This window comes from Mastigoproctus giganteus, chromosome 1, assembly GCF_048544385.1.
Source record: "Mastigoproctus giganteus isolate SK-2022 chromosome 1, ASM4854438v1, whole genome shotgun sequence".
NCBI classification, from domain to species: Eukaryota; Metazoa; Arthropoda; class Arachnida; order Uropygi; family Thelyphonidae; genus Mastigoproctus; species Mastigoproctus giganteus.
The window spans coordinates 59103105-59235354 of record NC_143575.1 but is presented as its reverse complement, the minus strand read 5'-3'; the positions used below and the strand labels follow the sequence as shown (position 1 = coordinate 59235354).

The 132250-nt window shown below is 38.1% G+C and overlaps 1 long non-coding RNA gene across 2 annotated transcripts; it reads right to left on the bottom strand.

Annotated features, from left to right (window-relative positions):
* Positions 1-40860: 40860 nt before the first annotated feature.
* Positions 40861-94599, bottom strand: LOC150090826 (uncharacterized). Of its 2 annotated transcripts, XR_016547316.1 has the most exons (4): positions 94516-94599; positions 54369-54441; positions 50863-50975; positions 40861-41584 (listed from the first exon to the last, which is right to left on the bottom strand). It is a non-coding gene; the product is annotated as an uncharacterized LOC150090826 (long non-coding RNA). The 2 variants fall into 2 exon arrangements; XR_016547317.1 differs by lacking the exon at positions 54369-54441.
* Between the last annotated feature and the right edge of the window lie 37651 nt (positions 94600-132250).

Genomic DNA, 132250 nt, shown 5'->3' with positions numbered 1-132250 from the left:
GATCCTGTTGCAGTACCACACTGCCATTACTGTCATTAACAGCCCTGCCAACATTTGTATCATATGCAAACGTCGACATTAAGTCTGATATACCATCATCAATATCATTGATAAATATACAAAACCCCAGTGGGCCCAACACCGAATTCTGGGGGACTCCACTAATAACATTAGTCCACGAAGAGCAGCGTCCGTGGATTACCACCCTCTGTCTTCTCCCACTCAACCACCCTTTTATCCATTGTAGCAACTTACCCTTAATGCCATACTGCTCAAATTTGTACAGTAGTCATTCATGCGCAACAGCTTTCCTGAAACCCAAGTATTTGATATCACAATTATTTTTTCCATCCAGTTCCTTTGTAACCACATCATAGTATCCAATGAAATTTGTCAGACAACACTTTCCCTTAACAAACTCATGCTGTGTCTGAAATATAACTGCAGTCTTGTCTAGATAATCCTGCAGTGCTTCTTTAACCGGTGACTCCACTATTTTCCCCGGAACAGAAGTTAAACTAACTGTTATATAATTACTTGTTTCACCCTTAGATCCCCCTTTGTGAATTGGGGATACATTGGCACACCTGCAGTCCGTGGAAACTTACCCTGAGTTCAAGGATGCTCTCATAATTATGAATAAGGGTTTGCTTACTTCCTTTGCTGCCTCCTTTAATAAAACTGAATAGATTCCATCCACCACAGTTGCCTTTTTTATGTTTATCTTCAACAATTTCTCCTCCACTTTACTTTCAGTTATTACAAAATCATTAAGCATCCTGTTACAGTTTGATAAACTTCTGGCATTTTACTCCCTTAATAACCCCTCATGTGTGATGAGGGGTTATTAAGGGAGTTTATTAAGGGGTTATGCAGATTCAAAATACTCATTCAGATTATCAGCTAACTGAGCAGGATCATCAACAGACGAACCATGGATATCAAGTGGACCAATCTGATTCATCCATTTCCTTCTAGAGTTTATATAACTAAAGAAGTCCTTGCTGTTTTTCTTGCTTCCTTTGCCAAAGATTTCTCGTAATCTGCCTAACTTCCTTTGTGACTGGATTAGACTAGCTTATATCTATTATAGGCTTCTGTGCCGCCTGATAATTTATATGCATCCTGTGCATTTTTCTTCTCTGCCATGAATCACACGAGTTCATCTGACATCCATTTAGGCCTAAAACTTGAACAGTATTTCTTAATAGGTATGAAAAGCCTAGTAGCTTTCACGATTACTCCCACGACAGGTCACCTTTACAGAAGCAAAAACCCTTCCCTTTACCCCTGATGGTAGTTACATCTTTAAGTAAATCGCACATCAGTACACTGTGATCACTGCCACCTAGTGGTTCCGTTATATGCAAATTCTTAATGTACGAATAATCACTACTAATAAGCGCCGACCGGGCTAGCCGAGTGGGTAAAGTACCTGCCCGGCAACCCAAAGGTCGCGGGTTCGATTCCCGCCTCGGGCTTGGATCAAAGTACTGCAAAAACGTTGGGAGGTGCAATATGGCCACAGAAGCCGATGCGCCAACAACTACCAAATCAAAAAAAAAAAAAAAAAACTACTAATAAGCAGATCAAAAGTATTACTCTCTCTGGTTGCCTCTCTAACGTGTGCTGTAAAAAAAAATCATCCAATAAATCCACAAAAGTCTTGCTAGAGTGTGAGTGACCAAACCACAAGTTCCAATCAATATCTGGGAAGTTAGAATCCCCCATTGTTAGACAATCTGCTTTACTGCCCACTATTTCTCTGTACAGTTGTTCGTTGTACTCATCAGATACATTAGGCCTACTCTCATTTTTACTTTCACAGTTTCATCACACCAAAACTGACTCACCATTGCACTGTCCACCCATATCAACTGGATGCACTTCCTTAGATTTTGTTTCTTAACTAACAGCATAACCTCTCCTCCCTTCCTATACACATTGTACTCCCCAAATTCCAATTCTACACTGCTAACGTCTGTGTGACACCACGTCTCTCATATCCCAACATCTCCCTTTGATGTCTTGACTAGCACTTCAAACTCATCAATACTCCTAGCATTGGTGTACATCCAAGCATACATGCACCTGGTTCTATTCTTAGTTACCCTAACACAGCCCATGTATTTACTTGTTCCACTATGACTCCCAGCAGTCCTGGAAATCCATTACCTTGCTTTCCAGGCTGCTGCTCATTCTAATAGAAGTAGTGCAAGAATCACTTTTGCCTCTGCCTGCGGCCACTGTTAACCTTTTAGTCTGTGTATCCCTCCAAGGTAGTTTTCCGATTCACCCAACACTGCCTCGATAGCATCAGCAAATATTCTTGCACCCTTGCTGTTTAAGTGTACCCAATCCCTGAGTTTATACCTTTTAACAAAACGTTTCATATCGCATTCGAAGCACGGACTGTGAACGTGCGGTTCGAAGGGAATAAGATCTGAATATTGCAGCCCTGACCTTAATCCAACTGAACATCTTTGGGATAAATTGAAACGAAGAATTAGGGCAGGGAGAAGGCAGCCCGCTTCACTAGTGCTTTAAAGCAGTTTATTTAAACCGCTGCTCCATTAAATACTTATCACTAGGGATTCAATTTTGAGGAATAAATTTTTATATAACTTATTTACAAGTATTATTCTGCATAATTATGAGTGAAATCTTATGTTCTGTATCGTTTATGCCAGCGGTTCCCAAACTAGGGTCAGCGGACCTTCGAGGTCCATAGACCAGTTTCAGGGGGGTCCGCGAAACGACTCTCTGGAACCGATCAAATTATTCGTTCTATGTATAGCAAATTGATGATAAATGACGTTATTATTATATATTTGTGTAAAAATAAGAATAAAGTTGAGTTGTTTTAAACACAAAACTTTGAATTTTCTTTTCAGAAAACACAATGTTCATACCTATACAGGGTGTCTCAAAAATATTGGTACAAACGTTTAGGGGAGGTAGGTAACATCTAAAGGAATGTGAATCGCATAGGAACCCATAACCGGAAACGTCGCGGGAAATTAGTAGCAGAGGCACAAGAAGTAGAAATGACACAAGACAGTAATTAGTGGCAAACGTTTATTTGACATAAATATTAACAATGGAGTACGAGATGGATGCATTTCATGATGTTACAACAGATGCTCGAAGGTTCCACCATGAGACATGATGCATGCGTGACACCGACGCAGCATGGATTGGCGTTCCCGGTCGAACATACCTGGAGTTTCTTTGACAGTAGCAGCAGTGCAGACGAGTCTCTCCACGAGATCCATTTCCATCTCCACAGGCGATTCATACACGATAGATCTGAGGGCCCCACAGAAAGAAATCAAGGCTTGATAAATCAGGTGAGCGTGGGGGGCCAGGCAACGGGTCCACCACGGCCAATCCATCGACGCCCAAAACGCCTGTTGAAATGGTCACCAACACACCTTCCATAATGGGCAGGCGCCCCATCATGTTGAAACCAAATGTTGCATCTCACATTTGCTGGAACATCGTCAAGTAACCCTGGTAGAACTTGTTCAAGAAAGATCCGATATTTAGCCGAGTTCATGCGGGATGGTAACAGGAATGGGCCGACTAAGCAGTCACCGACCATACCTGCCCACACATTTATTGCGAAGCGATGTTGTGCCGCATGGGGACGCACACCGTGTGGGTTGTCGTGAGCCCACACATGAGCATTGTGCTGATTGAATAAGCCTTCCCGAGTGAAATAAGCCTCACCCGTTACCAAAACAGGCTGGAAAATTCAAGTCTTGAACACTTTCTTGGAGAAACCACTGCGCAAAAGTCACACGTGCAGGATGATCTTGGGGGAACAGTAACTGAACCCTTTGGAGATGAAAGGGATGTAAGCAATCGTCGTGCCAGATATTCTGTACACTACAACGAGACACTCCTAAGGCAGAGGTAACAGCATGTATGCTGGTAGTAGGATTATTCTGGACGGCATTCAACACACTTTCTTCTATGGTGGGAGTTCGCGTCGAATGTGGTCTGCCCGCACTACTCCTGTTACCTCTAGATGACCCATAATCGCACAAATTTTGATGCACACGCGGAAACAAACGGTGGTCCGGTACATGTCTGTCTGAGAAGCATTCTCCATAAATTCTTTGAGCGGCTCGTCCATTTCCCCCTGCTAATCCATACACTGGGTGCATGTCTGCCAGCTCACAATTCGTATATCGATGCATGCTCTTCGTGTGGCGACTACTGCTTGAATGAGTAAACCAGAAATTTTCCCTTTCGCGAACTGATGAACAACGCATTGTACCGACTTACGGTGACATTTCCGGTTATGGGTTCCTATGCGATTCACATTCCTTTAGATGTTACCTACCTCCCCTAAACGTTTGTACCAATATTTTTGAGACACCCTGTATATACAGGGTGATTCACTACCAGTGCGACAAACTTGCAGATGTAGGGGGCACAAAGACGAATCGGATCACATAGCATTGCAGGGTCCGAAATGCATGTGGTAGAGGACGTTGAACGGGAGGTCGCGTGAACAGCGATCCCGCTGGAAGTCAGCATTTGCGAATCGGTTCCCGAGGCAGCAGGATGGACGAGTATTCAAACGTTGAACTGGCCGACATGCCAGTTCTGCGTTTGTACCAGAAACGTTTCACGCACAGGCGTGCTCCTCATGATACGATTTTCGCACGTGTGCACAGAAGGTTACGTGAGACTGGTTGCTTCACGAGAGGTACCATGAATTGAGAGTGAACGACGAGGACGCCAAACAATGAGGAGAATGTCCTACGTCTTGCAGAAGGCAATCCGAGTACGAGTACTCGAGCGATAGGCCAACGATTGGGTATTTCCCAATGCACTGTATGGAGGATACTGTCAACAAACCAAATGAGTTCATACCATCTGCAACGCGTTCAATCATTGGAGCCTGCGGATTATCCACTCCAGAGGACTTTTGCTACTTGGTTTCTTCAACAGAAACGGTTCGCAAATGCTGACTTCCAGCGGGATTGCTGTTCACGCGACCTCCCGTTCAACGTCATCTAACGAATGACGAAGGCATTTCGGACCCTGCAATGCTGTGTGATTCCGATTCGTCTTTGTGCCCCCTACACCTCCTGCAAGTTTGTCGCACTGGTAGTGAATCACCCTGTATATAGCGGTCAGCGATCTTTTTCTTACTTTTGAAGGGATCCGTAGATCTCAGTAGTTGGGGAACCACTGGTTTATGCTATTGTGATATTATTATTATTAACCATGTGGTGCAAGGAAGCCTGAGGCTTTGCTGCACCAGCCAAAAAAAAAAAAAAAAAAAATTCTCAATTTTGCTGAGAGAAAGAAGGGAACCACCAAGAAATAGAAGAATAATGATATCCAACTCAGGACCCTGGGTGTGCCAAGCCCATACTCACCAGATGTGAGCCCCTGTGATATATACAGTAAAATTTTAAAACTGTATGGGATGTACACACTCAAGCCCAAAAGTTTGGGATCAGAGTGTATATTTTTTGCTAATTAAATATGTAAATGTAAGGTTTAATATAAAAAACGACACACTACAAAGTATTTTAAGATTTTTTTTTATTAGACACTGAAACATTTACAGCAAAATATATTGAAATCAATATACAATATTAACAAATTTTGTATATTGATTTTTCATCAAAATGTGCTCCACAGGTCTTTATCGCTGCTTTACACAGAAGTGTAATTCTGGAGATTAATTTAATAATATATTGAAGTGTAATTCTGGAGATTAATTTAATAATATATTGACTAAGTGTCTAATAATGACTTGAATAACATTATTCCAAGCGATGTGCAAGGTTTCCCATAAATTTTGCGAATACGGGTAAACTTTTGACTTGACAGTAGAGATGATTCCATAAAAGCTCTATATAGTGTGGAAACTCCAGTCAAACGAGGGTGGCCATACCATAATTTGCAATACTCCCTGTTGTTTAGTTGCTAGAAAGTCTCTGCATAGCTTAGAGCTGTGGTTCGGGTCACTCTCTTGTAATTTAAAATTTCTTTCACAAATTACAGAGGATATTTCATTATGTTTCAGATTGTTTTAATAGCTTTCTTTTTTTTTAAATCCCTCCAATTCTGATGTCACCAGTCTAGAAATACAGAAGCAACTCCAGATCATGATGGAATCACCAGTGCTTGACTGTAGCCACTAAACAACGTAGCACCATTATTATTTTTATTATTATTAATAGCCATATGGTGCAAGGAAGCCTGAGGCTTATGCTGCACCAGGAAAAAAAAAAAAAAATTCCTGAGTCACCCTGAGAGAGTGTGTGTGTGTGAGAGAGAGAGAGAGAGAGAGAGAGAGAGAGAGAGAGAGAGAGAGAGAGAGAGAGAGAGAGAGAGAGAGAGAGAGAGAGAGTGTCAAAAGTAGAAGGGAAAGTAGATATCCAGCTCGGGACCCTGGGTGTGCCAAGCCCATACTTTTTTTCAGTTGATCGTCTCACATAAATTCCACGCTTAGATCCAAAAATTCCATATTTGAATTCATCCGTTCACAGTACGTTTTTCCACTCTTCAATTGTCCCATGTTAATAGCTCTTAGCCTAGGCCAGTGGTTTTCAACCTTTTTTTAATAACGGCACCCCCACTCAATTTTCTGCCTGTTTGACCTGATTCTCTCTCTCTGTATATACATATAATATTAAAAAATATATATGCTATTTATTACAATAATTACATTTCATAATACAAATTATATATATATACAGTATATAATTTTATTCTTTATAAAAGTACTAAGACGTTTACTTAGAAGTACTAAGTAAACGTCAATTACAGATCACCACAAAATTAAAAAGGTACTGTACACCATTTCATAATGAAATAAACATATAAATTAAAAAATAATAAGTTTAAGTAACTTAAGCCCAATAAACGTGACACACCTGGAATGTCGTTGCGGCACCCTAGGCCAGTGGTTGAAAACCACTGGCCTAGGACAACCTGTTCTATCGATTTTAATAGGGGTTTCTGGACTGCTACTCGACTAAGAAGTCCTGCTTGTTTGAGGAAGTTTTACACTGGATGTAGACACGGCAGCTTTTGTTCCTATTCGACTCAGCTCAGATTTCAGGTGCAATAAGTCATCGATTGCATTTAGAAACCAGTGTTGTGGTCTTATCTTAACTATTGTGCTTCAGTTGTTATCTTTTTTTTAATGACAGACCACTATCGTCTTGATCGTAGTTTGTCCTTTAAACTGCCAGTCTGTTTGAATTGTCGAACGGTGGTTTGTACTCTTTAAACTTAGTTTTGCCAATACTTCTCATGGAATAAATTTCTTAATGCAGTTATAATAGCACTTATTTTTTCAACACTCAGTTCCTCATTTCTTGCCATGTTTATCACAAAACTGACACCACTCTTTCTGAATGACAGCTGTTCGATTTTATAAGTTACAACTCACTCCTCAATTTATATTATAGCAAAACACTAGAATCATCTCCAATCTTCTATAATATTTAAACAATCCTCCCACTTTCTGGAATCATTTACGTTCTGCCACATTCAGGTGCCTTCTACACATTTCTGGAATATTCTAATTTCTTAAATATTATTTAAGTTTGCTATTATACAGTGGCGGACAAAAAAAAACTGCATTGCTCGTGAATTTTGCAAATACTGTGTAACGTGTTTTGCGCTGCATTGTGTTGCCGAAATTTTCGAAATGCGTTTGTTAGATTGGATATATATCTCTGTGAATGAAATCCAATAAAAAGACTCCACCTGTTATACCTAACTGCCAAAAATATTTTCCCAAAGGGTAAAATGCGTAATTAATGGAAATATGAGAAATCATGCAAATGGCAATCATGACAACCAAACATACATTTTATTGCATTTACGTGTACAAGCTGAAATGAAAAGTTAACGTAATAGTATTGTGTACTGTAAATCAGCAAAATAAGTCCTCAATATTTTGTTGTTCCTTCTCGAGCAGAAATTACAGCCTTGCGACGATCTGGCATAGAGTTAATCAACTTCTGGATATACGGTTGCCCAATTTCGTGGTACTACACCCTTACAATGCTCCCCTGCAGATGAATCTTACTTGTTGGCTTCTTCTGGGCAATTTTAGACATTACGTACCAGCAATTTTCAATACGGTTCAAATCTGCACTGTTGCCGGGCCAGTCCAACACTGTAATGCCAGCATTTCTGAGGTATGACTGCACCTTAAGGGAGAAAAACGAGAAAACGTTTGTGTAAGTATACTTTAAGCCTTGTGAGACAAGAAGACAAACTCGTCATTAAATCTAAATAGCATAAAACTTACCAATTTTGCTGTGTGGCAAGGTGCTGAGTCCTGTTGAAAAATGCAGTTTTAAACGTCTGTGTGGTGATCCCTAATAACGGATTTCAGGTACTCCTCCAAGATAGCAGTGTAGGTTTATGCATTCACCGTTCCGTTAATAAACTTAATTCGCCCCACCCCTTTGCTTGTTATGCATCCCTAGACCATCTGACTGGCGTGGAACTTTACCGTCGATGTTATGCAGTCAGGTTGGTATGCCTCCGATTTTCGTCTTCTAGAAGATATCACTTCCCATCCAAGCCATGCAGGTTGAATGTCGATTCGACAGAAAAGATGACGAATCGAATTGTCCCAATGCTCTTTTGTCCATGAAACATGCGTTTTAGTTCAAGCAAGTCGCTTCTTCCTTATTTGTTGGGTCAACAAAGGCTTCTTCTTGGGCCAATAGGTATGCAGACCACATTTTGAAGGTCGTCTTTGGATAGTTCGCGCACTTGTTTCAACAACAGAGGCCATCTCAAAGTCTACTTTTAGATCAGGAGCACCAGCATGGCGATTACGAAGGCATAGCCGTTTCAAATATCGATCTTGGGAAGGCGTAGTCACTCTTATGGCCTGATCCAGGTCTTCTCTTCACATAGGATACTGTTGACAGCCTATTTTATCAGCAATAGCACGCGTAGAAACCCCTTCCTGGGACAGAGCAACAACTACTTTTTTTCTTGGTGTCAACTGAACATATGGAGCCATGCTTACACCTCCGCAAAACAGGATACTAATGGGAGTGTACACCCTTCCAAAGCCGCATGTATAGAAACTGCTGATGCAACACCTTGACATTACTGTCTTATGCAATATAAGCGTTATCTGACGCTATACTTTTCTTTGCGACAAACAAAATCTTATACGTTTCACTACAAATGCTAAGTGATGCAATTTTTTTGCCCGGCACTGTACATAATAGAAAATATTTTGGTAAACAAGTTGGTTCTATTTTAATAAAAACTTTGAAAATTAAAGCATGATTGCAAACTTTTAGATGGGAGTGTATATATAATTGTTTTTGGTGGATGGCTAAATTAGGGAATACTTTGTGATCCTACGTAGTCTACTAAAGGTTTAGAAACTACTTTAAAGTGGTGCACAATATCACAAGGTTTCTACAAGAAAATTGTAAACAGTCTCAGTACATTGGATTAGCCATCGCAGCCAAAGGTGGATTACTAATTACTTCCCTTTAAATAAATGTTTTTTTTTTTTTTTTTTTTTTTTCCATAACTACAACGTTGTGTGACTTTTGGTAGGCTGGTGTAGGTATACTTGTATTTTAGCTTTTAGAATATTTGACTTGCAAAAGCTTTTTTTTTTTTTTTTTTTTTTTACCATCTTTGCCTTATTGTGTTGCTATATTATAATTTTGTCAGATCTGGTGGCTTTGCATCTATAAATTTGAATTACAGTTAATATAATGCATGATGTAGCAACAAAACCTAAATACGAGATGTTTCTATTCTTTTATCAGCATACTAGTCTGAAAATGCAAAATGTGTGTCGATTGCTATACAGGAACTCCACGACTTACGTAATACTCGACTTGACTTAATTTTTGCCGGCAGGTACAAAATCAAAAATATATGAAAACGTATTTTGCATCTGTAGGGATAAACAGAGATATTGTGAAAATATCGTAATACGAACCCAATAACACACTGTTTTTTTTTTTTTTTTTTTGTAATTCGTTCCAAGTCCTTGGAAGTCGAAAATTTTGCTATATTACGAAGCTTTTTATCTTTCTAAAAGATCATATTTATAATCGAAATTGCACTACACTTTCATCGTTATCATACACTCAGTGATCACTGAATTATGACCACCTACCTAATACTTCGTAGGCCCACCTTTTGCCCTCGTACAACAGCTATCCGACGTGGCATTGATTCAACAAGAAGTCGGAAGCGTTCGGGAGGTATGGCCAACCAAGCTGTGTGTAATGCGATCAGCAATGCAGGTATGATGGAGGTGATTGGTTTATCCAGACGCCTGATATGCCTTTCCATAGTGTCCCACAAGTGCTCTATGGGATTGATATCGTGGGAGTTCGGAGGCCAATCGATATGCTGGAAGTCAGAACTGTGTTCCTTAAACCATTCCTGCACAAGTGCCCGATGGCTCGGCGCATTGTCATCTTGGGAGACACCATCACCATTCGGGAAAAAGTGTAATAGCGAGGTGTACACAGTCAGCAAGCAGTTGACAGCGGAGCCCACTGATACGTTGTTCCACATGCACCTGGGGTCCAAGTTCCTGCCAGTGAAACATGTCCCAAACCATACAACCGCTTCCACCGGCCTGCACTTTTGATACCATGCATGATGGATCAAGAGCATCATGTTGTTGACGCCAAATCTGTACACGACCATCCACGGTGTGGAGTAAATAACGTGACTCATTCGACCAGCACACCTTCTTCAAGTCTTCTAATGTCAAAGTTGCATGCTCTTTGCACCAGGCGAGTCTTTTACGCCGATGAACCTTAGTTAGGAGAGGATGCCGTAGGGGTCGTCTGCTGGTATAGCCCATAAGTGCGACACATGGTCATGCCAGATATTGTTCCGGGTTGGCCCATGTTGCATCGTGTAGTCAACTCTTCAACAGTGCTGCACCTGTTCGCCTATACGAGTCGTCGGACCCAGCGCTCACCTCTAACATCAACCTTTTGCTGACCTTTGCAGTTTTGCAGTCGGGTCGTTGTTTGACCATTTTGATGCCAGTCCTGGTACACTTCAAGTACGGCGGCTCTCGAACACCCCATCAGTTCAGCCGTTTGGGAAATTGAGGCACCAGTTCATCGAGCACCCACAATCTGTCCTTTATCAAAGTCCGAAAAATCCTTCCTTTTACCCATCAAGCTCGGAATTTTACTACCAACTGAACCACTGACACTTTATCTATGCTATGTAGGTCGACTAACTCTGCACTCTTGTACCTCACATGGTCAACGGGTTGCATTGAGTTTTCATAGGATGGTCATAATTAAGTGATCACTCAGTGTATGTTGCTGTTATAAGAATAAATTTTGAACGCGTTTGTGATATTTTTCTAAACGACATTTCTGGAGGTAACGACCAAAACACAATAAAAACAATTTGCACTTTCTGGTTTGTTGGGCTTTTCTGTTAGTGCATGCAATTATAAACGGGTAGCAAACTCGATCTCATTGCATCTGCGATAATCCCAATAACTGGAATTGTTTGGGTTTTTAAGCTTTTATTGTGAAATGTGTTCCCCTTCCCTGAAATTTTGAATCATATGAAAAACAAATTTTCAGAAACTTCTCTTCATTCCTATTGACGTGTTACAATGATGAAGGGAAAGCGACTAACGGAAAGTGCCAGGAAACGAAACAAAATTGATTTAGAAATGAAGATGATTAATTAAGAAGTACCAAGCAAGACAAAGTTTGTCGTCCATTGCACGTAGGGCTCACAATACTGGTCAAACTCTTAATACCGGTATTTCGGTATTTTTAATTTATAAAACCGGGATACCGGTATTCCAAAAAAAAATCATTTTTCGCAATAAATTTTGATGACAATTAGGTGCAATAAAGTAAGAAAAAAACAAGTAATCACTCGAATTCACGTTTTAAACCAAACTTTTATTACAATAATAAATATTCTAGCAAAATTATTAAACATAGTTATTCTAAAAAAAAAAAAAAATAAGCATCCACACTATCTGTCCGAATAAAGTGAGCTCTTAAGAAACTCAATAGTGTTATCGTTTAAACTGCATCTAATTTTGGTACGTATTTAATTAGCAGCAGAAAACGTCCTTTTGGATTCTGTGCTAGTTGGCGTTTTGTACTGTGATAGTAGTAGAGTTGCAGTTTAATCCCACCCACCTTATTCCCCCATCTTCAAAATATTGCCGAACGGGCTAGCCGGGTGGGTAAAGTGCCTGCCTGGCAACCCAAAGGTCGCGGGTTCGAATCCTGCCTCGGGATTGGATCAGAGTAAATGCAAAAACTTTGGGAGGTGCATTATGGCCACAGAAGCGGATACAGTAACAAAAAAAAAAAAAAAAATTCAAAATATCTTACTTCCTTTTTATCAAAAATAAAAAATATTTCCTTTGTGCCATAAAAGGTACTATACGCGTATTAACGAAAGACAGGATCTGACGGTTAAGCTTGGTGAGGAAACCAAATCTAAGTTGGGGGGGTATTATTTATTTCCCTCTACCTTAGTATCACCGTCAGTGGTCATTGTTATGGTTTTCATACAGCAGCTTCCCTCAAGCACTGAGCCCCACAAGCTACCTGATTGTTAAAAAATGAGAATTTCCAGAAGCTGAGGGGTATCCCCCGCCCCACACGAGTACATATATTACATGTGGGCTATCAGTTTCTGAAGAGAAATGATACAAAATAAAAGTCATTTACCATACAAATATACTTACAATACATAACTGGTGTTCATTTACATCTAACTATTCAATTTTCTCATTTAATCTGTTAATACATGCTAACATTTCCATAAAATTTCTCTCAATTAATAATCTCAACTCTCTCTCTACAGCTTCAAACACTGAACTAATTCAATCTTAATCACTTCCTCATATTTCTCTTAATCACCAATATCAATTCTCTTCACAACAGCAATCCATAAGTCACTAACTTAATGCTAACAATTCCAAGTAATCTCTCTTAATTTAGCAATATCAAATTTCTTACAGCTTCAACCAATAAACCACTCAATACTAAACATTTCCTTATTTCTCCAACTTCAACCTTACTCTAAAATAATCTCCCACTTTATCTAAGTACCATTTCCAAAAACAACACAGTTCAGAGGACTTACCTTCTTTTTCTTTCACAGTGGGATTCCTTTGTGTGGGTTCCTTCCACGGAGTGCAATGATGTCACTCTCTCTCTCTTCTTAGTTGAACACTGCATCACTGCTGTATAGCTCTTCCAGTACCATCTTATTTCGAGAACAGTTCTCTGTTAATACTGAAGGAAATTAGGACAGCAGTAGTCTGACTGGCTTGTTATTCAACTTCTGGATTAACTTCTAGTACAGGAACATGCCCGGTGGAACCCTTAACTGCTGGACATGCCCAGAACCGGACCCAAACTGAACCCAGAACTACCACCGGAAGCAGTATAAAGCGTAAAGTGTAAAGTGTGTTTAGGGTCAAGCGGCACCAGGGGTTTCCCCCATCTCCACGTAGTTTACATTGTGGGTGAACCAGTTGACTGGAAAAGCCAGAGATTCAAAAGTGTATGGACTTTGTATATGTGTGATTGCCTTGTACCATTGTTCATCTGGTCATTTAGCCGCCAGACCCCTACTGAGGCCTGACGTTGTCCCACTTTCGCCCCGTGGAGGCAGACCAGGTACTCACTAGTATATAGTGAGTACCTGGTCTGCCTCCACGGGACTGATCCTGGGTATCATACCTGCATAATTTCTCACTTTCTTCGCCAAGTAGATCAAATGGGGGTAGAAAGTTAATTTTGAATCAGTATAAGGTACAAGCCAGAGACTTGAAAGTGTGTGGGCCATGTGTGTGCAGTGTGATATGTCCATTGTTGTCCGGCTTATTGGCCGCCAGGCCCCTAGTGGGCCCCGACGTTGCCCATACCTCGCCACGTGGAGGCCATCCGGGTTTATCCAGCATCACAACAAATTGCTCTTGCAGGTCCTGCCACCTAGTTTCCAGGGATTTCGGTGACTAGAACCTAGGAAAAAAAAAAAAAAATTTACACGTTTGACATTAATGCTTAATGGGATTGCTGTTAGGGGTTGAACGCTAAAGAGATGTGTTAAAGGCCTAATAGGTCGGGCAAAATATTTTGATGTTATTAAATTTAGACATGTGAGGCTATACCCCAGATGAAAGATAATAATGTTAGTTGCCTTAGAGATTTTTTTTTTTTTTTTTTCACTCAACTCATTCATCCTTTTCTCACACACCAGGAGGGGATGCAATGATGTGTAGTGTAAATTTATATACTAATTAACACTAGAGTTAGTGTACTTAACTGTAGCATTTATGGTTTGTGTTCTTTTTCTAACACGCTTACACTTTTATTTTCTTCTAGCTCTCATCTCATTTATTCGACTCTTACTTTCTGCACTGCACTGCACTCTCTGGGCACCTCAACTTACTGTTATTCTTCAGTTGTGGTGCAGGCCTAGCCGCAAGTTTTTTTTTTTTTTGCAGGCCAGGAGAGAATGCAGTGATAGTGTTTATGTGGTTAGTAAATGTTTGTTAGTACAATACAAAGTATATGTAAAGTAATGTAAGTTATTTTTAACTTTGTATTCTTTCGGCCAATTACATTTGCTCTTCCACTCATTCCCATTCACTCTCTCTTTCCCTCATGGTAGGTGACTCTTTCTTTCACCAAAACTGCCATTTATTCCCTTTTACCATAATTCCTAGTTCACTCAGTGCCCAGCCTATTCATTCTATCTTTCATTCTACATTGCATCCCTTTGCTACTAACTTACTGATATTTTTCAGTTAATCTGCTTCCCTGGCTGCCTGTACATCTCCCTCCCCTACATGGTTACTTATTTAGTGTGGGGCCCCAGGTTCCTACACATAGCAGGGTAGTCCTGGGGAGTTTTGTCATGTCAGGTTTCTGCCAGGGTGCAGAATACTGCTATCCTGACAGTTTTTAAGTCATCATCTGGGCATGGTGGGAAACTTCGGCAATTTTAACTATTGATTATTGTTTAATTGCTGGGGGGCTGAATTGCTATTCTTCGGATTGTTCTGCGCATTTCGAATACTTTCTATGTGAAAGATGTAAAAGCTTTATAATTTTCCTCTTCTATGATGAACAGATGTTCTCCCCTGGGAAGGGGGCCAATCTGTGCTATTAGCTTTGTTCTGGGGATGTCATATATTATACATTCTTATAGAATGCATGCCCAGTCTTCACTTTCACCACAGGTGCAGTTTAGTTCATCGATCAGGCCTAAGTAGGTTAGTTTCGCCTTTAGGGAGCCGTGCCCTGTCAATATAAATGTTGTAAAACGTCCAGGGGCATACCACTTAGGTGGTTTTGGGCTAACCATTGACACCCGTGGCAGAAACCGTTTGGTAACCAGACCTCTGGTTTTCTGCTCCCACTTTGTTTGCCATAGCTCATGGAGCTTTGTGGCTATTCTTTTTCTTTCATCGTTGAAGGTGTTGGTTGTATCAAGGGCTATCCCCAGAAATTCTGTGGGTATGCCCTTTTTAAATCTATAATATAAGCCTCATTTGGCTACTTCCAGGTAAAGTGGGAGAGCTCCGTCCAGCAACTGTAGTGCAGGTGTGCTTACTGTGCAACATGCTCTGGTAATAGTGAGTTAATAGTGAGTAGTATTGTCATTTGTATCAATTCTAATTTATTCCTATTTCTTACTATGGCTGAGCGGGTGAATCACGCACTGGCTCCATAGGTGATAACAGTTGGGAACATTGCACGGTATATGACTGCCAGGGTCTTTCTTTTCAGTCCCCAGTCTGCTCGACTGATCCTGGGAATCATACCTGCATAATTTCTCACTTTCTTCGCCAAGTAGATCAAATGGGGGTAGAAAGTTAATTTTGAATCAAAGACCACTCCAAGATATTTTAGTTCTGTTACCATTTTTATAGTGGTTGTGTTAATTTTGATTTGTGGACGTCTTCTTATGTCCAAATTGCCTTTTAGAAGTATTTGGTTTTTTCAGGCAATATTTTGAGCATGTGCGCTTGTGCCCACTCCTGCAGCTGCAAGAGGGCAGCATTTGATCTTTGCTCTACAACCACTCGCATGTTACCTTTTACAAGAAAAATCATATCATCTGCAAAGGCCAGGCTTTCCACGGGGCCCAGAAATTCGTTCAGAACAATGTTCCAGAAGAAAGGGCCAAGGATTGAACCCGACAGGCAGCCTTTATTCACAGAGTGTGTCAATTCCTGGAACCTTGTGCGTACTGAGACACTTCTGTCTGTAAGGTAGCTGTTTATTACCTTATAGAGGTTTTGTGGGGCATTTGCCTGGCGGAGTCTCCTAAGGACACCAGCATGAGTCAAATGCTCCGGCAAAGTCAATGGAGATTGCCAGCATATATTTCTCCTCTGGTTTTTAACTGTTATCAGTAGGTGGTGCATGGCATCCTCCGTAGAATTGCCCTGCTTAAAACCGTACTGATTGTTGGAATGTAAACCTGCTTCTGTGTAATATTGAGCTAATCTGCTATATATATTAGCCTTTCATATATTTTCCCTAGTACAGGGAGTAGGGCTATTGGTCTATATGATTTGGGATCAGTAGGGAGTTTTTCAGGGTTTTTGAGAATTAATCTTCACACTGCTTTTTTCCATATTTTTGGGAATATACCTTCTGTCATACAATTATCATATAGTCCTATTAATTTATCTGGTGCTATTTCTGCTAATTTTTTGATAATCTCAACCTCTAAGAGGTCAAAACCTGGGCATTTATTGTTTTTGGTTTTGTTATGTTGTTATTTGGTTTTTAGGAGCATTAGCAACTAAGGCCATATTGCTCCGGGGATATGCGGTGGTCATTCCCTGACCTTCCCGCATCCTCCGTATTTGGTGGTGACGGGCTCGAACCCCGGTCTAATCAAGAAGCGTGTGCTACGCACTGCTGCTCCTTCCCACCTGGCTACGGAGACGCGTTTTTGGTTTTAGATAGTGACATTTTTAAGTCTTGTATAGTAAACAGAGGTTCAATATTGGCATTGTCATATTCAGTGTTTTCTTTTATAATGTCTAGCTGGGAGGGGGAATGATTTCCAGTTTCAGTCTGAATGATACTGTCTAGGATGTTATTTACAGAATCCACCCAACACACGACTGGGGTTCCACTTGGTTTGACAGTAGTTTCTAAGACAACTCCTCTTGGCAGCTTGTTGGTCACTATTCTGTAGACAACTCCCCAAAGGTTATAGTTTCCAGTAGTTCCCACCAAGCCCTTCCAGCATTCCTTTTTCTTATCTCTTATGAGGACTGTATACTGATTACTGGCTGTATACTGATTCCTCAGAGTTCTATAAGAATCTCTCAGTGCATCCACCTCATTTTGTGGCCAAGATGTTCTGGCTCTTTGAAAATGTCTCCTCGCCTGGTGTACCCTATTTCTGAGTATAGTCAGTTCGGGGCACCACCAAGGAACTGTTTGCTTCCTCGGTTTTTTTCCGTGGGATAGACAGGGTTGCTGTTTTTGTTAAAATGCTTGTCATAGTCAGTGTTTGCTCATCCGGGCTACAGTTGCCTAATCTAGACCACTCATTTTCCTGTTTTTGCAGCTCAGCTGCTGTATGTTGTGCAAAAATCTGCCAGTTTGCGTTAAAAGGTCATACCTTTTGATATCCAACAGGGAGTGTTGGGTTGTTTGTAATTGCCTGTTTAGTTTCAAGGAAATGGCTCTGGGATCTGATGTGGTCCAGGCTGGCTGGACACACCAGTTTGTGGTTTTATAAGCTATTGAATTGGTGGCAAGAGTAACATCAATGATACTCTCCCACATGGTACTGCTAAAAGTTGGGAGGTTATTTGGTTGGTTTAGCACTTGAAAGAGTAAGGTGGCTATAGCATTAGCATTAGTAGAGGCACATGATGCAAGAAAGCAAGCTTGTGCAGCATCAGCCAAAAAAAAAAAAAAAAAAACAAACAAAAAAAAAAACCTTCCACTTGCACTCCTCCATTCGTTCGAAATACCTGTCCAGCTGAGCCTTAAATTTATTTCGGCTATCAATTTCCACAACAAGGGATGGAAGTCCGTTCCACCAACCAACTACCCGCTGGCGAAAGGCAAATTTCCACACATCTATCCTACATCTGTCTTTCCTCAATTTGAATTTATGCCCTCTCAGGTGATTATTCTGAGCAAGAGGAAGAATCCCATCAGCATTGAGCATGCTCAAACCATTCAAGGCTTTATACACCTCTATCAGATCACCTCGCACCGTGCCTAGTCTCCAGACACTGTAATTTGCAAAACTTAAGCCTTTCTTCGTAAGAGCAACCCTTTCGTAAGAGATTCCATTCACCAATCTTGTTGCCATTCTCTGTACTCGTTCCAGCAGCTCTACATCCTTCTTGAAATGAGGCCTCCAGATCTGCATAGAGTACTCAAAGGTATCTGACCACTGCTTTATACACGGGAATAATCACCTCCTTACCTTGCTACAAAAATTCCTGTATATCATTGACAAGACACCATGAGCTACTCTTGCAGCCCACCTGCACTGCTCAGAGAACTTCATATCTGCCTGCACAATTACTCCCAGGTCCTTTTCATTCTCTACCACTGTCAGTGTAGTACCACAGAGTTGATACGTTGCTCTGAGGTTGCTGTTTCCCATATATAGTACTTTAGATTTGTCAATGTTAAACTTCATTTGCCCCCTCTCAGCCCATCTGCTCAACTTTTCCAGATTCTGTTGCAGCAGCAGTGTCAGTAGTGTCCTTAACAACCCTGCCAACCTTTGCATCGTCTGAAAACTTGGACAATAAGTTCGATATACCATCATCAATATTATTTATAAATACAGAAAACAATAATGGACCCAACACTGAACCCTGAGGGACTCCTCTAATAACATTAGTCCACGATGAGCAGTGCCCATTGATTTCCACTCTCTGTCTTTTCCCCCTCAACCACCCCTTTATCCATAGCAGCAATTTGCCTCCAATGCCACACTGCTCCAATTTGTGCAGCAGTCTTCCATGTGCAACAGTATCACAAAGCCTTTCTAAGATCCAAGTATATAATATCAAAGTTATTCCCTGCATCCAGTTCTTTTGTGACTGCATCATAGTATCCAATCAAATTGGTCAGGCAAGACTTCCCCATAACAAAACCGTGCTGTGTCCAAGCTATAACTGAAGTCTTGTCTAGATGATCCTGCAGTGCTTCTTTAATCAGTGCCTCCATTAATTTTCCTGGAACAGAAGTTAAACTCCCAGGTCTATAATTACTTGTGTCAGCCTTTGATCCTCCTTTGTGAATTGGGGTAACATTTGCACATCTCCAGTCTATGGGTACCTCCCCTGAGTCCAAGGAAGCTCTCATAATTATGGCTAAGGGTTTGCTTACTTCCTTTGTTGCCTCCTTTAATATAACTGGATAGATCCCATCCACCCCAGGTGCCTTTCTTGTGTTTATCTTCAACAATTTCTCCTCCACTTTACTCTCAGTTATTACAAGATTATCTAGCTTACTGCCAGAGTTCAATATACCTCTGGCATTTCCCTCGCTGAATAACTCCTCATGTGTGAATATCAATGCAAAATATTCATTTAGTTTGTTAGCTACCCGAGCAGGATCATCAACTGTTGAACCATCCATATCAAGTGGACCAATCTGATTCATCCCCTTCCTTTTATAGTTTACATAAGTAAAGAACTTTTACTGTTTTTCTTTGCATCCCTTGCCAAAGATTTCTCGTAATCTGCCTTCGCCTGCCTAACCTCCTTTGTAACTTGGTTACAGATCAACTTGTATCTATCATAGGCTTCTGTGTCACGTGTTAATTTATATGTATCCCATGCATTTTTCTTCTCTGCCATATGTCTCATTAGTTCATCTGACATCCATTTAGGCCTTAACCCTGAACAATATTTCTTAGTTGGTATGTAAAGCCTAGTAACTTCCAAAATACGTTCTTTGAATGCTTCCCATTTTGAATTTGCTGTTGATAGCATCATCAGTTGGTCCCACTGTATAGAATTTAAATACTGTTTCAGACGATCGTAGACGCCTTTACGAAAGCAATAACCCTTCCCTGTACCCCTGATGGTAGTTACCTCTTTGAGTAAATCCCACTTCAGCACACTGTGATCACTGCCACCTAGTGGTTCATTTATCTGCAGATTCTTAATGCATGAAGAATCACTACTGATAATCAAATCAAGAGTATTACTCCATCTAGTCGCCTCCCAATCATGCTGCTGTAGAAAACAATCATCCAATAAATCCACAAAAGCCTTACTAGTGTGTGAGTGACTAACCCATAAATTCTAGTCAATATCAGGGAAATTAAAATTCCCCATTATAAGACTCTCTGATTTACTGGCCCACTCTATTTCCCTGTACAGTTTCTTATTATACTCAGAGTCATTAGGCTTATAGCACACTCCTACTATCAATTTTGATCTCCCAATGCCTATGTCACACCAAACTGACCCGACACTGCACTGTCCAGCGATGTTGACTGGCTTCACCTCCTTGGATTTTGTGTTTCTTAATTAATAGCATAACCCCTCCTCCCTTCCTATTCTGTCTGTAGATGTTGTACTTCCCAAATTCGAGTTCTGCATTCCTTATATCTGTGTGACACCACGTCTCTGATATCCCAACAATATCTGCCTTTGATGCTTCGAGCAATACCTCAAATTTATTTACCAAACTCCTAGCATTGGTGTACACGCAAGTATACATGCACCTGTTTCTAATCTCAGCTACCCTAACACAACCCATGATGTTGTTGTCGTTGTTGTTTGGTTTTTAGGAGCATTAGCAACTAAGGCCATATTGCTCCAGGATATGCGGTGGTCATTCCTTAACCTTTCCGCATCCTCCGTATTTGGTGGTGACGGGCTCGAACCCCGGTCTAATCAAGAAGCGTGTGCTACGCACTGCTGCTCCTTCCCACCTGGCTACGGAGGCACCAACCCATGATGTTTACTTGTACTGCAATGACTCCCAGCAGTCTCTGAAATATCCTGCATCTTGTTTTTCAGGCTTCTGCTCATTCCAATAGAAGCAGTGCAAGAATCACTTTCACCTCCGCCAGTGGCTACTGTTAATCTATCAGTCATTGTATTCCCCCAAGCTAGCAGTTTTCCGACCCACCTAACACTGCCTCGATAGCATCAGCAAATATTCTTGCACCTTTTCTATTTAAGTGTATCCCATCCCTGTAGAAGCAGTCTCTCCTGTTAACAAGTACAGGCCAGGCTGAAAAAAATTCTACCCCCTTGAGCATTGCACAATCTTTCCAGGGCCGAATTGATCGACAAGGCTCTCATCATATACTCCCTCCTATTGTGTCTAGGCAGAATTGCAGACACTTTCAAATTCAACCCTAATTCATGGCTCTTTTTCAACAGTGAGTGTATATAGTCTGAAAGTATCTGGCCGCTGTGTGTGCCTGCTCTGTCTTCTGTACGGCTATGCCATAAGGCTGACCGGCAGTTGACATCAGCACACACTATGATATTTGCAGTAGGTAGCAAGTTTGCGACTGCTTGTAGGTATTCAATTGTTGGATTTATATCTTCACCTAGTCTGGAATATAGTGAAATAATGTAAAACTGTCCTACAGCACTATTCAATTGTTGGATTTATATCTTCACCTAGTCTGGAATATAGTGAAATAATGTAAAACTGTCCTACAGCACTGGTGATATGGGCACACACTCCCACTGGGGAGCAGAAGTGACCCACCTTTGTGATTATAAGGTCAGTATTTTTAACTACTCTTGCTGTAGAAGGGACACCTGAGGTGTATTCTATTATTTTATAGCCTCTTGGGTATCCCTGAACCCTACCCATATGTGTGTAGGGCTCCTGGAGTACCAAGATATCTATATTATTTTCTTCTAATTTGAGTTTGATCTAATCTACAACAGCTCCTGCTCTTTGAGCATTCAATTGGACGATATTTAGAGCCCTAGTCACATTTATGTTTTCAATCTGGCCCATTGTTGGTCCTAGACTGAATAAGTTTTGCCATTTTTTTTTATAACTGGGGCATGATAACATAGTATCAGGGATGATAACATCCCTGATACTATGTGTATAGTCAGTCAGCCATGCTGCCTTGCAGGTAGCACATTTTGGCTGCTGAGACTTATTTTTGCAATTTTTGTAATCATGGCCAGTTACTGCACAGTGACCATATTTATGGCAGTTAAAGCAACTCTGGATAGGAAAGTGTTCCCTAAATCTATGACTGGTCCACCCAGCCTAGATTCTCTGTTGTCCCTGCAATACCTTCCAAATTTTTGGTGTAATTTCTGCAATTATGTTGAGTTGTCCATTGCTTTTGTTTTTTGTTGCTCTTTTCAGCAGGAATTCAGCAGCAAATTCATCTACAAAGGGTACTAGGAAAGTTTTGCAATACAGCTTTGTTTATTTAATTTTTTCAAAGTAATTTCCTCTACATTCAATACACCTCTCCATCCTCCGAAACCAATCTTTAAACCAGTTCTGCCAAGTTTCACTAGGGAGTAAAGCACACTCGTTGTCCCAAGCCCGTAGAAGGTCCTCATCACTGGAAAACCGCCTCCCTTTTAGCTTCATTTTCACATGCGGGAACAGTGCAAAGTCGCAGGGAGCAAGGTCTGGACTGTAGGGAGGGTTCTCGAGAAGTTTCAGTCCTGTCGTGGTCAAATATTCGGTGCAGGCTTTGGCGCGGTGAGCTGGAGCATTTTCGTGATGGAGGTACCAGGTGTCCATTCTTGACTTTGGCCGCAGGTTCTTCATAGATCCAATGACTTTAGGCAGGCATTGTTCAGTATACCACTTAGCTGTGACCGTCTTCTGCGTGTCCAAAACGACACGTTCCACAATTCCACTCGATTTGAAAAATACAACTATCATTTTCTTCTTTACAGATCGGGATTTTCTGACAATTACGGGTGTGTCGTCATTATCAAAGACCCAAACTTTGTTTTGAGCCTTGGTCGGCAGATCGTAATAGTACAGCCAAGTCTCGTCACCTGTCACGATGTTGTTCACATACCGAGATTGTCCCTTATCAAACTTTTTTAACATCTCCCGGCACCAAGTCACACGTCGTGTCATCTGCTCTTCAGTCAGTTGATGCGGCACCCAGAGAGAACAAAGTTTCTTCACATGCAAATGATCTTGCAGAATCAAATGAATTGCTGGTGCATTTAGGCCCAAAGTATCCTCTATCTGCTGGTAGGTCACTCGCCTGTTTTCGTCAAGCATTTTCCTCACAGCAGTAACGTTTTCCTCCATAACTGACGTTCGTGGCCTTCCCGGCCTCTCAGAATCCTCCAGAGTGAAATTTCCCCTTTGGAATTCTCTATACCACCTGAATATCGTTGTACGATGTGGACAATCATCATCTAGTGCAAGAGTCATTTCTTCTAAGCACTGGTCTATGGTTAAACCACGCACGAAATTATACCGCAAAACTATCCTTATCTCATTTCGTGACCACGATGCCATCGCAAGCACTTTACACTCTCACTACTAATGAATAACTGAGCCCATCGACTTGGCGCGGCGGCTACTATGCACGTATGAACATGTCTCAACATGCAGCAACAAGCAGCTTCCTGTGATTCATTGATGCGTCATATTGCAAAACTTTCCTAGTACCCTTTGTATTGTCATTTCATTGTTAAAGTTTTTGAAGTGGATGTCCATCATGAATTCTTTTTCTATTACTGACACAGGTACATCAAATATTATAATATTAGTGTTTTCCCTTTTGGTTTTTCAGGGAGCAAGCCCAGTTTTTCCACCTCAGGATGGTTTTCTATTTTCCTTAGATCTTTGCTTGCTACCTTGATCAAGACTCCATTATTCCTGATTTTCCGCATGTTGTTTATCTTTATTTCTCTCAGATGAGGCCTCAACTTTGTTACCACTGTGTCCTTAACTGCCTCACTGGTTTTATGAGTAGAGTCACTTTTTGCTTTCAGAATAATGTTGCTTTCCTTGTTTATATTAAGTTGCTTAATAGCTATTTGTTTTGCTTTAGCTATGTCCTGTTGGCCATTAACCTTTGCACATTGGGCATAGGTTAAGGTGTTCATTGTTTTATAGTTGTTTTTCTCCTCAGTTGTAATCTCTAATTTTGATTTTAACACTTGGTTCTCTGTGTTTAATTCAATCAGGTGCTACTCAAGCAGTGACCAACAGTTCACTATCTGAAGCCTAACTGCAGAAGTAATCCTGTTTGTTTGCTTGTGCATATATTCTTATAGATACACTCTGGTTTCCTTTGCCTGTTTGATAGGTTCAGTCAAATTCGTTAGGTAGTCTAGTTTTATTTCTTCTTCTGTCTTTTGTAACATCTCTGGAATTTCTATAGTTTCTTGATTTTTTTCCTTTTCTGCCCTTCTTAATACTGAGGCAGCCAGCTATCCAGTTCATTACCATTATTCTCATTAACAGGGGCTTTCTCCATGAGCACTCTAGCTTCATTTTCAGGAGTCTAAGTCATTGTTCAGAATTTTGTCATTATTTGATTTTTCAGCCATAATTTCTGAATTAAATTCACTTTCGTAGCAACAAATCAATTTCTGACGTTTTTTTAAGTAGTGGTTTGAGCTACTTATTTCCAGTGTAGGCCCACTAGAAGTCAGAAATCGCAATTTTACAGTTTTGGTGGGAAACGCCAGTAGACAAAGAAACTATCTTATAAACTAAGTATAAGTTATTTCTGTCAATAGTATTATATTCAAAATTTTTAGACTTTTGAGATGTACTCAAATCAGTGGCTATGCCAGTGGGCTCGCTACCGCTGATGCTGTAGCGATCGCGTTGAGCAAAAACACTCTCAAAAGAGCAAAAATAGGTAAATACAATCAATTCTTGCCAGAAAAAACTATTCTTGCCAGACTTAATTTACTTACCTCCACCTGTGATACTCTTCAAACCTGAAAAATCCATGTTGTAATACTTGAATAAATCGAAGATCGCGCAATATCGTCGTCCGCCGTTTACATCAAGTGGAGATTTATGCAGATGCGTCCGTACACTGTCGTGGTGATAATTCAGTCATCTGGAAGCAGTACTGTAGCTACCCTTTTTCGGGCCTGGAGGCAAAGAACATGTTCGGGCCCCTACTTAATGAAAATTTCAAAAAAAGGAGACAGCCAAACACGCGGACCCGGAGGCAATTGCCTTTCCTGCCTACATGGTAGCTATGCCGGTGACCAGAGTTCTGCAACCCCTTCAAACAACAACCACAAACCCCTTTTTTTGGTGCGAGCGCCTTATTTATTTCTTTCCCATTTATTTATTTATTTATTGAATTGATTGCAAGTTACAATCGGCCCTTGTAGTACTTTTTTATACGCAAGCTTATGTGCAAACCCCAGAGGGGTTTGCATGTACTTACGTATCTCCCCCTATTTAAGTTAAACCTGACTCATTCACGGTGTTATTGTTATTCTTTAAACTCACCCTTCTTTGGTGGGAAGAACAGAATATTTTCCCCACACAACAAAATGCTTTCATCTTTTACCTCAACATCACCTGTTCACAATACGCTTGAACTGCTCCATACCAACACCCTTTCCCAAAATGCACTAAGTGTGGCATCTTCAAGTAGCGGTGTAAAAAAAAAAAAAAAAAAAAAAAGGTAAACTGCAACCATTATCAACTAACTGCAGAATGGAAGCCTCCTCAACAATTCATGCTGAGGGAAATGGACCATAATCTGCCACGCTGGTCAAGTGCAGGTTGGCAGATCGACCGTATTTAGTAGTCAGGGGCTTGAACTACTCAAAGAGCGTGTGCTACTGTACTCCCCCTCCAGACCACCGGGCTATGGAGGCCGTTTCTAGTAGCGGTGTAATAGAAGGATTAAACTATTCTTCAGAAGCTTTTAATTTTAACCCTTCCACACCTGCCATACCATTGTTCACCATATTCTTTAATTGCACTACCGGGCCTACTGCTACTAATAGAAATATTTCCATAATGATGTTTTCGTTATTCCTTAAGTGCTTTACTTCCACACACACACACACTCTACTTACTAAGAGAAATATATTTGTAAGATTTTATGCCTTACAGTTTCATGATGTTTTCAAGTTTCCATTGCATTTGTACTACATATAACAATCCCTCATTTGCAAATTCAGCAATATTAATGATTTATTGTTGTCGATTTTTTAACCTTTATGTGAATAAATCATGGATAATTATTTTTTAAATTAGTACTGAGAAACTAGTATTTTTGTATCAATACCGGGATTTGAATACCGGAAAAAAATTACCGGGATCCCGGAATCTTGGTAATGGAAGCCCTAATTGCACGGAATTAGGTCTCGCTGATTCAACAGTGAATACTATTTTAAGAGACAGTGCACATATAAAATAACATGCTAAAGGATCAATGCATTTAAGATCAACAGTGATCACAAAACAGTGTTCAGGTCTCTATCGAAGATGGAAAAACTATTATTCAGAAGCAAGTGCCCGAGTCAAATGGCCAATCAAGCAAAAGCAAGAAGTATTTATGACGATATTAAGGATAAGTATAGCGAACCTCAAGCCAAGTTCGTGGCAAGCAATGGTTGGTTTAATAGGTTCAAGCATCGCGCTAGTTTCCACAATGTTAAAGTATGCGGTGAAGTCACCAGTACTGATTCTGCAGCTGCAGAGAAATTTTATGATGTGTTAGAAAAAATTATTGATGAAGGCAGCTGGCTATTCAACGCAGCAAATTTTTAACACTGATGAGACTGCTATGCACTGGAAAAAAAATTCCGGATCGAACATACATTGCCAAAGAGGAAAAGACAATGCCAGGTCTCAAGGTTTCAAAAGAAAGGGCCACACTCTTGCTTGGGGCTAATGCAGCAGGAGATTACAGATTAAAACCACTGCTTGTGTACCATTCTGGAAATCCTCGTGCATTTAAGGGCATCAAAGCCACCCAACCCGTGCATTTCTGACCGAACTAGAGAGCATGGATAACAATATCTCTCTTTGAGGATTGGTTTAAATGCTATGGCCATCCTCTGCATCTAGATGATTTCAATTCGAATGTGAGAGTCATATTAATACCACCAAACACAACTTCACTCATCCAACCTATGGATCAGGGTGTTATTTTTAATTTAAAAGCATACTATTTATGCACATTTGCTCAGGCATTGTCTACAGTAGATGGTGAGAAAAATTTTATATTAAGAGACTTTTGGAAATCTTACAATATTTACGCCATCTTAAATTACTGAAAGTTGTTTAAATGCTGCATGGAAGAAAATATGCCCACGCGTAAAAGGCTTTGAAGCATTTGAAAAAAAATAATCATATGAAGAGGTTACTGATAAGATTGTAAAGGTTGCAGAGCTACCTCAGTTGGAGGTTGATGCCAGACGTGGAGGAGTTAATAGAGGAAGACGAGAAAGAATTATCTAACGAAGAACTTATTGACTTGCAGGCAGTGATAGTGAAAGAAGGAAAAACCAAATGAGGAGCTGAGATGCTTCATCACCAGAGAGATGGCAATGGCATTTTGTGAAATTGCATCAGCAATGGTGAGATTTGAGAAGCTGGATCTGACAGCAAACGATTCTTAAAAGTTAACAGAGGGGTGAATGATATGCTTGCTACAAATAAATCTACAATGAACAGAAAAAGCCACCGTTCAGTCATCCAATGTTCTTTCGTAAGGTTGAGCAGCCAACCCCTTCTAAATCTCCATAGCCCTCAACTTCTGCAGCGGTGTACTTATCAGCTGAGGATGTCAGCAGCGATGATCGAGAGGTAAAATTTACTGACGTTATGCCTGTCTCCTTTTTTTTAAATTTTATAATTTTGAAATTTTTTAAATTGCACACTTTTGTAGTTTTTCCTGCGCATGAGATAAAAAATGGAATAGATACAATAAATAATCTTATTTACATGTTTGTCGAACATTTCTTTTTTGATTCAATCAATTCAGCGAGTGCAGTTGCAAGAGCACAAGCATGGGAGAAATTCTGACTTAAGTAGAGTTCCGCTGAATGCAACACTTAAGTCGGGAGTGGCTCTATTTACTTGATTCAACGGCACAAAGCAATCTTCCAGAAATCAAAGCATGAACTCCACCATAGTAATGTTGTACCCAACATGTTGGATTTTTCCAGTTGGGGTATTGGAAAAATCAGATATTGGATAGGTATTTTGTGAAAATGAGCTTACTCAGTAACAGCATCACTTATATGTACCATGCGATATAAACAGGTGAGCAGATACATTGGGATGCTGTACTTAATTTAGTGCAAAAATGGCAAGATGAAAGAAATTAAATGACTTTGAATGTGGCATCGTAGTGGGCGCAAAACAAAACCGAATGAACTTCAACTCTTGTGGGTTGAAAGTTTCCAAGGTGTTTGTGCTAACTCATTTAACCAAATAACACCCAGCCAACAGCTTGTCGATGCAAGGGGCCAATGGAGGTTGACACAGTCAACTAAATACAACTGTGGTAACCAGAGGATTTCAGAACACAAATGGGCTATTGCAGCCAAGAGGCAAACCAGCTTTCCACTTCTGTCAGTCAAAAACAAGGTGTTTCAAGTGGGCTCAGGTACACCAAAACTAGAGGATTAGAAAACCACCAGATGGCCAGACCAATTCCAGTCCCTGCTGATTGACTAGAATATGGAAAAAACATGTCCATAGACCCACCCTGCTGGTATCAAAAATGCAGGTTGGTGGTGGTAATGTAATGGTATGGAGAGTTTTCATGGTGCACATTGGGCTCCGTCATACTAGCGGAGCAACATTTGGATGCTACAGATTATCTGGAATGTTTCTGACCAGGCACATCCCTTCGTGGCTAGTGTATGCATCTGCAAATGGGTTCTTTAGCAGGTTAATGTATCATGCCACAAGGACAGAACTGGTTCTAAAAACATGATTAAAATTCAGCCTTCTGGCACACTTCTAACACCTATTTGAGGCCATGCCATGACAAATTCAGGCTGTTCTGAATTTTAAAGGAGGATCTACTTGCTATCAAGTAGGTATACATAATAAAAATGGCCATTTAGCATATTTTGACCTTCAAATGTTAGCTAAGAGGATACAGATTTGGTAGTAATATGAAATTGAACAATGCCATGGACACTATGCTGAAGAAAGCATTGCCAAATGAGTAATATAATGTTTAAACAGCATTTATTTTGGTCTGTTAGTGTTTGTTGAGTGTAAAAGAAAGATCAATCACTGACCCTTGAGTGCAGCAACAAAGGAAGTGTAATACCAGTATATGCTTTTTTTTCAGAGTGCAGGAGGAATGAATTCATATGAACTAGTTATGTTGAAACGAGCCTGTATCTTTACAAATTAAATATTTTAAAAGTTCCTTTCCCAATTGAATATGAAAATGTTTTTCCTTTGCTGATCTTCATTCAGAAAAAAACTTCATTTCACCCTTGTTGTAAAGTTGCCTTACATAAAACATTCCAAGAGTGTACACTACCCAGCACTTGGAGTACTAATGTGATGAGGTTGGATTCACCCCATTATATCCTCTTTTAGTGAAAAATGAGTGGGAATCCTCCATGCCACAGCCAATAACATAGTAAACATCATGCTGATAGATTGCTTTAGCCAGAATTACATAGTCTGCTCTTGAATTTATCATTAATGAAATTGAACAAACTTTGCCTTAACGAGTTACCTGGTATTGTACTACTTTGAAACAAATGACATTACCAAAACGTAAATCTTCCAGCTGCAGTACAGGCGCCCCTTGACCTACGTACTTAATCATTTTTTTTCATGTACGTAAATCCGTTCTGTACACGTCCAACTTCGGTCTTGTAGATATAAAATAGACACAGTACAGTACAACGCACTGAGATTATAACCCCCAACAAACTTCATTACGTACAGCATTTTAAGATTTGTAACAGAGTTAAATGAGGCTGAAAAAATATACAATGAATAATAATGTATAGTTCAGTATTTATTCAAAACTAATTTAATCTAAATATGATATGTAATTTAATTTAATCTACAATTAAATCACTTTACGATGGACTCTCCAAAATAAAATACCGAAATAAAATACCCTTCACTATACAATATGTATTAAGAACCGGTCATTGTGATCATGTTTACGAATTGAATTTTAATTGTATTAAACGGCTATTCTAATAAGCGAGAATAGGAAAAATATTATCCACAGGCTATAAAAGTAAAGATACAGAGCACAAATTTACACTTTATTTCTTCCAATTAAGAAAATTAAATGATGCATGAAAATCAGAATACAGGCTGGCCTCGATTAATGCGATTAATTTGTCCCGCGAGCGCATCACGCGAAACGGAAACGCGTTAATCGAATATAATAATCAATAGGAAAAATTATAATTGGTCCATGACTTTCTGGAATGTCCATAAAGAATTTTAAAAATACCTTTTAAATAACTTTTTAACGGTATACAATGTAAAAGATAATGAAAATAATTATGGAATTAAATGTTTATTGCATAAAACAGCAGTTTCCAAACTGTGCGCCGCGGAATATTTTAAATTTTCGAGGAAATCACAGCGATACTCGACATCTGTCAGACACCGCATGAACTACTAGCTCGAGGTAGTTCACAGTTTCAGCATTTCTTATTAAGTTGTTTGGACCTAACTACTAAACGGAACTGTTAGGTATTTCTTTTGGTCTAGGTGTGCCTTAAAAAAATTACTAAGACACTTAAGGGCGCCGTGAACCGAGAAAGTTTGGGAACCTCTGACATAAAATACACAATGAAGAAATGACTGTTGCGGAAATATTTCAACAGTGTTAACTTTCTCTTTTCATCAATCAATTTCCGATAGCCGACAACAATCTTCTCTGGGCCCTGGCGAAATAAATATCGCAGAAAACCTCAAACCTTTTGCTTGAGGTTCTCTGCGATACGAAAGATTTCATCTAATTCTTTTACCATTATCTCCTTTGCGGTAACATTTTCATCTGGCTCATTTAAAAATTTGAATTTTTATGCAAGTGTGCACTGACTTTATTAGCAGGAGACAAACAAGTAACACGCCTTCTTCTGATGGTTGATGACACCAAGGCGGGCAGCAGGCAAACGTTTGTTTATTGACCGTACCACTTAACTGTAAGCTTAACACGTGATCCAAATCTTTTCCAACTATCACATAAAAAAAAAAAAAAAAAAAAAGATCGCGTTAACTGGAAATTTGCATCGTGTAAAGTGGTATAAGTTTTCAAATAGCGTTAACTGAAAATCGCATTAATCGAACTCGCGTTATGCGAGGCCTGGCTGTATTTTCCATGGGTTAGCAAAATAAAAATAAATTTATGCTTACGTACATAGCTTAATTAATAGTGTAACTAATTGATATTTCTGTCCACCGACATTTTTGCAAAATTTTAAGAAATTATGTAATCAATAACAAAGAACACGGAACGCACAAATTGCAACTACCACGATATGCGCAAATGAGATACGGAGTAACAACTTTACGAAGTTCAAAAAATAGGAATGAAGAGAAGATTCTGAAAATTTATTTATGTTTTTTATATGACTGAAGATTTCAGTGAAGGGGAAGCACGTTTCGCCATAATAACGTAAAATTCCACAGAATTCAAGCTATCGGTATCATCGCAAATGCAACAAGATCCAAGTTTACTACCTGTTTATAATTACATTGCACTAACAGAAAAGCCCAATAAACCGGAAACTGCTAATTGTTGTTATTGTTTTATGGTAGTGACCTCCAGAAATCTGCTTTAGAAAAATATCACAAAGATGTTCACAAATTTGATTCTTATAACCAAATATAGCAACAGCTTTGTGCTTTGTACGTATCTGCAAGTTATATGTAAGTCGTTTGTATATAAGTAGAGTGCCTGTACTTTTATTATACCCAAACCTATATAATAACAGATTTGGAAAATATAAATCATTATCATACTTTTATGCTACTGATGTTTGCTCATGCAGATAATGATAAGCAAATGTTGCCACCGATTATTCTGAGATTGTGGTGATGTGATATGCAGAATATTAACCTGAAAAAAAAGTGTCAAGTACATGACTTGCACTTCCCGAGTAACCTTTTCAAGGACATATTTTGAAAGGGGGTTATATACCTGAGACAAATAACTAGATAATTAGTCAATTTTAGGTTCACTGGTTAAACGTAATTTAAAGTCTTAACGTTGACAGCAGAAAAAAGTTTGCCTACCTAATGAGTTGTGCTGGTATTGGACAGTTTCAAATTTTCTCCCCAAATTTGACCCACTAGTAATTTACCTACGTGGATGGGACACCTCTGGTACTACCAGCAGCATGCGAGAAACCAGTATGGATTGTGGGTGGAACCTAACACTTTCAAAGCGGAGTAGCAAAAGCTACATCAGTAACTTTTGTGTATGCAACTGTGATTCACCTTATCTACCATAACAGAAGTTATTCAAAACATGGAAAACTATAGGTGATATTTCAACAAGAAAAAGATGAACATAGCTTTAAACTCAAGACTGAAGTTTAATGGTGCAAGAGGTACTATGTGCCTTATTGTGCCATATTTGATGAATAAAGGGGATATCTGTAAACAGGCATATGAGGTTGGGAAAATTCATGTTGAAAAATTATACTTCACACCAACCAGAAATTGTAAGTTTTACTGCAAACTAAAATACGTGAATTAGATAAAACTGGTAAAAACAGATGTATTTTAAAATGGAAGTTAAAATAATAATAAAATATAATAGTAATAAAAGTGCTAAAAACTGATAAAGGGGATAGTTCAAGCCATTCACATATTGCATGCAGAAACATCTTGGAATAGGTTCAAGAGGCTGAAAAAACATTGTCAGTATGGCATTCCCAATGTTCATTGAATCTAAGAACAGTGGAAGGGTGTCAAGTCTTGACACAAAATATTTTGTTCCAAAAGATGCCGTTGGGTGTGAAGACTGCCCAGATGCACTTCCTGTTCGAGTGTATCATCTTGAATATGAAATGTGATGTAGGCTGTCTGATACGGGGCTGTTTCAGGTAATTTGGACTTAGTCTGTTGGTGGGTAGTGCTTGAACCCACAACTCAATGACTTACTTATCCATTATATAGACTTACTACCTACACTGCAGCAGTATTTCAGAAACACGGTCAATATCAGCGTAATACTAATGTCCAACTTCTGAAGTCTGTCCATTTTTTTGTGGTCAGTGACATTAAAAAGTTGGACTGGCTGACTCAGAGCACAGATCTCAACCTGCAGCCAGCAAAACAAACCATGGGAACACCAGTTTTCTTTGAATCATTAATTGGAGCACTAGCTTCCTTTCAAACTGGCTCTAGAAGTAACTTTGTGGCTGACACTCATTATTATTATTACATTGATCACTATTACAGACTACATATGAAAGATACCAGAAAACAGAACATTTAAAGGAGGCTGTAGGAATACATTTATATAAATCAACAAAGCTATTCAGCAAAATATTCCTCATCATTGTCTCACAAAAATGATGTTTGCCATACTGACCTGGATCCTCAGAGGTTCCAACTGCAACTGGTATGTAATAAGCACTATATATGTCTTGTTCTTTTGTATCTACCTACATTACATTCTTCTATATCCTTTATGAATATGGGAAGATTCAAACTGGAACATATCTAAAAATTTTGTTTAGATATGACAGTCACTAGGTTCCACATTTGTAGGTTTCAAGAAGTGTTAACACGTGAAAGCATTATTAGCAGAAGCTTCATTTCTCTTGAAACCTACTTCCCACCAATCCATATGATCACAGGTCACAGGTGCAGAAATTAAAATGAGAAAATTAAAACTCAGCATGTTTTAAAAATCATCACCTAGAAAATGAGTGCACGTTTTTATATTGATTTGTATCTATATAATATCGGTGTTTAAATACACCATAGATAACTCTTAATAAACTACAAAGTAGTTGTTGTAGGCACCATTTGCTCTTTCTCATATTGTGCTCTGCCTTCACGACGAGTTGCCATGATATTGCACTACTTCGAATAAGTAACTCTTCACTAATAGAGAAGGCTATTGTTACTTATTCTCAGTTGAGTACCACCACCCAGACAGCACTGTTTCACGGCTATTGGCCGATCATCAGTGGGTGGGCAGGTACCCTGGTAATGCAGACATGACGACCCAGTTGTGAAGTTAATCACACAATATGAGAGATGCCAAGAGGTGTAGATGTCAATATTTAAAATAAATAAATGCACAAGGCATAATACTTTAAGACATCTACACCTCTTGGCATCTCTCATATTGTGTGATTAACTTCACAACTGGGTCGTCATGTCTGCATTACCAGGGTACCTGCCCACCCACTGATGATCGGCCAATAGCCGTGAAACAGTGCTGTCTGGGTGGTGGTACTCAACTGAGAATAAGTAACAATAGCCTTCTCTATTAGTGAAGAGTTACTTATTCGAAGTAGTGCAATATCATGGCAACTCGTCGTGAAGGCAGAGCACAATATGAGAAAGAGCAAATGATGCCTACAACAACTACTTTGTAGTTTATTAAGAGTTATCTATGGTGTATTTAAACACCGATATTATATAGATACCAAACTCTTAAAGTATTATGCCTTGTGCATTTATTTATTTTAAATATTGATTTGTATGAACTATGAACTAAAACAATAAGTGAATTAAAATTGAATTAAATGGGAAGGCGCTGGGATCATGGAACAGTATGGACGGTGGATTTTTGGCTGCTGTAGAGGGATAAGTATTTTTTAATTTTTAACGTATTCTTTGTTATTTAACATAGTACATTGTGTTTTACGGAGATATTAAATAGGTTTAGTAGCGTTCATTAGTTTCTTAATTTGAATTAAGAAACTAATGAACTTCCACTTCCACTCCCACCGGGAGTGGAAGTTACCACTCCCGGTGTTGGCGTCAATATTGTTGAACTAGCCGTTATATTGTAGTCGATAAGAAATAGCTTAACGTATATATATCTCGAACTGATAGCGAAGGTATAAAGTAAAACTAGACAGTGTAATATGAAGCACTATATTAGGAATCTGTTAGCTTGTCATAGTATTATCAATTAATCATATTCAATTTCATTGTTAATTAAATTGTATTTAAACGGAAATCATGACCCAGACTAGAGATGCGAGGCAAAGATCATAGACTAGCGAGAGTGCTGTGGCTCAGGGGAGAAACGAAAGGGGCAATTCTCCAACGCATAACAGTCTCAAAAAATGTGCGAAATGTGAAATGTTTGCCGACCTTTCTAAAACAGGACATGTTCTAGCCAAGGAGGATGCCTTTGTGTGTGCTAGGTGTCTGAAGGGTCAAGAAATTAGGCACCAACTCAGCATTCTGATGGACGTCTATGAGAGCTTGGGGTGTAGGGTATTTGCCCTCGAAGAAATTAATATGAGGGGCCCATCAGGCTCTCAGCTGCCCAGCTCAATGACAGAGCTAACTCCTGTGCATCAGGCAACACAGAGGCAACCTCCAAGGCAGAATGAGCTGGTCCCAAAGAACTAGTTATTGTTGGTGACTCTATTATCAGGGAGACAGAGAATATACTATGTAAGAAGGATAGGCTATTTGTTATTGTTTGTTATTTGGTTTTTAGGAGCATTAGCAACTAAGGCCATATTGCTCCGGGAATATGCGGTGGTTATTCCCTGACCTTTCCGTAACCTCCGTATTTGGTGGTGACAGGCTCGAACCCTGGTCTAATCAAGAAGTGTCTGCTATGCACTGCTACTCCTTCCCACCAGGCTACGGAGGCACCCAAGAAGGATACGTGGAACAGGATCAGGGTGTCTGCCAGGGGCAAAAGTTGATGATGTTGTAGAGCAGATATCACCTTTTCAGGGCACAAAAGGTGATATTGTTGTACACGTTGGAACTGATGACATTAAGAGTAAGAGATCTGCAGATTTACTCAACAAGTACAGGTCAAAGTTGAAAAAAAGTCGCGAGTTAGGGTTGAATGTGAGTGTGTCTGCAATTCTGCCCAGACACGATAGGAAGGAGTATATGATGAGAGCCTTGTCAATCAATTTGGCCCTGGAGAGATTGTGCAAGGCTCAAGGGGTAGAATTTTTTTTTTTCAGCCTGGTCTGTGCTTATTGACAGGAGAGACTGCTTCTACAGGGATGGGATACACTTAAACAGAAAGGGTGCAAGAATATTTGCTGATGCTATCGAGGCAGTGTTAGGTGGGGGGGATACTCAGACTACAAGGTTAACAGCGGCCGCAGGCAGAGGCAAGTGATTCTTGCACTGCTTCTATTAGAATGGGCAGCAGACTGGAAAGCAAGGCAATGGATATTTCCAGAATTGCTGGGAGTCATAGTGGAACAAGTAAATATATGGGCTGTGTTAGGGTGGCTAGGAGCAGAAACAGGTGCATGTATACTTGCATGTACACCAATGCACACAGATATAGGCAGTACAAAGTTGGAATTTGGGGAGTACAATGTGTATAGGAAGGGTAGACAGGATAGAAAAGGAAGAGGAGTTATGCTGTTAGTTAAGAAACAAAATCTAAGGAAGTGCATCCAATTAATGCTGGTGGACAATGCAGTGTTGAGTCTGTTTGGTGTGAAATAAGCACTGGGAAAGGAAAAATGAGAGTAGGTGTGTGTTATAGGCCTAATGAATCTGATGAGTATAATGAGCAATTGTGCAGAGAAATAGAGTGGGCCAGTAAATCAGAATGTCTTATAATTGAGATTTTAACTTTCCAGATATTAACTGGAACTTGTGGTTTGGTCACTCACACACTAGCAAGACTTTTGTGGATTTATTGGATGACTGTTTTTTACAGCAACATGGTCGAGAGGCAACCAGAGGGAGTAATACTCTTGATCTGATTATCAGTATAGTGATTCTTCATGCATTAAGAATCTGCAGGTAAAGGAACCACTGGACAACAGTGATCACAATATATTGATGTGGGAATTATTTAAAGATGTAACTACCATGATAGGCTAAAGAGGAGGGTTTTTGCTTTCATAACGGTGACTACACAGGTCTCAGACAGTTTTAAATTCTGTACAGTGGGATCAACTGATGATGTTACCAACAGTAAATTCTAAATGGGAAGCCCTTCAGGGACTTAATTTTGGAGGCTACTAGGCTTTTCATTCCAACTAAGAAATACTGTTCAAGGTTTAGGCCTAAATGGATGTCAGATGAATTAATGAGGCTAGTGGCAGAGAAGAAGAATATATGGGATGCATATAAAGTAGCAGGCGACACAGAATCCTATGGCAGGCAAAGGCAGATTATGAGAAATCTTTGGCAAAGGATGCAAAGAAAAACAGCAATGAGATCTTTACTTATGTAAACTCTAGAAGGAAAGGGATGAATCATATTGGACCACTTAGCATAGATGGATTAACTATTGATGATCCTGCTCAGGTAGCTGATAAACTGAATGAGTATTTTGCATCTACATTAACACATGAGGAGTTATTCAATGAGGGGATTGCCAGAAGTTCAAACACTAACAGGGAGCTAAGTGATTTTGTAATAACTGAGAACTAAGTGGAGGAAAAATTGTTGAAGTTAAACATAAGGTAGGCACTTGGGGTGGACGGGATCTATTCAGTTATATTAAAGGAGGCAGCAAAGGAAGTAAGTAAACCCTTAGCCATAATTATGAGAGCTTCCTTGGACTCAGAGGAGGTCCCCATGGACTGGGGGTGTTGTTGTTGTTATTTGGTTTTTAGGAGCATTAGCAAATAAGGCCATATTGCTCCGGGAATATGCTGTGGTCATTTCCTGAGCTTTCCACATCCTCCGTATCTGGTGGTCACGGGCTCGAACCCCGGTCTAATCAAGAAGCATGTGCTGTGCACTGCTGCTCCTGCCCACCTAGCTACGGAGGCGCCCGACTGGTAGTGTGAAAATGTATTACCAATTCACAAAGGAGGTTCAAAAGGTGACACAAGTAACTATAGACCTCTTAATTTAACTTGTGTTCCGGGGAAATAATGGAATCACTGGTTAAAGAAGCATTGTAGGATCATCTAGACAAAACTGCAGTAATAGTCAAGACACAGCATGGGTTTGTCAAAGGGAGGTCTTGTCTGACCAATTTGATTGGTTACTATGATGTGGTCACAAAGGAACTGAATGCCAAAAATAATTTTGATATCATATACTTGGATTTCAGGAAAGCTTTTGATACTGTTGCACATGGAAAACTGCTGTACAAACTGGAGAGGTATGGCATCAAGGGTAAGCTGCTACAATGGATAAAGGGATTGTTGAGTGGGAGACAACAGAGAGTGGTAATCAATGGACACTGCTCTTCGTGGACAAATGTTATTAGTGGAGTTCCCCACGGTTCGGTGTTGGGCCCATTGTTGTTTTGCATATTTATCAATGATATTGATGAAGGTATATCAGGTTTAATGTCCAAGTTTGCAGATGATACAAAGGTCGGCAGGGTTGTTAACGACAGTAATGAAAGTACGCTACTCCAACTGGATCTAGATAAAAAGTTGGAAAATGGGCTGAGAAGTGGCAACTGGAGTTTAACATTGACAAATGCAAAGTACTGCATATTTGTAGCAATAACTGAAGAGAAACGTACCAACTGGGTGGTACTACACTCAGGGAAGTGGAAAGTGAAAAAGACTTGGTGGTAATTGTGCAGCCAAATATGAAGTTCGCTGAGCAGTGCAGACAGTCTGCCAGGGCAGGTCATGGAGTCTTGCCAGTGATATATAGGAATTTTTCTAGCAGGGACAGGGAGGTGATAATCCTGTTATACAAGGCAACGGTAAGGCCACACCTAGAGTACTGTGTACAGGTCTGGAGGCCTCATTTTAGGAAGGATGTAGAGGTGCTAGAACGAGTACAAAAAAGGGCAACAAGATTAGGGAGGGGAACAAAGGGGGGTGCTCTTACCAAGAAAGGCTTAAGTTCTGCAAATTGTAGTGCCTGGAGGTTAAAAACATGCAAGGTGATCTGATTGATGTGTATAAGGCCTTGAATGGGTTGAGCAAGCTGAATGTTGATGGGATTCTTCGTCTTGCTCAGACTAAGAACCTGAGGGGGCAGAGTCTCAAACTGAGGAAAGATAGTTGTAGAATAGATGTGCAGAAATTTGCCTTTAGCCAGCGGGTAGTTGATTGGTGGAACAGGCTTCCATCTTTTGTTGTGGAAGCTAATAGCCTAAATAAATTTAAGGCTGAGCTGGACAGGCATTTGGAACGAATGGAGGGATGAAATGGGAGGGTTTTTTTTTTTTTGGCTGATGCTGCACAAGCCGGCTTTGTTGCATCGTATGCCTCTACTAATGCTAAGGCTAAAACCTCCACGTTTCATAGCTTATGGTCTTAGTTCATACTTCGACAAACCTGACAAACTAATGTAAAACGTGTTCTTTTTCTAAGTGATACATTTTTAAAACATGCTAAGTTTTAATTTCCCCATATTTTAGTTTCTCCAGTCTTGATTTAACCAAACAGATCGGGAGGTAAGTTTTGAGAGAAATTATGTTTACAATATAGGGGTGTCAATGCATAACAATAGATTATTGCATTTCAATACATGAAAACCACAAGATGTGTAACAGTGCTATAGGTCAGATAACAAAAAGGGCAAGTTAAATATGAGAAATCACTGTCAGTTACTGTTAGATTATATAATTAATGAGCTCTGAAAGTGCTTATAAGAAAGACTACTGAGGGTGTGAGAGAGAAAAGCTCCTAGGATGCATCCAGTTACATTAAAGAGTGCAGCAAAGGAGTGAATTTGCAAAGGCTGTTATTGATATGCTCATTACAGTCTAGGTTGATTCTTTTTTACTGAAAACTTGCAAATGTGTTGCTCATTCACAAGGCAGGGGGACTAAAGTGGAGACGGGTAACTACAAACTGGTGAGTGACTTGTTGTGGACAAAATAACAATTTTGGTCATGGATACAATACAAGAACATCTTGATAAAAATGAAATCGTAAAGGGATCACAGCATGGTTTTGTGGAGGGGATGTCCTGCCTGATAAATGTGGTTAATCACTATGAAATCATAAAATTCTTATATGTAAGGGAAAGGTGGGACCAATGAGGTTTGCACTAGGGCCCTCTAGCTGGCTCTCAATGCCATTGCCCTCAGGGATCAGCGTTGGAACCTTCTTGTTCCTTATCTTCCTCAACAATAACAATTGTAATAAAGGCTGTTAAATTTAATATTTAATAATGTATCAAAATGAAAGTCTAGCTCATTATATATCCAGTGGAAAGATCTCAATACAAATTATTGGTTTTTAATTTACTGAAAAACTCAGGTCACCAAAATACTAATGTCCAATAATGAATAAAAATAAAGTCCAGCTCATTGTAAATTCACTTCACAGATTCTAATATAGATCACTATCTCATTCGCTGTATGATGCTGTAAGTATACAGTGAAGCTGCCAAAGTTTGCTGCTTTACATTTCTAATTTTCAAAATTCAATCTAACACTTACAAATCAATCGCATACATGAAATGTAATGCTTCATTTATTCAGAGAAAACATTTAAATAATTAATAAATAATTCAATTGATTCTTTAATAACACTAATATCACAAATTTCAAACAAATTATTTAGATAAATTTCTCCTTACTTTTGTAATTGTGACATTTATGATGTTCTTGTTTATAACACTAATGATTTAATTAATACTACAATCAACAATGCTACCAGTTAGAAAGAATTGTAGTAACTCACAGAAAAAAAATTAATCCATTTAAAAAAAAGAAACATGTATGCGCAAACCTATGGGGTGCCAACCAAATGCATGCAAGAAAGAAAGCTTATATAACATGAAAAAAAAAAAAAAAAAAATTTCACCTATCTGTACCCTCCAAAAATTTGTCTAGTTCTCCCTTGAATTTATTCAACCCATCCATTTCCACAACAACAGATGGAAGGTGTTCCAACAATCAACCACCCACTGGCTGAGGGCAAACTTTTGCACATCTATCCTGCAACCATCCTTCCTCAACTTGAATTTATGTCCCCTCAAGTCTAAGTTTTTCAAGCTATGGACTGACACTTGCATCACTTCATAATTATAAACTGCCAGCATTAGAACAGTAAATATACACAGAAAATTATTCCAATTTCACTAACACTTAAAGTGACAGTTTGTGTCCCAAAACAGGATTCAATTTCTAGTTCAATCTTTCTGTATATGAAGTCCATTGCAAACAATGCGATTCAAATTACATTCATACAATGCAGTTGATAGGAAACTATTTTTCTTTTTCTTCTTCTTCTTCTTTATCCAGCTGGAGTAAGCAATTAAAGCAGGAAACATGTAGTTAACAGTAGGGAAATTAACAGCATATAATCCACTACCAAATCTTTATTATAATCAATTCTTGCACTGACGATTTGACACACAACTTACTTTTGGTTACTTTTAGCTCACATGTGGCTTTATGTATGAAATTCAATCAGGAGCTTGAGAATGGATGTTCCTTTTCTGCCTTCCAGTTAACCTATCACAGCATACGGTTCCTGACTGTATCTAACTTAGCCAAGAAGAGCTAGGCTGAGTGTATGCTTTTAGAGGGCCTGTAATAAAGGAAAAAAGCTTTTAGTATAAACAGATCATTGAAAGCACTAATTTTTTTTTTTAATGATTACTTCAGTGCAGACAACTAAACTTTCAAGAATTAACTTTAAAGAATCATTAAAGCTTAATATACAAGGGTTGTTTATTAAACTTTAAAGCAAAGCCTACAAAAAGTCCTGTAATTAGGCTTAAGCTGAGCCCTGAAGGTTTAAATATTAACATAGTGCAGCCATTTTTTTTTATACTTCTAATTTTTTTTTTCATTGGTTAACCTATATGGACTCCAAATTTAAAATTATTTTCATACTATTGTTAGTGGTTACTTTATTTACAGAAAACATTTGTAAAATTAAGTGAATGTGTAAGGCATATTTTAAATGGACACTTTTGAAGTACTACAGTATACTGAAGTTCTAGACTTTAGCATACATTTCATTGGTCTCAATCAGCAGGCCTTCCCCTAGATTTCTCTAGACTCAGGAGAAAGAAGTAAGGCAGCTTCCAAAACTTCAGGTTATTAACTGTCTTATCTTCTCCCTCACCCAGATCATTTCATATAACATTTTTAGTTTCTTATTAAATATTCTCCCATGATGATTCTCTATGCAGTCTTACGTTTTCTTTTAAACTAGATCTAAAAGTTATTTAGAGTTCTTGATACTCATTTCCAGGACGAACTGTATGTTGTGTTCCTGCTTATGTTTATGTAATTATAACACACTGTGCTTGCCTTTTTCATGTGCCACACTACGAGGATACCAACCATGAATCAGAGCTGTAACTTGGATTTGTATAGGTAACCTTCTCTCTGTTAGACTGGGGGAAGAGAGATCCATATGTTGTTTTATAATTATATAATATAGGTGTAGATATACCATAGTTTACTCATAAACTTAACTACACACATAGTGTAAAGCATCGTTTAATTTTATCTCATATTGTGGCTACCTTCACAATGAGATACCAGGTATTGTACTACTTCAAATAAATAACACTTCTCTAGTAGAGGCGACTACTGTTATTTATTCTTAGTGGGCACCACCATCTAGATGGCACCATTTAGAAGCTGGTTGGCTTCATCATCGGTGGGCGGGCAGGTACCCTGATAATGCAAACATGCCATCACAGTTGTGAAGTTAATTTCATGATATGAGAGATGCCAAATGGTGAACAGAATGATACAGTATTTAAAGATTAAATGCACAGGGCATAATATGATATGGGTTTGCAACTTGATGGCATGTTTGCATTATCAGGGTACCTGCCTGACCACCGATGATGAAGCCAAACAGCTTCGAAATGGTGCCCACTGAGAATAAATAACAGTAGTCTCCTCTACTAGAGAAGCATTATTTATTTGAAGTAGTGCAATACCTGGTAACTCATTGTGAAGGTAGCCACAATATGAGATAAAATTAAATAATGTTTTTACACTACATATGTAGTTAAATTTATGGGCAAACTATGGTGTATCTACACCGATATTATATAGTTAATTTAAACCCATATATTATGCCCTGTGCATTTAATCTTTAAATAAATGTTTTATAATATGCCTCCTGGTATTTGAAATATGATTTTCCCATGGTATGGTCTATTACTAGCACTTAAAGGCTAAAAAAAAACTCAAGAACCTCATAAGAAGCTTCCCCACCCTCACCATTTATGTGCATCTGTGCACAGTCTAGTATGAGATGTACATAAGCCAGTCCTACTGGAAATTAATTTTGAAACTAGCAGAAAAGCTTGGGGACAGCAGATTAAGCAACACAAATGCACTCATCACAGCATTTCCATCACTAACAGAAAACCTCAGATTTAATATTAGAGCATCTACAATTGTGGCCAGAGAACCACATAAAAAAAAAAAAAAAAAAATCAAGAAAGTTTGGTACCTAACAAACAAAAATAGAGTGTGGGTCTATGTCTCTCTTCGGTGAACTTTTTTTCCTTTCGTGCCCAGAAGAAACTCCACTTCCATCTGCAGGATATAGTATAAACTACGGCCAATACTGTATAAATTTAAATTACTTAATCTAATAAGAACTTACAACCCAGGCAGAGAAGGAGAGGTGCACAGACCCTTAGGACCACAATTCAAAATTACTTGGAACACACCATAAAATAAAATAAAATAACAAACAGCATGTAATTTAAAATGCAAAATATAATTACTTCTAAGTATAATTTTATATATTAATTTTTCAGGCTTTAAATCAATGCATTCCGAAATATCTTTCTGTGGCTAATATTGTAAGATTGCTTAGTCTTTTCTGAAGCACTGTATATCTTCAATTACACTAACTGTAATAGAATCGAAACTGTTTATAACAACCCTTCAGGGGAGTGACAAAAACAGTCATTATATCAAAAGGACATTATAACATTATACTGATAGTTCATAAATATCAGCAAAAAAAAAAAAAAAAAAAAAAAAATTGAACATTTAATGTAATTCAGCATATGTACTAAAGTATTAAACAAGAAAATTAAGACTACACATTTTGCATTGATTGTACAGTGTAGTAAGATTAATATACAAATTATGTATGAACAGTAATTACTTAATTACTATATATATATAGTACCAAATGTAGAATACAGGTAGTTCCCACTTTACGAGTTTTTTTTTTTTTTTTTATCAAGTATCAACAAAATCAAAAATATGAACATTAATTGCAAAAAATGAATGTGAACATTCATAAATATTGCATTTCAAACCTCACATGTAGCTGTACGATACAGTGTACCCCGCTTTACGATATTAATCCATTCCAGAGACCCCATCGTATCGTGAAAATATTGTAATGTGAACCCAATAACACATTGTTTTGTTGTAATTCGTTCACGACCTCAGAAGTTGAAATTTTCACTATATAACTCTCTGAAAGGTTGTTTTTATAGTGTAAATTGTATTAGTTACCAATTCAAATCATTAAAATGCACTACACTTTCATCGTTATCATATGTTCTGTTATAAGAACCAATTTTAAACGGCTCTGTGATATTTTTCTAAAGCACATTTCTGGAGGTCACGACCATAAAACAATAAAAACAATTTCCACTTTCCAGTTTATTGGGCTTTTCTGTTAGTGCAATCAATTATAAACGGGTAGTAAACTCAATGTTATTGCATTTGCAAAAATACCGATAGCTGGAATTGTGTGGTTCTTTACATTATTATGGTGAAATGTGTTTCCCCTTTACTGAAATTTTCAATTGTATGAAAAACAAATAAATTTTCAGAATCTTTTCTTCATTCTCTTTTTTTTTAAGCTACGTAAACTTGTTACTCCACACAAATTGTGTTAGTTGCAATTTATGCATGCTATTGAAATTTATAAAGAAAAGAGAAGATTATCTTGGAAATAAATGCCTCTTTAAACATTTCTGAAGAAGATGACTCCTTGTGCAACAAATCAATGAGTGCTGAGCCAACAATGAGTGATCAATGAGTGTGCATTTAATAGATGATAATGGTGAAGAATGAACATTCTTTAACATTTCTAAGTCATAAATAATTTCTCTATTATAATTTGCTTGATTTTACAGGCTACGTTTTCATTTCTTTGGATAAATCAATCATTGCTTAAACATAAACTAATTAGCTAACTAATTTCATTGTTGTTAACATTATGTCTATGTGAAATAAATTCCCACCTTACAAGCATGTGCTAGGAACGAATTAACTCGTAAAGTCAGGAACTACCTGTATCTATTATATGTGCGCATATACTTATATATATATATACTCAGTGATCACTGAATTTGATCATCCTATCCATAATAGATTATGCAACATATCTCACAGTATAAAAAGCCAAACAGCTTCACATATTAGAGCAATGGTAATCTGCATCTGGTTGTGAAAGTCAAAGTGATACAGTAGCAGTTAAGGGATGTAGTAAACATATCATGGAGTTTTCAAAAAAGGGAATGATTATGGGACTTTCTATCAGTAACGGCACATCTTGTCGGTTGATCACAGCCCACTGTAGTTAAGACGTGCAAAGAATGGTGTCAAATGGGTCAAACCACTATCTGCCAAAAGAACTATAAAGTATTATGCAAAGTGGATGTTTGTGGCAAGTAAAGGGTGCAGTGCATTGTACAAGCTCAAAAACAGATCACTTTATTAGCATTAATAGAAGCATATGATGCAAGAAAGCAAGCTTATGCAGCATCAGCCAGATTAAAAAAAAAAAAAAAAAAACTACGCCCATTTCACCCCTCTGTTCATTGGAAATACCTGTCCAGTGGAGCCTTAAATTTATTTAGGCTATCAACTTTCACAACAAGGGATGGAAGTCTGTTCCACCAATCAACTACCCGCTGGATAAAGGCAAATTTCCGCACATCTATCCTACATTGTCTTTCCTCAATTTGAATTTATGCCCTCTCAGGTGATTATTCTGAGCAAGAGAAAGAATCCCATCGGCATTGAGCATACTCAAACCATTCAAGGCTTTATACACCTCTATCAGATCACCTCGCCAGTGCCTAGTCTCCAGACACTGTAATTTGCAAAACTTGAGCCTTTCTTCGTAAGAGCAACCCATTGTTCCATTCACTAATCCTGTTGCCCTTCTCTGTACTCATTCCACCAGCTCTACATCCTTCTTGAAATGAGGCCTCCAGACCTGTATACAGTATTCAAGGTGTGGCCTGACCATTGCCTTATACAAGGGAATAATCACCCCCTTATCCCTGCTACAAAAATTCCTGTATATTATTGACAAGACACCATGGGTTACTCTTGCAGCCCATCTGCACTGCTCAGAAAACTTTATATCTGCCTGCACAATTACTCCCAGATCATTTTCATTCTCTACCACTGTTAGTGTAGTACCACAGAGTTGATACTTTGCTCTGGGGTTACTGTTTCCCATATGTAGTACTTTAGATTTGTCAATGTTAAACTTCATTTGCCACCTCATAGCGTCATTGACACTAATGACGCTATGCTGCGTCAGTAGTGTCCTTAACAACCCTGCCACCTTTGTATCATCTGCAAACTTGGACATTAAGCTTGATATACCATCATCAATATCATTTATAAATAGAGAAAACAACAATGGACCCAACACTGAACCCTGAGGGACTCCACTAATAACATTAGTCCACGATGAGCAGTGTCCATTGATTACCACTCTCTGTCTTCTCCCCCTCAACCATCCCTTTATCCATAGCAGCAATTTGCCTCCAATGCCACACTGCTCCAATTTGCACAGCAGTCCTCCATGTGCAACAGTATCAAAAGCCTTTCTAAGATCCAAATATATAATATCAAAGTTATTCCCTGCATCCAGTTCTTTTGTGACTGCATCATAGTATCCAATCAAACTGGTCAGACATGTAGATGCAAAATACTTGCTTAGTTTGTTAGCCACCTGAGCAGGATCCTCAACTGTTGAACCATCAATATCCAGTGTACCAATCTGATTCATCCCTTTCCTTCTAGAGTTTACATAGGTAAAGAACTCTTTTCTGTTTTTCTTTACATCCTTTGCCAAGGATTTCTCATAAGCTGCCTTTGCCTGCCTAATCTCCTTTGTGACTTGGTTACAGACCAGCTTATATCTATCATAGGCTTCCATGTCACCCATTAATTTATATGTATCCCATGCATTTTTCTTCTTTGCCATATGTCTCATTAGTTCATCTGACATCCATTTAGGCCTAAACCTTGAATAATATTTCTTAGTTGGTATGTAAAGCCTAGTAGCATTGAAGATAAGTTCTTTGAATGCTTCCCATTTTGAATTTGCTGTTTGACAGTTGACACTGTATGACAGTTGACATTGCAATATGGGAAATGCAAGAACAACATTCCAAATGACAATGTGCCACACACTCAGACGTATAGGGTTCCACAGCAGATGGCTCAAGAGACGTCCTCTCCTCACTGCTTATTATCTTCGACAGTGAATGCTGTGGTGCCAACAACAAGCTGGTTGGACACTGGAGGACTGGAAATGAGTGTGCTGGTTAGATGACTCTAAATACCTGGTGCAACACACCGGAAAATGCCTTCGTGTGTGGCACAAGCAACACGAGTCCATGAACCCATCATGCATGGTGCCCACTATCCAGAGAGGTGGTGGCAACTGCTTAATATGGGGCATGTTTTGCTGGCAAGAACTAGGAACTCTGGTGCATATAGACCAATGTTTCCATGGTGAGATCTACCAGCAGCTCTTAGGAGACCGTGTGCACCCTGTCATGTTGCATTTTTACCGGACAGAAACAGAATCTACCAAGACAATAAAGCACTATGTCATCAGGCTCCTGCACTGTGCATGAGTGGTTTGAGGAGCACAGTGAAGATACACCTGTGGGATATTCTGGAACGGGAAGTGAGGTGTATGGACATGCAACTGTCATCTATTAAAATGCTGTAGAAAGCCTTGCAGGTATGGCTGGAGATCCCTATGAACGTCTTTAGGCATCTAGTGGAGTCAATGCCTAGGTGAACAGCAGCTGTTATCCATGTGAACATTGGCCAAACATGGTATTAGGTAGGCAGTCATAATTCAGTGATCACTGAGTGTATATCAAGGACTAACCATAGACAGGGAATTCATTTCTGACTATAAAATAATCTGTCAAAATGTTCAGTTACAGTGCATATTTTAAGAGAATTATGAAGGAGGAAGATGACGGTTAATTTACTTTCACAGGCTGTGCCTGGAGAGGAAGGGAAAAATGTACAAGTTCTAATCCTTAACAAGTGTCCTTCAACAAAACTTCTTGATCAATCACAGTAGCTCCTCAGCCATATCAGTATAGTCTTCAGAACACACTTCTCTCTAAGTTTAGGCAATGATGCAAATCCTTAAAATCTCTTCACTTTTATTATCAGACTTTTCTTCGTGATTAACAGAAGAAGAAAAAGCTACATTTGCTGCATCATTCAAGAGACAAAGTAGCATGTTTGAAGCAGAGAGAGAGAGAGAGAGAGAGAGAGAACAGTGATTTTACCAAATGTGCTATCCATGAGAACACCTCATCCTGTGCTGTAATACATAAATACATGGTCTACAGCACATTAATTCACATTGTGTTTTATTTTCAAAACAGCATAATTTTGTTTAATTGCGTTTTTCGATATTTTTTTTCAAAGCACCAGATTAGACCTTGATCAAGTGGCTGAAGAACTGATCTATTAAGTGGTAAGTTCTCAACAGTGATTGCACCAGGCCATTCACTTGGCAGTGATGGGTAGTTATCCAGAGACAACAAAATATTTCTATTCTCCACACTCATCTTGCGAGCTAAATCTTAAATTCATTCTTTGTAGACTTTTGATGACATCCAAGCCTTTTGGTCTGATTGATAAATAATCAGTAATGTCTTCAAACCTTTAAAGCATTGGATTTCCGGGCTTATCCAATGATACTACATACTCCTAGTAATTTTATACCTTGCACATAGGGACCCAAAGTTACTAACAGTCCTCAGCATGAAGGTGTGAGTAGAGGATTTGGCTGTATAAGGTTTGACAATTAAATTCAAGAACTGAGTTCTCTGTTGAGTTGTTGAAGATTGTATATCAGTCTTGATTTATGGCACAAAGAGCTAAACATGAAATTTTATTCCAAGTTGGGGAAAAGTGTGACTGATACAGATTGGTAAAGAATGTGCATGGTAATGATGTTTTTTTACAGTGTTCTTGAATTTCTACCTCATTTATATAACAATGTACCATCTTGCTTGCATCTTTCATTAGTCTGCAAGATTTTGGAATGACCATGAGGATTTAGAAGATGACAAGCATGTGGACATCCAGCAACACTTTAAATCCTAGAAATAGTAGTAGTGGCATGTGATGCAAGAAAGCAAGTGTATGAGCTTATGCAGCATCAGCCAAAAAAAAAAAAAAATCACACCATTCCCTCCAAATGTTGAAAAAGTTTGCACACCGATCATATCCAATCACTGAATGACTCATTGAATGATGGAAGAATACCTCCACATTGACAGAAAAATAATTCATGTAATTCTTACAGAACATCTGGACAAATGAAAGATCTGCATTAAGTTAATTTTGCACAGTTTGAGTGACGAACAAAAGAGAGACAAATTAGAAGCATGATTTTAGGAGCCCATTCAAGCTGCTGAAAATAATTCCTTAAGGAGGAATCATCATCAACAACAGTTACAAGTTGTACTCTTTTGAATACAGAAAATATATTCATAATGAAGAAAAGCATAGAATGGCATTATTTGCAAGCAATTTGTCCCATCATATAATACAGTGAATAAGGAGTGCCGTGCAAAGTATTGGAACATTTGGTTAAAAGGATTCACCAAGGACTCAAGTTTTGAGAAAAATGGCCATGGTTCCTGTTGAATGACAAAACTAGGCTGATTCTGCACTAATTATCAAGGAAAATTTTGGAAAAGCAGGGGGGTGGATTGTGGGAGTAAACCATCCCCTTTATTCCACTGATTCATTTTCTTCAGAGACTAACACTTGTTTCCCAAAATCAAATCCAATCTAAAAGGCCATCAATTTTACAAATTAATTAGTAGCATCATTCTAAAAAACGTTTCTTACATACTTCAGATCACCTGTAGAATGATCTGAAGTGCACAGCAGAAGCGAAACCGAAAAATTTGGTTTTCATTTGATGGTTGAAAATATTCACCATCTGATGAAATGGCAACAATTACTGAAATAATGAAAGGTTCTAGAACTCTTATGTAGAAAGGGAGGGGAAGAAAAGTGTTTTGGAAAGTTAGTAGCAAATATATTCAAATTGTTCTTTGTTATTTGGTTTTTAGGAGCATTAGCAACTAAGGCCATATTGCTCTGGGAATATGCGGTGGTCATTCCCTGACCTTTCTGCATCCTCCATATTTGGTGGGCACGGCTCGAACCCCGGTCTAATCAAGAAGCGCGTGCTCCGCAGTGCTGCTCCTGCCCACCTGGCTACAGAGGTGGCAATATTCAAATGGTTTATTGTCCACACAATATATAAAGTTTTGCACTAATTATACACACAGCAGTTACACGAGATGATAGTCTAGCTTAGTATAAGAAAATCAGCCAATGCTAGAATCTGTTCAGTTTTCAAAAAAAAAAAAAAAAAAAAAAAAAAGCTAAGGAATTCTCAGACAGCCAAATTATGACCTATTGACAATGAAACAATTCAAAGTGAAAATAATTTCCCACTAAAAAAAAATAAATAAAAAAAACATTTATTATTACATAAAGCTAAATTGAAGATAATAAAAAGTAATTATCAACATTCTGAAAACTTCCTTTCCTTACTTTTCACTGTGCCCACTCTCAGAGGCTTGTGCTTCAACACTTTCATGCAAGATAAGTCCCCTCTCTGGGTTTAAGTCTGGTAAGAACAGATGCTTTTTAATTTCTTTTTCTCTCTACAGAGAAGAATAAATAAATGCAAAGGCTTAAAAGGGAACATATAACAAATAGAAGAACAAGATATTAAAGGGTTTCAATCAACTGCAGGTTTATTTCCTTTGCATGCACACACAAAAACTGTTTCCAATTAAATATATTTCTTTAGAGCAGTGATTTCCAAACTGGGAATCACTGCTCAGGTTAACAAATTCAGTTATTCAATGTGAAAAAAATTATATCATTACACAATGTCTGGAGACCACTGCTTTAGAAAATAACAGAACACTGTGAGTTAAAAATATCTGATCAAGGCACAATGAGCAAATGTGAGAAAAAGTGGAAGTCACGATTATGAAGGCATGGTGTACACATCTGAAGAGTATGCTGACAGGCAGATAATTTCGAACATTGTGATGGCAATACAAGAGAGGTGATATGGCAGTAGGCACAGTTACCCTAACTTGGATGTAAGTTTCTGGATACCTATTTCTGAAACAGCTGGAAGATGTGTGGTGGTGTTTAATTTTTAATGGATTGCTATTCTCAATACTGATTTTCAGGTTGTAAAACAAACCACAAATTATCTTCTCTCTGCCCCTTCTCCCTATTTTAGCTTGAACATATTTTGCAATGAATCCATATTTTTTCAAGATTGTTGGCTAGTGTGAGAGAGAAACCACCAATCACACTATGCTAACTTATGGCTATCCATACAAAGAAACACAACAATCTAAGAATCAATCAACAGGCATAGTTTGTCGATTGATTTAAAATTAGACAAATAAGGTAAAGTGTTAACCTACTAAGATTTTCTTTTATTATTTCACTGAAAATTTGTTAAGAACATTATAAAAATCTATAGCATGTCAAATTAGACTCAATTGATAATACACTGAGGGAGTGAAGTTTATTTAGTGAGATGATGATGTTACGATCAGCAAGTTCTAAATGGGAAGCATTCAAGGAATTAACCATAGAATCTACTAGGCTTCTCACACCAACTAAGAAATACTGTTAAAGGTTTAGTTCTTTATGGATATCAGATGAACTAATGAGACTCATGGCAGAGAAGAAAAATTCATGGGATGCATAAATTATCAAGCAACACAGAAGTTTATGGTAAACATAAAGCAGTTTGTAATCAAATCACTAAAGAGATTAGGCAAGCGAAGGCAGATTACAAGAAATCGTTGGCAAATGATGCAAAGAAAAACAACAAAAACTTCTTTAATTATATAAATTCTAGATGGAAGGGGATAATTTCGGATTGGTCCACTTGATATTGATGATTGGTCCACTTGATATTGATGGTTCGACTGTTTATGATCCTGCTCAGGCTGCTGACAAATTGAGTATTTGTCATATGACAAATTCTCCTATGACAAATAGGAGAGCATTTCTCCTATGACAAATAGGAGAGCAAAGTGGAGGAGAAATTGTTGAAGTTAAACGTAAAAAAAAAGGCACCTGGGGTGGATGGAATCTATCCAGTTATATTGAAGGAGACAGCAAGGGAAGTTAGCAAACCTTTAGCCATAATTATGGGAGCATCCTTAGATTCAGGGGAGGTTCCCATGGACTGGAGATGTGTAAATGCATCTCCAATTCACAAAAGGGGTTCAAAGAGTGACACAAATAATTATAGACCTGTTAGTTTAAATTCTGTTCGGGAGAAAATAATGGAGTCACTGGTTAAAGAAGTGATGCAGGATCACCTAGACAAGACTGCAGTAATAGTTCAGACACAGCATGGGTTTGTTAAGGGGAAGTCTTGTCTGAAAAATCTGATTGGATACTATGATGTGGTCACAAAGGAACTGGATGCAAAAAATAATTTTGATATCATATACTTGGATTTCAGGAAAGCTTTCAATACTGTTGCGCATGGAAGACTGCTTTACAAATTGTAGCAGTATGGCATTAAAGGCAAGTTACTGCAATGGATAAAGGGATGGTTGAGTGGGAGATGGCAAAGAGCAATAATAAATGGACACTGCTCTATGTGGACTAATGTTATTACTGGAGTCACCCAGGGTTCGGTGCTGGGCCTATTGTTGTTTTGTGTATTTATCAATGATATTGATGAAGGTATATCAGGCACAATATCCAAGTTTTTAGATGATACAAAGGTTGGCATGGTTGTTAATGACAGTATGCTACTGAAACAGGATCTAGAAAAGTTAGGCAGATGGACTGAGAAGTGGCAACTAAAGTTTAACATTGAAAAATGCAAAGTACTGCGTATGAGTAGCAGTAACCCAAGAGAAATGTACCAACTGTGTGGTACTACTCAGGGAGGTGGAGAATGAAAAAGACCTGGCATTAATTGTGCAGTCAGATATGAAGTTATGTCAATGATATATAGGAATTTTGCTAGCAGAGACAAGGAGGTGATTATTCCCATGTGTAAGGCAATGGTCAGGCCACACCTGAAGTACTGTTTACAGGTCTGGAGGCCTCATTATAGGAAGGAAGTAGAGCAGCTGGAACGAATACAGAGAAGGGCAACAAGATTGGTGAGAGGAACAAACGGGTACTCTTACCAAGAGAGGCTTAAGTTCTGTGAGCTGCAGCATCTGGAGATTAGGCACCTGTGAGGTTTGGTTTGGTTTGGTTTGGTTTTGATTTTATTGGCGCATTACCTACTAAGGCTATAATGCGGCAAGACCAGGTCATATATAAAAATTTTTAAACTTTAAGTGACCTAATTAGTTAGGTCGCTATGTCAAAATGTATAACAAATGTATAAAAGAAAAATGTTAATTTTATATACAAGCAAAAATGTTTATTGATTTTAAAAAGCTAAAAACAGCAGACACATTGTCATTGTTGGATAAAATCTGACCGAGTGTACAGGGCTCAGTCAGATGATTAAAAGCGGTAAAACGGATATTACTAAAATCTGGACAATCAATTAAAATGTGTCTCATGGATAAATTTGTGCCACAGGACTCACACATAGGAGGGTCATCAGCCCTCAGCAAACACCTGTGAGGTGATCTGATTGAAGTGTATAAGGCCCTGAATGGTTTGAGCAGGCTCAATACTGATGGGATACTTCCACCTGCTCAGAATAATTGCCTGAGAGGACATAAATTCAAATTGAGGAAAGACAGTTGTAGGATAGATGTGCGGAAGTTTGCCTTTAGCTAGAGTGAGGTTGATTGCTGAAACAAACTTCTATCTGCTGTTGTGGAAGTTGATAGCTTAAATTAGACAATCATTTGGAGTGATTGGATGGGTTAAATGGGAAGTTTTTTTGTTTGATGATGCTATATAAGCTTGCTTTCTTGCATCATATGCCTCAATTAGCATTAATTGAGGCATATGATGCAAGGTTACATCACATTTCCTGCTGCCTAAAATTGAAAAATTACATTACATACAAGTACACAAGGCAAACGTGTTACCTTTTTCAGATTTTCAATCCATAGATCTTGCATATGTGTTCTGAACTTTGCTTCATATTACTTTTTCATTTTACTGAAAGATGTTAATTAGGTTCAGCTACACAAGTATTAAATTATTGCATAACAGAGAACAAACACTACACATTTCTATTTGTCAAAGACTACCACAACACACTCTACAGCCAATTTGTTAATGAAAATAAACAAATTTGCAATTTTTTTAAAAAAAATCTTAAGGTTTTTTTTTGTGGAAAAAAAAAAAAAAAAAAAAGAGAAAGAAACTCCTTGTCACAAACTACATTACATCAGTGACACAGAAGGATCAAACTGAATCAAAAATTTACTCCATTGTACAGTGGTGCTCAAAAAAATTGCATCATCCCATTTTTTAGGTTGTTTGTGAAACTAAACAGGGTTTAGGGCTGAAAGCCTAAGACTATGGGAAATTTACTAGATGAACAAGTTAGCACAAAGCATCATACAAAACTATTAAAAATTTACTTTTATGCCTTATGTTTATATAATGAAATAAGTACTTTTCTCTAAAATAACAACACATTATTTATGGTTCATATAATAACAAAAATTCTGTGAAAGCGGTGATTTTTTTTAATTACTTTGCTCATACTAGGAGGTATGGCAGCTATATAACTGAAAAACACAACAAAATGCACATTAATATTTTGTTAGCCCACCCCTTGCTTTGATGACTGCTGCACATTGCCATGGCATCGACTGTATAAGGTTCTAAATGTATTCTGGGGAAATCTCATGGTCCTAAACACTTATTGATATCTCTTGCAGCTCTCTAAGTATTTTTAGTTTCTTTTGCATTACTGGATTGAGGTCTGGACTGTTCCCTGGCCATGTTATTGTGCAAATTGATTTATCCTTCAATCATTTTTGTACTTGGACAGTAAAGACACAGTGAAATAAATTACATTAATTTAAGCAAGAGTGCAGAGTTTCATAAATTTAAAAAAACTTTTGCTCATTTTATGAAGTAGTACTTACGGTTCTGGCTCTATGACATGGAGCAGAGTCATCCTGAAAAATGCAATTGGCAACATCCCATAACGATATCTAATTGTGGGAAGTAATTTTGTCTCAAGAATGTCCTTGAACACCTCGGCATTCACTACACCCTTCACAAATTCATGACGATCAACTCCTCTATGTGAAACACAGCCTCATATGTTGAGATACAGAAAGTTTCACTGTGGAGACAATACAGCCAGGATAAAATTCTCCTGCTCCTGTTGATCTAACAGTATGCTGGCTGTCCAAATCAAGCCAGTTGAATTTTGATTCATCAGAGAAAATAACACATTTCCACTGATCCTCAGACCAACTGGCATGCTCTGTGCCCACTTTAGATGCCGGACTTTCATTTTTTGCATCAAAAGTGGCTTTCTTCTTGGATGATGTGCTACTAATCCTCAGGAGAAAAGGCATCTACGTACTGTAGCAGTACTTACCTTTAACCCTGTATCCTTCCCCCATATGTTTTGAGATCTGTTGATGAGGATCTTCTGTTTCGGACACACGAATGAACCAGAAATGTGTCCTGCGCTGCAGAAGATATTCATGGCCATCCATTTCATTTCTTTCTGTTTAGACTGCCAGTTTCTGAAAATTTTCAGAATCAGTGGCATAACAAATGTGCCACTGTGCACTAATTATAGTGAATCCTTTTTGGCTATTTCACATGTAAAATGTCCCTCTGAACTCAATGCAGCAGGAACACTTTTCCAACATTGTGTCTTTTGGGTAACTTAGCCATTACAACAACAGAGAATACCAGGCTTTGTGACATATACACTGTATTTATACTGCAACTAGGGCAATGCAGTGATGTATAGCACATGATATCATCTAAGATGAGCTTGCTAGAGATGGATGATGCAATAAGATAATTACAAAACATATATGATATATTGCAAAATTTCACAAATAATGCAATTTTTTTGAGCACCACTGTAAATCTGGACAGTTTGCAACTACGCAGATAGCCAATCCTAATTACTGAAGCACTTCAACCACAGTCTTTGTCATGTATTCAGAAGACTTTCCATATATTAGTAGGACAGAAGTCAAAATTATCTACAAGTATATGGTAGGTTTAAAATGACTAACAGCTGATTACTAAGTTTTTGTTTTAGAAATAGAATGCAGATAGAGTGCTAAGAGTACTGCAGATAAAGTTGCAATGGCTGAAATGATAAATCTATTTTTTATATATATACTTATATTTTTTCATATTTTTTTAACTTTCATAAACTTCAAATTACAATACTCTCTCACCAGTTCAATAAATATTTACATTCCTAATCTAGTTGCTTTTGAAAGATTATGAAACCCAGTATTCTCTCAAGATGCTGCTACTCTACAAGAACACACACACACACACACACACACACACACACACACACACACACACACACACACACACACACACACACACACACACACACACACACACACACAATTTAAAACTGTATGCTGTGAAGCATGCCAAATTCAAAATAAATTTGGAAAAAACTATATATATATTTTAAAGTATTTATATATACAGGAACTCCCCGACTTATGTAAGGGTTACGTAAGTCAGAATTGCCCTCATGCTTGTTTGTTTGTTATTTGGTTTTTAGGCGCATTAGCAACTAAGGCCATATTGCTCCGGGATATGTGGTGGTCATTCCCTGACCTTTCCGCATTTGGTGGTGACGGGCTTGAACCCCGGTCTAATCAAGAAGCGTGCTACGCATTGCTGCACCTTCCCACCTGGCTATGGAGGCGCCTCTCATGCTTGTGCAGCACTCGCAACTGTGCTAGCTGAATTGATTGAATCAAAAAAGAAATGTTCTACAAACATGTAAATAGAATTATTTATTGTATTTATTCAATTTTTTTATCCCATGAGCAGGAAAAATTACAAAAGCATGCAATTTAAAAATAATTCAAAATTATAAAATTACAAAAAAAGAGAGAGGAGACAGGCATAACATCAGTAGGTTTTACCTCTCGAGCATCACTGCCACAATTGAAGTCTTCAGCTAATAAGTACGCCGCTGTGGTGATTTAGAAGGGGACGGCCGCTCAACCTTACAAAAGAACATATTAATGAATGGCTGGACGGTGGCTTTTTTCTTTTCATCGTAGATTTCTTTGTAGCAAGCAAGCATATCATGCACGCCTCTGTTAACTTTTAAAAATCGTTTGCTATCAGGATCCATCTTCACAAATTTCTCCCATTGCCGATGCAATTTCATGAAATGCCATTGCCATCTCTCTGGTGATGAAGCGTCTTGGCTTCTCATTTGGTTCAATCTTGAACTTTGTCAGCATTTTATTCTTTCACTATCGCTGCCTGCAAGTCAGTAATTTCTTTATTAGATAATTTGAGTGAAGTGGGATTTACTTAAAGAGGTAACTATCATCAGGGGTAAAGGGAAGGGTTATTGCTTTCTTAAAGGCGACTACGATGGTCTGAGACAGTATTTAAATTCTATACATTGGGACAAATGATGATGTTACCAACAGCAAATTCAAAATGGGAAGCATTCAAAGAACTTATCTTGGAAGCTACTAGGCTTTACATACCAACTAAGAAATATTGTTCAAGGTTTAGGCCTAAATGGATGTCAGATGAACTAATGAGACATATGACAGAAAAGAAAAATGCTTGGAATACATATAAATTAACACGTGACACAGAAGCCTATGATAGATATAAATTGATCTGTAACCAAGTCACAAAGGAGGTTAGGCAGGCGAAGGCAGATTACAAGAAACCTTTGGCAAAGGATGCAAAGAGTTCTTTTCTTATGTAAACTCTAGAAGGAAGGGGATGAATCAGATTGGTCCACTTGATATCGATGGGTCAACTGTTGATGATCCTGCTTAGGTAGCTAACAAACTAAATGAATATGGCAGTATCTGGCAGTAAGCTAGAGAATCTTGTAATAACTGAGAGTAAAGTGGAGGAGAAATTGTTGAAGATAAACACAAGAAAGGCACCTGAGGTGGATGGGATCTATCCAGTTATATTAAAGAAGGCAGCAAAGGAAGCAAGCAAACCCTTGGCCATAATTATGAGAGCTTCCTTGGACTCAGGGGGGTACCCATAGACTGGAGATGATGTGCAAATGTGATCCCAATTCACAAAGGAGGATCAAAGGCTGATACAAGTAATTATAGACCTGTGAGTTTAACTTCTGTTCCAGGAAAATTAATAGAGGCACTGATTAAAGAAGCACTGCAGGATCAGCTAGACAAGACTTCAGTTATAGCTCGGACACAGCATGGTTTTGTTAAGGGGAAGTCTTGCCTGACGAATTTGAATTGATACTATGATGCAGTCACAAAAGAACTGGATGCAAGGAATAACTTTGATATTATTTACTTGGATCTTAGAAAGGCTTTTGATACTGTTGCACAGGGAAGACTGCTGCACAAATTGGAGCAGTGTGGCATTGGAGGCAAATTGCTGCTATGGATAAAGGGGTGGTTGAGGGGGAGAAGACAGAGAGTGGTAATCAATGGACACTGCTCATCGTGGACTAATGTTATTAGTGGAGTCCCTCAGGGTTCGGTGTTGGGTCCATTATTGTTTTCTGTATTTATAAATAATTCTGATGATGGTATATCAAGCTTAATGTCCAAGTTTGCAGACGATACAAAAGTTGGCAGTGTTGTTAAGGACACTACTGACACTATGTTACTGCAACAGGATCTGAAAAGGTTGAGCAGATGGGCTGAGAGGTGGCAAATGAAGTTTAACATTGACAAATGTAAAGTACTACATATGGGAAACAGCAACCCCAGAGCAACATATCAACTCTGCGGTACTACACTGACAGTGGTAGAGAATGAAAAGGACCTGGGGGTAATTGTGCAGGCAGATACGAAGTTCTCTGAGCAGTGCAGACGGGCTGCAAGAGTAGCTCATGGTGTCTTATCAATGATATACAGGAATTTTTCTAGCAGGGATAAGGAGGTGATTATTCCCTTGTATAAGGCAATGGTCAGGCCACACTTTGAGTACTGTATACAGGTCTGGAGGCCTCATTTCAAGAAGGGTATAGAGCTGCTGGAACGAGTACAGAGAAGGGCAACAAGGTTAGTGAATGGAACAAAGGGTTGCTCTTACGAAGAAAGAGCTTAAGTTTTGCAAATTACAGTGTCTGGAGACTAGGCACTCGCGAGGTGATCTGATAGAGGTGTATAAAGCCTTGAATGGTTTGAGCATGCTCAATGCTGATGGGATTCTGCCTCTTGCTCAGAATAATCACCTGATGGCATAAATTCAAATTGAGGAAAGACAGATGTAGGATAGATGTCCAGAAATTCATCTTTAGCCAGTGGGTAGTTGGTTGGTGGAACAGACTTCCATCCCTTGTTGTGGAAGTTGATAGCCTAAATAAATTTAAGGCTCAGCTGGACAGGTATTTCGAACGAACGGAGGGATGATGTGGAAGTTTTTTTTTTTTTTTTTTTCTGGATGATGCTGCATAAACTTGCTTTCTTGCATCATATGCCTCTACTAATGCTAACTCCTTCTCTGCTTCCTCTATTAACTTCTCCATGTCTTTGGCCTCAACTTCCAACTGAATTAGCTCTGCAACCTTTAGAATCTTATCTGTAATCTCTTCATATGATTTGTCTTTTTCAAATCCTTCAAAATCTTTTACGTGCCATGGGCATATTTTCTTCCATGTGCCATGTAAACAACTTTTAGTAATTTCCACACAGGCCTTATTAATGTTTAAGATGGCGTGGTAAATTTTGGTAAGATTTCCAAGTCTCTTAATGTAAATTTTTTCTCATCGTGTACTGCAGACAATGCCTGATCTAATGTGCATAAATAGCATGCTTTTAAATTTGAAATAATACCCTGATCCATAGGCTGAATGAGTGAAGTCGTGTTTGGCGGTAGCAATAAGACTCACATTTGAATTGAAATCATCTAGATGTGTAGGATGTCCAGGAGCATTATCTAATAGAAGCAAAATCTTGAAAGGAACATCATTGTCTTTACAACATTTTTCAACCTCAGGAATGAAGCAGCATTTAAACCAATCCTCAAAGAGAGATATTGTAATCCATGCTCTATGGTTCGATCGGAAATGAACGAGTAGGATGACTTTATTGATGCCCTTAATTGCACGAGGATTTCCAGAATGGTACACAAGCAGTGATTTTAATCTGTAATCTCCCACTGCATTAGCCCCAAGCAAAAGCATGGTCCTATCTTTTGACGCCTTGAAACCTGGCATTGTAGTTTCCTCTTTGGCAATGTATGTTCGATGCAGCATTTTTTTCCAATACAGAGCAGTCTAGTCAACATTAAAAATTTGCTGTATTGACTATTCAACGCAGCAAATTTTTAACGTTGCCGCCTTCATCAATAATTTTTTCCAACACATTACAAAATTTCTCTGCAGTTGCAGAATCGGCACTGACGACTTCACCACATACTTTAACGTTGTAGAAACCAGCACGATGCTTGAACCTATTAAACCACCTGTTGCTTGCCACAAACTTGGGTTGGGATTCGTCGTACTCATCCTTAATATCTCTATAAATACTTGTTGCTTTTGCTTGAATGGTCATTAGACTCAGGGGCACTCACTTCTGAATCTGATTTTCCATCCATATTATTAACATCTGTTCCATCTTCGATATAGCACCTGAACGCTGTTTTTTGATCACTGTTGATCTTAAGCGCGTTGATCCTTTGACATGTTCTTTTATACGCACGTGCCCATTAAAATAGTATTCACTGTTGAAGCAGAGAGACCTAATTCCCTTACAATAGATGACAAACTTTGTCCTGCATCGTACTTCTTAATCATTTTCATCTTCATTTCTAAATCAATTTTGTTTTGTTTCCTGGCACTACCACCACTTGCACTTTCCGTTGGTCACTTTCCCTTCGTCATTGTAATACGTAAATAGAAATGAAGAGAAGTTTCTGAACATGTGTTTTTTATATGATTGAAGATTTCAGTGAAGGGGAACACATTTCACCATAACAGTGTAAAAACCCACACAATTTCAGTTATTAGTATTATCGCAAATGCAATAAGATTGAGTTTACTACCCGTTTATAATTAGATGGACTAACAGAAAAGCCCAATAAACCAGAAAGTGCAAATATTGTTTTTATTGTTTTTCGGTCACGACCTCCAGAAATGTGCCTTAGAAATATATCACAAAGGCGTTCAAAATTGATTCTTATAATCGGAATCATATGATAACGACGAAAGGGTAATGTAATTTACATTATAAATATGACCTTTTAGAGAGATAAATAGCTTAGTAATATAGTGAAATTTTCAACTTCCCAGGACTTGGAACAAATTACAAAAAAAAAAAAAAAAAAAAAAAAACACCAATGTGTTATTGGGTTCACATTATGATATTTTCACGATACCTCCATTTATTCCTACGAGGTGCAAAATATGTTTTCACGATTTTTTAAGTTTGCTGACCGGCCGACAAAAACTTATGTAAAGTCGAATTTCCGTAAGTCGGGGAGTTCCTGTACAATAATCAGATATATGTGCATTTGCACATTTAAATTTCAAGAGCGTAATATATTTTGAACTGAAAAATGGAAAAGTTTAACAGATTTAAATAGTTTTAATAATTAAATAGATATAAAATAATAAAAAAGTTTTTTAAAAAATTTATTCAAATTTGCTATTTTCAAATAAAAGGTGCAGAAAAAACATCTTTTAAATATTTAATTTTTTTTATTAAAAATATATATACAATAATAACTGTAATATATATATATTTGGTAGTTGTTGGCACATTGGCTTCTGTGGCCATAATGCACCTCCCAAGGTTTTTGCAGTACTCTGATAAAAGCCCAAGGCGGGATTCGAACCCACGACCTTTGGGTTTCCAGGCAGGCACTTTACCAACCCGGCTAGCCCAGTCGGCACTGTAATATATAAGAAAGGATGAAATATTGGTATTGTTGAGGAAAAATAAAAATAATAATAATAAAAAAACCATTTTTCCTAGAAATTTAAAAGAAAATTGGATTACCTTTCAGTTGACCACCTACTTTGTTTGCTAAAACTGGGATGTCACCACTGCAGGGTTAAGGAAAGTTATGAGAAATGAATATGCATTGTCATGCTGATTTTCATTTATTACCATCTCCGAAGCCCTCACATCATACAAGGAAGTCAAGCTTAGATGCCACCACAAAAACTGAGGACATTTCTTACCTGTCCCCCCTGCCTACAATATCCCTAAACAAAGATATCTCATTTGTTACCCTGGAACAAATGTTGAGAAAACAATTTAGAAAGAATGATGATATTGAACAGTATCTTTTCCAAATAGAAGATCAACAATGCAAATTCTACCACATGCTTCTTGACCTAAAGGCAATGGTTGAGAGCCCTCCAATACTTCGCCCTTCTTACATTCATCAGGTTGCTGCAGATCCAGTGCTCAGTCCAGATGCTGAAGAATTTATTCCAGAAAAACAGCAGTGCCATCTATCAAATCTAGTTTTATCTCTAATTCTCTCCGAGGGCAGAATCATGTATCCTCGCAACGTATTGTTGACACAAGCATGCAACTGATACCCACCACAATTAGCAATCAACAGAAACCTGGCAGTACGTACGTGCACTGTCAAAATTATCCATCTGATCCTAATCCTGAAGTGCCTACCCATAATAGCTTGCCTTCAAGCTCCTCAAGTTTCAAGATTCCCTGCAGAAGAAACAAATATAGTAGCATAGGAACAAAAAATATGCAGCCTTGTATTAAAATTAGAAATCGTCCGATGTTTAGAAGTAATAATATTTTTGTTAGCAGACTAGATCCCAATACTACCTCCCAGCAGATGGATCAGCTACTATTGGAGCTGGAAATTCTGGGTAGTGCTTTCAAGATAAAAACCAAACATCCGACTTATGCACCTTCAGAATTGAGCTAAACGATTGTGACCTTCAAAAGTATCTAAATCCTGATATCTGGCTGAATGGTCTACTCGTCATGCATTTTATGGAACTGTTCTAGGTTCTGTCAACAACTCTAGTGAGAAGTTAACGCCTAACTGCCAATCTGTTGAACTGTCTGCATAGCTAGAGAATACCAGTCCAGGTTCGCATCATTGTCCACTTATCCTTCCTCCTAATACTTGCGAACATCCTTCTAATACCTATGTTAATCTTAGCATTTTTCTTCAGAATGTAAGAAGTGTAAAAAATAAACTGTCTACGCTTATAGCACTTTTGGTTGAAGAAACTGATGACATAATTTGTTTAGTTGAAACATGGATGCAGGAACCTCTTCAGGATGTTTTTCTACTGCCGAAAAATCTCAACTACAATCCATACATGACATCTAGAATTAATCGAAGAGGTGGAGGGTCAGCAATTATTTTAAAATCCAACATTATAGTTATTAACACCTACATCTCCTGTTCCTACAACTTTGAAGTAATTTCTCTTCTGATCCAAGTTAAAGATTCACTACTTCAAATATATAATATTTATATTCCGCCTGGACCTACTGATGATATTATTAATGAAGTAATAACCTGGATCACCACTGTTCATAAGTCTCAATCTAACATAATTATAATGGGCGACTTTAATCTCCCCCTGCCCAAATATAATTTACAAATGAAGTTGCTGACCAACTCCTTATTAGTTCTAGGAGCTAAAAATATCAACATCCCTGTTACAAGAGGTAATCAAGCACTTGATCTTGTTTACTCTAATCTTCAACTTCAAGAAAAACGTAGCAGCAACATTACATTTAGATCTGACCACAAAAGTATAGAACTGCAAGCAGCAATTTGCTGTGGGAATCCTCCCCCCCCTCTAGAAATCACTAAAAGAATATAATCAATTAAATTCCTTCAGAAAGAAAAGTTTTTGTAGCTCTTAAAATACTATCCATGGGATTCTCTTAAAAATATACCTATTCAGGACACCATGTTTCTACTAATAAAATGGTTAAATCAATTAAAAACAGAGTCGGCATCCAAACTTGTAAGACTTTCTTTTCAATCCAAACCATGGTTCAAATCTCATCTAAAACCATACTTTAAAAGGAAACAAAAATGCCAAAGACAGTGGAAGAAGTACGGCACTTCATCAACATACATAAAGTATAAAAGGAGCAGAGCATTGTTTCAGCTCAAAAAAATTCAGGCGTACAAAAATTATTTAACGATTATAAAAGAGCACTTTCTTCAAAAACAAGAGCTACCTTGCAGCATGACCAGACTTTGAAATGGATAAAATTCAATATGGAAACATGCAATTTTGACATCTGCACTGAAGATATGCAAAACAGATTTAAAGAATTCAATTCTTATAAACAAACAAATAGCGTGCAACATGAAATGCTTCCTAGTCAAGCCCTGCCAATCAACGAACTTATAAACAAGAATACAGTTCAGAAAATTATTAACTAATTACGAATTGATAGCAGTGACGGCATCCCTAGTTTTATTATTAAAATGTCCAGTGCATTCATCATTGATTCTTTTATATTATTTCCAGGTGCATCTCCAAGCCATTCCTTCCAAGACTACGGAAGACTTTTAGAATTACCCCGATTCCAAAACAGGCTAGTAGTAATAACCATATAAGCTATCGTCCAATTGCTGTATCGTCAATAATCGCTAAAATTATTGATAAGATCATGCTGTCATATCTTCAGGATGTGATCTTCGCTAATGCACCTGTCAACATCCATTTTGGTCATACAGGGCGCTCCACAACAACAAGCCTAGCTGACACCATTGTGCGCATCCTAACTGCATTTCAGGTTAAAGCACAATGCGATGTCTTTTACTTAGACATCAAAGGTGCTTTCGACAATATTGATCACAAGAAAGCCATTGAAATACTGAAAAATCATTTCCTCACTGACACAATGGTTATATCCTATCTACAGCACAGCCGAAATCATAGAAATCTCATCTTCCCCACTAATACTGATAATATTCTTGTCACAACCACAACAGGCATTCCTCAAGGAGGTGTTCTCTCCATTATTATATTTTCAGCATCTCTACAACCACTTCTACAAGAAAATCCAAATCTGCTGGCTTATGCCAATGATTTAAAGTTGTTTATTATTACCAAATCCTGTGATGACATTTGCAAGGTTAGCCATGATGCGAATTTACAGATGTGCAGAATCATCAAGTATCCGAAGAATCTCAATCTGACTATAAATGCAAACAAATCTGCTCAAATAATTTATTTCTTACAGAAACAACTAAACCACATAGAAATTAAAATTGCAGATGTTTCAATTCCAAACATATATGCTCACAAAGACCTAGGAGTTGTTTTTGACAAAAATCTTTCATTTAATTCTCACTATGTATATGTTGCTAAAAAAATTAAAAAATCAAAATGCTTGATCAAGCAAGAAACAGCGCGATTCAAGAGAGAAAAACAGTCATAAACCATGTGCAGAGATGCATTTTTCCCATTCTGTCTTATGCCTTCGAAATCTGGTCTGGCACTCCTCAAGTTACCGTCAAAAAATTCCTTGCCCTAGAGGATTGGGTTCTTAGATGGCTGAACAATAAACTTCGTTTTCCCCGTACAATATCCAGGCAACAGCTTTATAAAAACTTAAAAATAAAGCCTCTGCAACAGATGATCAATGAGTCCTGGAGTCATGCTTCTTGCAAAGTTAATTTACTTCTGCAACCAATTCACCAAACCTTGCCAACATAATAGCTCCCACCAACAGAGAAAACTCAAGAAACCAACAACAATTCAAATCCAAACTCTTCAGACTAAAACAAATGGACAGGATGTTCCCCAATGCATCCCTTCACCTCGTAAATTATCACAACATTGACTGTAAGAGGTTGCTCAACTCTGAAGCCTACAGGAGTCTCATTTCCAATCAAATTATGAGAAATACAAACAGCTGCCTGCCTGCAACCCAGTAACTGCATCCGAGAGCCAAATGTGATGTTCTGCAATATATATTTTTGATCATTATAATTCATATTTGTTGTTAATGTATATATAGAATATGCTATGTATTTTATTTTATGTCTCCTTTGTACTGAATTTATACCCCTAGCCTAGTGCTGTGATGGGCTTGCTGTAGTTGCAATAAATGAATATTTATTATTATTTTATTTCATGAAGTTAATGTATATTTTGAACAAATCAGCAAGATTTTCTGCTAATGCCTTAAAGTATATTCCATATGTTGAAGAAAGATATTAAAGGTCACTTGCACATATTTCACAAGAGGTGTTTTAGAAGATTAAAGGTAAGGCATTTTACTTTTTTCAAAAAAAGGAAGAGTAATTAAATGGTTTTTAAAGATAAACAGAAAAAGATATATCTTTAAGAGAATATATTTGGCTTTAAACCTATCTTCTGCTCAAGTCAAAAACCAGTGGATTATCATAAAGGATATCCCTATGTGATAAAATACCTTTCCTTGATGACAACGATTTAAGCTTTGTTATATCCTTTGAGATTTACTGACCTTAAGGGCTAAGAGAAATATTAATTTGCTTTGGGGGAAAAATATTAAAAAATGTAAAAATTAAAAGAAAGGAAGCAAAGTAATTTTTAACCTTTCTCTCAATGCACACACATTTTCTCTTACAGGTTAATTTCAATCAAACTAGTGACACTTCACACTTGTTTATTATTTTACTAATTTATGCTTTCCTTTGCAGTATAATGAGAATTTTCTGAACTATTTGTTGCAAATAAATTTTGTTTTAAGAAAGTTTACTTATTTGATTTTGGGACACACATTACATGAAATCAGTAATAAGTCAAACTTTAATTGAATCCTGGTGATCTAAGAGAAACAAATTTAATCTAAAGTTCAGTAAATTTGATATGTATTAGTACACAGCAGAAACTCAAGGAAACATTCTTTAGATTTTTCTGATTGATAAGTATATCTAATTATCAATAATAACTGATCAACATGTGTAAAAAATAAGGTATAGAATCAAGTACAATACCAATATTTAGCTGTTTTTACTCATGCAATGATTTCATTCCAAACTTTATTCCCTATAAGATCAATAACTTCTTAAACAATAATGGAGACAAATAACTGGAGTGAAATAACCACTTCCAGGATTTGCATACATTGGGATATCCTTGGCTAAAAAAAAAAAAAAGATTTTAAATAAACTATTCATTTCCATTATACCTAAAAGATTACCACTGTAAACTGATTTTACAGTTTTGTCACTACTGAAAAATGCCAATGCCTATTTAGAAATAACCTTACCACAGATGCAACTCTTTTTCAAACGTTCCTCCAAGATTTACATTCATGGTACTTGAAATCCCAATGATGTAATTAGCTTCCACTGACCTAAACAGTAGGGGAAACATCCTCTCTGTGAGAAAAAGAAGTCCTTGTGTTCTTTTATTCTGAATAGAAACATGCTTTCAACTTGAAACACCATTTATATAGAAGGCTACATCACTTGAAAGTATTGAAATTTGAAAGTGTCTGCAATTCTGCCCAGACACGATAGGAGGGAGTACATGATGTGAGCCTTGTCAATCAATTTGGCCCTGGAGGGAATATGCAAGGATCCAGGGGTAGAATTTTTTCAGCGTGGTCTGTGCTTGTTAAAAGGAGAGACTGCTTCTATAGGGATGGGATACACTTAAATAGAAAGGGTGAAAGAATATTTACTGATGCTATCGAGGCAGTGTTAGGTGGGATTCACAGACTAAAAGGTTAAAAGTAGCCGCATGCAGAGGTGAAGGTGATTCTTGCACTTCTATTAGAATAAGTAGCGACCTGGAGCGAGGGGTGCTGGGGGTTTCAGGGACTGATGGCAGTCATCGTGAAACAGGTGGATATATGAGATGTGTCAGGGTAACTAGGAATAGGTGCATGTATACCAATGCTAGAAGTATAGTAAATAAATTTGATGAATTTGAAGTGTTGGTCAAGACATCAAAGGCGGATATTGTTGGGATATCAGAGACATGGTGTCACACTGATATTAGGAATGCAGAATTGGAATTTGGGGAGTACAATGTGTACAGAAAGGATAGACAGGATAGGAAGGGAGGGGAGAAGGTGTCATGCTGTTAATTAAGAAAAACAAAATCAAAAGAAGTACATACAGTTGATATAGATGAACAGTGCACTGTTGAGTCAGTTTGGTGTGACATAAGCACTGCAAAAGCAAAAATAAGAGTAGGAGTGTGTTATAGGCCTAATGACTTAGCATTAGCATTAGTAGAGGCATTTGATGCAAGAAAGCAAGCTTATACAACATCACACAAAAAAAAAATAAATAAAAAATAACCACTTCCACTTCACCCCTCTGTTCGTTCGAAATACCTGTCCAGCTGAGCCTTAAACTTATTTAGGCCATCAACTTCCACGACAAGGGATGGAAGTCTGTTCCACCAACCAACCACCGGCAGGCTAAATGCAAATTTCCACACGTCTATCCTACATCTGTCTTTCCTCAATTTGAATTTATGCCCTCTCAGGTGATTATTCTCAGCAAGAGGAAGAATCCCATCAGCATTGAGCATGCTCAAACCATTCAAGGTTTTATACACCTCTATCAGATTACTTCGCTGGTGCCTAGTCTCCAGACACTGTAATTTGCAAAACTTAAGCCTTTCTTCGTAAGAGAACCTCTTTGTTTCATTCACTAATCTTGTTGCTCTTCTCTATACTCGTTCCAGCATCTCTACATCCTTCTTGAAATGAGGCCTCCAGACCTGTATACAGTACTCTAGGTTTGGCCTGACCATTGCCTTATACAAAGGAATAATCACCTCCTTATCCCTGCCAGAAAAATTCCTATATATCATTAACAATACACCATGAGCTACTCTTGCAGCCCATCTGCACTGCTCAGAGAACTTCATATCTGCCTGCACAATCACCCCCAGGTCCCTTTCATTCTCTACCACTGTCAGTGTAGTACCACAGAGTTGATACATTGCTCTGGGGCTGCTGTTTCCCATATGTAGTACTTTACATTTGTTAATGTTAAACTTCATTTGCCACCTCTCAGCCCATCTGCTCAACCTTTTCAGATCCTGTTGCAGTAGCATAGTGTCAGTAGTGTCCTTGACAACCCTGCCAACCTTCGTATCGTCTGCAAACTTGGACATTAAGCTTGATATACCATCATCAATATCATTTATAAATACAGAAAACAATAATGGACCCAATACTGAACCCTGAGGGACTCCACTAATAACATTAGTCCATGATGAGCAGTGTCCATTGATTACCACTCTCTGTCTTCTCCTCCTCAACCACCCCTTTATCCATAGCAGCAATTTGCCTCCAATGCCACACTGCTCCAATTTGTGTAGCAGTCTTCCATGTGCAACAGTATCAAAAGCCTTTCTAAGATCCAAGTATATAATATCAAAGCTATTCCCTGCATCCAGTTCTTTTGTGACTGCATCATAGTATCCAATCAAATTGGTCAGGCAAGACTTCCCCTTAACAAAACCGTGCTGTGTCCGAGCTATAACTGAAGTCTTGTCTAGATGATCCTGCAGTGCTTCTTTAACCAGTGCCTCCATTAATTTTCAGGGAACAGAAGTAAAACTCATAGGTCTATAATTACTTGTGTCGCCCTTTGATCCTCCTTTGTGAATTGAGGTCACATTTGCACATCTCCAGTCCATGGATACTTTCCCTGAGTCCAAGGAAGCTCTCATAATTATGGCTAAGGGTTTGCTTACTTCCTTTGCTGCCTCCTTTAATATAACTGGATAGATCCCATCCACCCCAGGTGCCTTTCTTGTGTTTATCTTCAAAAATTTTTCCTCCACTTTACTCTCAGTTATTACAAGATTCTCTAGCTTACTGCCAGAGTTGAATACACCTCTGGCATTCCCCTCGCTGAATAACTCCTCATGTGTGAATGTCGATGCAAAATATTCATTTAGTTTGTTAGCTACCTGAGCAGGATCATCAAGAGTTGACCCATCGATATCAAGTGGACTAATCTGATTCATCCTCTTCCTTCTAGAGTTTACATAAGTAAAGAACTCTTTGCTGTTTTTCTTTGCATCCCTTGGCAAAGATTTCTCGTAATCTGCCTTCGCCTGCCTAACCTCCTTTGTAACTTGGTTACAGATCAACTTGTATCTATCATAGGCTTCTGTGTCACGTGTTAATTTGTATGTATCCCATGCATTTTTCTTCTCTGCCATATGTCTCATTAGTTCATTTGACATCCACTTAGGCCTAAACCTTGAACAATATTTCTTAGTTGGTATGTAAAGCTTAGTAGCTTCCAAGATAAGTTCTTTGAATGCTTACCATTTTGAATTTGCTGTTGGTAACATCATCAGTTGGTCCCACTGTATAGAATTTAAATACTGTCTCAGTCCATCGTAGTCGCCTTTATGAAAGCAATAACCCTTCCCTTTACCCCTAATGGTAGTTACCTCTTTGAGTAAATCCCACTTCAGCACACTGTGATCACTGCCACCTAGTGGTTCATTTACCTGCAGATTCTTAAGGCATGAAGAATCACTACTGATAATCAAATCAAGAGTATTACTCCATCTAGTCGCCTCCCAATCATGCTGCTGTAGAAAACAATCATCCAATAAATCCTCAAAAGCCTTACTAGTGTGTGAGTGACTAACCCATAAATTCTAGTCAATATCTGGGAAATTAAAATCCTCCATTATAAGACTCTCTGATTTACTGGCCCACTCTATTTCCCTGTACAATGTCTTATTGTACTCATCAGAGTCATTAGGCCTATAGCACACTCCTACTCTCAATTTTGATCTCCCAATGCTTATGTCACACCAAACTGACTCAACACTGCACTGTCCAGCGATGTCGACTAGTTTCACTTCCTTGGATTTTATGTATTTCTTAACTAATAGCATAACTCCTCCTCCCTTCCTATCTTGTCTATCCTTTCTGTAGACATTGTACTCCCCAAATTCCAGTTCTGCATTCCTTATATCTGTGTGACACCACGTCTCTGAAATCCCCACAATATCTGCCTTTGATGTTTTGAGCAATACCTCAAATTCATCAAATTTATTTACTAAACTCCTAGCATTGGTGTACACGCAAGTATACATGCACCTGCTCTTTTTCTTAGCTACCCTAACACAACTCATGTGTTTACTTGTACCCCAATGATTCCCAGCAGTCTCAGAAATATCCTGCATCTTATTTTCCAGGCTGCGGCTCATTCCACTAGAAGCAGTGCAAGAATCACTTTCACCTCTGCCAGTGGCTACTGTTAATCTATTAGTCCTTGTATCCCACCAATCTAGGTTCGGTTTTTTTTTTCAGGATGTAATCGGATGGACATCCGAAGGTTCCAAAGATACAGCATAGGTGAGTCCACACCGCAACAGCACTTAAGGTTTGCCTACCGTTGCAGGGATCATAATCTTATTCCACATGGATTTAGGATCAAGGCACCATTCAAAGATGCCCGTTTGTCCAGGATTATCACGTGGTACCAAAAGAAGGTTTTGAATACATGGATCCAGAAACTTCATGATGACTTGAGACATAGTAGGAGATTGATTGATGTGGCATTAGGTGATATTAGTAGTAGATTGTCCCCCCTACACCTGATAGGTGTGAAGAGGTTAGTTTTGGAGAGGACGAATAGGATTACCTATTCATATAAACAGAGACATATTAGGAAGTTCAACACGTTATTAGAGGAGCAGTCCACTGTATTTAGGGGTAGTAACCATTCTAACTTTATTCAGAACTTAAGTGGCAAACCTTTAACCCAAGAACAAGAGAGACTATTGGCTCTTGGACCTAAGTTTTCATTGCTGCCCCCCAAAACCTCCAATCACCAAAACATCTATGGGCATTGAGAGGGCAATTAGCAAATTACCTGAACACATTGCCAATCAAATTTGTGTTAAAGCTGTTGCCATTCTGGACCAGGCAAAAACGGTTCCTCCAAATCTTACCCCGAAACAGAAGAAAGCACTAGAAGAACTTAAACGGGACGAAGATATTATAATCCTACCAGCAGACAAAGGCAGATCAACGGTGGTGAGGAAGATTACCACAAGAAAGTGTTAGACGTATTAGGTGATAGTAGTACTTATAAAATTATCCACAGAAACCCCTTGGCTAGCTTAGAACAGTGCGTAAATAAGATGCTACTTTCCTGGCTAAAAATGGAAAAGATTCCAAAGGACAAGTATTGGTCCATGCATGCAACAGGGTTTCGGCTGCCCAGATTTTATGGGTTACCTAAGACGCACAAGGAGAATGTTCCATTATGGCCCAGTTTCCTTCATTGGTAGCCCTACATATGCTCTATCTAAATATCTGGCGCAGCTGATTTCTCCGGTTGTGGGTCGGTCCGCGTTGGTTATTGGAGACAGTGTGGAATTTGTGAACTTTGTAAGGAGTCAAGATATCGGAGAGGACGAGATGATGATGTCATTAGATGTCATATCATTATTCACGTGTATCCCCATAGCACATGGGGTAGAATGTGTGAAGTTGGCTTTACAGAATGATAATACCTTAAGTGCTAGATCTCACCTAAACATAGAAGATATATGTTGTGCTGTTGAATTATGTCTTTCCAGTACAACCTTGGTTTTCCAAGGAGTGATGTATAAACAGGTTTACGGCACAGCCATGGGTTCTCCAATCAGCGCCATTGTTGCAAATCTGGCTATGGAGGAACTAGAGAATAGGGTTTTTGCGAGATTGGAGTTCCCTATGCGTAAGTGGAAACGATATGTTGATGACACGTTTACTATCATAAAGAAGGGGAGAGAGGAAGATGTGGTCTCGTTTCTCAATGGTTTTTCCCCCTTTATAAGATTCACCTCGGAGGTAGAAATAGATGGTACCCTCCCATTTCTGGACATTATGGTATATAGGGAAGGCCCCAGACTTAGAACTAAGGTTTATAGGAAACCAATGTGTAGTGGCCAGTACACACATTATAGGACGTCACAGACTGCCCAACATAAAAATAGTGTGGCCAGAGCACTTTTGGGTAGGGTGAGGACACATTGCAGTACCTCTGAGGAGGGGGGAGAAGGAAATTAGGCAAATAATGACGGATCTTATGAGGTGCAGTTACCTCCAGAGGGTCATTGATAAATACAATAGAGAGGAAGAGCCCAATCTGGTAGTTCCGCCTGTACTGCAAGAGGTAAGATTTGTACTGCTTACCACAGTGTATGTTCCCTACTATCCGGGCCTGTCGGATCGCATTGCGAGGATGCTTCGCAATTTTCAGACACACTGTATGCAGCTCCCGGGCCAGAGGTTGCACACAGTAGTGTCACAGGTCAAAGACCCCATTACTAGGGATTCTAGTAGTGGGGTCGTATATGAGATCACATGCCCGGATTGTGGGGAATGTTACGTGGAGGAGACAGGACGGCGTCTCAAGGACCGTTCAAGAGCAACACTGACCGCAGAGCTCAATAAATCCGCCATTGCCGAGCACTATTAGGAAAAACAACACCAGATCTCCCCCAACAACGCTGTCATCCTTGACCGGGCGCATAGATTCTGGGACCGCAAGTGGCTGGGAAGTCTGTGGATTGGATCCTCTGGCAACAATAGCATGAACAGAGACAGGGGAGTTAGGCTTCACCCTCTTTTTGAGGCGGTGGGTTTTGCCAGAGATAGACGTTTTAGTTTTCCACGTCCCCAGACCACTTCCGGTTCTGGTACAAGTGAAAGGAATACTGAGTTGCGCCTGGTCATCCACGTGTGCCGTGAACCTGGTACTTAAGGATGCATCGCTTAAAATTTTCATTATTGCTGTGGAAGGAGGCAGACACCTCTGAAAGCTTTAATAGTGTTTTTATCGATTTTAAATTTATATTTTAATGCATTTTAACTTATTTACTTATTTTATTTTATTTTTGTTGTAAATTAGTTTTTTGTAAATAATCATATTTTTGTAAATATTATTTTAGTCTTTTGTATCATTTTATTTTATTTTATTTTACTATTAAATCAGTTATAAACGATTGGTGTATATGTTTAAATTTGAAGTAACCTAATGCTTTAAGTACCATTAAAGTTACAAAACCATTATATTATTTGTTATATCTGGATAGACACTGTATATGATTATTATAAAAATTATTTCTAAGCTATAATACTGTAGAAGATAAGCAGTCATGCAACAGTGAGTAGCACCACACTTCTTGATTAGACCGGGGTTCGAGCCCGTGACCACCAAATACGGAGGATGCAGAAAGGTCAGGGAATGACCGCCGCATATCCCCGGAGCAATATGGCCTTAGTTGCTAATGCTCCTAAAAACCAAATAACAACAACAGCAACATCACAACACTACTTGCCTACTCACTTACTTCTACCACACGTACTTGAACTTCCAGTCACCTCAAAGATGATATATGATTTTATATATTAAAAAGTTATGAGATATACATTACAAAGTTGTGTGTGTGTGTGTGTGTGTGTGTGTGTGTGTGTGTGTGTGTGTGTGTGTGTGTGTGTGTGTGTGTGTGTGTCAGGGAGGAATCTCCCCTTCTTGAAACCATACTGAGACCAATTTCAGATACAAACCATTACAACCTTAAGGGCTGGAAGCCTCCAGGGCTTTATACACACTAAACCTCAGCAGCTCTTTAGATAGGAGATTCTCTGATATTATCAGTCATTAATTTTACAACAGTTTAACTTGGTTTTAACATTCTTCCTTGGCACTAATGTGGTTTCCAGAACTCACTAGATGTGAGCCCCTATTTGCAAAATAATTGTTCGGCTTGGTTGCCAATTTGGCCAGTTTGTTAATTATACCACCACTTTGAATTGCAAGAGGCTTACTGAATTTATATTTTGCTTTTTTGCATTCATACAGATCTCCTTTTCTCTTGTTCTTAGCTTTCTTTTTAAATGATTTTTCATACTTAGTTTTTGCAAGCAAGTCTTGCCCTGTCAGTGGTTTTATTACATATCTTCTTGTACTTATCATATGAAGCAGTGTCACATGATAGTCTTTACTTGTCAAATGCTTTCTTTTGCTCAACTAAGCCTTTCAGATCTCTTGCCATCCATAGTTAACTGTTTCACAGTTGACTTTCTTCTGAAGAATGTATGCGTGTTCCAAAGAGATTGTAAGGTAATTTAATTGATATTTGCATGAGTGTGTTTCACTGTGATTATAACTCAAATTAAGAAACCAGTGATTTGGTCACCACACACCTTTAATTACTGGAACATTTTCCTTGTAGCCACATGAATTACATAACCTCCTAAAACTTGGTATTTGTAATTAACGTAAAACTTAATTTAAGAGTAAAACTAAATACATTTTAACACTATCACAGAGCACAAAACAAATTCAAATTTCTTCACTTCTTTAAAGAAACAGCAACCACTGATTCACAAAAGGCTCAAGCTAATGGGAGTGCTGTGACTCAGGGGAGGGCAGTTGCCCTCTGAATCAAAGCCTTTTAAAATGCACTGCTTGCTTGATGTTTGTGGATAAATCAGGTACAGGACATGATATTGCCAAGGGGAATGTCTTTGTGTGTGCGTGATGTAAGGAAATCAGGGACAACTCAGCATTGTTATGGGCCTATATGAGAGCTTGAAGGACAGGGTGGATGCCCCCGAAGGATCTAAATTGAGGGGCCCATCAAGCTCGAGTATGGAGAAGGGCAACAAGATTAGTGAATGGAACAAAGGGTTGCTCTTACGAAGAAAGGCTTAAGTTTTGCAGATTACAGTGTTTGGAGACTAGGTACCTGCAAGGTGATCTGATTGAGGTGTATAAAGCCTTGAATGGTTTCAGCATGCTCAATGCTGATGGGATTCTTCCTCTTGCTCAGAATAATCACCTGAGAGGGCATAAATTCAAACTGAGGAAAGACAGTTGTAGGATAGATGTGCGGAAGTTTGCCTTTAGCCAGTGGGTAGTTGATTGGTGGAACAGACTTTCACCTTTTGTTGTGGAAGTTGATAGCCTAAATAAATTTAAGGCTGAGCTCGACAGGTATTTGGAACAAATGAGGGGTGAGCTTTTTTTGGCTAATGCTGCACAAGCTTGCTTTCTTGCATCATGTGCCTCTACTAATGCTAATGCTAAAACATCACACAAAATTTGGTATTCACATGTTAAAACTTCATAACACAATAGCTGTTTTCCTTTCAAATGTATTCTTATTGATTACTCTCTTTCATGTTATCAAATATCCAGTTTGATGCTGAATGAAAGATGGATGACTTACAAGTAGTTTTGATAATGTGCTAGCAGTCACGTGTTGTAAGTGAGACATGCTAACCTCCCATCACAAGCAGAAATATGTTAGGAACTCATTCTAAACAAAAGAAAGTACAAGTTATCATTATATAAATTGGCTTACTTGATTTCCCTATAAATTTTTTTTTTTTAAAAGCTCAATGATAATACAAATGATTAAAAAAAATGTTCTTGTTTATACTCAGAAAGGACCACTAGGTCAGAAGAGGAGTTTTCAAAAAATCATGAATACAATCTTTAATTGTATTTAGCAGTCATGGGTATGGCTAAGCCTACTATATACACATGACAGTATATTAGTATTAGTAGTGGCAAATGTTGTGCTCTCCTTTTTTGATGTATAAGTGTGGTTTAAAGAGTTGTTACATTTATTAAATATATGACATGGATAGAGATAATGTTGGTGAGTCATAGGATAAAATTTTATTGCACGTGCTGAAGAGACATACAAGATATTGGTGTTTGAAAATTTTGCCACTTATAGCAACACATATATAGACCATAGCCTCATAGGTTTACCATAGAGGATTTTTCCCTTGTGAAAATTCCCATAGACTTTACGTTGTCCCGTTGAAATAACATTACACAAAATGGAGACTTGATACCTTGTTGCCTTGGATATTTACTGGCTTGTGTTAGCCACCTTTAGGGAGAAGCCATTAAATATATATATATGTGATCATATACTGTGGACATATTAGTGTTTATTACTTAGAATTCACATTTACATTTTGGTAAAGTCCCATAGGCTAACATGGGGCTAGTTTTGGGCTACTTTTAAAGAAACTTGAAGTGGTTATAGCTCTCTTAACTTTGGGGTTGAGCATCTTATATTCAAAGAAAGGAAACTTCTTGAAATTACTTATTTGGTGCATAATTTTGTGGCGCCACCTGTCCATTAAGGGCTGAGATCTAAAAACCCACTTTAGGGAAATCTTCAACTCTAATGCAGATTTCATCCTGGGTGGGACAAGTGTCCAACATAGACATATATTGATAGACTGTGGGAATTAATTGGTTTTTGTTGTCTAATTACTTTTCTAAATAACATAATGTCAGAAAAAGGCAGAGATATTACTTGATCCCAGGAATTTGAAGCATATTCTTCTTCTTGTGAAGCATATTCTTCCTCTCTGGATTTTGCAACAAGACAAGTGTCTATCGAGAAAGAATCTTCTCGGACACCAGTAAGGAATAAATGTAAAAGGAAATCAAAGACCCCTAAAATTATTATAATAAGGGAAAAAGACAAACCGAAACTTTCATTAAATGCCTCTGAGGTATATGTGGCATTGGCTAAGATCAGAAAGGCTTCAGGAGAAATAATGTCTAAAGAGTCAAGTAAAATAACAAAGCCAGCATCCAATAGAATTTTTGGTCTCTGGGCTGAATTGGAAGCGGTGACAACAGTTTTGGTCGTGGACAATGAGCGCCTCAAGGTACGAGCTAGGGATCTGGAGGAGAGTGCTTGTCAGATAAATCAAATTTTAGATTGCAAGATTGAACTTCATAAGAAATCTTATGCAGAGATAGTGTGGCAGGATCTCAAGTTAATTGATCCTGTGGACATCAGGAATAAACCAAGATCCAAAGAGGGGACTGGCAGTGCTAGTCGGGATAGATCCTCATGAGTTCCTAGAGGTGTGCCTAATCCTCAGAATCTGGTTATTCTCAAGCCCACTGAGGATTAAGCGTGACCACAAGGAGATGAAAGTAAAAGGTATTCATCTCCTTAGGAATAAGGGGATCCTTGTGGAGACCACAAATTTGGTGGATGCTAATAGGATCTCTTCTGCTCCTGCCTTGAAAGAGATAGGCCTTACAATGGAGAAACCCCGGTTATCAGATCCAACAGTGTTAATATATGGTGTCCCTCGTGATTATGTTAAGGAGGATATACTGAAGATCTATTCTTTAAAAATTTAAAAGATTTTGGATTCTCGCAGGATGAAGTTAAAGATGAGGTGACTTTCAGATTTAGTTCTGGATCAGGTAAAAAAAGTGGTTAATTGAGTGATCAGATTTAGTCCTCGTATGATGAGTTATATTCTGGAGAGTGATAGAATCTATCTTGGATTCACATTACACAGGTTCCATAGGTTTACGATTGTAAGCAAATGTTTCCATTGTTTGGGGTATGGCCACTTGGCCCAATTTTGTTCCCATAAGGCAGTTTCTTGTTATTTGGTTTTTTAGGAGCATTAGCAACTAAGGCCATATTGCTCCGGGGATATGCGGTGGTCATTCCCTGACCTTTCCGCATCCTCCATATTTGGTGGTCACAGGCTCGAACCCCGGCCTAATCAAGAAGTGTGTGCTACGCACTGCTGCTCCTGCCCACCTGGCTACGGAGGCGGCGCAGTTTCTTGTGGACACTGTGCAGAGGGTGGTCATGTCTATGGAGAGTGTCCCCATAAAGAAGATTCTCCAAAATGTATCAACTGTAAGAGACGTGGTAGAGATTATAATCATTCTGTAAGGGATGTTAAGTGTCCAGAATACTTGAAAGCGGTACAGCTTATGGACAGTAGAACAAAACATGAGTGGCTGATAAGAATACAATTTTGGGTGATGGTATATATGAGGGTGTAAAAGTTCTTTAGATAAATGGTCAGCACTCGACAGTGGCAATGGATGAGATTAGAATATGGGCATTTGAAAATAACTTTTGACATTATTTGCAAACAGGAACCCTTCCATTCTTTGCAGGTAGGAGGTGGGGCCCATAAAGTTATGTGTTTTCCAACCTCAGCAAGAAGTATTCATTCCCTTAAAAACCTCCAAAAAGTGCAATAGTTGTTTTAAATAATGATCTGGTAGTTACCAACATTATAGGTATATGTACGGACACTGTGACCTGTTTAACGATCTCCACACCTTTCATAAGTTATTATATTGAATCTGAGGACATACAATTGAGTTTCTATCGGATTCATGTACTTCTGAACTGTCCATTGTACTCTCAACCTACAGTGGATTTAATGTCTGTGGTTCCAAATCTATTGGAGACCAATGTAAATATCCTAGTTGAAGATCGTAACTTTACAGCTCCGCAAACCTTCTCGAGAACTGTCTTTACATTGAGGACTCAGCTAAGAACTTCAGCTTCTCCTGGGAATTGACAATGTAAACCTTAGCCTAGAGAAGGGCCCTAGGTAGCAGCTGCCTTGTATCGGCGGTGGTATAATACTGCACATGTTTTTAAGCCAACTTCGTAGAGGTTCTACGGCTGTATAGATGAACTAGGTGGAGATGGGCTTTTGCCTAGGAGCCACCCTTGATTCTGGGATACACGAATGCTATGCACCAGGAGGAGGTCATAGACAATATAGTATTTTATATATGTATAACGAGAATGTTAATGTATATAAAATTGTATATATATTTTGTAACTTTTGTATATAAATGTAATAATTGTGTGTACAAATAAATGGAATGGGGTATACATCGAGTTATGTTACTCAAAATGGTGATGGCCTGCAGAACAGTTTCCACAGCTTTGCAAGTGTTAGCTGGCAAAATACCACTTGATCTGCAGTTAGTGTTTAGGCTTCTAAAGAGGATTTGGGAGCTCCTTTTACAAAAATGGCAAAACAGATGGAATTGTTCAGAAATAGGTAAAATAACATTCGAATTTTTCCCTTATGTCAATGGTGTGAATTATATTAAACCAATCTGGTTAGTACCAAATCTATGTTATACATTCTTACTAACAGGTGACGGATCATTTTTTGATCAACTGAATAGTATTGGAATCATAGCAAGATGCAACTGTACATGTGGTGATCTGGAAACACGAGAACATATGTTTAATTGTTTGGAATATGCTGAATAATGTTGATAATGTAACTCGCTGATGGAGGGGGTTGAGCCATTACTTATTAAAACAAGGGAAAATTTTATTGCCTTTCAAAATGTTGCATATTCAGTTTTCCAATTGCAAAAGTATATTCCTTCGTGAGAAGGAATATACTTTTGCAATTGAAAGAGTTAAGGTTGAATAACGGCTGAATTGGTGGACTGTATCCTCTTCTTTACGGCCTCCGTAGCCGAGTGGTCAGGAGCGGGACTGCAGTAGCATACACTCTTTGAGTAGACTGGGGTTCAAGACCCAGACTGCTCAATACAGTCGATCTGCCAACCCACACTAGACCAGCGTGGCAGATTATGGTCCATTTCCCTCAGCATGAATTGTTGAGGAGGCTTCCATCCTGCAGTGGGTTGATAATGGCTGCACTTTACCTTTTTTTTTTTTTTTTTTTATCCTCTTCTTTACATGGAACAGTACGTTAATTTTTATATAGGAACAGAGAAAATTCTTTGCAGAAGGATGCTGGCACTCTGTTTCCTTAATGGGTGGATGTCCACTTCTGCTCCTGCCAATGCAGTTCGCAAGAAAATATAGTTGTTTTTCTTGGATTTGATCCTGCAATAACACCTTCCAGCTTGGTTTTGCTGGTTAATACGAGTAACTTCTGTTGAACTCTTCGTCTTTTGGAGAATACAGGCGATGATCAATCTCTAGGATATGATGCTTGTGCTCATCTGTGGACAGTGTCTCTTCATCGGTTTCTGCTGTAGCCTACTTTCCATTTTGTTGTGCTGTAGCTGAGGGGATGACCATTGCACAGAACAGGTGATTTGTAATATGAATGTGAAATTTGCATTGTAAATAACTGTATACTGTACTATACTATTTCTATATGTATGGCGGATTTGCCAGATTTTTTTTTGACTAGGGGCTGCTTTACTCAAAAAAAAAAAAAAAAGAATGGGTTCACTGCTTCCCATATGCAGTACTTTACATTTGTCAATGTTAAACTTCAGTTGGCCAGCCACTCTGCTCAATTTTTCTAGATCCTGTTGCAGCAGCGTACTGTCATTAGTGTCATTAACAACCCTGCCAACCTTTGTATCGTCTGCAAATGGGAGCACTGTGGCTCGGAGGAGAACTGAGAGGGGCTGTTGTCGTCTGAATCACAGCCTTTTAAAATGTACCACTTGCTTGAAGTTTTTGAAGCAATCAGGGAAGGGACATGATATTGCCAAGGGGAATGTCCTTGTGTGTGCACGATGTAAGGAGTGTGAGGAAATCAGGTGACAACTCAGCATTGTTATGGGCCTATATGAGAGCTTGAAGGACAGAGTGGATGCCCTCGAAGGATCTAAACTGAGGGGACCACCAAGCTCTCGGCTGCCCACATCAACGCCAGAACTTGCTTGTTTGTTTGTTGTTTGTTATTTGGTTTTTAGGAGCATCAGCAACTAAGGCCATATCGCTCCGGGGATATGCGGTGGTCATTCCCTAACCTTTCCACATCCTCCGTATTTGGTGGTCACGGGCTCGAACACCGGTCTAACCAAGAAGCGTGTGCTACGCACTGCTGCTCCTACCCACCTGGTTACAGAGACGCCTGCCAGAACTTTCACTGGTCCCGCAGGAACTATTAGTTGTCGGTGACTCTACTATCAGGGAAATGGGGAACATATTGTGCAAAAAGGATAGGTGGAACAGGACCAGGGTATGTCTGCCAGGGGGCAAAGGTTGATGATGTTGTAGAGCAGATACCATCTTTTAAGGGCACAAAAGGTAATATTGTTGTACATGTTGGCACTAATGATATTAAGAGTAGGAGACCGGAGGAATTACTTAAGTACAGGTCACTGCTGAAAAAAAAAAAGCCGTGAATTAGGGTTGAATTTGAAAGTGTCTGCATTTCTGCCCAGACATGATAGGAGGGAGTATATGATGAGAGCCTTGTCGATCAATTCAGTCCTGGAGAGATTGTGCAAAACTCAAAGAGTAAAATTTTTCTCAGTATGGTCTGTGCTTGTTAACAGGAGAGACTGCTTCTACAGAGATGGGATAAACTTAAATAGAAATGGTGCAAGAATATTTGCTGCTGCTATCGAGGCAATGTTAGGTGGGTCGGAAAACTACTAGCTTGGGGGGATACAAGGACTAATAGATTAACAGTAGCCGCAGGCAGAGATGAAAGTGATTTTTGCACTGCTTCTATTGGAATGGCAGTAGCCTGGAAAACAAGAGGCAGCAGATTTCAGAGACTGCTGGGATTCATTGTGGTACAAGTAAACACACGGGCTGTGTTAGGGTAGCTAAGAATAGGAACAGGTGCATGTATACTTTGTGCACACCAATGCTAGGAGTTTGGTAAATAAATTTGATGAATTTGAGGTGTTGGTCAAAACATCAAAGGCAGATATTGTTGGGATATCAGAGACGTGGTGTCATGCAGATATAAGGAGTGCACAAATGGAATTTGGGGGGTACAATGTCTACAGAAAGGATAGGAAGGGAGGAGGGGTTATCCTATTAGTTAGGAAACACAAAATCCAAGGAAATATAGTCAGTCGACATGGCTGGACAGTGCAGTGTCAAGTCAGTTTGGTGTGACATAAGCACTGGGAAATCAAAATTGAGAGTAGGAGTGTGTTGTTATAGGCCTAATGACTCTGATGAGTATAATAAACAACAGTACAGGGAAATAGAGTGGGCCAGTAAATCAGAGAGGCTTATAATGGGGGATTTTAATTTCCCAGATATTGACTGGAATTTGTAGGTTGGTCACTCACACACTAGCATGGCTTTTGTGGATTTATTGGATGATTGTTTTCTACAGCAGCATGATTGGGAGGCAACTAGATGGAGTAATACTCTTGATCTGATTATCAGTAGTGATTCTTCATGCATTAAGAACCTGCAGATAAAGGAACCACTAGGTGGCAGTAATCACAGTGTGCTGAAGTGGGATTTACTCAAAGAGGTAACTACCATTAGGGGTAAAGGGAAGAGTTTTTGTTTTCGTAAAGGCTACTACAGAGGTCTGAAACTGTATTTAAATTCTATACAATGGGACCAACTGATGATGTTACAAACAGCAAATTCAAAATGGGAAGCATTTAGAGAATTAATCTTGGAAGCTACTAGACTTTTTGTACCAACTAAGAAATATCATTCAAGGTTTAGGCCTAAATGGATATCAGATGAACTAATGAGACATGTGGCAGAAAAGAAAAATGCATGGGATACATATAAATTAAAAGGCAACACGGAAACCTATGATAGATATAAGCTGGTCTGTAACCAAGTCACAAAGGAGGTTAGGCAGGCAAAGGCAGATTACGCAAAATCACTGACAAAGGATGCAAAGAAAAACAGCAAAGAGTTCTTTACTTAAGTAAACTCTAGAAGGAAGAGGATGAATCAAATTGGTCCAATGGATATCAATGGTTCAACTGTTGATGATCCTGCTCAGGTAGCTAACAAACTAAATGAGTATTTTGCATCTACATCCACACATGAGGAGTTATTCAGGTAGGGGAATTCCAGAAGTGAATTAAACTCTGGCAGTGAGCTAGATGATTGTGTAATAACTGAGAACAAATTGGAGGAGTAATTGTTGAAGGTAAACATAAGAAAGCACCTGGGTGGATGGGATCTATCCAGTTATATTAAAGGAGGCAGCAAAGGAAGTAAGCAAACCCTTAGCCAAAATTATGACAGCTTCCTTGGAATCAGGGTAGGCACCCATGGACTGGAGATATGCAAATGTGACCCCAATTCACAAAGGAGGATCAAAGGGTGACACAAGTAATGATAGACTTGTTAGTTGAACTTCTGTTCCAGGGAAATTAATGGAGGCACTGGTTAAAGAAGCACTGCGGCATCATCTAGACAAGACTTCAGTTATAGCTCGGACACAGCATGGTTTTGTTAAGGTGAAGCCTTGTCTGATCAATTTGTTTGGATACTATGATGGGAAAAACTTTGATATCATATATTTGGATCTTAGAAAGGCTTTTGATACTGTTGCACATGGAAGACAGCTGCACAAATTGGAGCAGTATGGCATTGGGGGCAAATTGCTGCTATGGATAAAGGGATGGTTGAGTGGGAGAAGACAGAGTTGTAATCAATGGACACTGCTCTTCGTGGACTAACGTTATTAGTGGAGTTCCTCAAGGTTCAGTGTTGGGTCCATTGTTGCATTCTGTATTTATTAATGATACTGATGATAGTATATCAGGCTTAATGTCCAAGTTTGCAGATGATTTGAAGGTTAGCAGGGTTGTTAATGACACTAATGACAGTACGCTGCTGCAAAAGGATCTAAAAAGTTGAGCAGATGGGCTGAGAGGTGGCAACTGAAATTTAACATTGACAAATGTAAAGTACTGCATATGGGAAGCAGTAACCCCAGAATAACGTATCAACTGTGTGGTACTACACCAACAGTGGTAGAGAATGAAAGGAACCTGGAGGTAATTGTGCAGGTAGATATGAAATTCTCTGAGCAGTGCAGACAGTCTGCAAGAGTAGCTCATGGTGTCTTGTCAATGATATACAGGGACTTTTCTAGCAGGGATAAGGAGGTGATTATCCCCTTGTATAAGGAAATGGTCAGGCCACACCTTGAGTACTGTGTACAGGTCTGGAAGCCTCATTTTAGGAATAATGTAGAGCTGCTGGAGCGAGTGCAGAGAAGGGCAACAAGATTAGTGAATGGAACAAAGGGTTGGTCTTACAAAGAAATTCTTAAGTTTTGCAAATTACAGTGTCTGGTGAAGCCTTGTCTGATCAATTTGCATGCATAGGCACCTGCGAGGTGATCTGATTGAGGTGTATAAAGCCTTGAATGGGTTGAGCATGCTCAATGCTGATGGGATTCTTCCTCTTGCTCAGAATAATCACCTGAGAGGGCATAAATTCAAATTGAGGAAAGGCAGTTGTAGGATAGATGTGCGGAAGTTTTCCTTTAGCCAGCGTGTGGTTGATTGCTGGAACAAACTTATATCTGTCGTTTTAGAAGTTGATAGCTTAAATAGATTCAAGGCAAAACTAAACAAATATTTGGAGCGAGTGGATGGGTGAAATTAGAAGTTTTTTTTTTTCGGCTGACGCTATATAAGCTTGCTTTCTTGCATCATGTGCCACTACTAACACTAATGATGCAAAGAAGCAAGTTTATACAGCTTCAGCAAAAAAAAAAAAAAAAAAAAACCTCATCTAGACATACTCTAAAACCATTCCCTCCCAAAACACCAGATGAAATTTTTTTCTCTACATTTTTTTTTCTTAGAGAGTAATCAAATTACTCCCTCCTAAGAGAATTTTTTTCACACATCTATCCTGCAGTCATCCCCTTTACAATTTAAATTTATTTATGTCTCTTGTTTTTAGTCTGAGAGAAAGTATGGATGTAATTAGTATTTAGTTTATTCAATCCATATGAAGCCTTAAACACTTCACTGTTGTCCCACGTTCCAATTTTGTAACATAGGCTAGGATATCTGACAACTAATTTGTTAATAAAATAAGTAGAAATTTGCAGGATTCTTAAAAAAATTTAGAATTTAACTTTTTCTGAGAAAGGACAGAGAAAAACATCACAATGATGACAAAGAAAAGTGAAAAAGCTGAATACATTGCATAAATACAGAGTTGACAGTAATATAAGAATTATACTTACTAAGCCACATTACATAAATACAGAGTTGACAGTAATATAAGAATTATACTTACTAAGCCACGTTGAGTAGTGATAGTAGAGCAAATTTCTCTAAGCTAAAATTAATTAAAAATTATGTTTGGTCTATGAAGACAAAAGAAATAAAAAATTGGTTGATCTTGTAAAGATTTTGCAACATCACAAAACTTGAAAGGTAAATGCAAATAGCAGTGTGTGTAAATGTGCACAAGCACAATTTTATGGTCATTTACAATATTCTTTTGAACTGCAATTTTTGAATATTTATTCTGTAAATGAAATAATACTTTTATTATATAATATACCATATCTGATTCACATTGGTACCATCAAAAAATGGTTTTCCGAGAATCACAAGCTATCCTGCTTGGCTCTGAAATTTTCAGATACATCCTCTTGGCTAAACTATATCATTTGATTGACATCATAAGCAAAATAATTTAAGTTTACAGAATCAATTACAAATGAAATGTGTATAGGTAGTTCCTGACTTTACGAGTTAATTCATTTCGAGCAATGCTCATAAAGTGGGAATACATTTCCCATAGACACAGGTAATGTTCTGAACAATGAAATTTGACCATAGTAACGTTAAATAAAGGTCAACAAAACAATAGTTTATTCTTAAACAATGATTTATTTATCCAAAGAAATAAAAACATAGTCTTTAAAATTAAGCAAATTATAATAATAAAGAAATTATTTATGTCGTACAAATGTTAAAGAATGTTTATTTTTCATCATCATCGACTAAATGGCCCACATCTGGTGAGTATGGGCTTGGCACACCCAGGGTCCTGAGCTGGATATCACCAGGGTATGATATATCATACCCTGGAACAGGGTATGTCTGCCAGGGGCAAAGGTTGATGACGTTGTAGAGCGAATATCATCTTTTAAGGGCACAAAAGGTGATATAGTTGTACACGTTGGCACTAATGATATTAAGAGTAGGAGACCGGCAGAATTACTTAACAAGTACAGGTCACTGTTGAACAAAAGCCGAGAATTAGGGTTGAATTTGAAAGTGTCTGCAATTCTGCCCAGACACGATAGGAGGGAGTATATGATAAGAGCCTTGTCGATCAATTCAGCCCTGGAAAGATTGTGCAAGGCTTAAGGGGTAGAATTTTTTTCAGCCTGGACTGTACTTGTTAACAGGAGAGATTGCTTCTACAGGGATGGGATACACTTAAATAGAAAAGGTGCAAGAATATTTGCTGATGCTATCGAGGCAGTGTTAGGTGGGTCGGAAAACTGCTAGCTTGGGGGGAGACAAAGACCAATAGATTGACAGTAGCCACTGGCAGAGGTGAAAGAGATTCTTGCAGTGCTTCTATTAGAATGAGCAGAAGCCTGAAAAACAAGATGCATGATATTTCAGAGACTGCTGGGAGCCATTGCGATACAAGTAAACACATGGGTTGTGTTAGGGTAGCTAAGAATAGAAACAGGTGCAGGTATACTTGCGTGTACACCAATGCTAGCAGTTTAGTAAATAAATTTGATGAATTTGAGGTATTGCTCAAAACATCAAAGGCAGATATTGTTGGGATATCAGACGTGGTGTCACACAGATATAAGGGATGCAGAACTGCAATTTGGGGAGTACAACGTCTACAGAAAGGATAGACAGGATAGGAAGGGGGGAGGGGTTATGCTATTAGTGAAGAAACACATAAAAACCAAGGAAGTGAAGCCAGTCGACATCGCTGGACAGTGCAGTGTTGAGTCAGTTTGGTGTGACATAACCATTGGGAGATCAAAATCGAGAGTAGGAGTGTGTGCTATAGGCCTAATGACTCTGATGAGTATAATAAGAAACTGTACAGGGAAATAGAGTGGGCCAGTAAATCAGAGAGTCTTATAATGGGAGATTTTAATTTCCCAGATATTGACTGGAATTTGGGGGCTGGTCACTCACACACTAGCAGGGCTTTTGTGGATTTATTGGATGATTGTTTTCTACATCAGCATGTTCGGGAGGCAACTAGAGGGAGTAATACTCTTGATTTGATTATCAGCAGTGATTCTTCATGCATTAAGAATCTGCAGATAAATGAACCACTAGGTGGCAGTGATCACAGTGTGCTGAAGTGGGATTTACTCAAAGAGGTTACTACCATTAGGGGTAAAGGGGAGGGTTATTGCTTTCGTAAAGGCGACTACGATGGACTGAGACAGTATTTAAATTCTATACAGTGGGACCAACTGATGATGTTACCAACAGCAAATTCAAAATGGGAAGCATTCAAAGAACTTATCTTGGAAGCTACTAAGCTTTACATACCAACTAAGAAATATTGTTCAAGGTTTAGGCCTAAGTGGATGTCAGATGAACTAATGAGACATATGGCAGAGAAGAAAAATGCATGGGATACATACAAATTAACATCTGACACAGAAGCCTATGATAGATACAAGTTGATCTGTAACCAAGTTACAAAGGAGGTTAGGCAGGCGAAGGCAGATTACGAGAAATCTTTGCCAAGGGATGCAAAGAAAAACAGCAAACAGTTCTTTACTTATGTAAACTCTAGAAGGAAGGGGATGAATCAGATTGGTCCATTTGATATCGATGGGCCAACTGTTGATGATCCTGCTCAGGTAGCTAACAAACTAAATGAATATTTTGCATCGACATTCACACATGAGGAGTTTTTCAGCGAGGGGAATGCCAGAGGCGTATTCAACTCTGGCAGTAAGCTAGAGAATCTTGTAATAACTGAGAGTAAAGTGGAGGAGAAATTTTTGAAGATAAACACAAGAAAGGCACTTGTGGTGGATGGGATCTATCCAGTTATATTAAAGGAGGCAGCAAAGGAAGTAAGCAAACCCTTAGCCATAATTATGAGAGCTTCCTTGGACTCAGGGGAGGTACCCATAGACTGGAGATGTGCAAATGTGACCCCAATTCACAAAGGAGGATCAAAGGCTGACACAAGTAATTATAGACCTGTGAGCTTAACGTCTGTTCCAGGAAAATGAATGGAGGCACTGGTTAAAGAAGCACTGCAGGATCGTTTAGACAAGAATTCAGTTATAGCTCGGACACAGCATGGTTTTCTTAAGGGGAAGTCTTGCCTGACCAATTTGATTGGATACTATGATGCAGTCACAAAAGAACTGGATGCAGGGAATAGCTTTGATATTATATACTTGGATCTTAGAAAGGCTTTTGATACTGTTGCACATGGAAGACTGCTACACAAATTGGAGCAGTGTGACATTGGAGGCAAATTGCTGCTATGGATAAAGGGGTGGTTGAGGGGGAGAAGACAGATGGTAATCAATGGACACTGTTCATCGTGGACTAATGTTATTAGTGGAGTCCCTCAGGGCTCAGTGTTGGGTCCATTATTGTTTTCTGTATTTATAAATGATATTGATGACGGTATATCAAGTTTAATGTCCAAGTTTGCAGACGATACAAAGGTAGGCAGGGTTGTCAAGGACACTACTGACACTATGCTGCTGCAACAGGATCTGGAAAGGTTGAGCAGATGGGCTGAGAGGTGGCAAATGAAGTTTAACATTGACAAATGTAAACTACTACATATGAGAAACAGCAACCCCAGAGCAAAGTATCAACTCTGTGGTACTACACTGACAGTGGTAGAGAATGAAAGGGACTTGGGGGTGGTTGTGCAGGCAGATATGAAGTTCTCTGAGCAGTGCAGACGGGCTGCAAGAGTAGCTCATGGAGTATTGTCAATGATATACAAGAATTTTTCCAGCAGGGATAAGGAGGTGATTATTCCCTTGTATAAGGCAATGGTCAGGCCACACCTAGAGTACTGTATACAGATCTGGAGGCCTCATTTCAAGAAGGATGTAGAGCTGCTGGAACGAGTACAGAGAAGGGCAACAAGATTAGTGAATGGAACAAAGGGGTGCTCTTACGAAGAAAGGCTTAAGTTTTGCAAATTACAGTGTCTGGAGACTAGGCACGGTGTGAGGTGATCTGATAGAGGTGTATAAAGCCTTGAATGGTTTGAGCATGCTCTATGCTGATGGGATTCTTCCTCTAGCTCAGAATAATCACCTGAGAGGGCATAAATTCAAATTGAGGAAAGACAGATGTAGGATAGACGTGCGGAAATTTGCCTTTAGCCAGCGGGTGGTTGGTTGGTGGAACAGTCTTCCATCCCTTGTCGTGGAGGCTGATAGCCTAAATAGGTTTAAGGCTCAGCTGGACAGGTATTTTGAACGAACAGAGAGGTGAAGTGGAAGTGGGTTTTTTTTTTTTTTTTTGGCTGATGCTGCATACGCTTGCTTTCTTGCATCAAATGCCTCTACTAATGCTAATGCTAATTTTTCTCTTTTTTGGTGATTTAGTCTCTCTCTCTCTCTCTCTCTCTCTCTCTCTCTCTCTCTCAGGGTAAATCAGAATTTTTTTTGCCTGGTGCAGCAAAAGCAGGCTTCCTTGCACCACATGGCTAATAATGATAGTGAAATGCATACTCTTGATGGTTTGTCACTTGTTGATGGTTTAACACTCATTATTGCTTCGGCATTCAGTGTTGGTTCGTTGTAAGCACAAGGAGTCATCTTCTTCGGAAATACTTCAAGAGTCATTTGTTCCCAAAACAGTCTTCTATTTTCTTTATAAATTTCATGATAGCATGCATAGGCATTTTTTAAACCTGTAGCAACTTTTCTAGTGCATGCAAAATTTGAATTTTGTAACTCAAAAATCTCAATTGCCCTTTCTATGTGTTGGAAAGCTTTGTCAAGCCCCTTGAGGGTGAAGGAACAAGCAGGAATTTCAACTGTTAAATATTCTTCCTTAAGCTTCTTCATATTTGGCCATTTCAAGGAGGTCTTCATTTGTGAGCTTTCCATTGTGTTTGAAGAAGAGTGCATCAGTTGTAGAAACCTCTAAAGCTGCAATTGGTTAGCAACATTTACAACTGCTTCTGTTTCATTTTGTACAAATCTCTGTCAGTTCTTGAAATCCCTCAAAATTATCAATAAACTGTAACAGCATTTATTCCAAACACCCTTTAAATTTATCCCCCTTGATAAAAGGGATAAATTTGAAATAAGACAAGACAGCGAAAATGAAGAGCAACACAATCACTCTTTGTAACGTCAGCGTGGTAACTGCTTTAAGTTATGTGAGTCAGTGAGAGCTGCCTGAACAACGCACGTGCTCATAATAGTAATGTATTGTATAACAACACAAATGATTTCAAATGCCGTATTTATAAACATTTAGCATTATATATTGCAATTAATGTTTATATTTTCGATTTTGTTGATACTTGGGGGGGAAAAAAAAAAAAAGAAGAGGACTTGTAAAGCAGGAACTGCCTGTATATCAATGACTCCCACAAATTTGTATTATGGTTGAATTTCCATCCTCACACAGAGCCCCATTGAGAAGTACTGGGAAATGTAAGACCCATTCATCCAAACCAATAAATAGTTTTTCCTTAAACAAAAATTCAAGAATCATATCCAGTCAGATGCAGTTTAACATCTTAAGAATTCAGGGTTCCACAGCTCTCCCCCTTTTCCAAACTACCCATCTTTTACTTTTTGAACATACAAGGTGTCTCAAAAATACAAGGCATAACTTCAGGAATGAGTTCCTCATATGTAGACAATAAATATATTTTATATCGACATAGTTCCAGAAATGCTTGGTTCCCGAGTTATTAACCGGAATGTCTTATCTCCCGCAGGTGATTTCCTTCATCACAACGTACTGACAGAATCTGGTGGTTTTCCATTCCGACCATGTACTCAAATTAGGAGCAAGCGGATATGCACTTTATGTATGGTTTGGCAGACGGCAATGCTCTGGAGGCTCGTAGTTTGTACCACAAAAGGTTCCCAGAACGAAGATGTCCAGACAGGAAAACATTTGAAGGTATCCATCGCTGCCTTTGTGAACATGGGCCCTTTACACTTCGTGCTGCTGACAGAGGACGACCAAGATCTACAACGCCTGAAGTAGAGGAGAAGATTTTGGATGTTGTGCATACCACTCCTGACAAACTACTTCCAAAAAAAAAAAAAAACGTACTTCCAAACAAACTCACACGGCAGGTGTACAGAAACTTTCTGGAAAACAACATGCCTTATTTCTTGGACGACACGCCACTGATCATTCGTCAACAAGCACACTTCATATACAATGGATAGGTAGAGGTGGACCAAATGCCTGCCCTCCACACTCACCTGATTTAAACTCATTAGATCTCTTCTTGTGGGGCAATTTAAAGTCATTGGTGTATTCGACTTCGGTAGCTGATGTGGAAACTCTCCGCAATCGAATTGTGGCAGGTTGTGAGACAATACGAAACATACCAGGAATTTGGCATCGTCTTCTCGAGTCCATGAGACGTTGATGTGAGGCCTGTATTCAGGCAGAAGGTGGACATTTTGAACAATTACTATAAGGTGATGTGAACAGTTAAGTGTCATAGAAAGACTTTCAAAACTCAGGAACCAAGCATTTCCGGAACCATGTTGATATAAAATATTTTTGTCTACATATGAGGAACTCATTCCTGAAGTTATGCAGTGTATTTTTAAGACACCCTGTATATCTCACTTCCCCTACCTGTGCCAAGTTCTATAAAATGTTCTTGAGATAAGTCCTTTTGTAATCTGTTTCCCATTTCCCTTCTTAAGTCCTTACTTTACAACATTCAATATATAGGGCGGTCCATAATTAATAAGAAAACACATATAACGAGACTATTTTAAATATATTTTAAACAGTGTTTTTAAAATTTAAAAAATTAAATATAACAACGACACTTTTAAATATATTTTAATATTTTAATTAATGCTAGCACAGGAAAGGACATATATATATATATATATATATATATATATATATATGTAAAAATGCAACACCGTTTGATATGACCACCATACTGGTCTTCACAAAATTGTAGTTTTTTTGGGCACAGAGCTGCACATGTTAAGGCACAATTCCTAAGAAATGTTCTCAAATTCTCTAACAATTGACTACTGAAACTCCACAGTAGAGACCTGTGCTTATTATTATATACTTCATCCTTTAAGAATCCCCACAAAAAGTAATCACAGGATGTTAAATCCAAGGGGGGGAAAGAATGCAGAGGCCATTCAATGGAACCCACTGTTCGACCCATCAATCTTGGAATTTTCATTTAAGATTTCAGACATTTTTGCATATTGAACTGGTGCTCCATCCGGAATAAAAAAAGCAATGATGAAAATGATTTCACGGGGTTTTTAAATTTTCCAGTAGCTGACCAATTCAGCCACAGTGAGAAGAAAGCTGAAACATGTCTCTGCCCTCCCCAATCCAGGTTGACTCAATCCCAAAGTTTTCAATCCTGGGTCAAAAGGGTTGTCAGAAAAGCATGCGGCAAAAGTGTTAATGGAGTGATTTTGTCCTTTAGCAGTCTCTGGTAGCTTTCTTCTGTCATGATTCCCTCAAAGGAAAACAGTCCAAGAATGCCTCCTGTCCAAATTTCAGCCTAGACTGTCACATCAGGAACATTTAATTCTTATTAAAGAATAAATGGTGAGTTGTTATAAAAGAACAGTAAACACAGTTATGGCAATTAATAATTCCATTTAGTTTAAATGTGACATCACAAAGTACACAACACTGTCAACAATATTTGGGTCTGTAACACTATGGCCATCAGTGTTCAGAAAATTCCTATCTTCTATCTGGGTTGTCTTCATTCAAACTTTGTAGCAACATTGGATTATAAATCTTATATTCAAGTTCCTTTATGATTCTATTTAAATTTGTTTTAGGTATTTTATGTTCCAAACTTTTCTTCCTCTGAGTTTTTTTTTTTTTTTTTTGGACTTCTTTCAATAGGCTCTCTTACAAGTTCCAAACTGACAGGTGTCTTTGAGAGAGACAAGGTCTACCAGGTTTTGGTAGATTACACACAGTTCCCACTTCATCAAACTTCTTCATATTTTGCTTTATGTCCAAAAAACTCCTTGAGCTGGCACACATCTGCAGCATTTTCATGTTTCATGTGCCACTTTACAATTTAGCTCATGGCACTTTTCCTACATTTAAATTATTCTGAAACAATTAAAAAAATAAATAAACTATTAACATCAGCACTTATTCAGAAGTTTCCATACTTATCAACCACACTGTATATTTATACATTATTCTTTGTATCATACATCAATTAGGCTTTTGTTCTAAACAGGGCCTGCAATTTTATGTTCTTATACAAAAACTGGTATGCCAATTTTTATGCATCTGCTAACAAACTCATCAGAATGAAGGTTAATTGGAATTGATACATTCTCTGTGGATGAACTGATTATACCATAAATATATAAAACAGTGCAAACAATCAGAGTGATATAAACTGAAACCTACCTAGTATGTCTGTTTAAATGCAGCAAACAGCTTGAATTTCCACTCAGATTCTTGTCTTCGAATTTCACATGGCTGTTCCAAATTATATACTGACTCTACAAAAAAATTAATACACTATTTTGCTCTCAGAACTTTAGATTTCATGAGTTTTAAACAAGTGAGTATAACTGTAATGTTTTAGATATTATATATCAAATTAATATTTTATGAACTGTTAAATATAAAAAGGGCATAAATGTTATAGTAAATCAGTGTAAGATATTATGTGAACTTATCTATGAGAAATCATTAGCCAAAAGGAGTGTACCTGATAGGGCTTTTGTTCAATCAAAACGAAATTATATATGGAATACACTTAAATAGAATGGAGTGAAAGACTATTTTCTGATGCTATCAGTACACTGTCAGGCAGGTCAAAAAATTGTTAGTTGGGGGAGGGGGGGTGAGATTAGCATTAAGTTTAATGTTACATTTTACTGATATATCTAGGTTGCCATGGTAGTTAATAACAGAAATTGGGGGTATTTTACTGCAACAATACCTAAGAAATTAGGCAGTTTGGTTGAGAAGTGACAAATGATGTTTAGCAGAGATAAGTGAAAGGTATACTGAACTTGGGTAGCAGTAATAGAAGAATAACTTAGTTGGGTGGTCCACACTCAAGGTAGCGGAGAACTAAAAAGACCTGGGGGGTAAGTGTACAGCAAGGGTCCCAAAATTAAGGCACACAAAAGAATTTTATCCAGTCCATGGATATTTCAATTAGATTGTAAAAATTAATGTTTATATTAGATCACAATAAAATTTACAAGAAAACACATTTTACAGATTTTTTTAACATTCGTTGGTTGATTAATAGTGTTGATGCCTCTGTGCTGTCAGCTTAGTCTCATTAGATATTAATTGTTATTTCCACTCAAATCTATTCTTTGAAACAGTGGCTGTATCCAGGTATCATTGTAAGGGGGAGGAATGGTGCCCAGGTGTTTGAATGTTTTTTTTTTTTTTTTTAGATAGACCTAGGAATTCTTATACATGCACATTTTATTGATTATTGTTTTATTGATTGATCAATGTTTTATTGATTATTATATTTATTTGAATATTAGGAAAGCACATGAATAATAATATTAATCACAAAAAATGACAATAATATATTATTTCCAAACATTTGGCAACAGAACACACAGAACAAACAAGTTTATGAAATATACACGTGTATATATGAAAATTATAAATGGAAAGAATAATAGAAGTATGTGCAGAGGCATATTTACAGTGAAGCTTAAGCTTCAGAGCCCCTCACTTGCACAGGCCCCTTCAAGTCCCTGGCAATATGTTCTCATGGTCATGTTTTTGTAAAATTTAAAGGAATTTTTTTAATAAATTAAGTTTGACTGATTTATGTGTACAGCTGAGCCAACATTTTGTGATTGGTGGGAGAAAGGACTTGTATTGTTTTAATGTTTCAATAAATATAAAGCAACCCTCTGTATTAGGAAAATTAGACCGTCGAATTTCAAAGAAGAAAGTTGAAGAGTTCTGAGTGATGGTGTAATTCCTATTATAATATTTTTCTCTGATCTGTAAATGATCCAGCAACGAATTTTCAACTTAAAAAAAAAAAAAAAAAACAGAGTAATAAAATTACAAACCGTTCTCTCAAACTGTTTGAGACGTCATGGACCATTCATAATTTGTGAATGTAAACTTACGAAAACTGGAATTATAAATATGCTTACCTGAAGGCCGTCGAAGTCGAGTGATCAAGCACGAGAGTGCATAAGTACATACATATACCTTGAGTGACCGGGGTTCAAGCCTATGACCACGGGTGCTGGCAGCGTGGTGCAAGCACACACCACCTTTGGATTTCAAGTAATACACAATTTTTAATGTTTTCATTAATTTATTGAAATGTTAAAACAATACAAATTCTTTTTTTAAAAATTAAAGTCCTTTCTCCCACAGATCATGAAACATTGGCTCAGTTGTACATGTAAATCAGTCAAATTTCGCAATTTAAATATTGCATGTATTCGAAAATTTGGTGAGCAAAAAATTTAATTGCGCACGCACCACCATTCAAAATATTCTGCCGGCGCCCATGCTTGTTAAATACAGTGCCATTTCTTCTATTCTCCTTATGTTGTGAACTCCTCTGACTGTGTGGTCGCCCGGAGCATAAAGAGGAAATTCATTCATAAAATCACTTATTACAGAATCACTACAAAGTTGGCATTGCATTGCGCACATAAAGCAAATCAATGCACACTTCTCTGTTCAGAGGTACGTATTCATCGTTTACTGTGTGCAAAAGGGGAAAAACGGCGAGGACACGAAAAATAACTTTTTGAAATTCATATTACATCTTTCTATAATCTGTAAATGATCCAGCAACAGGTTTTCAATAAAAAAATACTGACACCAGAGTAACAAAATTACAGATCGTTCTGTCAAGTTGTAACAAAATGTAAAGAACAGTAAAAAAAAATAAGAGCTCTACAGCAATGAGTGACATTATTATCAAAACTGGACAACCTTTTGACTACCGCAGACATCATGGATCATTCAACATTTATGAACACAGGTGGACTGGGTAAAAAATTCTAACCGGGGAAAACTTTTAGTGGTCTCACAACAGTGTTTTATGGCCATGCAATTGCACATTGGTCTCCAGACCACTGGGGTTTCCCGGGTAAGTCTTATGGCCAGTCTGCCTCTGCTGGTGAATGGTCCATCATGTAAACTAATAAAAACTGGAATAATAAATTTACTTACATTTTCAGCCTTTCTATCACAGGTTAGAAAAGAATGCTTGTAATGAGCGAATTTTTTTCGTGCTCTGCTCTGAGAAACTCAAAAGTGTAAATTCACTACACTTGACAATGCATAATCACAGAATAGTACATGATAAGAACTGCAGAACTTTCTTTCTGTACCAATAAAGCAAAATGAAAATATCTGATTGGCTGAATTTTTTTGTTTCATTTCCCCTTCAAGTAACTTTGCAACAAATTTTCCTACCCCAAGTGAAAACAGAACAGATACACATAAAACGGTTATAAAATGTATTAAAAGCGACAAAGTCCAGTCTTGTTGATTGTATAGAAAGAAAGCAATAGACAAGGGTAGAATGTTGTTGTAAAAATAGCAAATGACCTCAAAACCATAAATTTAATGAAACTGCATGATTTGGCGCAACATGTTGGAGAAACAACTTGTGTGATCGAAACCCACAAATTTTTGGGTGACTGAAGTTGACTTTTTACTCTTCCTTGTCATTGTTTAATTCGCTCTCTGAACACCACAAGATAAATGTTAATTACATGGTTTCCTCCCACTGCATCGGTCACTTAAAGAACGTCATCAACATAAGTGAGATCAAAGGATCTGGCAATTTAGATGTCTCTGGTTAGCAGAGTAATAACTCATTCATAGTCCTGTAGTTTTTTGTTTCAGATATTGTATTATAATGTCAAAGCATTTTAAACAAAACTGGAGTTATTTAAAACTCAACTACTTCGGAATAATTTTTCACATTTTCCATGCTGCAATAATTTATCTAATAATATGTCTGGTTGTAACTTTTCCACTGAAAATTTTGTTCAAAAAGTTAGTTTGTTGCAGGAAAATTTTGAGGCTAAATAGTGCTGTGAAAATCGGTTGACATGTCATTTAGGATATGGGGAAGTGATTTGTAGAAGAAAAAAATTAGTTTGGATTTCCACCGCCAGGAGAGAAATTAGCACTAAACATGAGATGGAATACTTAACGTAGGAGGATAAGATTTTAATATCAGAACTTAGAAATCTACAGATATTGTTCTGTGTGTTTTCCTTCACTTGAGATAGCATTCTGAAATGGGAGGACTGCGTGTGACACAGTTTCACATAGAATCTCATTGAGGATGTTGGCTACATGCTGTTTAACACTTACTTTCAAATCGACAAGCATCTGTATGCCGCCACAGTAAATTCTGTCTTTCAGGTATACCCACAGCCAGAAATCACAGGGATTGAGGTCTGGTGATCAGGCCGGCCAAAACTATGGGCAGTCTCTAGAAATGATGCGGTCATTTCCAAATGTTAAACAGAGCAGTTCCTTCACTTGTTGATCAACGTGGGGAGGGTCTCCATCTTGCGTGAACACTATGGTCTCCAAGTATTGCCTTCCTTGCAGAGCGGGAATAATGTGATTTCTTAGAAGAGCGCAGTACCGTGCACTAGTTACCTTATGGGGCCACGAGGTGTAGACTCTTCAAAGAAAAATGGTCCAATTATAAACTCTGCTGTGAATCCACACCATACTGTAAAGTATGGACTTTGTAGTGGTCTTTCATGCACAGCAGATAGACCCCATATCTGCTGTGCTTCGTATAGCTCCATGAAGAGTGAAATGTGCCTCAAACCACAAGATCATTCTAGTCCATGTATTGTCAAGTTCCATACGATCCAGAAATCGTAGAGCAAATTGTATTCATTGTTGCTGATCACATGACTTTAGTTCTTGCACTATGTGAATCTTGTACGGGAACCAGCATAAAATTATTTGAAGCACTTTACATACAATAGACCAAGTAAAGTTCAAGTCTCTTTACACACCTCTGGCACTACTGACTGGTAGTGTTTCGCATTCTGACCACTGCAACTACCACATCATCCACTACCTCTGTTCCGATACATGGTCGTCCCCTGCCTGGAATTACACCTAACTTCCCGGCCGCTTCAAATTTCTTCATTAGTTTTCGAAGCCCAACTGATGTAAAATATCCTTTACATAAACCTTTAAGTTTCCAACATTCACGTAGTGCTGCATTAGCATTACTATTATTCTGGTAGAACAGTTTTAATAAAAGAGCATGTTCCTTTTTTGAAAGAGCCATAATGATTATTAATGGTGGTGTTGGACTTTCTGCTTTTATTTAACAGGATGTCATCTGTGTAAGCAGTGTGTCTTGATTTTTCTTCTACAAATCACTTCCCCACACCCTAAATGACATTCCAACTGATTTTCACAGCGTTAACTTTTGACACTAGGGTCTCCTGAATAGGGAAACTTATTTTATAACCACCCGGTATATGTCAGCAGACCTTTTAAAAAAGGAAATATGTAAAATCAAAAATACGATCACATCTAACTGACCCGCATTTACATGACTTTTTAAGAATTGGAACCAGTACTTTAAAACCCGATATTACAAATCTTAGTCACACTCCACAACCAGTGTTGAATCCAGGGGGTTGACCAGCAATGAGTGTCATCCCTGGTGGAATAAAATCCCCCCCCCAGTGAAAAATAGTAATTTATTATTTTTTTATTTTATAAAACAGGAATTTAATAAATTTATGCCAAATAAACATAACACAAAAAATCACATCAAACAAGTGTGGTACTTGTTAGGTGGTACATGGCAAAAATAAATCACTAAAATTCAAAAGACAAGATATTTTTAAAATAATTAAATCGGCAATATTTCTGGCTGCACAAATTGTAACTAAAAGCCACTGTTTCAAATGTTTGCATTTTCGTTTTATGGTTTTCGGGTTCCCTTTATTTCTACACAAACCATCTCTTGATAGTGTTTCACATGAATGATCTACTTGCAACTAATTCTTTGTTTGTAGATCGCAAACAAGATTGCAGGCTGAAAATAGGTTTTGCTGAATTGGTTCCTGACAGATGCTATTGTAATTATAAATTGTCCTGTGGCTTTCAGGGCTGGCTAAATGTCTGGGCAGAGAAGAAGGTCTACTGCAGCCACTAATTCAATCGTCGGCAGTTTTCTTTATGGTTTTCACATTCCCTTTGTTTTTTTTCACATCAAGAGCCTAGTTGTGGCTAATTCTTCCTTTGAAGATAAGCTTAGAGGGTCCGAATGAATTATTGGAAAAATTAATAAATTAAGTGTCTGGGCAGAGGGAGGGTCTACTGCAACCACTAATTCAATTGTTGGCAGTTTCGCTTCATGGTTTTCACTTTCCCTTTGTTTCTTTTCACAGCAACAGTCTACTGTGGCTAATTCTTCCTTTGTATACTGAAACAAGACAGTCACAGCCTATAAAGCCCATATAAATACACATGCAAAGAAAGCAAACAATAAGATTATTACAATAGAGTACTTGCATGTTTGATTATAATTTGTATATTTTTTTTTGCAAATTTTAATCGATGAGTTTTATATTAAACTGTGATTATTGTCAGTAATGTGATTTTTGAGAACAGACTATTAGTATTTAGATGTTAAGTAATAAATATTTCCTTTTGATTTCTCATATTTTCTTATTATAACATTCATAAATATGCATAATCCGTATATTTATATTTATGCATATTTTAAATTTATATTTATGTATAAATACGTATATAAATATAAAATAATGATAAAAAATATACACATATACTATATGTACCCCCTGAAGTATACAATCTTCCCCCAATTCACAAAGGGGGATAAAAGGGTGACACGAGTAATACAGACCTGACAGCTTAACTTCTGTTCTGGGTAAAATAATGGAGTCACTGGTTAAAGAAGCGCTGCAGGATCATATAGACAAGACTACAGTTATAGTTCAGACACAAACGTGGGTTTGTTAAGGGAAAGCCTTGTCTGACCAATTTGATTTTATACTATGATGTGGTCACAAAGGAACTGGATGCAAAAAATAATTTTGATATCATATAGTTGGATTTTAGGATAGCTTTTGATTACTGTTACACATGAAAGACTACTGTACAAATTGGAGCAATATGGCTCTTTCTTGGAGTGCATATAAGGAGACAAATTTAAATTGAAAAGAATGGTTGCAGAAGAGATTTGCAAAAATTTTCTTCTGGCGAGAATAACTGGCTACTGAAACACTTCCATCTGTTGTTGCTAAGTTACTAAGTGCATAGTCTGAATGAATCAAAGGAAGGATTACAGAAATTATTAGAGAAAAGCAAACGTGGGTAGTTAGTTTTTTTTGTCTGATGTATAAGTCTGCCTCTTTGCATTATTTGGTCAACTATTAAAGTAGGTGGTCCTATTTCAATGTTCTCTGAGTGCATTTATCTAGCTTATCAGCAAAGAGTTCAGGATCATCACTGCTGTAACCATAGATATCAAGAAGGCCCCAACATGGTTGATAACTCTCCTTTTAATGCTAACATAAACAAAGAATTCCTCGCTACTGTTCTTTGAATTCTTTTTTATAATCTGCCTTAACATATTTAAACCCCTGAACTAATGTATAATTGATGTAGGAGGAAGTGTACTGTAGTAATTTGTCATCAGCCCATGCACCTTTCTTCTCTACTTACTAGTAATCCATTTTGGTCTATATTTTGAACAATACCTATTGATATAAAAAGCTTAGTAGTTTCCAGAATAATTTCGTTGATCACTTCACATTTAAAATTTATATTTGTTAGAATTTCCATTTAGTTACATTGAAAAAGAATTTAGTTAGATGTTTATGAACATTGTATTCCTTGTTGTGAACTATCACTTTTCATCCGACAATAGGTGCCTTTAACAGATTCCACATTAACACACTATAATGTGTTCAGACGCAGCATGGTTTTGTTAAGGGCAGGTCTTGCCTGACCAATTTGATTGGATACTATGATGTAGTCACAAAAGAACTAGATGCAGGGAATAACTTTGATATTATATATTTGGATCTTAGAAAGGCTTTTGATACTGTTGTACATGGAAGACTGCTGCACAAATTGGAGCAGTGTGGCATTGGAGGCAAATTGCTGCTATGGATAAGGGGATGGTTGAGTGGCAGAAGACAGAGAGTGGTAATCAATGGACACTGCTCAACGTGGACTAATGTTATTAGTGGAGTTCCTCAGGGTTCAGTGTTGGGTCCGTTGTTGTTTTCGGTGTTTATGAATGATATTGATGATGGGATATCAAGTTTAATGTCCAAGTTTGCAGATGATACAAAGGTTGGCAGGGTTGTTAAGGACACCACTGACGCTATGCTGCTGCAACAGGATCTGGAAAGGTTGAACAGATGGGCTGAGAGGTGGCAAATGAAGTTTAACATTGACAAATGTAAAGTACTACATATGGGAAACAGTAACCCCAGAGCAACGTATCAACTCTGCGGTACTACACTGACAGTGGTGGAGAATGAAAAGGACCTGGGGGTAATTGTGCAGGCAGATATGAAGTTCTCTGAGCAATGCAGACGAGCTGCAAGAGTAGCTCATGGTGTCTTGTCAATGATATACAGGAATTTTTCTAGCAGGGATAAGGAGGTGATTATTCCCTTATATAAGGCAATGGTTAGGCCACATCTTGAGTACTGTATACAGGTCTGGAGGCCTCATTTCAAGAAGGATGTAGAGCTGCTGGAACGAGTACAGAGACGGGCAACAAGATTAGTGAATGGAACAAAGGGGTGCTCTTACGAAGAAAGGCTTAAGTTTTGCAAATTACAGAGTCTGGAGACTAGGCACCGGCGAGGTGATCTGATAGAGGTGTATAAGGCTTTGAATGGTTTGAGCATGCTCAATGCCAATGGGATTCTTCACCTTGCTCAGAATAATCAGCTCGGAGGGCATAAATTCAAATTGAGGAAGGACGGATGTCGGATAGATGTGCGGAAATTTGCCTTTGGCTAGCGGGTGGTTGGTTGGTGGAACCGACTTCCATCACTTGTTGTTGAAGTTGATAGCCTAAACAAATTTAAGGCTCAACTGGACAGGTATTTCGAGCGAACGGAGGGGTGAAATGGGAGTGGTGTGTTTTTTTTTTTTTTTTTTGGCTGATGCTGAATAAGCTTGCTTTCTTGCATCATATGCCTCTACAAATGCTAATTACTGCTTTCTAGTGGTTCCTTTATTTGAAGCTTCTTAATATCTGATGCATCCTTACTAATAACCAGAATTAGAATGTCCTTCCCTTTTGAAAATTGCAGCATGCAGATAGACAGGTGTTTTTAACATTGCTGAACCCATACTATTACTTATACAAATGATGTTGGAAATGCCTGTAATTCTGTGATAATCATGCTTAAATCTGATGATGCATGTTTTCAAGCAAAATGTTGAAGCATGTCCTGGGATATAGTGCAAGTAACTCAGTGATACTGTCCTTTAGTTCTTCAACTAAGTGTGGATTGTTTACAAATGCCCAAAAAAGCTAAAGGTAAGGTTGGTTAATCTTGGCTAGTACCTTACACTATATCAAGAAATCTTTAAACACACATTTCCCTATCTGCAATGCCACCACATATGGGTGTGTATAGTTACTATAACTTCATGGCAATACCCTTTCTACACAAATGCTATATGCAATTTTCAATCATAGAAAATAACTGATTTTTCACTGCACAGTGAAGTCTACCAAACCCAACCTGTAGTTGCTGCAGGACCAAAACCATGGCTGGCTTTGAAGCAGTGACAAAGCAACTCCCAGATGTTTCACTAGATAATTAGAGGAATGGTCTGGGAAAATACACTAGTGGGCATATCTAATGTCTCTATCAGCAGCCCACCTGTTCCCAGTAAGGCCACAAGTAGCTACACTATCAATGGTGGAGATCAAGCTTAATACACTGCCCAACAAAATTAACAAAACATGTAGAAAACGTGGTGTAACTTGTGCAGCTTGCAATTAAGCGGGATGAAATAACAATTACTAAAAAGGTCACATTATAGAAGTCAGTACAAGATGCTCAAAAATATGGTCACAGACATTATAGCGGCATATAATCCCGTCCAATGGCTAAACAGGCTTGACAGTGGTGAACCATGCTCGATATAAGGGTAAAGGTGTCTATAAGATTCTGTGGCAACAAATCCCATTCTTCTGCCAGCACAGATCTTAGCTCACTGAACGACCGAGGAGCTGACTCTCAGCCTTTGTAGCCGAGTGGTCAGGAGCGGGAGTGCAGTAGCACACGCTCTTTGAGTAGACTGGGGTTCACTCAAAGAATGACCGGGGTCATCCCTGACTGATGAATACGGTTGATCTACCAACCCGCACTAGACCAGCGTGGCAAATTACGGTCCATTTCCCTCAGCATGAATTGTTGAGGAGGCTTCCATCCTGCAGTGGGTTGATAATGGGTGCACTTTACCTTTTTTTTTTATGCAATGTGAAGGCCAAGGGCGTCCCACACATGCTCAAACAGATTTAAGTCTGGTGATTGTGCTGGCCATGGCAGCCATTGGATATCTTCAGTTTCAAGATATTCCTCCACCACTTGAGTTCTATGTGCAGTGGTGTTGTGCATGAAAAGAAAATCTGGGCCAACTGCACCCCTAAAAAAGTTGCACACAGAATTCCAGGATTTGTTCTCCGTACTTCTGTGCAGTTACTGTACCCTATCAAAAACATGAAGAGGGGGTCCGGCCATTGATATCTCTCTCTATCTCATGTTGGAGGGATGGTACCACATTCCTCATTTCGGCAGTGAAATAACGCCTAGAATCTTGTTTGTAGTCTAAAATGAGACTCATCAGAGAACAGAGCTGGATCCCATTTGTTAGGATTCCAAGTCACATGTTCTCGGCACCAGTTTTGACGAACTCTGCAGTAGTTTGGGGTTAACGAGATATAAAACACTGGCTTCCTTGTGCAGAATCTACTTGAGCCTTCTTGACATACTCCAGTTGTAAACGTTTTCACCTGTGGGTGCAGCAACCTCATAGGGTCTTACACCCACAGGTGAAGAAAACTTTTTGCTAACAGGTGAAATTGTGTTACTATGGGTGCAGCAACCTCATAGGTTGCTGCACATATAGCAATACATTTTAATCGGTGCAGCAATCTCATAGTTTTTCAATCTAACAGGAGTTAGACTGACAAAAAGATTCCATCTAACTCCTGTTAGATTGAATCTTTAACAAGAGTTCACAAAGTGTGTGTTGATTTTCGAATATTTTGTTTGTTCAACCCCAGAGAGTATAGCTATACAGGGTGCTTCAAAAGTGATGGTCAATAATTTAAAGGTGAACTGCACAGACTACAATATGCAAAAAAAGCCTAGTAAACCATGGGTCCATAAGTGAATCTTTTGCGAGATATTGCACATTTCTGGTTGGGATCCACTACTGACTTATTTGTTTAAGTTAGGTTATGCTCATTCTCTCCCTTTCCCCTCTCTCAATGCTCTGAGACGTAGCAGGCATAATAGTACTTGTCAAAGGATAATCAACATGGAAAGAGGTTAAAGCAATGAAGAGTATGCAGACATGCACTTCATGTATTTTTTTTAAGCCAATGGCAGTGCACTCAAGGCTGCACTGCACATTTGTACCAAGAAGCATTTCCCTGCCGAAGGCAGCCCAACAAGCGCACATTCATCAGGGTACATCAATGCCTTAGAGAACATGGGCGCTTTGCATATGGAGTATGAGCAGGTAGGTGCAGAAGCATAACACCTGATGTTGAGGAAAGGGTGTTAGAAAGAACAGAACAAAAATCCAGGAATTTCGACAAGGAGGGTTGCTCTGCAAGAGCGTGTACTCAGTCACAGCAGTGTGTGGCGAATTTTACATTGCCAATTACTGTACCCCCACCATATCCAGAGTGTACAAGGTCTCAGTAATACAGACTACCCTCCCAGAGTTAACTTCTGCCAGTGGATGCAACAACAGTGTGTCCTGATTTGCTGAAAGGCTCCTTCAACCCCAATTTTTAAACAATATTTCGTTCACTGACGAAGCTGGGTTTACTGGTGATGCTATTTTTAATTTTCATAACTGTCACGTTTGGTCCAATGAAAATCCTAATGCAATTCACGAGTCACAACAGCAATGTTTCTCATTAAATGTCTGGGCAGGGCTACTAGGAGACTGTCCAATTGGACCACACTTTCTGCCAAACAGGCAAGCTGTACCTTCAGTTAGCGCAGAATGTCCTTCCAGACCTCCTTTATGATGATAATGTTCAGCTTCAGCAACGCCAGAACATGTGGTTTATGCATGATGGTGCATAATGTGGCCTCCCAGATCACCAGACTTAAATCCTATGGATTTTTGTATCTGGGGTCATGTAAAAAGCTTGGTGTACACTTCTGACATTAACACAAGTGACAAATTGCAGCGTTGGGTTGAAGGAGCCTTTCAGCAAATCAGAAATGACCCAGGAATGCCTGAGAGGATTCACAACAATGCAGAGAAGACTACAAAGCTGCATATGGATGCAAGGACAGCATTTTGAACACCTTTTGCAACATGTAACATCTGTAAAATCTTGTAGTGTTGAAACCAAATGTATTATCTCCAAGAGACTGCTGGGAGCCATTGCGGTACAAATAAACACATGGGTTGTGTTAGGGTAGCTAAGAATAGAAACAGGTGCAGGTATACTTGCGTGTACACCAATGCTAGGAGTTTAGTAAATAAATTTGATGAATTTGAGGTATTGCTCAAAACATCAAAGGCAGATATTGTTGGGATATCAGAGACGTGGTGTCACACAGATATAAGGGATGCAGAACTGCAATTTGGGGAGTACAACGTCTACAGAAAGGATAGACAGGATAGGAAGGGGGGAGGGGTTATGCTATTAGTTAAGAAACACATAAAAACCAAGAAAGTGAAGCCAGTCGACATCGCTGGACAGTGCAGTGTTGAATCAGTTTGGTGTGACATAAGCATTGGGAGATCAAAATCGAGAGTAGGAGTGTGCTATAGGCCTAATGACTCTGATGAGTATAATAAGGAACTGTACAGGGAAATAGAGTGGGCCAGTAAATCAGAGAGTCTTATAATGGGAGATTTTAATTTCCCAGATATTGACTGGAATTTGGGGGCTGGTTACTCACACACTAGCAGGGCTTTTGTGGATTTATTGGATGATTGTTTTCTACATCAGCATGTTCAGGAGGCAACTAGAGGGAGTAATACTCTTGATTTGATTATCAGCAGTGATTCTTCATGCATTAAGAATCTGCAGATAAATGAACCACTAGGTGGCAGTGATCACAGTGTGCTGAAGTGGGATTTACTGAAAGAGGTAACTACCATTAGGGGTAAAGGGAAGGGTTATTGCTTCCGTAAAGGCGACTATGATGGACTGAGACAGTATTTAAATTCTATACAGTGGGACCAACTGATGATGTTACCAACAGCAAATTCAAAATGGGAAGCATTCAAAGAACGTATCTTGGAAGCTACTAGGCTTTACATACCAACTAAGAAATATTGTTCAAGGTTTAGGCCAAAATGGATGTCAGATGAACTAATGAGGCATATGGCAGAGAAGAAAAATGCATGGGATACTTACAAATTAACACATGACACAGAAGCCTATGATAGATACAAGTTGATATGCAACCAAGTTACAAAGGAGGTTAGGCAGGCGAAGGCAGATTACGAGAAATCCTTGGCAAGGGATGCAAAGAAAAACAGCAAAGAGTTCTTTACTTATGTAAACTCTAGAAGGAAGGGGATGAATCAGATTGGTCCACTTGATATTGATGGGTCAACTGTTGATGATCCTGCTCAGGTAGCTAACAAACTAAATGAATATTTTGCATCGACATTCACACATGAGGAGTTATTCAGCAAGGGGAATGCCAGAGGTGTATTCAACTCTAGCAGTAAGCTACAGAATCTTGAAATAACTGGGAGTAAAGTGGAGGAGAAACTGTTGAAGATAAACACAAGAAAGGCACCTGGGGTGGATGGGATCTATCCAGTTATATTAAAGGAGGCAGCAAAGGAAGTAAGCAAACCCTTAGCCATAATTATGAGAGCTTCCTTGGACTCAGGGGAGGTACCCATAGACTGGAAATGTGCAAATGTGACCCCAATTCACAAAGGAGGATCAAAGGCTGACACAAGTAACTATAGACCTGTGAGCTTAACTTCTGTTCCAGGAAAATTAATGGAGGCACTGGTTAAAGAAGCACTGCAGGATCATTTAGACAAGACTTCAGTTATAGCTCAGACACAGCATGGTTTTGTTAAGGGGAAGTCTTGCCTTACCAACTTGATTGGATACTATGATGCAGTCACAAAAGAACTGGATGCAGGGAATAACTTTGATATTATATACTTGGATCTTAGAAAGGCTTTTGATACTGTTGCACATGGAAGACTGCTACACAAATTGGAGCAGTGTGACATTGGAGGCAAATTGCTGCTATGGATAAAGGGGTGGCTGAGTGGGAGAAGACAGAGAGTGGTAATCAATGGACACTGCTCATCGTGGACTAATGTTATTAGTGGAGTCCCTCAGGGCTCAGTGTTGGGTCCATTATTGTTTTCTGTATTTATAAATGATATTGATGATGGTATATCAAGCTTAATGTCCAAGTTTGCAGATGATACAAAGGTTGGCAGGGTTGTCAAGGACACTACTGACACTATGCTGCTGCAACAGGATCTGGAAAGGTTGAGCAGATGGGCTGAGAGGTGGCAAATGAAGTTTAACATTGACAAATGTAAAGTACTACACATGGGAAACAGCAACCCCAGAGCAACGTATCAACTCTGTGGTACTACACTGACAGTGGTAGAGAATGAAAGGGACTTGGGGGTGATTGTGCAGGCAGATATGAAGTTCTCCGAGCAGTGCAGACGGGCTGCAAGAGTAGCTCATGGAGTATTGTCAATGATATACAGGAATTTTTCCAGCAGGGATAAGGAGGTGATTATTCCATTGTATAAGGCAATGGTCAGGCCACACCTAGAGTACTGTATACAGGTCTGGAGGCCTCATTTCAAGAAGGATGTAGAGCTACTGGAACGAGTACAGAGACGGGCAACAAGATTAGTGAATGGAACAAAGGGGTGCTCTTACGAAGAAAGGCTTAAGTTTTGCAAATTACAGTGTCTGGAGACTAGGCACCAGCGAGGTGATCTGATAGAGGTGTATAAAGCCTTGAATGGTTTTAGCATGCTCAATGCTGATGGGATTCTTCCTCTAGCTCAGAAAAATCACCTGAGAGGGCATAAATTCAAATTGAGGAAAGACAGATGTAGGATAGACGTGCGGAAATTTGCCTTTAGCCAGAGGGTGGTTGGTTGGTGGAACAGACTTCCATCCCTTGTAGTGGAGGTTGATAGACTAAATAAGTTTAAGGCTCAGCTGGACAGGTATTTTGAACGAACAGAGGGGTGAAGTGGAAGTGGGTTTTTTTTTTTTTTTTTTTGGCTGATGCTGCATTAGCTTGCTTTCTTGCATCAAATGCCTTTACTAATGCTAATGCTAATCTTATGTTTAATAAAACCACCCTTAGCAAAGGATTCACAGCTTTTTGCTAAACTATTGCTCCCATAGTCAGTGGCGGATCTTAATAGAAAATGTACACTATCTCGAAAACGGTTCCATTTGTGGCCCAATGTTCACTGGGACTTTGTTTTAGTTTCTACTTTTCACTTTTAAATTATTGACTATTTTTTGAAATGCCCTGTATATTTCTCAGAAAGCTTAAAATCTCCAACTGGGTCTTATCTCGCGTTGTTTTCTATTCTTTCCTCGAAAACTCTCTTACACTACAGTGTTGCTGTCAGTACACATTGTTGCTTTAGTAGGTTACTGTGCAGCTTTGAGGATTTAGTAAAACAACTGCAAATGAAATATTTAAAAAACTGGACAATTTTATGACAGAACACAATATTCTTTGGAAAAACTGCATTGGCGTGTGTACTGATGGAGCTCGGCCTTTAACAAGAAAGCATAGCTGTGTTGTAGCTACAATAAAGAAAGTCACTCCTGAAGTTAAGTTCGCTCACTGCAGTATTCAGTGTGAAGCTTTGGATGCAAAAGCAATAAAAAACTGTTTCAGATCAGTCGGTTAAGATTGTTAATTTTATTAAATATCGTGCACTACATTTGTGACTGTTCAAAATTTCATGCCAAAAGATGGGGAGTGACCAAGAAAAACTACTACTGCATAGCAAAGTTAGATGGTTAGAAGTAAAGTTTTAAATAGTCTTTTTGAACTTCAATCGGAAGTGCAAGTTTTCCTTTGTGATTCAAAATGTAAATTAAAAGACTATTTCTTTGATGAATTATGGTTGGCTAGATTAGAATATTTAACTGATATTTTTGGAAGACTTAATGATCTGAATTTAACTTTACAAGGACCAAATAAATGCAACAAATAAATGGACAAAGTAAATGCAACAACAAAAAAAACTTGGAGTTAATCATCAAAGACTTGAATAAAAAAGGTCTTATGTTTCCTACCAACATTAGAAAATTTTCTTGAAGAAAATAATTTAACATTGAGGCATGAATTAGTATCAAATATAAAAAGTCGTTTTCAGTTAATACATAATTTCAAATATTTCCCAGAAGATTATGAAAAAGAAAATTGGACCAGGAATCCATTTTCTTCAGATTAAGTACCAGAATATCTTTCTTCTGAAGAAAAAGAGCAACTTTTAGAAATTTCTTGTGACAGAAATTTAATGGACGATTTCAAAAATAACACTTTAATCAACTTTTGGATTAAGCATAAAAAAGATTTTAAAAGAAATTTCAGAAAGATCAATAAAATTTTTAATGGTATTTTGTTTGACATACAAAGGGTACTAGGAAAGTTTTGCAATACAGCTTTGTTTATTTAATTTTTTCAAAGTAATTTCCTCTACATTCAATACACCTCTCCATCCTCCGAAACCAATCTTTAAACCAGTTCTGCCAAGTTTCACTAGGGAGTAAAGCACACTCGTTGTCCCAAGCCTGTAGAAGGTCCTCATCACTGGAAAACCGCCTCCCTTTTAGCTTCATTTTTACATGCGGGAACAGTGCAAAGTCGCAGGGAGCAAGTTCTGGCTGTAGGGAGGGTGCTCGAGAAGTTTCAGTCCTGTCGTGGTCAAATATTCGGTGCAGGCTTTGGCGCGGTGAGCTGCAGCATTATCGTGATGGAGGTACCAGGTGTCCATTCTTGACTTTGGCCGCAGGTTCTTCATAGATCCAATTACTTTAGGCAGGCATTACTTTAGGCACACTTAGCTGTGACTGTCTTCTGCGTGTCCAAAACGACACGTTCCACAATTCCACTCGATTTGAAAAATACAGCTATCATTTTCTTCTTTACAGATCGGGATTTTCTGACAATTACGGGTGTGTCGTCATCATCAAAGATCCAAACTTTGTTTTGAGCCTTGGTCGGCAGATCGCAATAGTACAGCCAAGTCTCGTCACCTGTCACGATGTTGTTCACATACCGAGATTGTCCCTTATCAAACTTTTTTAACATATCCCGGCACCAAGTCACACGTCGTGTCATCTACACTTCAGTCAGTTGATGCGGCACCCATAGAGAACAAAGTTTCTTCACATGCAAATGATCTTGCAGAATCGAATGAATTGCTGGTGCATTTAGGCCCAAAGTATCCTCTATCTGTCGGTAGGTCACTCGCCTGTTTTCGTCAAGCATTTTCCTGACAGCAGTAACGTTTTCCTCCGTAACTGATGTTCGTGGCCTTCCCGGCCTCTCAGAATCCTCTAGAGTGAAATTTCCCCTTTGGAATTCTCTATACCACCTGAATATCGTTGTACGATGTGGACAATCATCATCTAGTGCAAGAATCATTTCTTCTAAGCACTGGTCTATAGTTAAACCACGCACAAAATTATACCGCTAAACTGTCCTTATCTCATTTCGTGACCACGATGCCATCGCAAGCACTTTACACTCTCACTACTAATGAATAACTGAGCCCATCGACTTGGCGCGGCGGCTACTATGCACGTATGAACATGTCTCAACATGCAGCAACAAGCAGCTTCCTGTGATTCATTGATGCGTCATATTGCAAAACTTTCCTAGTACCCTTTGTATTTATGGGAAACAGGATTTTTTTTATGCCATATTTAAAAAACAAATGCAGAACAAGACTCACTTTGGAGCCAAATTATGTTTGAAATTAAGTAAAACAGAAACAGATATAAAGAAAGTAATTACTGTCAAACAAGCTCAAATGTCACACCACTAAGTCAATTATTTTTGTCAAATATTTTTTCATGTTATGATTTATTGCATTTAATTGTTACTGATTACAATTAAATCATCATCTTAATCAAATATTTTATAGTTTATTTTGTTCAATTTTTGAAAATGAAATAAAAATTATGTATAATTTATAACATTAGCCTTATCATACAAATATTCTTGACTTTTCCTCTTAATACAAATAGATATTTTAATGAGTGGTACAGAAATTTTTCAATTTTGGTTTTAATGGTACAGGAATTAAAAAATATTGAGATGATCTACATGATGATGACTTGCCATCCTGAGTACTGAGCATGTGGCTGTCCCACTGAGAAAGCCAAAAAACAGAACTGATGTGATGCGGTCACAACCCGTGCTCTTTTATGGGCATGATAAATGGGCAGGGATACCAAATTTTAAAGCGATTTCTTTTTTTTAATGCCCCATTCCACACTATTAAACACTTCCACTACACTCAAGGATTTCCTCTTAGACATTGTAAGGTCACTTACTTGCAACAGCAGCTAAAACAAAACTGATTTAGGGACCACTTGTACCTACCATGTAAACAGCTGAAGTTTAGTGAAAGTGTGGATGACTTGTTTCTGCCAAACAACAGATAAATTTCTGGGATAAAGAAAAACCACTCTCCCTTAATTCTTTAATAGGGTGCTAACAGTAGAAAACAGGCTGACTAAACCCAATGTCCACACAGGAAATATGCCTTAAGCTTTGCCAATGGCTGTGGACACATAACGGTTGAGCCGCATGACTTCTCGGTACAAGTAGAGGCAGTGTATTTACTTTTTATGGGCACCACTAAATTGTGGAATATTTTAGCCCTCAATTCATGTTCTTAAGAATTAAACCCCTTAACTCTTAAAAGCTAAAGGGATCAATTATTAATCCTTTTAGCTCTTTAATTCATGCTTTCTACAGCATCAGTTCTATTGCCTAAAGCAGCCTTTCTCAAAGTGTGGTCCACAGCCCACTGGTGGGCTGTGAAGATTTCCTGGTGGGCTGCAAATTTTATTACTAAATAAATATTTGTTCTGGTCACTTCATGCTAAGCACTGTTTATGTTTGGCAAGTTTCTATTTGTGTCATGTGCCCGACAGGGTCAGGGTGGACTGAGTTGCAAGGAAAAGATGCCATCATCTTTAAAGTTCAAGTTAAAATAAGAACGATATGTATGAAAATGGAACTATGGCAGAAACGCTTCGACAAACAAGACTTTGAGAGTTTTACTACGCTGAATGATTTCTTGATGACGTCTGCCGAAAAAATTTCTAATATGATCATCAAAGACTTGAAAGAGCACTTACGAGGCCTTTGCAACCAATTCAAAAAATATTTTCCAGAACCAGAAACAGGATTTGAGTGGATCAAAAATCCTTTTACATGCATGGAGTACATAAAAAACAGTGAGAGGAAGCTTTCATCAAAAGAGATAGACAATCTTGTCAAACTAGCTCCAGATATGTCATTGAAGTTCACGTTTAGGGAAAAAAGTTTTGTATCACTTCTTGGGTATTATTCACAGTATATCCCAACTTCCAATTTTCATTCGACTTAATTTTTGGAATCAGTTCAGGGCTAACAATAAATGCGAAGCCCACAATTTTAAACTTCAATGCGACATTTGTAGGCTCACCTCCGGTGATAAAATATGACCTATCTTTAAATGTGAGTTATGGGATAGTGGGCTAGTGGGCACTGAGTTACGTGCTTTGTTCAAGTGGGCCATGATCAGAAAAGTTTGAAAAACACTGGCTTAAAGGACAAGAGGTGCAAACAATGTGTACCCAAGTCTCTCGAAATCAGTTCGTTATATGGAAATTATTTTCAATATAATGACCAGGGGGAATTTATATTGAAAATACAAATGTATTTCTCACATTTAATTTTTGTAACATATATTTTAGTATAAAATATACTAAAATACTAAATAATAAAAATTTCTCATCGCATCACACCACACTGCATCTATTACCTTAGAAAATTTGACCACAGAATTAATCTCTATAAAGCCTGGGAGTGAGATGCTGTAGTATAATACACAGATATGTGTTCAAGTAGGGTTTGAAAACGTTAAAATTTAGATAAACCCTTACAGAAGTGAGAAAGGAATATGAAAGAAAGTGGAGCAATATATCAGCCACTTAAGAATATCAAATTTATCAATAGGCACAAACTACAAAAAGACTGAAAATCATAACATCAAGCAAAAATATTAATATTAATAAACTATGTGCTTCCCTACTCGTGTTGGTAACCATTCAGTAAACATTTGAATTTCTTCAAGCTGTCAGTCAACTACTTGCAGAGGCAACTTCCTACAATCCAATCTAACCCTCTTCCCACCCCACCTCCCAATTCTGGAGTCTGAAATCTTAAATCCCCTCCCCAGTTCTGGAATCATTTTTAATAGCGAAAATTTCAACTCTATTTTATTATCATCCATCAGGGCCTTGTAGACCTCAATCAAGTCCTCTCTAAGATGCGTGGTTACCAAGCTCTGTAACCCACATAATCAAATCCCTTTTGGAGATCTCACCATGTAAGCTGCCCATTTTTGGACACTTTTAAGACACTCAATGCCCCCCCTTTTTTTTCCTTCTTGAGTGGAGTCTCCATATTTGGAGAGTATTCCAAGCATGGCCTTATGATTGCTTTATACTATAGATTATGGCCTCCCTATCTCTACAGGCCACTGTTTGATAAATCATCAATAGGACACTATGATCTTTCCTAGTTACCCATCTACACTGCTCGGAAAATTTCATATTTGTCTATGTCACGACTCCCCCTACTTTTTTGAACAGATGCATAAAGCAAAAAAAAAAACTTTGAACAATTATCTGTGCAAAACCCAACACATCCACAAAATCTACCTATCTACTAGTGCAGAGGTTCCCAAACTTTCTCAGTTCACGTCATCCTTAGTGTCTCAGTAATATTTTCACTGTGTCCCTAGACCAAAAGAAATGCCTAATATTTCTGTTTATTAAGTAGTTAGGTCCAAACAACTTAATAATGCAGACACTGGGAACTACCTCATGCTAGTAGTTTGCGTGGCGTCCAACAGATGTCAAGTATCGCTGTGTTTCCCTTGAAAATTAAAATTATCCCCGCAGTGTGCCTGCGAGTTCGCTCTGGTGCCCTGCCGCATAGTTTGGGAACCGCAGAACTAGTGTAACAAAATCAGTCCTTTGCCAGAGCAATATTAATCATGTTGAGAGGATGACTATACATATACATAACCTAAAATTCTTGTCTTCAGAGCAATGAGATTATCAAGAGAAAGTGGGCTTTCAGGAACAATTTCTGTGAAATTCTAGATGATCTTAGATGCATACTGGTTGCAGACCTGACCCTCACCCTAATGCCATATGGGATGGCCTACTGACCACTGCCATTAGTATTTGATGGTTTGGATAATCTCAAAGTGCCAGAGTACCTTAGCAGTCATTGATCAGCTGGTGGTAGTGATAGGGATGGGAGGAGTAATTCATGTGATCAACATCTCGATGAATTTTATCAGAGTTGAGAATCAACTTTCATATGTATTCGACGGAATGAACTAAAATCAGCTGAGACGAATAAGAAATCTTAATGTTTAACTTCACAGTCCAAATGGGATATAATTGAACATTTCAATGAGTATTGGAGCTATGAATTTGTATGTTAAAATTTTTGTCTTCAGAGTAATAAAATTACCAAGATAAACTGAACTTTTTTTTTATAATCTCATAAATCCAGTGTCCTTGACAGGGAAATCCTCCGTAAGCATCTCTGGCTTAAGGGATGAGCCAATGTGGCATTGGCTCAGAGTACCAAAGTTTATGGGGATACCAAAATTAGAGAGCAATATAAAAAACATATCACTATCAACAGGTGAAGAGTTTAAAAAAGAATTCTATACAGAAAACTGGGGTATGAATTCTTGACCATTAAAAAAACTATTAAAGCAAATTCATCTATTGTCTGACTGTTTTGCGTGATATATTGAGTCCAATAAAGTTCTTTAAGAGATCAATTTGAATAGAACACGTTACCTCCCTGCTTTCAGAATTAATCAAATACCTTAAAAATTGTAAAACACGCGATAAATTTAGATGCCTTCTATACAATAGAAAAAAAGTTAAGTTGGTAATTGAACATGAATTTGAGTGAGCATCAAGAATTTGCTGCTGAAAAATGATAATGAGCATGAAGTTGAAGTTGGAATAATAGAAAGAAATTTTAGGATCACTTAGTCTTCACGGGTTAACACAGTTAATATAAATCGCCATCCTCCCCACACCAGGTACCTTTTTCACACTGTGGCTGAGTTAGTCAGCCTAAGGTGAGGGTAGCATGGTTTTTTCTTCCCAATAAAACTCAAGTTTTTCTTTCAGAAAACAGACCACAGAAGACATGCAATTTACAGACATAATATGTATGGTGCAATATGGTCTAAGTCACTGATGTGGCTAAAACCCTACAAAACAAAAAATACAAAAGGATCCACTTCTTCAAACATTTCAGAAAATGCATTCAATGAATGGCAACTCTGAGTTGATAGTAAAGCACAACAGTTAATTCCAATTTCTATATAATTTAAATAATGCAACAGAAATGAGTGACAGCAAGCTGCATAATATTTGTATGGATTTAGAAATTCTGCTTCCAGATGATCAAAAAGACATCTCCAGCATCAACTTACACAGAGAATTAAAATATTTGTGAAACACTTTTGAAGACATTCTCCACCAAAAATCTTGAAATTCATGTGGTCAGTAATTCGATGGCACCGAGAATTCTTGTGAATAAGGTGAAACTTTTCAAAGATGAAATTAATAAAAACTTATTTATTTTCATTCCATAATAACACAAGATTAGTTGACAACTTTATCAATGACCGTGCGATTGCCAAGATTTAGACCTATAAAAATCTATTGTCTATAAATAGCTAATTTGGCACAATTAGTTGCCACCATAAGCAGTCTTTTATGTGTAAAAGTATCAAAAGCTTTCCTGAAATCAAAGGATGTGATATCAAAATTATTTCTTGCATCCTGTTTCTTTGTGACCACATCGTAGTATTCGATCAAACTGGTCAGACAATTTTTCACCTTAACAAACTCATTCTGTGTCTGAAGTATAATCTGAAGCATTATTATCCACTTTAAGAATCACACATATGGCAGAATATCCTAATTACTTTGTGAGTAATCATTAACAATCACAAACCAATTAATAGTGGGAATGTGTGTGGCTCGAGGAGAACCAAAGGGGGGTGATTCTCCAACACATCACAGCCTAAAGAAATGTGCAACTCGTGAAATGTTTGCAGACTTTCTGGGACAGGACATGATGTTGCCAAGGGGGATGGGATGTCTTTGTGTGTACTCGATGTAAGCAGTGTGAAGAAATTAGGTGCCAACTCAGCATTTTTATGGGCCTTTATGAAGAACAGGGTACATGCCCTCGAAGGACATAAATTGGGGGACCCATCAAGCTCTCAGCTGCCCACATTAATGCCAGAGCTTGCAACTGATCATCAGGCAACACAGTGACAACCTTCAGGACAGAATGTGCTGATCCCACAGAATCTAGTTATTGTTAGTAACTAGTCAGGGAGACAGGAAATATATTGTGCAAAAAGGATAGGTGGAATAGCACCAGGGTATGTCTGCCAGGAGCAAGAATGTTGTTGAGCAGATATCATCTTTTAAGGGCACAAAGGGTGATACTGTGGTACACATTGGCACTAATGACATTAAGGGTAGGAGATCTGTGGACTTACTTAACAAGTACAGGTCAAGGTTGAAAGAGAGTTGCGAGTTAGGGTTAAATTTGAAAGTGTCTGCAATTCTGCCCAGATACGATAGGAGGGAGTATATGATGAGAGCCTTGTCAATCAATTCGGCCCTGGAGCGAGTGTGCAAGGCTCATGGGGTAGAATGAGAAAACAGACCACACTGAGAAAAATTCTTTTTCTCAGTGTGGTCTGTACTTCTTAACAGGAGAGACTGTTTCTATGGGAATGGAATACACTTAAACAGAAAGGGTGCAAGAATATTTGCTGATGCTAACGAGGCAGTGTTAGGTGGGTCGGAAAACTGCTAGCTTGAGGGGATTCACAGACTATTAGATTAACGGCAGCCACAGGCAGGGGTGAAAGTGATTCTTGCACTGCTTCTATTGGAATGAGCAGTAGCCTGGAAAGGGAGATACTGGGAATTTCAAGATCTGCTGAGAGTCATCATGGAACAAGTAAATACATGGGTTGTGTTAGGGTAACTACGAGTAAGAATAGGTGCATGTATACTTGCATGTACACCAACACTAGGAGTACAGTAAATAAATTTGATGAATTTGAAGTGCTGGTCAAGACATCAAAAGCGAATATTGTTGGGATATCAGAGATGTGGAGTGACAGGGATATAAGCAGTGCAGAATTGGAATTTGGAGAGTACAATGGACAGACAGGGTAGAAGGGGTGATGCTGTTAGTTAAGAAACATAACATCTAAGGAAGTGCATCCGGTTGACATGGGTGGACAGTGCAATGTTGCGTCAGTCTGGTGTGACAGAAGCACTAGGACTGTGTTATAGGCTTTATGACTCTGATGAATACAATGAACAACTGTACAGGGAATGGGCCAGTAAATATGATTGTCTTATAATGCAGAATTTTAACTTCCCAGATACAGACGGGAACTTGAGGGTTGGTTACTCACACATCTGAGGATTTTCAATTGACTCCTAAATTGGCTAGACAGAGTATACTGCAATAACTTGCATCATACAAAAAGAAACAAAATCATATTTCAGCTCCCTCGGCCTATGCAAGAATAAAGGCTTCAAAGTCACCGAAGAAGCATCCCATGTCGACAAAAGAACGAGTTCAAAAACATAGAGAACAAAAAAAAATGCCATTTAATAAAACCTGCTTCTCAAGATTTTGATCAACATCAACCTTCTACATTGACTTCTCATCAAGAAGCTGCCTCAAAGCCACCGAAGAAGCTTCCCAGGTCAACAAAACGATGAATTCAAAAACATAGAGGGAGGTACTTTCGATTCCATAGTTTATGAATATGAGAACACGAACAACAATTAGTTTATGTTGCATTATCTTGAGTTACCGATATCAATGATTTTTACATTATTTTTGCAAACGGAGAAAAGAAATTTTATCACGAACTGAGAAATGCTACATCCACTCCTGCACTTCAAGCTGAAATGACCAGGTTGCAGAGTAATCCTCTATTTACAATGCAAGATACTTTATGAGTTCAACGGTAAACGCCAAATTCTTTCCATTCTAATGTTAAATTGTCAAAGTTTACCTGCTCACAGTGATGGTTTCGCTGCTGCGGTCACACAACAATCCAATTTACTTCTACTTTCTGAAACGTGACTAAATAACAAAGAAGAAGCATACCTAACTTCAATTGTGTCAGAAGACCAAAAGTACAACAAGCTGGTGGTGTAGCAGTTTATCATAAGAGAGAAAATCATACTCATGTTGTTACTTCTCATATGGAAGTGATTTATTGACAAACTGTTGGCAAATCCATGAGTGTTAGAACTGTTAGAGACATTTGTGCAGCTGAATGCCTTCTTCCTGAGGGTCAAATGGTATTGTCGGTAGTCATTTACATTTCACCTAACCAAAAGATCGAACACATTATTGAATTCATCCATTTCATTTAACTTCCTTACATAATTGAAAGAGCTGCATTGCTACAACAATTTTCTCACAAGAAATGTGACCAAACACCAATGATACTTAATGGAGATTACAATGTTAATTTTGCACATATTCAATCCAAAACTTTGACTGATTTCTTAGAAAATAAATTTGGACTAATGTTAAATACTTCCAGATCTGTATCGACTACTAATCATGGAACTATAATTGATGCTGTGTTTCAAAGACATTTACACTCTCAAGTGTATGTATAATATTTTAGCTATCACAAACCCATTGTAAATAAATTACCTATTGAATGTGTATTGCAACCTCAAATTCATGAAACTGTCAAAAAAAAATAAATAAAAATGCCTTAAAATGTTGAACGTGTTTGGATTCTTTTCATACTAAACCCCTTTAAGGCTTGTCCAAGCCAAGGATGTTTTCACATAAAATAAAATGTCTTTCGTGCGTACAGGGTACACAAGGGTTTTTTTTTTTTTTGCTGAAGCTTGCTTTCTTGCATCATATGCCTCTACTAATGCTGATGTATTAACCTTGACTCAAGCTCCAGTTGCCTTTGCCTACGACTTAAGAAAACACAAATGGGAACACTGCTAGTAGAGAACCTGTTCATCCCAAATTTTACCCCAAAGAGTCAAAGTCTATAATAGTACTGCAAGGTTGAAAACACAAAAAAAAAGCTTTTTTAAAATGCTAATATCCATACTAGGGAATGTTTGCTTAACATGCCCAATTCTAATTCTTTTGGTTGAGACACAAGGTAAGTGTGTATTTAATGTTATTCTTATTTTCATTTCAATACCTTATGCTTGTATTTCACTATAATATATGTAGGTACATATACAGTTGTGCCCCCGTATCCATTGATTCAGTCATCCGCAATTAACCATTGGAAAAAAAAAACACTAACTTACTTTTATTTCCTTCCCTTTATTTTTTGCAATGTCGCGTATGGTTTGGTCACCAACATTATTATGGTTATTTAGAGATTTAACGGATGCACCTTTCAAACGTTTGAATAATTTCAAGTTTTTGTTTAATTTGAAAGCACAACCCTTGGATTTGCCCTTCATTTTTGCAATTTCTAAAAAAAAAAAAAAAAAACCCCAGACATCCCTGACATAAATAACAAAACAAAATTTGTCCTTTTGCATGACAACAATCAACACGATGCACTAAATCAAACTACTAAATATTTGGTCTCAACAGCAGGGGTTGCAAGATAATAGGTACACTAATCTCCCAATGAAAACTTATAAATGCCATTTCTTGTCGCTTATTTACAACTTGCAAAATATCTGTTCTAGTTATTACTTGAATTTTATGATTTGTGTTGTTTTTTTTTTTTTTTTTTTAATTTGGAGTCTTGAAGTGTCCCAGTTAATCGAGTCTGCTGTACTTTATTATTATTTAATGTTGGTAATGTCTTACGGTGTTTAATTTATCAATTAAACTTTATTATATGTATGTATGTACAAGAAAATCACGTTATATATGGGATCAGCAGGCGTTCGCTTATATCCGCGGTTTCAGCCATTCATAATAGGTCTTGGATGTATTCCCTCCCGCGGATACAGGGATCTTATGTACTCTAATACATACATAGACAAAATTTTAGACTAGGTTTTCTTATATATATTTCATACTTTGGAACGGAACCCTTTTTTACTATAGGAGCCATAACTCAGTATTTGCGCAATTTCTCAAGAACGTAACCCTCGCAAATAGCGGGGGTTTACTGTACATCGATAGCTTCCAGTTAGAAACATGAATATAGTAAAATTACTGGTTTTTGCTTGTGTACATAGTAACAGCAACTGTAGATTGTGCCAGTACTGAAAAGCAAGATAGCTTTTTGTAATTCCTACTTCTGTAGTTGATTCAGTTATTTTTAATTTTTATATTTCTGTTCATAGTGAACTTTCATCACATGCTGGTAGTATTCTATGACAACCCTGTTATAAGTATATTTTTTGATGAGTGATGTCTTAGTTTTGTTTTTTAATTCCTGTCCATAACCAGCTTTCTTCACTTTATGCATTGATATCCAAGAAGGTAGCAGGCATAAGTTACAGAAATTAAAGCTTGAGGATAATCCCTTTATTTCAATCAAAAAGAAAAAAAAAAAAAAAAAAAAAAAAAATCGATATTTGTTAGTCTGCTGGAAAACACAGAAGAAAAGAAAACTGAAATTAATGGGCACTGTGAGCCCTATCTCGGTGAGCAATATACGTATTTTTAACTAGTATGAACTGTACACAAGAAATCTCCACAAACCCCTTGAAAGACAATTCATGGAATTATCTTTCAAGGGGTTTCTATTAACATGTATAAGAGGTGATTATTTAATTTGAGAACTGGTGCAAGATCTTATCTTAACTGTCATCATCTGAATCTTCTGTTGATTTCTCCTCCTCGAAATACTCTCCCTCGACCTTTACACACTTTTGTCACCTTCGTACTCCTGCATTAAATGCTTCTTGCAAGGCATTTTTTGAAAAACTGCGAAGTGCTTCCATTGTGGCTCTGTGAGCATTGTTGTGTCGGACACAAAATGCTTGCTTTCCAGAGCTTTCTTCAGACATGGAAACAGAAAGAAATCACACAGGATTAAGTACGGTGAATAAGAGGAATATAGCAAAACCTCGGCACCTACAGCAGTGATCACTGGCTGCACAAAACGTACTCCAGGGGATCACATCTGGTGAGTATGGGCTTGACACACCCAAGGTCTTGAGCTGGACATCATCATTCTTCTCTTTCTTGGTGATTCCTTTCTACTTCTGACTCTTTTTCTCTCTCTTTCTCTCAGAGTAACTCAGAATTTTTTTTTGGCTGGTGCAGCATAAGCCTTAGGCTTCGTTGCACCTTAAGGCTAATAATAATAATAATAGCTGTATGGGGCCTGGCATTGTCACGACAGAGAAACTACTTCACACTGGAAAGCTCTTGATGTTTCTCACAAATGGCACTGCAAAATTTGACTCTAAGAGCCTCAGAGTGTGTTTCCTTATTTATAGTTGTTCCACGAGGCACAAAATAAGTAAGAATGCCTTTTATGTCAAAAAAGGCAAGAACCATGTTTCACAAGTCACTATTCCATTTAAGTTTTGACCCTGTGTTTCTAAACAATCAAACATTTCTTTGCACAAGTCTACTCGTTGCTGTTTTTGTTCTGGAGTCAAATTTAATCTCTCTTCACGCAATACTAGCTCGACAAATACAGGGTTGTTAAAATTAAAGTATCCCTATGTAGAAGGCTGTGGAGCGAGTTTTAAGGCTCGTACTGAAGAGAAATTTGAATAACAGGTGCAATAAAGAATGCACTCGCCATTTATTGGGGGGGGGGGGGATTAGTTACAAAATTTGTCACTGTATGGCACGTAACTATCTTAGTTATAATTATGCAAATAACTTACGTTATTTGCATAATCGTAAGTTATTGCCAAAGCGCCACTACTCAGCTTTACTGTACTGTATAAAAGCAAAGCAATCTCTTCAAAATCATACAGTATATGTTTGCCTGTACTACAGCAGCAATGCCAACAATGTTGCAGGAAAAGGCACTATCAGTGAAGCTGTACTATCAGAACAGCAACAATGCAGCTGTGGCTATCAGAGAATTCTGGCGTCAGAAGCACATAAGGCATGGACCTATGACTGTTTGTGCTGTCCGCTATATGATTGCAAAATTTGAAGCAACAGGGCATCTTGGTGTTCAACCAGGTAGAGATCGAAAATGAGTGGACTCCTCTTGTGTTGAAGATGTGGCTATGGCTGTCGTGGATTTATCAAGTCAATCTCGGTGTGCCAGCTGTTTCTCGTGAAGTGGACATGCCGTATTCCACTTTAAAGCTAGTAATGCATCAGGTGTTGCGGTACTATCCTTACAAGATGCACATGCTACAGCAACTAAAGCATGGTGAGGCAGATATTCGTTTCACATATGCACTTCAGTTTCTGGGCCAAATGACAGACAGTGGATATCACTTGGCCATGGAACATTCTTTGGAGTGATGAAACCCACTTCTGCTTAAATGGACAAGTGAATATGCAGAACTGTCGCATTTGGGCAACAGAAAACCCTCGAGTTATCCAAGAGGCCCTGTTGCATTCTCCAAAAGTGACAGTGTGGTGTGGATTTGCGGCCACATTCATGATTGGGCCATATTTTTTTTTGAACACCAACTGGACCCTGCACCTGTTCTGTCACTGGACAGCAATATTATGAAATGTTGGCAAATTTTGCAATATCAGAGCTGCAACAACGTGGGTGCCTTCAGGATACCATATTCATGCAAGATGGTGCACCACCCCACATCCACTGTTGTGTCCAAAAATTGCTAAGGCAACACTTTACAGATGAATGGGTCATCAGCTGTTGTTTCCAGCCATCTTGGCCACCCCAATCACCAGAACTCACTCCACGCAACTTCTCACTGTGGGGTTTTTTTAAGAACCCGTTGTATCAGAAAGGATGTCAAACTCTGGCAGATCTAAAGGACAGCATTAGACATCATGTGCTGGCTATTCCAGTTGACATGTTACGTTCTGCTGTAGAAAATGCTGTTCTTCAAATGGAAACTGTTGTTGACCAAAATGGGGGACACGTTGAACAATTATAGGGCTGTTCAAGTGATTTGTATTGCCACAGCTGTAACAAATTTTTTTTCCCCAATAAATGGCAAGCGCATTCTTTATTGTACCTGTTGTCCAAATTTCTCTTCAGTACAAGCCTTAGAACTCGCTCCAGAGCCCGCTACATAGGGATACTTTAATTTTAACAACCCTGTACTTGCATGTGCACATAGTCTGCTTAGTAGCAATCGGGGAGAGCACCTCTAGCAACAGTTATGGAAAGTTCACGTGGTAAACATAAAACCTTTCACCAGTCCATGAATTAAATTATCACCTTTCATAGATAACCACATAGTTCTCAGCTGTGTGGGGAGCATAAAAATTCCCCGTCTCGCTGGGATTTGAATCTTAGCCTTTCAACATGGTGTGGAAGGACAGCAATCATAACTACTGTGAGAATGAATAGATATAAACACTAATATACATGTACAAAGGGTAATAGGAAAGTTTTGCAATACAGCTTTGTTTATTTAATTTTTTCAAAGTAATTTCCTCTACATTCAATACGCCTCTCCATCCTCCGAAACCAATCTTTAAACCAGTTCTGCCAAGTTTCACTAGGGAGTAAAGCACACTCGTTGTCCCAAGCCCATAGAAGGTCCTCATCACTGGAAAACCGCCTCCCTTTTAGCTTCATTTTCACATGCGGGAACAGTGCAAAGTCGCATGGAGCAAGGTCTGGACTGTAGGGAGGGTGCTCAAGAAGTTTCAGTCCTGTCGTGGTCAAATATTCGGTGCAGGCTTTGGCGCGGTGAGCTGCAGCATTATCGTGATGGAGGTACCAGGGGTCCATTCTTGACTTTGGCCGCAGGTTCTTCATAGATCCAATGACTTTAGGCAGGCATTGTTCAGTATACCACTTAGCTGTGACTGTCTTCTGCGTGTCCAAAACGACACGTTCCACAATTCCACTCGATTTGAAAAATACAGCTATCATTTTCTTCTTTACAGATCGGGATTTTCTGACAATTACGGGTGTGTCGTCATCATCAAAGACCCAAACTTTGTTTTGAGCCTTGGTCGGCAGATCGTAATAGTACAGCCAAGTCTCGTCACCTGTCACGATGTTGTTCACATACCGAGATTGTCCCTTATCAAACTTTTTTAACATCTCCCGGCACCAAGTCACACGTCGTGTCATCTGCTCTTCAGTCAGTTGATGCGGCACCCAGAGAGAACAAAGTTTCTTCATGTGCAAATGATCTTGCAGAATCGAACGAATTGCTGGTGCATTTAGGCCCAAAGTATCCTCTATCTGTCGGTAGGTCACTCGCCTGTTTTCGTCAAGCATTTTCCTGACAGCAGTAACGTTTTCCTCCGTAACTGATGTTCGTGGCCTTCCCGGCCTCTCAGAATCCTCTAGAGTGAAATTTCCCCTTTGGAATTCTCTATACCACCTGAATATCGTTGTACGATGTGGACAATCATCATCTAGTGCAAGAATCATTTCTTCTAAGCACTGGTCTATAGTTAAACCACGCACAAAATTATACCGCTAAACTGTCCTTATCTCATTTCGTGACCACGATGCCATCGCAAGCACTTTACACTCTCACTACTAATGAATAACTGAGCCCATCGACTTGGCGCGGCGGCTACTATGCACGTATGAACATGTCTCAACATTCAGCAACAAGCAGCTTCCTGTGATTCATTGTTGCATCATATTGCAAAACTTTCCTAGTACCCTTTGTATATCATGCATATATGTTTATCAGGTACAAATAACAGCTGTTAAATTATTCTGATTTCTAAAACAATAAAAAATCTACATTTTATTAAAACATGGAAAAAAAATATACAGTATGTGCATTTTATATACAAGGTGTTTTTCCTAAATTATAATGACAACTTTATAGGGCTAGCAATATTTGCCAAAATAGATAAAAAAAGGTCATACAAACATGTTTCTGATTCTGAGCTATGGATGTTAGAATTAAAAAAAGAAAATAAATCCGTTTTGAATAATAAAAAAATAAATAAATAAAAAAGAAAACAAACATTTAATTAATAAAATGTTTATCAATATTATTTTGTACATATTTTTTACTTGTTTTAGCACATAGCTACCTCTGTCATTTTGTCAGTGCAATTTAGAAACACCATGTAAATGTCACAATTTTTTTCCCTTTTTTGGGGAGGAGTTGCTATATACACAACAAACACCAGATGGAAGTTCATTCCAACAATCAACTATCCAATGGCTGACAGCAAATTCCTGCACATCTATTATGAAACCATTCTTCAACATAAATTTATGCCTCCTTTGTGTGTTCTCTCAGCAAGAGGAAGCATGACAGCAGCATTTAGCTTACCGAAACAATTTAAAGCCTTAAAACACCCCAATCAGACCTCGAAGGTGCCTTCATAATCTGCGCAATTTTCAGAATCAGTCTTTCTTGGTAAGAGTACCCTTTTGTTCCCTTAACCACTCACTGTTCTTCTCTGAACCTGTTCCAACAGTTCTACATCCTTCCTAAAAAGAGGCTTCCAAACTGCATGCAGTACTCAAGATATAGTCTCTCCAATGCCTTATATAACAGTACAACAATCTCCTTATCCTGCTGGAAAAATTCCTATTTATCATTGAAAAATCCCTTTAAGCAGTCCTAGCAACCTGTCTGCACTGCTCAGAAAACTCTTGCCTAACTGCGAAATTACCCCCAGGTCTTCCTCCCATTCTCCACTACCTTGATATGGTACCACATAGTTGATGTTATTCTAGGAATACTCCTATCTTTATGCAATATGTCAATGTTATAAACTTCAATTGCCACTTCTTGGCCCATCTGCTGAATTTTTCTAGATATTGTTGCATTGTCTGATTACTCTCATTAATTGCTGCTATCCTTATGTATCACTTCAAACTTAGACATTAAGCTAGATATACATTCATCAATACCATTAATAAAAATTAAAAACAACAATGGATGGTGCACTGAACCCAAGCGGGTCCACTAACAACATTAGCCCAAGGGCAGTACCCATTAATAACCACTCTGTCTTTTCCAACCCTTTATCCAGAGCAGAATTTTACCCCAAATGCCAACAGCTCCAATTTTTAGTCTTTTTTGTCATACAATATCAAAAGCTTCTCTAAAAGAGTTGAAATTTAAGAATATCATTTTTAAATTAAGCATGTGATCAGGATACCCTACGTTAGTTTTGAATTTGTACTACCAGGTACAGAACTTCATGTCTTCAAATGAAATGTTTTATTTACGGGTGTTATCAGTCAAGGAATAAATTATTCAAACACTTTACCCACCACAATAAATAATTGTAATAAACAAGCATTCAACGCATCATTATGAACCCTTTACTGGGTTCTTCTTCATGTGCATTAACGAGTCAGGAAAAGGATTAAAAATTAGATTTCTCCAACTGTTGATGCCTTAAGATCCCCCAGCCATGTTACATTAATCCCTAATTAACTTTATTGTTGAAAAAATTATTTTCTTTAATTCATCTTTTCAATTTTCCCAAGTCTTGAGTAGTTGTAGGTAGCATTCTATATTCATGTCCACCATCAACTGCCAGGTTCAAAACGGGTAATGATTTTTGATACAATTACCTGGGTCACTTACAAATTTTTTTCTGGTTATATAATTGTAAAAAGATTTCTTTGAATTCCTTTCTCTGAGATCCTTGATTGCATTTGTCACAGTTGCCCTAACTCCTATAACCAACTCTGTAACCAGCTTACAACTTCCTTATAAGAGTGTGGTGTTTACAATAGTTTTTTGAAACTGTCACTGAATTAGCAGCACTATAGGAGTAATTTCCAATTTTTCCTTACTAACATATCTAATCTCATTATGCATGCTTAATAAATTCTAGATACACCACCTTATTAATTTCATGATTTCCTTGTATAAAATCATCATGAATCATGCCTTTATTTTCAAAAAATAATTCTTGCATAGTTTTTTCTTTAGACATGAAATGCAATTATTTTCTTCTTCCTGAGAGATCTCCATTTAAGAACTGATGTTCTATCCGCAAGACATGGAAACATATTCGACAGTAAATAAGAACACTATTTGAAATGTATATTTAAACTAATGCTTATTGCAATAGAAAGAAAATACATAAAAAAAAATTTTTTTTTTAAATATGCCTGTTCAACCACCACTATTTTGGTCACAGAACCAACACTATTTCTAAGAAACATTCTCAAATTCTTTTAACTATTAACAGCTGAGAATCCAGCAGAGACCTCCGCTTATTATTAAAATACTTTATCCTTTATGAATCCCCACAAAAACTAATCACAGAGTGCTAAATTCAGGGAGGCATAGTAGCCATTCATCCCCACTATCTGATCCAATGACCTTGGAACTTTTTTGTCCAAGAATTTACAAAACAATTTTCAAATAGTAAGCTGGTACACTATATTAATGTAATAATTTTGTCTTTTAGCAGTTTCAGGTAGCTTTCTCCTATGCAGGCTGTCAAACCAGGAGCATTTAAATCCTTGTTAAAGATCTGTCACCACTGCCGAGGATTGTTAACCCGGAGGACGTAAATGGAACACCTCACAGGTGTCCCTCTAAATTAACGTTCCTGTGTTAATCGTTAATCAATTTGACTGCATACAGGAAGGTAAAAAAAATAAATAAAAGTTATGAAATTTTTTTTTACTTTCCTAACTTTTACTGCAATAGTTTCTGAAGTGATTTTCATATGGCTTGAACAGAAATTGAGTGCAAGAATTTGCCTTGTGGCCAGCCACTGATTTTGCATCTATTTGGATTTTGCTTGAAGAACAGCATGGTACTGAACAAGCACCAACAGTGTGTTTGTTAAAGTTTCAGGTTACTCGTTTTCCTCTTTCCCACTAGGCCAATAAACAATTTTTTTTTTTAAAATATTTAAATACGTAAATAAGCAGAACCTTATGTGCATGCACAGGTGGAAATTTCAATTTGTACGAATGAGTTTTTATAAAATAAAAGGTGTAAAAACACAGTGCATGTTTTAAAAATTTTAATGTTTTTATTAAAACAAATTTGATTAAATAAATATTGCAAACCATTATGAAAAGATGAAATATTGGCACTGTTCAAGTAAAATTCAAGAAAACCCAAAACTTCCAAATTTACAAAGAAAATGGGCACCCATTAGGTGCCTCACTACAAAGTTCATTGTTTATTATAAACTCATTATTTATGGCAGTTTAGTGTATACAAAAAAAAAAAAAAAAAAAAAACTTATAAAAAGGAAATAAAATTACACTGGTTGGCATCTGTCAATTATTTCATTTCCTACATTCCCATTTAGCTTACCTTTGTTAAGTCTTTCAGGTAATCTGCCATTGACAAATCAATTGGGTGTAAACTTTTTTTCGCCATATGATTGGCAATACGCTGCAAAAATTCATATTTTGTCAAAAGCAAAGCTTCATGATGTAGACAAATTGTCTTCTTCACCCAGTTTTAATCCACAATGTCGACCTATCAGCTGTTGTTCTTCTAATTCAAATACTTTAAATAATTTTAACCCAGTTTTGCATGTATAGGATAGCACATGACATTTAGAATTATCCATATGACTGATGGTGCATGAGTCCAGCTTATCTCCAGCAAAATCTTCTGACTCCATGGCTGTCATGCTGACTAATAAGTGGATATTTTTGCAAGCAATGAAAACTTAACTTTATTACAGTCAAACAATAAAAAATAGGGGAAAAAATAAACAAACTGTTCATCATGAAGATAAAACAGGTTAATAACAGCATGGTTCAAATATCAGCTATTTATACTTTTTTTGTATGATTCTAAAATATTCCAGTATTCTAGAATGTGCATGTTTTTTTTTTTTTTTGGAATTCAAAAATATTCTGGAAATCTAGAATATTCTATAATTCTTGGGTATTCTTCTAGAATATACTCTATTTCTAGATTATTCTAAACATTACGCAGGATTAAGGAAGTGTTCTGCAACAAAAAAAAGATCTTACAAAATAACAATACCGCACATAAAACTACTCAAGTCCAAAGACAAAACAGATGAACCTTGTAACTGAAACTCTCTTTCCAGTGATGGCAAAAATGAGAGAATTGAAGGTGTCCCACATTAAGATATTTGCCCCTTAAGATAGGTTAAATTTGACTTTCAAATTTTGAGTCAATCTTTGAAGGAAGATAATCTCAACCAGGAAAAACAAGTATAAGAGCTGATATTTAGTTAGGCTGAATTCATGCAGTTGGTAAGTGGAATGTCCAAAGAAGGTACCAAAAGTTTTTATTTCAAGGTTACACCTTTCAAAATCTTGCTTAAATTTGTCGCAACAAATTTTTGGTGGCAGTTTTAGACTGCATTGTAAAAAATGTGAGTTTTTGAGCTTGGACACCAAAGTTAACTATGTATACCAAGTTTCAGAGCACTACTTCTCAATGTTGTGCAACAGTAACACAAACACTTTATTTGCTCCATGTAACACAAGTAACCTCCACAAAAAAGGTGCTGGTGCCTCAAACATACTATATTTTGAACTGAATTTTTGCACAGCTTCTTTGGAAACCTATTTAAACATCTACATCAAGTTTCAACAAAATTGAAGATGGTCGAGCAGGGACCCCTAAGCCACGTGACATGGAATAACCATTCAGCAACGTCAAATCTACAAGTCACCCTGAATAGGAGCGATTTTTTTTTTTTTTTTTTTAACTAACCAGTGTTATTTCTGTAGGCCCTTACATTCATTGCATGCTACATGTTAAATTTTCTCTGAAGCATTTTTAAGTTATTCTGCATATATTTATCTCATCATATGAGCTGGACAAGGTTCTCATGTCATATGCATTGCAAAGTCAAACCTGTACACTACCACAAAAAATGAAAGACAACCATTAAGTGCTGTTATAAGACAGTTACAATGAAACTGTAAACTCCTATGGTAGAAATGAATATAAAGGAAAGTTTATTTCCTTCACCCTTCAACTATAGGGATCTGGAATTTCCAGAAGATTTATAAGAATCTATCATCTTGTAAGCTAGATCTGCACGAAGGATTCTTTATATGACAAGATTTTGATGCTATCCTAACTGGAATGGTTGCATCCATTTGAAATTTTGTTTGTTAATGCCCAGAGATAGATCAGTGAATTTGACTGAAAAACATATTACAAATTACATATTTCTGTAACTTTTGGAATTGTCAATGTCAAATTTGATTTGATTCTTCTTCTTATTACCATGTGGGTATTTAGTGCACATATTTTTCTCATGTATGCGTTTCACAGGCGGAAAAACCTGAAATAAATTATGGGGGGGGGCACAATTGGTTCATCAGAAACTAGTTAATTACAGCACCAAATGGCAAGCCCACTATACTGTCATAGAAGGCATATTTTCTCCAACTGGTTAAGGAAAACTTCATACAGACATGCCACAAATAACAAAATTTATGATTTGTATATCAAGTTATGTTTAAATCTAGGCACAACTGTAAATGTAAGGTGAACTTGAAGTGTTACCTA